Source organism: Gambusia affinis, linkage group LG14, assembly GCF_019740435.1.
Source record: "Gambusia affinis linkage group LG14, SWU_Gaff_1.0, whole genome shotgun sequence".
Taxonomy (NCBI): domain Eukaryota; kingdom Metazoa; phylum Chordata; class Actinopteri; order Cyprinodontiformes; family Poeciliidae; genus Gambusia; species Gambusia affinis.
The window spans coordinates 23,225,864-23,370,042 of record NC_057881.1 but is presented as its reverse complement, the minus strand read 5'-3'; the positions used below and the strand labels follow the sequence as shown (position 1 = coordinate 23,370,042).

Below are 144,179 nucleotides of genomic sequence, written 5' to 3'. Positions count from 1 at the left end.
AGGCCTGGTTAGCATGAAGCACCGAGAGCTTAGCTAACCCGTTTGAGTCTTCATAGAGCAGATGTGTGTCTGTGTGTGTGTCGGCGTGTGTGTGTGTGTGTGTGTGTGTGTGTGCGTGTGTATGTGTGTGTGTGTGTGTGTGTGTGTGTGTGTGTGTGTGTGTGTGTGTGTGTGTGTGTGTGTGTGTGTGTGTGTTTTATATATATGTAATTTGATTCAGTGAACCAATACACATTGCAAAAAGCACAAAATCTTACCAAGTTTTTTTGTTTTGTTCTAGTTTTAGCTGCAAAACTCTTCACACTCTTAAAATAAGAGTAAGCTAACTTACAAGTGACGTTTCAGCAAGAATTATTGTTTTAAGTCTGTAATTCTCTAATTGTGGTAATGAAAGAATTACTTTAATTCTTTCATTACCACAATCGGTGGAATAATTAGTGAATTAATTCACTGTCAGATTAATTCACTTATAAAATGTAAAATCCTTTAGTGGAACTAGCACTTTTTATCACTCTTAAGAATTACTGACTTACATCAAGCTTCTACGTCTCACTGAAAAGTTACTTGTACATTAGTTTGTCTTATTTTTGGTTTCTCAAGATATTTGTACTAAAAATTGTAAAAGAAAAATAAAGAAAGAAATTCTTGGTAAGATTTGGTGTTTTTGCTGTGCATATGCTTATTTCAGTAAATAACCATATGCGATCCGGCATGTTTGTCAGATTACAAGTACATTTTATTACTAATAAGAAAGAAATTTTCAGTAAGCCCAAAATGATACATTTCTGTACATATTTTTATTGGTCTGGTAATGTTTAAAACATGTTATTAGTTATAAGTGGAAAATGATCATAACAAACAGAAAGCCTGAAAACATTAGTCTGCGTAGATTCATGTTGAGTTACTGAAAAAATGTAACATTTTAATAAAATCCTGACATATTGAATACAACCATATATGAATAATATTATCTGGGATAGAATACATTTTCTAAATGAGATGACAACATTCTGACAATAGAAGGATGGAAATATTTGAGAAACTTTGTTCCTGTCTCTGCTTTAATCTCCACATCCGTTAAAATTTTACCTTTTTTAGGTTTTATGGTTTCATCTGCTGATATAATTACTGATGCTGACATTTTCCCCAATCCTGCTCATTGCGTTTGCGTTGACAGAAAAATTACACAAAGTGATCATGTAAATATGTTTTCATCACTGATGATCACAGCAGCCCCTGTAAGTAATATTTTAAACCAACTGTAATCTTTTAATAACATTTCCAGTCAGGTTTTATCGTAAATGTTTCTGCTTCGTTATTTATATTGTGCTAGTCGTCCGTTTATTTATTTATTTATTTGACTTCTGTTTTTTTCATGTTGCTCTGTCGTCTACATTTCGATCAAGTGAAGTTAAACTTCTCCGGTTTACTCTCCGTATTTGTAGGTTTTTTTTGGACCTGATCCCCGTTTCGCTCTAAGCTTTCTGCTTTTTGAAAACTGGACAGGAAACTAATGAAAAAATAAAAATAAAAATAAAAAAATCAAGATTTTAATATTAAAATACAAGAAGAAAGTCTAAAGGAGGGAAAAATAACCAGATGGTTTTAAACATTCTAAACTTACTTTAACTTATTTTTATAACTTTCCAAAAAAAAAATGTTCCACCCGTGTTACTGAGTTACACTTTTGATTGACTTATTTTTACTCATCTGCTGTAGCAGAATAAACCTATTCCTTATATGATAAGATTCGTCAGATCTCTTTATTTGCGGGTCAGAGGAACGTTCTCCTCCTCTGTCAGCGTCAGGTGCTTCACTCTGACTCACTCTGACAGTGAAAGATTCAGACGGTTTTATGAACCGCCTGTATGAAAAAAACCGAAACAAATCTGCTCTATTGTTTTTACTTTTTTTTTTTAGCAAACACAGGAAGCAGAATTTTTTTCCGGCCTTCTTGCGAGGTTTTCAGTTAGAAATGTATTTCTCCATGAGATTCAAAGCCATTCAGGAGTGGCCTTAAACTCCTAAAGTAATCCCCATTTCCTTCAGTGTCTTGGCCGACTTTCTTTGGAACGAGTTTGCAGTTGCAGATTTTGTGCGTGAGTGAATCTGGGACTTCTAGGATTCTGAAAAGCCGCGTCGCGCTGCCGCTCCTGACGGCCTGCAGGCTGAAAGGTGTTCGTGCAAACAAAGGAAGGGAAGGAAGAGGCCTGCGCCTTTGAACCCAGCTGTATGTTTGTAAATTGTGCTAATCTTTTGTTGCGTCAAATCCACATGAGAGGATTTGTTGTTTGCAGAGCGAGGGCCATTAGGGCGGCCCCTGTGTTCCCGTCGTGTGGAGGTGTGGAGGGCCCCGGCGGTCAGGCCCGGGTCTCCATCACGGGCCTTCAGACGGCTCAGTCAGGCTGTAAGTATTAGATGTTACAGTCACAGAAACAAAACAAAAATCACTAAAGCTGCTAGCTAGAGGGGCGATATTGGAGTCAGAGCTGAAATGATTAATCGGATTAATCGTGTTTAATCGATTATTAAAATAATCATCAACTAATTTAGGGATCATTTAATTGTTAGCCGGAATAAAAAAAAAAAACAGTCAATTGATGAAAGAATAATACATTCAGTGGCAATTAAGCCAAAACTCAGTTTAGGACTTAAGATTAAAAAAATCATAATGAAAAAAAATCTTTTTCATTTGTAAAAATGTTCTATCCAGAACTTGTAAAATGGCAATTTTAGCCTCACTGGGTTCGAATTCTGCAACAACAATACAAAAACAGAGAAAGAAATCTCCTATTAAGTACCTTTTGCTGTCCAATTATTAATTAGTTAATTCATAAAACAATCAGCAGATCGGTCCTTCAGCGTATTGATCAGTTCAGCAGAAAGAACTGAGCTGATGTTGATGTTAGAAGGATTTCTGTAGCTCCAGTTGTGTCCTTTGTCACAGATGATCAAGTGTTCACTAAAAGAGCGCTTTTCTTGCATTTTAGCCAATAAAATGTTTATTTTCTTATTTAAAAAGTAATTCAATTATTGTTTTTGATATTGCACAAAAATCTTATGTGGTCAAATGAATGTGACAATGTTTAATTAATCGTCAGAATAATCAGTAGAAAAATAGCAATCCATCCATTCATCCTGTTATGTTTATGTAAATCACTGTTTCCCATCAAATCCCTGCCTGTTATCACTGAGACGTGTTTGAATTTGTTACGTTTTTGACAGCCAGTAGCAATAAAGGAAGATGCCTTAGCCCCGCCTCTAATATAGCCCCTCCCACTTCCTCCAACAACAGCAAGTTAAAGTGCATCCAACCGTTTGGTTTTGGTGTATTTCAGCCACTTTGACATAATTAATATAAAGGAAGGAATTACACTTGGAACACAGATGAAGATATAAATAATAAGAAAAAAGTTGGCAATTTGCAAACTAATAGACTTAATATTTTTATCAATATAATACTAAATTAGTTAGGGGATTTATATATATATATATATATTTTTTTTTTTTTTTTTTTTTTTTACTTTATTATTAACATTTACCATCTGGGTTTAGTTGTATTTCCTCAAGTCTTTAGCTTTTTCTTTCTTTCTTATTTCCTCCTATTTTTTGAGCTCACTTGTGTTTAATATATTTAGAGGTCTTTTACTCTATTATTTTCTTTTATTTCCTTGTAATATGAGCGCTTCATTGTACGTAAGTTTTCATTTAGAACTTTGTACAAACTTATCTAAAATGTCTGTGTTTTTATGTATGTGTGTGTTGGCGTGTGTGTGTGTGTGGGCGTGCGTGTGTGTGTGTGTGTGTGTGTGTGTGTGTGCTTATGTGTTTTATTTACTCTCTCCAATTCTGGCCTTTTGTTTTCAAAGTTTTTTAAATATCATTGTGTTAGTGTCTGAGCAGAAACCATGGTGAGGAATTGTTACACGTGGATTATGACAATTAATAGAACGTTACATACAGTAAAAGGCTAAGATTTCTGCATGGCCATCAGTAAAACCAGCTGATGGCCACTACATCTACACACAGCCGATATGTTTCAATATCTGCTGTACTGAGTGGGATGCGTCTCAGGTCGTCAGCAGCTTTTACGGCGTTTTTTTTTCCTCTTAGGCTCCCGGGTTTCCATCACCTCCGCCTCGCCTGTCTGTGATGTACTTGGAATTGAGTGAGGGGCTCCGGAGCACGACTCCACTTTACTGCACCACTTCCTGTTCCACAGAGGCCGTAAATGTGAAGGGGTCCTCTCACACCTTGGCATCCCGTATCATTCAGCTGCCTCTTCCTTTTCATTTCCAACGAGACACAGAGAGTGTTAAAGAAGCGGCTGCATAAAGAACGTGCCCCCCACACCCCACCCCGCCAACCCACACCCCCACAGACGCTCGACAGGAAGCCGCCTCGCGTCTTCAAATTAAGATCTGCTGCTCTGCTTGGGGATGGGTTGAAGAACAAACAGTTTATATACTGGTATATAAAGTCCTTTGGCTCCAACACTGCAGACTTTGTCCAGTTACATTTACAATCAAGCAAGAGCAGTTAGTGCAGGAGGCTGTAAAATACCACTTAGAAAAAGTGATTTCATTTTCTGATCAGGCTTCAAACTCTTGGAACTATTATGACATCGCTGAACTGTTCCAGGAAATCACGACGCCTCACTCAGGCCGTTATGGCAGTACGTACCTGTCGAAAAACTGAATCTCAGAAATTATCCAGAGAAAACTCTGAAATAATTGAGTTATTTATTTATTTTTCACATTTTTCTGATTTATCTCAAAATTTCTGAGTTTTTTAATGGAAATTTATTCCTCCTCTTTTAAAAAAAAATCTACATTGACCCTAATAGGAAATCACTTAAGATTACTAGATAATCAAAATTGGACTCATGCCTTGGATAATGTAAAGTTAATGTTTTTACATATAGTTGTTGTTAAAGATGTGACTTGCGTTTGTTAGAAATGTTTTACTGTAAATTACACTACTTTTAGCTAAACATTGAAATCCATCATAAATCTCAGGTCATGTATGTGGTTTTAATGTTAAAGGCAATTTTTTTATTCCCTTCCATCGACCTGCTTGTAAACTACAGATTGAAACGAGTCTCTCTGATTAAAGCTGCTGTGTTTCTGTGACATATTCATGTTGGTTAATATGCATTGTCCCCTTTATGCCCTTTATGAAAAGTCTTGCCTCATATTTCTGTGTTGGTCACAGCGAGGAACATCAAAACGCTCAACAATACATAAAACAACAGCAAACGGAGACGGAGCTTCTTCATCTCATACGGTGAGGGAATGTCTGCTCCGAAAAATATGAAGTTTGCTTGTAAAGTCTTTGGAGCCACACACACACACACACACACACACTCACAGTGACAGACATACTACTGCCTGGTGAACTGCGGGTTAACCAGCTCAGTCCCTGCTCTGGCATTAACACACACTCACCTAGGTGAGAAATATTACAGAGGTCTGGTGCTTCACAAAGAGACAGTTATGGCGATGCATATTTTCCAGAGAAGCGTCTCTGGCCTAATCGAGTAAACACGCTGCGGAGGAAACGTCCTGGGAAGAAAAATCACGCTTCAGAGCCTGCTTTGTTTATGACAGAGGCTGCAACGCAACAACTGCAAGGCAGGAGGACGAAGTGCGCAGTTCTACTCTGAATAATTCAATATTTATAGCTGCCAAAAATTCTGTTGTTTAAATAACACCGACACAAAATCTGAGCGATTTACAAGTTTTTCCACATTCACAAATCATGGAAAACCTAAAAAAATCCTGATAGCAAGAAATGTAAATGAACCACAAAGAACTTTTCTACTGGTTTCCAAAGCAGATTAGTCATTTTAAAACTTCTCTGTCACACAACCTTTGGAGCTATAACTAATGAAAACTTTTTGAACAGAACAGGGCAACTAAAACTTTGTTTTCTTGATAAAATATCATTAATGCGAACATTTTTAATTGATCAGTGTCTGTCTATCAACAATATGAGAAATAAAGATTGTAATGAGGACTGTTGCTTTCCCCAAACATCTGCTGTACAGGAAAAGTGAGAGGAAAAGAGAGATTTGTGGAAGTAAGGAAGGCAAAGAGGCTCATTTTCTTCCTTCCTGCTCCAAGGTTATAAAACAATTAGCCTCAAAGGAAGAAACAGACAAATTCATGTCATAGCTACGACTAAAAGCTCTAGAAAAGTCAGCAGCTAGACCACTGGAGGAACTGCAGGTGTCCTTGGCCTCCATGAAATTTCTCAGGTTAACACGCTGAGAACACGTTGAACACGTTGTTCTGCAGAGGTTTTTCAATTTTTATGGATTCTCTATCAAGAAAAAGAAAATGTCTGCAAGTCATGTTAGCAAAATCTATAATACCTTCCTAAAAATGTTCCTCCCTGCAAATAATTATCTGAAGGAGAGAAAGAGAACAACTTTCTTCTTCATAAAATGTGAACCCAACATGTTGGCGTCAGATTTTAGCAGTCGTAGGATTTCTCTTTAGACTTTGGCAAAAGACAACAAGCCATTTCGCTCACTAGCGCTAAACTCCGCGTTTGTCCTGGTTATATTTACCCAGAATGCCCTGCGCTGTTGTCTGTTTCCTGCTTTCAGAGCGACCCCGGTCGCCCAAATCGAGGTTTGTAGGCAGACCAAAGTTCACTTTTTTGGGTCCATGTTAGAGTTTGGTTAGGCATTCAAACCTCCCCAAATGAACCGGACTTCCTAGCATTTTCTGCTGGTTTTTTTGTTTGTTTTTTATTTGTCTTTTAGCAGCAGTGATGCAAGCAGAAAAAAACTTTTACAGTATGCATTTGTGTATGTTACCCTACGTATTTCAATAAAAGTAAAACTATTTCTGTGTTCTCGTCTCATGTTATAACATGGACGAGTCCGTGGATGCAACTTATATAAGAATTTACAGTAGGTGTTCTTTTAATCCCACCATGTGAATATTACTCCTCCTGCTGTGATTTTTGAATTGGTTGGCTTTCCTTTGCTATCACAATTTAGCTGCTTTGTCAGCTGTTTGAGCTCACCTGCTACATCCTCAGTGTCACTGATTTGATCCTTGGCCTCTGGTACTTTTGTGATCAGATTACACAAAGTAGCTTCGGCTACAATTGGTAGAATTGGAAGAACTCCCATGGACTGAGCATCTGTCATTTCACAAGGAGTTGAAATCATGTTGAGAGCTGCCAGGTCTGTCTCACCGTGGCTAATGTTAGCTTTAGCCACAACTTCTTTGCTAGCAGACGTTTTGCCATCTTTCTTATCTTTGTTTTGGCCTCATGTTGATAAAATATAATCTTCAGTTTGTATGACCTCACCATTCTGGATTATTTGTACATGTGTATGAGTGTGAATCCTAACTCAACTAGTTTTATTTTTTATTTTTAATGTAGAACTGGAACTTGAGGTCATTCACAGATTAGTAGCCAATTAGCTTGCAGTTATTGAACCAACATTATTCAATAATGCTGAATAATGTTGGGACTCAGGCAGCCTAAGTACTCACAATATGTTGAAGGTTTTTCGGTAATGTTTGTTAGTCTTCTTTAAAACATGCTTTGTTTTGGTTATTGTATCAATGTGACAGTGTTCTACTTTTTCCATGAATCCAAAAGATAAAACATGAGAATGTTTCTTACAAGAGTATCATTTGTTTTTATTACTTACGTTTCTCTACCTACACCTGCTGATGTATAGGACCTACCCATTAATGTCCTGTTATTTTTCATTAGTAAAAGAATATTTTCTTACTGGATAGGGCACCAAAATGGCTGCAGCCTGGAGACCCAATATTCTGGTAAATCCGGCCCTGCATGCCACAGACATTTTTATGGGTTTCAGTTTGTTTTGTACATTTGATATGATATGTTAATATTAGTTGTATTAAATCCCATCAGTTTTCGAAGAATTAAAATGACATCGGCATTAAGCAGTTTACGAAAAGACTCCCGCTGAAGTGAATCTAGATAACTGTTAAATATTTGATGTTGACTTTAACTGTAGCAGAAAATGGGAAGCAATACGTGTATCTTCTAACACACACACACACACACACACACACACGCTCAGACGATCCCCCAGGATGTGGATTGAACCCTGAGCTTGGTCTGTCACGTTTGCGTTTTCACTTCATGTTCAGGAAATCTAAACTTTCCTCTTCTAATCAGCCCTCCCTTTGAAGGGGATACAAAGAATTGGTGGGGACAGTAATTACCCCCACATTACCCCCCCCCACACACACACACACACACACATACCCCGCTGGTCCCCCAGTCCCATCTGGCCTCTGCCAGCCCTCTGGGTGCCCTGCAGCAGACCTCTGGACCTTTGGCATGCTAATGATAAGACGCTCAGCTTCGACACCAGCAGCCTGATGGAGGACTGAGGAGAGGGAAAGTCACAGGGAAGATCCCGGGAAGGGAGTTCTGGTTGTCACTGAGGGGGTGTCACCCCATCAAATGAACCTTAGAAATATGGATACGCTGGTTAAAGAAAGGGGTGGAAGACACACACACACACACACACACACACACGCACACACACACAAAAAAGCAGAAATCCTTCATTTACTTTGACTTTTTTACGTACTGAAAATGTCATGGACCAACTACGTTGAAATTAATCTTAAAGCAGAAACATGCTTTTCATTAATCCCACATTTCTGTATTAAAAATGTTTTTCCTCTAAGCTGAAAATTGTCATAATTAACAGGAGACAGAGGCATGAAAACATCACTGGGTTGTATTTAGTGACTGTAATGGGATTCAGTACATTAATTTGAATTTGACTGAACTGGACAACAGCAGGAGTGAAATAGAAGATATTTATTAAACACACAGAGCTAGCAGCAGCCAAAACGTAGCATCCATCATGTCAGAAAGAATTGAAGAATTATGAAGACAAGGGCTCACCTATAGGAACATTCATAGATTTCCCAGTAAAATCTTCAAAACATAAGATTTATTTGTATCAAATACGCCTTAGAAATATGAAAAATAAAAAGCATTTGTTTCACTACTAAAATATTTCCCCATGACTGTACTTTCTACCACACATTAAGTCCCGTGTTTCCCTGCTGTTGTGTGTCTGTAAAGTTTATCTGATCATATTTGAGGGGACGTGTTATAACCTTCCTAATCAGAGCTGCTCTACGGAGTTTTCCTATTTTTCTGGCTTCTCTCCTTTTTATTTTTTTTTCCACCATCGGTCAGCGTTGTCTGTAAATATGAGCAGCTGAGGTCAGCAGACACTACTGTGTGAGAAAACACTGCTAACCCTCCTGGCTGCACACCCCCTTCCAGCTGTGTGCACGTACTCGAACACACACACACACACTCACACACATGAACACCAAGCGCTGTGTGCTGAGATCCCACTTGTGTCTATCTCCCTCTGACATAAGGTGGCCGATTGCCTTCGCCTGCACTGAGGAAGACATTAGTAAATATTGGCTGATCTGAGTGTTTCAAAGTGGATCATCAGAGCGGGGCCCCGCTGTCTGCCTGCTGGGGAGGACGGACCAGGCTGGTGGAACAAAAGGGGGGCCAGTCTCCACCGACTAACACTAAGTGTTAAAGACAGAAGGATTAATGATAGGTGGAGGCCAAGAACGTTATTTACCCAGTGGCAGGAAGTGTGACTGGAGACCTCATCACCTTCTTCCTTAGTCGGAGTTTCCTGTCTCTATAAATGCACAATTAAAATGAGATGCTCACACACCTCACTGACACACGACTGATGAACTGTCAGTATGTCACCCGGCACTAACCCACACAATCGGTAAGGAGCTGGTAGGTTTCCAGCTCCACAAGTGCGATATAAAGTGTGTGGGGTTTGTTACTCATTCAAACCGGATCCGTTTTCAACTAGCGCTGCACTACACTCTAAATGCACCATCGTCATAGTAATGGATGGCAGTGGCTGCATCATGCTGTGGGGGTGTCCCCTCTGGTCAGAACACTGAGGAGTGCTGGGAGAAAACCTGCAAAAGACTGGAGACTGTGATGAAGGTCTGCCTTCCACCCAACATTTAGTTACAACAGAATGGATTTGTTTTCATTTTCATTTGGGAAAAGCACAACTATGTGTTGTTTTCCTGAATGTGTCACGGTGAAACATAGCGGTGGCAGTACCATGCTGTAAAGATGGTTTTCTTTCACGGGAACATAAGTGGTCAGAGTTGTGGAGAAGACGTACAGAGCTGAATGCAGTGTGAAGCAAACATAAAAAAAAAACAACGTATTATCTCTATTATCGCTAACTCTCTATTATGCACTACTTTGTGTTGGTCTGTTACATAACACACAAGCAATAGACTAAACAGTGTGCTTTTAATGAGACAAAATGTGAGAACTTTAAAAGGTGTGAATTGTTTTGCATGTTGGGTCTCCTGGAAGCAAAAACAGGAGGAGGAAAGCTAAAGATCTTAGCAAAGCAGAGTTTTTTCTTTAAAATTTTTCTGTTAAGCAACTTTAGATGACTTTTCCCCCCACTATCTCTCGCTGCTTCTGCTTTCTCCTCTGTATCTCAGCAATTAGTCATGTCCCACCATGCTAACGCTGCCTCCACAGACGTTCGGCGTCCCTGGAAGTTTGGCGTTAGTTTGGGTGAGTCAGGGTTGGCATAAGCTTCCATTATTTTGGTGTTAGTCTGTGTGATGTGTTGTTAATGTTCACATTAGCTTGTGTGTGTCAGGGGAAGTCTTAGCGTTATAGCTTGTGTGGGTCAGGGTTAGCTGTTAGCGTTAGCTCATGTGTGGCTGCAGAGAACGGACGGCTCTACAGATAGAGGAAGGTGGTGGAGCTGCTTACACCTTAAACAAAGAGCGGGGGGCTTCTGGGGGTGTAGTTTTTTTACTGCCTTCCCACGCCAGTCAACACCACCAGCTGACTGGAAAGTGTTACCTGGAATATACTTAGTTGCCCCACATCCCCCACAGGCCCACTCCCCCACATCCCCTTCACCAGCAGACAGCCAATCAGGATACAGGCAGAGTGGTCCAGGTGTACAAACAGCAAACTGTGGGGCCACATCAAAGGCTCCCATTAAAAGACAATAGAAACCCCCCCACCCTCACTCCCTTCCCACACCCCCTCCTCTAGAGACCAGCCATGGCTTTAAACACAGAGCACAGCAAACCCAAGTGCAGAGATTCCCCTCTGAGGCTGGACGCTCCACCTTTCTGTTCTCCCCCTGACTGTCTGACCAGAGTCTCTTCTAGAACAGGAGATTCTTTAATGTTTAAAATCCTGGCAGGAAATTTAAAATCCTTGAACAAGTGTCAAGGTTTGAATTCCAAAAGTTTAGTTTCTGCATTTGTTTTAAGTTGCTAATATATGCTTTGTCACTCTTTGATCTATTAAGCCTTTGGTTATCCAAACCAGCAATGAAATGCACTGTAAAACACTTGAGCTGCATTTAGTTGTCTCTACTAACTTCTACTCTTCAAGTCAGTGATGTCCAAACTTTTGCACTGAAGGCCAAAATCTGGTCATTGCTTACCTATGCAATTCCGCTTGATTTTCATTTCTCCTCATTGCTCCACCTGGGATTTCTCCCATTGACTTAGATTCCTCCGGAGGAATTTCGGCCAATGATGTTGATTTTCTGCCCTGTTTTAGAATCCTAGTCCCTGTAGTTTTATCGATGGCAGCGGAGGAACAGAAGGAAGCGGTTCAGTCCATTTTGGCCACGCTTCCAAATGTTGAATTGACATTAACAGCTATTTTGTTCTGATCGGCACTTGTCTCTTTACAGTGAAGGATGGTTATTTACAGTGCTGATCATTTCCAGTTAGCCTCTTAGCTTACTGGAAAATTCAGTAAATCAGGGCCAAACATAGTGATTGGGTAAAATCCCCAAATTGGAGGAATTCAGTGGGCCAAAAATTTTCCTTTTTTGCCCCAATTACAAAAGCAAATATAATATGATTATGAATTCTTTCTCTTTCTCTTTTTACATGCATAACAAATTAAACATGTAACATTTTATATGGATTACTTTCAATTTTGTTGGCCGAGAAAATGTCTTGTAGTTGATTATCAGCAACAAAATGAGAATTTTCTTCCAAAACATTGGCTGTATTTAGCACAGTATATTAGCTGGGTTTGAACAAGTCTACTTTTTAGTAAAATGTAGTTGAAAGTTTGTGACTCGATATACTACCAAACAAAAACAAAAGCAAAATAATAAAAGAAAAATTATGTCTATTCTACATAGCATTTTAGTTTTCAGAAGATTTAAACTTGCAATGGACAATCTCATTCTAAAAAAACGGACAAAATTTGTCAGAGGGACAAATTTATACCGTTTTCTGACCTGTGGTTGGGGAGATGGTGGGAGACACACACATTTATTCAAAGGGTCACAAAAAGCTTAGGGCTATTCCTAGAACATCGGCTTTAAGTAAAAAAAAATCTTTCAAGCTTTAGATTTTGAACTTAAATGATAAGCTTACATCAGTAACTTGTGTTAACTTTTGATTCATTTTGCCACATCTACAAGAATTGCGTAAACAATTTGTTTTGTGTTTTGTTTTTGTTTTTTAAGCTAGCACTTAAAAAAAAAGTAAGAAGAAAAAGGCAATAGTGGGGATCGTTTTTGTGTCCCGTGTTGCACCGTGAGTGAAATGGAAGTGTGTTACATTGACCTGTCTCTTGTGCATTGTTACAGCAAATGTTCATTTTAATGCAGCCATCAGTTATCAGGACAAAGTCTGTTTCAAATGGATGTTTCCAAGCAGAACGTATGGAGAACTGTTGTGTGCTGAAAAATCAATCAAATCTTAGATTTTTTGTATTAATGGATGTGCATTATGACTCAAAAATACCAGATACATACATGACAGGAGCAGTGTAAGGTAAAGCTGACTTATTGTTATTTTTTTTAGCTTCATATCATGTTATAATGGTGATGATACTTGGAGTGCTGCCTTGATCATTTTATGCATGTTTGAGAAATCCTTTAATCTCCATGGCAACCATGGCAAACGTCTGGTTGGACCTAGCACCGCTTTTGAGACTTAAATGCAATGTCTTCCGAGCTTCTGCCTCACAGAGCAGCCCCTTCCTCTGGACTTCCCAGATCCTTCAGACTAGCCAACAGCAATTAGCAAACACCTGGCAGAACTGCACGTCTGCAGAGCTCATTGTAGGAGCTACTTCTCAGAGCAATGCTGGTAAAAACATTTTTAAACGGTTGATAGAGGAGCCATGTTGTGATGACTTTCTGAAAGAGCAGAAGTTTTTAAAGACACAGAGGCCCAACTTCAAGGCATTAAATTACAAAGTTACAAAGTTATATATATATATATATATATATAGACATTCACTTTTATAAAAATGAGTGCTCATAACGTGAGTACACAAAAACTAAAAAAAGGTGGGAAAGCTCCGGAGATTGTAGTGGAATCATGATTTGTTCTTTTCTTTAGAAGCTGGTAGGCAGGAAGACATGAACCGTAGAGAGAGCCCTGGTTGGACGGTTGGACGGCGGGTGGCCTGGGAACGGCCTATCTGGGCCCCGCAGACAGCAGCAGCCTCCAGCAGCCTCCAGCAGCCTGGAGCTTTGATGGGTGGCCTCTTTGTAGTTGGCCTGGAGATGGCTTGTTACTCAGTAAAAGTGAGGGCTAAATGGCTCCCTAACAGGAAGCTGTTTACACGGTGACGCTCAACCTGCCTGTGGCCCTCCATTGTCCTCGGCCCCATGTCCCACTTCATTACTATTTCCATAAGAAAGGGGCAGTAATTGCCCCTTTTCTTCTACTGCCCCTTCATCTTCAAGAGTCTTCTTTTTTACCCCTCCCCCCTCTCTTTCTTCTACCTTTCTTCTTTTAAAAAGTCTGTGACACCTGACTCTATAGCTACTTTTTTTTTTTACGTATTTAATCACCAAAAGGTCTCAGTAGTAGAGCCGTTGGGTTGGTTAAAACATTTTATTAGATTTTTTTCCTCTTATTTTTCTCTGTTTTAAAAGGTGGAACCGATTAAATTTTATTTAAAAACATATTTCAAGAACATAAAAAAGCCCAAAATGAGAGGAGCACTCACACTGGAGGTCCTGATCCTTCTCTGACCTCTGACCCCTTCTGCTTCTCCTCATGCTATGCTAACATTACCCTGCAGAGGTTTTTAGATCTAATTTGTGCCCTTTCTGTCTCATTGCAGACACAGATGTGTTTTATTGGGATAAAAGTCCAGGTGAAAATAAAAAGATACTCTTACAAACATTTAACAACATAAATACGAAACAAAAACCGGATCAGGTTTCTGCCCATTCTTCTTTGCAAAATAGCTCTCAACATCAGTCACACTGAGAACAGCAATATTCAAGTGTTGCCTCAAGTCATTTAGGTCTGGGCTTTGATTAGGCCATCACCATAAAAGATGTTGTGTGCATCCTGGTTCCAAACCACAGGTACGACATGTTCTGTCAGTTTTTTAAAGATGATGTTTTGCCTTGCAAGTTTAAATCTTCTTTAACATAATATATTATGTAGAACAGAAAAAAAAAATCTCTTCTTTTGTGTCTTATTTTCCGCATTTAAAAAGCATAATGTGTTAACTGCATCAGTCTCACTTCTGAGCCACCAAGATGAAAACGTGCGACAACACCCGTCCTTAAAACCCAGAGTTTGGTCAGAACGACTTAACCGGGATTTAGGAATAATGTTGAAAGTAACAGCATGTGGAATCAACACCTGAGAGGATCCACACACACACACACACACACGCCTTCACACTGTGACCCGCTCCAGGCCCGTCTGGCTTCACTTTGAACTTCCAAGGTGACGATCTGAATGCAGGAACAACAGAAGGAGTCTGTGCAGAGGGGACGATGGGCGGCCTATCAAGTGCAGCGTGAGCTGCTGCCGAAACATCAACACGTTCACCTGGCGAGACATCTCCATGACGATAGGGGAGCAGGGGAGGGGCTCTCATGCATGCTGCAGGTTCCACTGAAAAAAAGAAAAACAAAAGACTTACTTTGTTACTTGTAATCAAATAAGTTGATCCAAGTATCTAAGGTTGTTATGTCGGACAAATAAATTAAGTTTGACAAACTTCATTTGACTACATGTAACAAATTAACTCAAGTTTTTAAACTCGGAGATCCATTCTCTGTTTTTCAGCGTACACACCGCTTCAGCTGACGATTGAACATCAGGCAGATGTGTGTGTGTGTGTGTGTGTGTGTGTGTGTGTGTGTCTTGCTTGTGTCCTGCATGTGAATGCTGCAGGTAAAGTGTCTGCTGTGAGAGGAAGGGTTGATCTGCGCCCCCTGCCCCAGCCTCCCCTCCCCCCCCTCAACCCCCAGCTTTGAGTTGACCCATTTTAAACCGGGCCCCATGTGGACCCATACAAAAGAGCCGGGTCCCAATCACTGTCTGCTCTTTTGTTGCAGGAGGAGCCACCAAGGCTGGGAGCGGCTCCCACCTCCGCGGCGGGCTTCCGGTTTGACCCGGCGTGGAGCTGCTTTTTCCCAGGTGGCAGTAAAGGTAGCAGGTACCTGCCGGAGCGTGTTACGTGTTTAACAGCTCAGCCACAAACCGGAGGGGAACCGTCACACTGACTCTGCTGCTCTGAAAAAATAAAACAGGTGACCCAACAACAAAACAAATCTTGTTCATTTCATACAATGAAGTTTATCCAAGTAAATATATTGAGTTTATTAATTTGTCGTGTTAAACCAATATAAATAAATCAAGAATTTCAAACTTTATTTGACGACATGTAACATATTAACTCATTTTTTTGGAAGTTGGAGCTCCGTTCTCTCTTTTCACTGAGAATGCTATTTATTCATAAGTATTATAAATAAACATAGCATTTATATAGAGGCATATAGTCTGATTCAGTCGTAGTTATAATATAATACAATGGAACTGTAAAATTTTATGTTAATTGGTGACATTACAGTCCAGACAGTTCTACCAAACTATTAGTTTGCAAGAATCTCCAGTCCCAGATGCTCACTGGAGAGCCTGATGAAAACTCAACACAATACAAGACAATATTTTTTAAAGATAATTTTACTTTTTATTCACCTCTATTTGCTCCTCCAGCCTTTAAATCAGTTAAGCTTTTGATGTGATCAGATTTCCCACGGAAGGAAATACAGAAGCCACCTCAATACTGCCACCTTCTGGTGACATTAAAAATATCCATCCATCCATCCATCCATTTTCTAATCACCCTTTGTCTCTAAAGGGGTTGTGAGGGTTGCTGGTGCCAATCTCCAGCTAACTTTTTGGGCGAGAGGCGGGGTTCACCCTGGACAGGTCGCCAGTCTGTCGCAGGGCAACACAGAAAACATACAGGACACACAACCATTCACACACACACTCACACCTAGGGAGAATTTAGAGAAACCAATTAACCTGACAGTCATGTTTTTGGACTGTAGGAGGAAGCCGGAGAACCCAGAGAGAACCCACCATGCACAGGCAGAACATGCAATCTCCATGAAGAAAGACCCCGGGCCGGGACCCAGGACCTTCTTGCTGCAAGGCAGCAGTGCTACCAACTGCGCCACTGTGCAGCCACATTAAAAACATTTCCTCTCAATCAGTGGTCATCCTTTTTTCACGCCTTTTTCACGCCTACTGAATTGTAATATAATTTAGAATTTGATCATATTTACTCAACAATTAGTGCATATGGAACAAACATTATACAGACAAGTAGAAGCAGAAGTTTTGAACTAGATAAGCTAAAAGAGCAAAAAACTAAAACAACGACAAAAAATAGAACAAAGGTGTGTGAAAGAAAAGCAATACAAATTAAAATGGGTAGATTTAATTTCAAGTCAAAATAGAATATAAACAAGTGGTGTCACAACCAAAAAACTGGATTATTTAACAGTAGGATTTTTTTCTTCTTCTTAGCAGTTATTTAAAGATTGTTTTTTTCCTATTTTTTTCTTGTTTTAACCAATATAAGTCTTTCAGATTTTGCACATTAACACTCAAAACCTTTTCAAACTCTATTTATTGGTTGCTTGTCTGCTTCAACGGTTCATTCCTTTTCAGAAAGCCATGCAACTTTCAAACGTTTTTGGTGCAAAACTTGCAGTAATACTAATTATTTTTTAGTTTATCAGATGAGAGGAGAAGTGCATAACATCTTCTATTCACAGTAGTATTTTCATATTAAGTTTGTGGCCACATTGTGATAAAATGCAGGAAAACGGGGTATAAACACATTTTTGCATACCACTGTAGATTTAATTTGCATCTCTGTGTTTAAGCAGCCAAACACTGAGGTTTTGCTCTCAGTGGAGTTTAGAGCGTTTCGTTTAATCTGGAGGAAAAACGGCGAAAACCCAGATGGACGTAATGCTGCTCCAGTAAACCAAGATAACTGGTTCTGATCATCTCCAGCTCTTTGTAAAAATAAATAAAAGCCACAGCTGCTGACCGTCCTTCAAGGTTTGGTGACGTCTCCATTGATCTTCTGTGATGATGTTTGTTACATCTGCACACACGGCCTGTTTGAACTACAGAGCTCACACAGCTGCAGGAGTCTGGTGAGAGGAGCTGGTTCTGTCTGTGTGTGATGGCGTTTAAATGTCACAGAGTCTCCCTCTGGTGGCTACGGAGGGGATCCCTCTGACATGGATGGGATAAGAACTGCTGCTGGATTCTGTATTACATATTCCAGTTAAGAAGTGCTAAATTGCTGGTGCAAAAAAATAGAAAAGAAAATTCTCCAGGACTGAATGCCTAATTGTTCTGTGACAGACGGAATTAAAGGCACAGTATGATGTAAAATATACTTTTTTTGAAGTTCGCATCAAATTGTGTTATTCCCTCATCAAAAACATAGCTGGAGCGTTGCCTTGATTCTTTCATGCATGTTTGAGAAATCCTCTGATCTCCCATAGCAACCATTCAGCTGTGGAAAAACGCCCAGGTGGACTTAACCCCACCTTCGAGGCACAGCTCCTCCTCAGAGCTGCAGTTTCCGAGCTTCTACAATTTAGCTCATTCAGACTAGCCAGCAGAAATGAGCAAACCTCTGCTGGAACTGGGAATCAGTCTGCTCTGCATCCCCAGAACCACAACCAGACACGGAGAGGCAGCATTCAGCTTCTCTGCACCACAAATCTGGAACAAACTTCCAAAAAACTGCAAATCAGCCGAAATACTGACTTCCTTTAAATATAGACTAAAAACCCTCCTATTTAGAGTTGCCTTCCATTAGTATAAATGTAACATTTACCAAAGTATTTGATGTGTGTTGATGAGTTTAACGGTGCCTCATGACAAAATGTCAGTTGTTGGCGACTGTCTGATGTGTTTCTGATGATTTAAAGCGTCTTGAACTGCCTCGTTGCTGAAAAGTGTCACACAAATAAACTTGATTGGAAGCTGATTGAGGAAGACAGTCATTACACAGACATCTTTTCCCTTCACAATTTGTGGAAGACGCAGAAAATGAGAACAATCTGCGCCACTTTTTCTGGGCTAACCAGACAGGCGCTCTCCTGCAGGGCCTCCAGTTCTGCTGCCATAAAGTGGAGGTGCACTGGAATTATTAGTCCGTCCTGCGGCACAAAATTACCATTACGGATTTCTTTCCCATCAACCTGCACAGATTAATGACAAAACACAAATCCTACAGAAGACAACAGTAACACATGTCTGCGATGTTCCACTTTAGTTTTCCCTGCTTCTGTTGCCATGAGAATTACACAGAGAATCAAATTACGCATACAGCTTTGTGAACGATTGATATAAAGCAACAAACAGCAAGCAGCAAGTGAAGCTATGTTTTATTCATGAGGGGGTTAGATAAACAATACGATCTCAGCTGAGTCTGAGAACAGCAAACACACTCTAGATGGTTGGAGGACTGTACTTCCTTTGCATTATTATTTTACCATTTGTATGATTTGTTTGCAGTGACTTACAAAAGTGTTCACACCCCTTCAGCATTTCCAAATTTCATCACATTGTGGCTCTAAACATCCATTTTTGATTGCCGGTTTGATTTTGAGACACTGAGTTTTGGTTTTCTGTTAAGATCTTTGGTTGTTTTGTAGTTTGATTTGATGCTAGTTTCATTATTTTTGGGTAAGGTTATTGTTTTCAGTCTTGTTCCTGTTTTTCTTTATTTCAGTCCTCTCTTGGTAGTTGTTTATTATGTTTATTTCTTGTGTCTAGTTGTTCTTAGTTTGCTTTACTGTTAGATTCATCTCCTAATGCTCTGAGCCACTCTTGTTCTCTCTCCCTCTCCTCAGTTTGTCTTTTGTACGTAGCTCAAAATAAAACAGTCAAATCAAACCTAACGGGATAAACTTGTTTTCTCCCAGTCGCCATTCCATAATGGTCAGAGTTGTGGAGTCCAACCCTGAGCTACTGTCCCACCTGAGCTGTGGGTTGCTGCAGCTCCTCCTCAGTTGCCATGGGGATAACACTGCAGGTGGACAGCCATGTATTAATAAGTCTGCAGATGTGACATGGTCCTCAATTTGAACATTACTCTGAGAGATGTTGAAAGCTTGAAGTTTTGTTTTAAGACCTAATTAGATCTCCTTCCTATAGGGAAGTGGCTCTACTTGGATTGAATTGAAATGATTTGATTTTATTTAGTAAACATTTAAAAACAATAAAAAGAAACATGCATCAGACTTTCTCTTTACCAATATGAGAAAGGGTTGGTAGTTTGAACACTTTCGAAAGCTGTGAAGCATGTTGGCAGCAGTAGAGCAAAACTTTTCTCAGCACACGTCGTTATGCTTCATAAAGTTTTGATAAGCGAGTCTGGTTCCGTGTCGGACCTCTCTCCCCTCCTTCTCGCTCTATAAATGGGACACTTTCATCTGCGCCGACGTCTTTCTCTCCCTCCAAACCATGACAAACAGACGCATTAGCTCCCTAATTGGTGAACTTTCAAATGAGATGCCTCACGGGCAACCGGGGTTGCCTCCTAGAAGTAAAAACCTCGGCCAATTTGCATTGGAGGTAATTGAATGGCCTGCGGCGAGGGAGAAGAGCGGGCGTGCCACGCATCGGCTTCTCTCCGAGCCGAGACTGAAAAGCCATTTCCCAGCTCTGAATGTGGAAGGTTTGCTCTCTTATTCATGCAGATTCCACTTAGCGCGGCTTTTCCCATCCTCCCTGACTCTGGTTTCTCCTGGGCCGGTTGATTGCTGTTGAATGAGATTTGTGTCGAGGAGCTCCGCATTCCTGGTAAATCATGCCTTTGTGTGGGAATCCTGGAAATGGTTACTGTAGAATGGGGTCAGAGGTGGCATTGCACATTTTTCACAACCCTTTTTTGGGGGCTGAAACTTTTCAAGGACCCAAACATCATATGAAATTGTTTTAGCTCAGCTAAGAGACCTTTATCTTTATCTTGCATAATCATGTAGCTGGTAGGGTTAAAGTGACACTTTTTCCAGGCTTTCCTCTGTAACTCATAAAGATGGTTATGTATTCAAAACCTTGCTCTGATGCAAAAGATGACTTGCAGCCATCGGGAACGAGTCACTTTCTTGACCAGTTGTTCCAGACATTAGCTATTTTTTATTTGCTACCATGAAAGCTGACAAATAAAAATACATAATTAAAAAGTGCAAATGGGGAGCACAAACAAAATTTTGTTTGTCCTGGGAGAAAAATGTTCACTACAACTTTAGATGTTAGGAATTCATGCAGCATCTATGGGGTAGCAGCCAGTGTTCAGTCACCATGGTAACCGATTGTTGTATTAGCTAGTTGGTAGTGGTAGTCTAATGGTAAAAAATAAAATAAAATAAAATAAAAACAGCGGGCTCTTCCAGTTGAAACCAGATGTTTATATGCATTTTTAAAAAGACACAACAGTTTCTGTCTCTCTGTCTGAAAGTGAGTTAGACCGAAGTTACCAAAATTATTTCTATTTGTTAAATGTCAAGAATAATGAGAGAAAGAATCTTTCAGAGATTTATTAATTAATGTCTTCAACCTTTATTTTTTGAAGACAGTCCTGTGGTCTGTCACAGACTATTGTCACATTTGGAGAAAAAATTAGTAACCTGGTAAGAATAGAAGCAGAATCCTGATGTGATGGACTGGAATGTGTTCATCATTAATCGGAGGTATATTTACTATTTCTTCTCATATCTGCATATTGTACACATTGCAGACTTAAATATTAATGTTACATTTATAAAAATGTCTCCCGGCAGTTTGGGTTAAACGTAATTTTAATTTAGTAGATGTAGTAGCCAATTCGACCAGCAGGGGGAGTCTAGCGCTGCTGAAATCTATAAAGAACACAGAGCTACTTCGTCTGTATCAGAGGACAAAACGTTTCCATTTATTGCATTATTCCCATTTTTAGGTGTGAGTTTACTCATAAACTTACCCGTACTGTTGTAAGTTGTTTTACTGCCAAAAGCTTGTGAATACGTTTTGTTGCTAACTACATTTATAATTCTTGTTAGTAGATGAAGTTTACTTCCAGTAGTTCACAGCTGTGAACTTAGCATCATACTGAGAATTTTAGCTGTAGACAATCTTTGAACATATCAGAAACGTTGCATATGTTTTCTGAAATAAATTAATGCGTTGTTGAGCAAACATAGTTTGGGGCTTTGGAAAGTGTGTTATTCAGAAATATTTGTTATTACAGTAAATTAAATAATTTTGCATCTGTTATTTGTTCCTTCATGTTCGTGTTCTACGATAAAGACCTCTTATAAACAATTGCTTATAAGAAAACCATGCGTTTGTTTTAAGTTTGGAGTCATCGTTCTGTGTGTATGCATGTACGCAACAATAGCTCATTCAATACACAGCAAAGGAAAGAACATGTTTGTGGTTCATCTACTGAATTATTCCCCTTTTCAGGACTTTTACATTTGGAGGCTTTTCCAGGATTTGAATCCAGGATCTCTTGTTTACCAGAGTACGGTGGAGGAAGCATCACATTGTGGGGCTGTTTTTACTGCACATGGGTCTTTTAAGTGGACAATAACACTAACCATAGACAAAATTAAACTTAACTTATGGAAACTTTTGATTTCATTTCATTATTTGTATAAAATATGGCTGGAACTCTTAATTCATTTTCATTCTTTAAAAAAAAAATAAAATACACAAGGTGCAGAATTCCAGAACACTGTCAAAGGTCATATTTTCAAAGCAATTTTTGAGAGAAATGGAGACTCAGATGAAGAAATTCTTCGAAGAGGAGACTCAATGCCAGGAAGATGGACTGAAGAACAGTCAAAATCAGGATGCCGGTAATTCTTTTGAGGAAGAAGTTAACAGACTAAAGACTCTCTTGGATGCGGAAAGAGCCAAATTTAACGAGGAACACCAGAGAGCAAATGATTTGGAAAAGGAACTGCACAGCGTAAAACTGAAGCTGGAAAAATGCGAGTTTAATGGAAATGACGTTGACGGATGCAGTGAGGCAAACAAAGGAACGAATGAACTTCTGATGGAAAATAAAGCCCTCCAAGAAGTTCTCGCCAAGTTTCAAACGGACATGATTAATCTAGCAGAACAGGTGGAAACATTACAGGAAGAGCTGGAGATGGAGAAAACTGGAAACTCTCAGACAAAGACTAACAACAGTTTTTTTAAGATGCTGAAAGGTGAAAACCCAGCAGAGACTACAGAAATGAGGAAGGCCATGACACTGCTGAAGAAGACGGCTGCAGAGAAGGAGAAGCATCTGAACGAAGAGTTGAAAAAGATGAAAGATTCCTACCAAGGAATCATCCAACTATGATACTTCTGTTAAAGCCCTTGAACAAAATGTGGAGTCATTACAGATGAAGCTGAGTGACAATGAAGAAGCTCATGCTGAAGTTTTGAAAATGAACCAGATGCTTTATGCAGATTTGGAATCAGAAAATGAGGCTCTTCGTGGACAATTATCATCTCTACAAAACGTCACCAGAGAAAAAGAGACATGTCTCCAGAGAGAAGTGAACCAACTGAAAGAGGAAAACCTGGAAATGACCAAAAAATTCAATACCGAGGTCTTAACACTTAAAAAACGGGTATGTTCACTGGAGCGGGAGCTGAAGGACAATGAACAAGCTCATGCTGAGATGGCAAAAATTAACAAAATACTTTATGTAGAATTACAGGCAGAGAACGAAATGCTTCTTCAAAAAATGGCTTCAGTGCAAGATGCTTCCCAAGAGGCAGAGAGATGCATCCAGAAAGAGCTGGACCAAGTTAAAGATGCCACTCTAGAAATGGTCCAAAAATATGAAATTGACATTTTAGCACTTAGGGAGGAAATTGAAACAATGGAGCAGGAACATAGAGATGAGAGATATCGGCATGCGGAGGTTGAGATGCGGAACGGGAAGAGAGCAAAATTCCTCCATGCTGAAAAGAACTTGCTGCAGAAAGAACTGGATGAAGTGAAACGAAAGCTCTTCTTAAACGAGATAAAGTTTAAAGAACAACTGGATGCATCGACTGCTGAAATTGAACAACAACTTGCACAAAATCGTAAGATCTCAGAAGAGCTAAAACTGAAAGATCAGGAGATTGAAGAAGCAAAGGCTCCCCCTCCAGTGAAGAAATCATTGATGAAAAAGTTTCGCCATGCTCTGGGTTTGAGAAAACCTGAAAGATGGAAGAGACAGAAGGCTTTGGAAGAAAATGTGTAACACTCTTCACATTATGGGTCAAAACCATCAGACTTCTCAAAATAATGGATGGATGAAGATTTGGATTTCACTACAAATTACCAAGTGTGACCTACTTCTGAGGTTAGAAGTATGAGGTTAAACTTCTAACCTCATAAAGTTAGAAGTTTAAAGATTTATTGATGGAGGGATGGAGGGAGGTGAAGACTCAATGTACATCCTGGACAGGTCGCCAGTCCATCACAGAGACAAACAATCATAAACACACAGTTATGTGTGTATCATATGTGAATATGATTGGGCCAGGAGGGAATGAAGGGATGAAGGGAGGTGAAGAGGTGAAGACTGTAGGGGTTTGGTCTTTGGGAGAATCACTCCACTTTATTTTCCTGAGTCCACATAGGACCCCCAGACGAAACCTGCAGCAAAAGGAGTAAAGAGGTAGAAGGTTGACGAAACGTAACGGACTGAGAAGAAAAAGTGAGTCAAGAACTGATTGGAGAATTAGAGGTGTGGTCTGGATGTGACCCTCCTCCTGAACTTAAGTTAACATATTGACTTCATTTCAAGACAGACCACAACACGAAGATATAAGTTTAAAGATTTAGAAAAGAAGGCATGATGCACAGTGGTGCAGTTGGTAGAACTGTTGCCTTGCAGAAAGAAGGTTCTGGGGTTTTTTTCTGCATGGAGTTTGCATGTTCTCCCTGTGCAGGTGTGGGTTCTCTCCGGGTGCTCCGGCTTCCCCCCACAATCCAAAAACATGAGTGTCAGGTTAATTGGTTTCTCTAAATTCTCCTTAGGTCTCTGTGTTTGTGTGGATATGATTGTTTGTCTCTGTGATGGACTGACGACCTGTCCAGGGTGAACACAGCCTCTCGCCCGTTGACCACTGGAGATGGGCACCAGCACAGATCTCAATAGGATAAAGGTGTAAGAAAATGAATGGATGGGACAAAGAGATGAAAGGACAAAGGGATGAAATTAGATAAATCCATATAATTAGAGGTGTGGTCTGGATGTGACCCTCCTCCTGAACTTAAGTTAACATATTGATTTCAATTCACCAGCACAGACCAAAACACAAAGATATAAGTTTAAAGATTTAGAAAAGAAGGCATGATGCACAGTTGGTAGAACTGTTGCCTTGCAGAAAGAAGGTTTTGGGTTCAATTCCAGGCCTTTTTTCTGCATGGAGTTTGCATGTTCTCCCTGTGCATTGGTTTCCCTTGGGTGTGTGCGTGCTTATATATATATATATATATATATATATATATATATATATATATATATATATATATATATATATATATATATATATATATATATATATATATATATATATATATATATATATATATATATATATATATATATATATATATATATATATATATATATTTTTGTTTGTGAGAGAGTCTCCCTTTATGCTCACACCCATTATGAGGTCATTAGGTGCCAGGTGTCCTCAAATCTGGGGCAGGCTTCATCCTGATACACTTAGCCATTTCCAACATTTTTCCACAAGATCTCTGAGATTAATTTCAAAGTTTTAGCGGAAACTTACTCCCCCTCCCTTTTCTTTTATTCCTATGTACAATGACCCTAATTCACTGCTGTACTGACACAATAAAACAACTAGCTTGACTTAAAATATGAACTACTATCCTTTAATTCTGTGTACACACAAGTTTTAAATAATATTTCTCACAGAATACTATGGATTATATGGAATCTGAATGCGGTTTTCGTCTGTAGTAAAGGGGTCATACACCGGCGCCATCTTGTGACGTAAAAGGAGTTAGCCAAAATTTAAACAACTAATGCTGAGTACACAACAGCGGAGGACGTTTTGAGGGATTTATGTGCAGTTTTGGAGGAAGAAAGCAGACAGTAGTGATGAAGAAGAGTTCAAGTGAAGTAGGCAGCCATGTTTTTGGAGCCATATTGTTCAGGAAGCAAGGATGACTCCAACTGTTCTGGGGAAGACAGGACAGCGAAGGTTTGGAGCTGGAAATCTGTCGCCTCCGAATCACCGAATGGTAACAAACAGATTTATGTACATAATATTTATTCATCTTTAATTTTTGTTTATTTCAAATAATCCCGTCACTTTAATGAGTGTTCAAAGGACATAAGCCTTACAGGAATGCATGTTTGGATTGAATTCACATTCCCCGTGTCTGAAAAATGCACTGAGACAGCAGTCACATGTCGTGTTAGCTGCACGCGCAAATTGAATACGGGGAGGCGGGAAATGTGGCTCAGCCCGACGCCGCGCGTTCCTATCGCCCATCAGTGTGACTTTAATACGGCTATATCTATTCATGCTGCATGGTAATGAATTTATACTGATACACAGAAAGGATATTTCCCTTTGTTTCTGTCTGTGAAACAGCACCTTGTATTTTGCTGCCTGTTATTAGAATACCGGTAATACTTTTGACATAATGATGGACAATTTGTGCTTGTTTTCTACTGAAAAAATACAACAAACTGATGGAGGGTTGGATTTTTTTTTCTCGTTATAGTACAACAGTGAAACCCATCGACAATTCTACAAAGCAGCTTGATAACACTAGCAGCCAGTCAGAAAGATGGGCGTGGTAAATAGGATTTCAATGTTATTTGAATTCAGATTTAATAACAGTGATTAAAAACAGGTTATTGAGTGAAAAATGTACGGAATTCAATTATTTTTTATTTGTGTATTTTTTTTGTCACCTTCCCTCCAACTTTCTGAGAGGCCCCTGTAGCACCCCCAGCTGGCCCCCACTTTGAAAAACACTGCTCTAAAGCAAAGAGTAATAATTAGTGCTTTTCTTATGAGTTTTATCTTCTATCCAGTTTGAGTTTTCCTTTATTCTAAGGTTTCTCTTCCTCCACTCCGCTTCTCATCCTATTGTTTTCCATTTTGGGATAAAAAGATCTCACTGACTATAAAGCTTTCCATCAGATTCCAGAATCATTTATAAGGTCTTCCCAAAAGCATAGACACAAATTTTATTTATTTTTTATTATTTGCCAGAGTATACGTTATTTAGTTCAAGACACATTTTCGGGAAAGTGTTTCTTACCACAATACAAGTGTAAACAAAACAATGTGATATGTATTTTCTGGCTCCTGTGCCTGTTCCTGTCATAGGAAGGCCCCCACGTCAGGGTCTTTGTTCTACCTATCTGCATCTGCTTTGGCATCAAAACATAGAGATGGGAAACATACCCTACTCTTATTTATTTTTAGTCCCATTCTCAAATGGGAATGAGAGCGATTACACTTCCAAGATTGACAATTTTACGCCGGCAAATTAAAAGAACCCTCTGAATTAGGGAGATAATTGCATGCAATCTCCCTTTAATGGCCCTGTCAGTGATTACTGGCTGCCTCGGCCGGCCCTATCAGTGGCAGGGGAGGGGAGCGTGCTGAAATGAAATGTCAATCATATTAGCATTAATGAGTAAATTAGCGCGAGTGGCTCATTGTCAGAGCGAATCAGTGCTGACGTGCCGCCCTCCAAACCGCTGAGTTAAAGCGGCGCTGCGAGGATGGAAGGATGAGCGAGGAGGGCAAAAATCTGAGCGAGGGAAAAGGGAGGAGGATCGGGGACAAAGAAATTACATGTGGCCACATGAGGCTGACAGCTTATGAGATGTACAATTACCGTCTTCAACCAGGGAGGCAGATTTGTGTGGCAAAAAAGCAGGCGACAGCAATTTCTCTTCATTTTCCCTGTTTTTTTGTTTTGTTTTGTTTTTTGCCAGCCTGGGATTCACTGCAGCGTTACTGATGTTAAAGACATGGACAAGGCTTGGCATGTGCTTCCCCAATATTTAATTAGGATTAGTCTCTTTGCTTTAGTCGTTGAGTATTTTTCAAACACTCGTCTTACTTTATGATCAATGTGGAAACAATTAAGAGACTACTCCGTGGGACTGGGTCCAGTAAATCCATCATCAGTCTTTCACAAACTCTTTAAGTCAATATTCTGTTCTATCATTTCGTACTCCTGTTGGTTCAGCCTAGTCAATGCTTAAGCCAGTGTGTAGAACCTTCAACAGAATTGGCAGTACTGACATGCTGCTGCTTTGCTATGTAGGACGAGACACCTCCATAGACACAGATACCAGCAGCAAGTCTTTGAGGAACAGAGTCATACAGTCAATGTATCCCCTCCTGCTGCATTCGGCCTATGAGAATTGCGGTGCCATTGGTCTCTCATGTTTTTAGCGAGGGAATAAAAATCATAACCACCAGAGCGATACAGTCGATTGCAATGTTGCCTTGCATTAAGAAGGTCCTGCATTGGAATTCTTGCGTGGGGTCCCTGGATAGAGTCTGGATGTTCTGCCAATCCCTGCTTATGTTACACACCTAAATGTTAGGTCATTTTGTTACTTTGAGTTGCCTTTATAGTGCTCTGAGTGTTGGCATGCATGATTGATTGTCCTGTGTATCTTTTGTGTTGCCTTGTCCACATAGTCCCAATAGCCACTGGTGATAGGGACCAGCCCCCATAGAGATAAACTGGTTTAGTCCAAGTATGGACCACAATTTTCCATAAGCAGGTTCTGGGTTTAATGCCCAGCCAGGGACCTTTCTGCCTGGACTCCCCATACATGTGAATAGTTCTGTTTCTTGTCTGTCTCTGCATTACCTTGTGTAAGATTAGCGACCTGAGATGGCTGACACCCGCCTTTCATCCATTGACCGCTTATGATGGACCATAGCACGAGACCATCCCACGAGGACAGATGGATGGATGCCCACTGGAGGACCTCAGCATGACATGGACAGTTGAACATATGTCATGTTTTTTACTGGTATTGTTCATTCTAACCCTACAAGAGAAGACTCCGTCCCCAGTCCTCAACCTATCCAGCAGGTTTTAGACGCCTTCCTACTCCAACACAATGAAATGATTGAATTTCCTCTTCAGTGTGCCATCAAGTTTGGCAAAGGCCTGGTAAGTTCTCCTGGTACAGAAAAAGTTTTTATCCACCGTCATCGGTGGCCATGCTAGCAACTCAGTTGTTAGCAATAGGGAGGCTGTGAGCAGAGCATTCACAAGCAGGATTTGAAAGAACTAAGACCCACCTCCTGGCCCTGATTGATTGTTTCTGACTGGTAGCAGTGTGTTTCTGCACAGTAGTACTACAGGGAGAAGGCAATGAAGCTTTTCACACACTCTGAATCTTGTTATTCTGTTCTGACAGTTCTAAGAAATATGTAAAAACATATTATTTAGAAAAGTTGCGTACTACAGCTTTAATATAGCTTATTCAACCTTTTTTGTTAATTTTACCCACACAGGCCAGGTTTCTCAAAATGAATATGAAACCATAGTAGGGACTCATTGGCTTATTCTTATACATAAGAGGATTTAAAAATGCCTCATTTGAGCAACTCGTTGAAGCGAACCTGTTCTGAAGATCAAGGTGCCAGAGGTCCCATCACTCCCGTCCACCAGCCTCTGACTTTAGTCTGGACTAAGCTTGTTCCACTCCTCACTTTCATTTTGAAGACATTTGAGATCCTTCTTGCATCCTCAGCCTGTTTCAAGTTACTCCACAACATCTTAAGGAGCTCAGCATATGGGCTTTGAACCTAGTAGCTTTTTCCATTCTCTGTGAAGTTCTTGGTGGATTAACAGGAATGTCTGGGGTCATTATCATGTTGCAGGGTCCAGATTTCACAGATACTTTCTCATTTTCCTCAAGGAACCTCTGATCAATGGATCAGTCATCCTGAAATGAAGCACTCACAAATATTTGGTCAAACTGATGTTAAATGTATGGGGTGCCGCTTTAGACCGGGCTGTACATGTGAAACATTTTGCCTCTCATTGATTAAAATTACAATATATGCTGAAACTTTGATTTTTTTATTGGGTTTTTTTGGAACTGTTGACCTGATCTTTCCACACTTTCGTCTTATCAGTGGTTTGAAGTTTGAAACCTTCCTCATGCACATTTACACTGCTCTGCGCCCACAATTTTCCCACAGCCCCCCTGTGAACTGAGCGTAAATCAAAAAGAAATTCCTCTAGTTCAACAATTCATCTGACCACAGCCTTGTTAGCCGGGAGGACGGAGGAGAGGGAAGCGTGTGTCAATAAATCATCTGATGCCTGGCTGTATTTATGCCCACAGCAATGAGTTTAACGAGGAGAGCAGTCCTTGAAGCAATATCCTAAGTGGCACTTCATCCCTGTCTCCTTCCCCAGCACCCGCCTCCCTGCATCTCACCTCCTCATTCCTCACAAGGCTTCTGATTGTCAAGTGGCAGAGGATGCTTCAGTTTAAGCGTGCAGACTTGAGAGAGAGAGAGAGAGAGAGGACAGAAAAAAAAAAGACAGCCCCGAATCACCTGCCACCATCTGCGAGCTAAAAGTTACCCTGTGGTTTGGAGAACTTCATTTCCTTGTTCATAATTAAACTCCTCAACCTTAATCTGACCGTGCCTTTCTCCTGCTGGGGGTTTCCTGGAGCGCTTATTGAGCCCTACTTATTACGAGGATCGGAATCTATCTTCCACTTCAACTGTAGGTCACCCTATTCAATTATTTCAGCCATTCATGGCCCACTAGATGATGAAAGATCCTGGAGATTCTGGTTCGTTTTCAACGCAGACGGCTCATGGGAGGTGACTGGATTTTCTGAGAGACAGTATCTTCCGGGTCCGACATTTCTGGAGGCGTTCTGGGATGAAAAGAGTAGCCATCAAAAAGTAAGACTTTTCAAAGGAGTTCTCAACTGTCCTGCACTGTGCTCTGCACACCACTGGGTGGCAGTCCTGAGCCACTGCTCCTCTCCTCCGCTTCCTTTCCCACAGTCAGCCACCCACTGCTGCTCTGAGGGTGCTGTTTGTTCTGTTTTCTCCTCACTCAGTCCTCACACTGAGATACAGAGCTTCTTCTTGTCCTGCTGTCAAAACAGAAAAAGATCTGAGTGAAATATTTAAAGAATAAAAGAATAACTGTATCCCCTTCTTCTGACTTGTTTTTTTCTCTCTTTCTTGCCAGTTGGGTTTCCAGAGATTTATATCCCCAAACCAAACTGAATCAGCTTCTTTATTTTCATTATTTCTGTAAAGTGTGTCACATGCAACAATAATCCAATTATGGTCTTAAAACCTCCAACATTCTCAAGTTCTTTGTTTTCGCCGTGAATGTCCTGAGTTTTGCTCCCTCCATCTTCTAAGAAGAAGGGGGAATAAAAGCATCCAGCATGATGCTGCCACCACCGAGAATAGGACTGGTTTTCTGTCACACATGGCGCTTAAGTTTTATGATTGTTTGTGTTTAGAGGAGAGACCAGAAGAATTCATCAATGAATTATGTCACTTAGGTTACAAAAAGAGTTACTGTACTACTGTGAAAAAATGATCAGGGTTTCTTTTTCCTAACTTTGCTCCCTGACTAAAGCTGGGAGCATCCATGACGGTGTAGTTCTGCAGATGGCGGTAGGACAGGACAGGAGAAGCAAATCCAGCTTTCCATCAACCAAAGGAATCCATTTCAACTCAATTGAAGTGAAGGATTCCCTCTAGCAGTCAGTGTTACAGCAACTCTGAAGAAGCCTCTGACAGAAGACACTCTAACAGTCTCATAAACGGGAAGTTTAGGGTGGTCCAAAATGTTCTGACGTGTTGAAGCTTCTACTGAAAGGTAAAACCATTATCATCAACAAGCCGCAACGCCTCGTGATCTGCACTTCAGATCAGAAAAAAGAGCAAAGAGTTTATCGGCTCCTTTTGCCCCACATGTCATGAAGAGAGAGACTGCGACTGACACCGTGGCTGTATCTGTCAGGGTCAGATCCAGTACCTCAGCATCAGGTTCAGGAAAACATGAGAAGAAGCAAAAGCAACAACTAAAGGCCCCTGCAGACCTACTCTGCACTCCTTTGTCCTCTCAGACTGAGTCCATGAGCGTGCCCAGTGGTGAACGGGACGCCACACACGCAAAATAAACCCTCCATGCTCGGAGTCGCCACGGTGAACCTGACCCCCCACCCCCCACTTTCCTCTGTGGGTATTGTGTGGGCACGTGGATTATAGGGTAAAACAATCTGCACTAACAGACATGACTCAACGAGGATGAAGCTAGGAGAAGAGCTAATAAGAGGTAGGCAGGAGGTCAAGAGGAACAGGTGAAAGGTCACAGACAGGCAGGAAGAAGCCTCACCTGGATCTGTCTCTAAGTGCAGTTCCTTGCAAAGTGATTCTGATCAGACCAACACAAAGTGCCTCACAGTTATGAAACGGAAGAGAACGGATGGAGAGAAATCAGAAACTGTACTCAAATTAGACTTGAACATATTTTCACCAAAGTAAAGCAGCCATCCAAGAAATTACTCAAGTAAGAGTATAGAAGTATTTGGTAATAAGTTTACTCATTACCGAGTAACTGATCAAATTGTCAATTATTTAATAGTTTAAAATAATGTCATCAGCTATGTGTAAAAGTAACAGTAATATGCTTTTTATATCTGCTTCCCTTCTTATTAGATTGGAATCTTTGTTGTTTTTAAAAAAAAATCTCCTTCCTCTTTTTATTATCTTTATTTAAAATCCTAAAAACAGTTTTTTTTAAAAACGACAAGAAACTTGCTACTTCTAACTGAGCTTCATTTTCTGGCCTGAGAACAAAATGTCTCTTTAGGTTGTAAAGATCTAAACACACACCTGGGATCATTTAGATATGTGTGTTAGTGACTCAATTAAATACAACTGAGATACTGACCATCCAGTCTCACTGAGTTTGAGCTATTTTGCAATGAATGGCCAACGTCGTAAAAACGTTGGTAATTTTCCTTCTGTTTCACATTTATGCTCTGACCTTTCTGTTTGTAAGATGACAAAATGTGGAAAAGTTTAAAGGGGCCGTGTTATGTGTTTACCAGGCACTGAGTGCTATTTTAAAGCACAATGAAGTAGGTATGTTAACATCAGTTGCTAGAAACTTGCTATATATGTCAAACGGGACTTAAGATAAGTTTTGCTATTATTGGCTTGAAATTGGGCCTCTGTCGCTTTAAAAACTCCTGCTCGCTCTGAAACTCCGCCTTCAGGAAGTCCTCACAAAATGGCTCCTCTATCAACCTTTTAATAATATTTTGACCAGCTTTTCACTGAGACATAGCTCGTATATTAATGCTCGCAGTTCCTCCAGGTGTTTGCTAATTACTGCTGGCTAATCTGAAGGAGCTCGTCTGAGCGGAACCTCGGAAGCATGGAAACTGGGGCTGAGGAGGAGGAGCTGTATCACGAAGGCGGAGCTAGGTCCCATGGCAACAGATGAATCTAAAAGATTTCTCAAACATGCATGAATGAATCAACGCAACACTCCAGGTATAATTATGATCAGGGATTACATTATGACATGATGTAAAGCTGAAAAAGTACAAGTCTTTTTGTAACACTGCCTCTTTAAAAGGTGTAAATACTTTTGCAAGGCACTGTATGTGGTCAGAAACTATTGTGCAGCATCCCAGACAAAGGGGATTAGGATGTCATGACCTGCTTAACACTCAACACAAACAACAGTTGAGCTGTTGTCTTGTCTCTGACTGACAGGAAAGTTTTCCTGTGCTAGCTAGTCCAAGTGTAGCAATAGGAACCTCAAATCCTCTTGAAGTGTATTAGCCTTCAGTCACTCTGCTTACTTATTTGTTCTTGTGTTCATTATGATTTAAAAAAAAATAAGAATCCATCCAATTCCCAGGTTAGGCCTTGTGTCACATGAATTCAGATTTTCCGGGCTGGGGGAACAGATGGCTGGTTTCATTCAGGACTCGGTAAAGTTCTGTTGCCAGGCAATGCTCTGGCCTAACCAAATCAGCGCTCATAAAGCGTTACTTAGGGGCAGCGGAATCTGGTTTTGCGCGAATTCTGACGAGTTGCTAACACACTGGTCATTAAGTTCCAACATGTTGACGCTGGATGAGTTGTGGGGTTGATGAGATCCAACACATCCAGGAAGGAATGAGGTCTGTCACATGGAATCTTATGTGATACCCCACCAGTTAGTAGTGCATATTCATGAGAATCTGAAAAGTGTGGTGTTATGTTTGCCTAGCGGAGTGGGGCAGTAGAGGGAGGCAGAGTGTACGTCTTTATTATTTATTTTACATTATGTTTAGTATTACTAATTGCACTTTCTGAACCATTTGAAAGAAGGTTTGTTGTAGCTAATTTTAACAATAAACTAAACTTAAACTGTTTAATAAGTCGAATAATTTGGAATGTGTTCTTTGGGGGAAAGTTTTTAATTGGTTGGATTGAGAACATCTGGACAGCAGTTTTCCTGCCAGCGATTTTCAGTTGGACTTTGACTGGGCCGGTCAAACACATGTACGCATTGATACAAAGTATTTTCATTATAGACATGTACCACTGATGGTAGCAGCATGTTCAAGAAGTCATCACAACATGGCTCCTCCATTAACCCTTTAACAACATTTTTACCAGCATTACACCGAGGTGTAGCTCCTACAATGTTTGCAGTTCCACCAGGTGTTTGCTAATTGGTGCTGGCTAGTCTGAAGGAACTGAGTGGAGGAGTGCTGCTCTGTGAGGCAGAAGCTCAGAAATTGCAGCTCAGAGGAGGAGCTACGTCCTTGAAGGCGGGGCTAGGTCCAACCAGCCGTTTTGTACAGCTGATCGGTTGCTACAACAGATTACAGGATTTCTCAAACATGCGGAAAAGAATCAAGGCAACACTCCTGGTACATTAACATAATGTAAAGCTCAAAAAAGTTTATTTTTTATTATACTGCCCCTTTAACAAATCTGGACGTATCCTGAACAAAGATGCCAAAGAGTTTTCAAAGATAAGATATTAACTGCTTATAATCTTATTTTTTAAAAATGGCTGGCCAAAGAAAGAATCCCTAAAGCAAATTTAATTCAATCTTAAACTACTCCTTTCAAATGTTAAAATAACCTCATTCGTTAGCAATCTATGTGACTTATAATATACAAATAAGTATCTTGTTCAATGAGATGCGTGTGAGCGGTTATTGTCTACTAATATTGCACTCTTCTTCTTCTTCTTCTTCTTTTTCTTCCCTCTGCCAGTGTGATGCGCGCTCTATAACAGAATAATATGGGTGCTGCGGGCCTGCTTGTTTTATAGGGCTTTTCCTCTCTGTTCCCCGGCTGTGTCTGCCTCTCTCGCTCGTTGAGTCAAGGCGGGAGTTTACAGGAACAGCAGGCAGGCAGAGCCTCGTCACACCGCGGAACAACACAGGAATGTATTGTATGCGTTGCAAAGACAGGACAGCTGGGACGAAATAGTGCGTCAAGTTCCCCGAGTCTGACATGGGGCTATTTAAAATCATCCTCTTAACAGTGTCGTCAACAGAACTTAAAAAATAATTACGGTGGGGTTTTTTGACTGTTTTCGACACTGCGGTGGAAACTTCGTTGCTTCGTGCTGTAAAACAACAGTCACATACACTCGCACACAAGTGAACCGCGGAAGGATCGTGAAGGTTGCCAGTGAGTGCTGCGGAGCTGAAAGCACACAGTAAATTGAGGCTTCGGCTGCGTGGAAAATGCGGACTGGAGTGTGATTCTAATCTGAAGCAAAAGCACATTTTATAAGTAGGAAAACTAATAAATTAGATCTATAAAATAATTCTTGGTCTTTGGAATACATTTTAAAGAAACACTGGGGTAGAAAGCCTCACTTAGCTTCACAGTTTGTCATTTCTAGCTTCTGTTTTTTGTAATAAGCAGCCTGTGGATGGAAGGAATAGTTGCTGTACTATGACCTCTATGTAGACTTGACAGTCTGTGGCTCAGTAGTGAGACGCTTAGAGAGGGAAAGAAACTGGTTATACTGGTGGCTGGTAAAGTGGGGTACCTTCTTGTCAAGAACACAATTTGATTGTTATCCATGAAAATTGTCCATGAAAGGTGGAGGTGTGGTGGCTTTGAAATCTGCAGTGTTCATGTCAGACATGGTAAAACATTGTAGGAGCTAACAAAATAGCCCAAGCTTATCAATAACTTTAGTAATTGGATGGAGTGTTGCTAAATAGCGTTGTGAAAGGCCATATGTGTATTAATACGTGTTTATGTCTATGCTATCTTTGGACCCAGATACAATCGTACAAATTTAAACTTTATATGCTGTGTGCCAGCTGGTGGCAGTTACCATACAACAAAATTCAGATCAAATTCCATAGCATGGCTAAAGCAGTTCTACGCTAAGGATTATCCTCAAACAATAGTATTGTAGCTTGTGTTTACTTTGAAATGATTTACTGTTACGGCCCCTGGCCTCTTGAGGCTGTACATGCTCCTTTTTCTTTTGTTAAGCAGGATCAGCTGTGACAACACTTATTCTGATTGGTTGCCTGGAAGCTGCAGGAGACACACCCTTGGATCAGCAGATCGTGGCCAGCCAATCAGATGCTGATGAGCCTCACCTGTACCTTTAAAAGGCTCCTGGAACAGTCCTTCAGACAGCTAGTAGGAAGAGGTTCTGTAAAGCTGTTCTGTAGAGCACTTGGAACTTTGTTTGCTACTGCTAAAGCAGTTTGATTGTGTGTGCTGCTACTAGCTTGTGCTAGGGAGGTTTGGTGTTCCCTTTGTGTCTTTTGATTTGGATTGTTTGAGTTACCTTTGGACTGATTTGTTTGAACTTTTGTAATTTAATTTGCACTGCTCAGTCTTACATTTGTTAGTCATTTTCCTTTGTTTCAATTGGGTTATGTTGTACTTTGTTTTGGTTCTGTGAAACCCTTTTTTGTAATAAATCACCTCTTTTATTTAATTCTTTTTTCTCTGGACATTTTTATGTTACCGCCCCTGGACCCCTAGACCTTGGGGGCGTAACATTTACCCTTAGAATGGCTCTAGCTGTTTTGTTTTTTTCTTTGAAAACTTTTATGTCCATTCCTGACTTTTGTTTTGTTTTGTTTGGTTGTTTGTTTGTTTGTTTTTTGTGGCGAGAGTCATCTTCAGGGCTGGATATACAAGAATAAGGGCCCCAGAGCTTGAGTCAGTATGGATGCCCCCCACAAAAAAAAATTTCATGCTAATTGTAGAACATTAATAGGTAAGGTTGCACATGTGCAGGTGTGAATTAATGGAGTGTTGGTTTAAAATGTCTGGCAAATGGCTCCAAGTTGGTGTCATAAAAATGACCAACTTGAGAGCAGTTTAATTAAAGTCCAACAATATTTTTAAGCCTTTGTCTTGAATATGAAGGGCAAAGTTTGTAAAACATATATATATAGTTTTATTTTGTTTTTTACCCAAAAGCGTAGAGCCCTGGGCTACTGCCCTTGTAAGCCCTTGCTAAAGTCTGTCCTTGACCATCTGCCCTGGAACATTCTTTATGAATTATGCCTGTTTACATGAGAGAACAAGATAGAAGAATTAGTCGATTTCAGAGTTTCAATGACAGTCAAATTTCATTGACACTTAAAAGAAAAACAAAAGAAAGATTGACAAAAATAAGAATAGTTGTTTACCATGACAAAAATTTAAAAAGGAAGGGATGAACTATCAAATAGTAAAGGTAAACTGATTGAGCAACACTCTTCAGGATATTCTTTAATAGACAATTTCTCAAACAAAGCAGTCTGCTTGATTTCATTTAAAATTCTGTGCCACCTACGCTGTACCAGCAGGTGGCATGATGTCAACATTAATCATGTCAAAAAATATAAATTTTATTGTGAGTGACATCAGTTCTACTCTTTATGCAGCATAGACATCTGAGTAGTTTTGGTTGCTTTGGATGCAACATTTTTAGAAACCAAAAGGAGCCATGTGTCACAGAATGTTTTGACTAGACTAGAAGGAGACTTTTCACACCTGCTTTAACAACCAATAATAAAAACCTGAAAAAAAAATGTCATTGAAAATAAATGAATAATCTAAACAGCCTGCAAAATGTTAAAAAGTGTTTGTGTACAGGCAATGTATTAAACTGGAGAAAAAGCTAGCTAGCCCATTCCGAATAACCCATGTAAAATACTTCCACTGCTGTTTGGGTTTGAAGCACAGAAAGTCTGGGTGTTCAAACTCTGACCGTGGGCTTCATCTCCTCAGGAGGCAGAAATACAACAGAAAACCTCTGTTGGACGAACATCCATGTTAACGTGGACTAAACCCTAATATTTTACAGCCTCCCCGGAACTTTTCTGGACAGCATGGAATCAGCATGAGAAAGATGTGCAGTCATTTGTAGCATCAAAAAGATGATCTGCAGTTTAATCAAACATTCCGGTGCCTCTGTGTTCGGTGTCACTTGCCAATGGTTTCAAAGAATTGACATATTAGCAAAAACAATCAGGAGACATCACCCCTTTAAGGCTTCAAACCAGCAAATATCCATTTGTTCCCACCTTTTATCTATTTTTGTTAAAAAAAAAAAAACTTTTTTAAAACTTCGCTTGAGGTGAATTTGGTTGAAATACAACCAAGAACATTTGTGTTCAGTTGAACTTTTTCAGCATATCAGCAGAGAGAAAGATCCAGTCATTTTCCAAATCAGATGATCTGTAAAAACACAGGTTCCATTGCTGGCCAACCACTTATCAAATGACACCACGTCTTATAAGACGTTTGATGTAAAGGAAATGTTAGATGCTGCAGTTTTGATGTGAACTCCGTCACTTAGCACATGTTTTATTGCCGCTGGGTTCTCCCCCCCTCACTCCCTCGGCTGGCCTGATAATTCCCTCCCTCTACCCAGGCCCTTTTCTTGACTGTCACGTCTGGTTGACACAAAGTGCTGCCACACGGATGGGGGGTTTCACCCCTCCTTTTAAAAGGCCCAGCTGTCAGCGGTTACATAATAGCAGAGACTTGTTGGGCTCGCCGGATGGCTTTGTGCGCCTGTCACTGAATGTGATTGTGGGCAAGATTAAGCGGCGGGTGAGAAGCCGCAGTTAAGGGTTCCTACCTGGTCTCCAGCAGAGATGACAGACGAAACAGAATCAGAGGGGATCGGAGAGGGCTTTAGTGTTGCTCCGCAACAATCATATCTTCTTTACACGTTGCGCGTAGCGCCGGCAAAACGGTGCTCATACTTAAAACCCTTTATGCTTTGAAGAATGCCAAAGTAAAGACCTCCGAGGGAGACGCTGAACTGCATCCACAGCCACAATTCATCTGAACTGATTTGATAACCAACTTTGTTCCATTGTCTTGTACACTTATCCTTGCAGGATAGCGAGGGTTTCTGGTCCTAATCTCCAGCGGTCATCGGGTGACAGACAGGGTACACCCCAGGCAGGTTGCAGGTCCATCGCAGGCCTTGTTCACCATCCACCCATTTTCCATTCCTGCGTAATCTTTTCAGACAGCGTGGGATAAATTTGCACTGTTCGGCGTGCTGTGGTGGCGTTGGGGATAGCCTTGAGTCCTTGACGCAGGTTCGACTCCTGGACCCGACGATATTTGCCGCATGTCTTCCCCCCTCTCCTTCTCCTTTCCTGTCAGCCTACTTTCATATAAGGGACACTAGAGCCCACAAAAGATCCCCTGGAGGGTTAAAAAAGATGTTCACTGTTATGTTGACGAAACTCAACTATATTTATCCATAAAACCAGATGAATCCAATCAGTTAGGTAAACTACAGGCAAGACATAGAAACTTGGATGACTCCTCCAATTGTCTGTTTCTAAATTCTGACAGGACAGAAGTTGTTGTCTTTGGACAAATACCTCTCAAAAAGAAACTGCTTAGTCAGTCACTTGTTCTGGACGGGATTACGCTGGCCTACAATAAGAAAGTAAATAACCTCTGTGTTATTTTTGACTGGATTTGGACAGGATTTTGAAATATCCTGTCTATGAGTGATGCTGAAAAACCTGTCCACGCATTTGTTCCTTCAAGGTTGGACTAGTGTAAGAATTTACTATCTGGAAGTCCACAAAATGAAGTTAAAGCCTTCAGCTGATCTGACACACAAATGTTCTGATGAAAATTAATTAATATTTTAGCTTCCCTTCGTTGGCTTCCTGCTAAATTGAGAATATCAAGTATTTCATATGATGAGCTCAGCAAATCATATGACCACATGTTTGCTAATGGCTGCTGCCACTAGTCTGGAGGAGCTGGGTGGCAGAGGGTGCTGGACTGTAGACTGAAGCTCCAAGCTGGAGGTTATGGTTATGAGGAGGCTTCATGGCACCGCTGGTGGTTCCTAGAATTTGTAAAAGTAGAATAGTCAGCGGATCTTTTAGTTCCTCTCCTGTGGAGCCAGATGCTAGTTTTAGTCTTTGAGGCAGACATCGTGTCTACTTTTAAGAGTAGGCTCAAAACTTTCCTTTTTGATAGCTGGAGCACACATAGCAATTTCCCTAAAGCGGAGATTATAAATGTTTAGAATCTTTGTAGTGACAACTATGTGTGCTTCCACTGCAATTTAGCTTAAACCATTAATGTCGGACGTGGAGGGTGGCTGGGCTGTCAATTTTTACTATGTGAAGACTTGATTTCCCAAGGGCCTTTTATGTTGATTCAACGGACTATAGCATTGTTTACTCTTAAAGGCACATCTACTCACACGGCGCATACATAAATGAGAAACTGGTTCATCAGAGACAAATATGGGCTTTTTGTTCAATGGAAGGACTCGTGAGGAGAAACAGAATCGCTAAAATCACAGCGCCACATAGTGCACTGGTATAACAACTACAGCAGATTCAAAGTGTCTTGGCGGTTTCCTCTAAATGTGAGACTTTTCCCCAATCGGCATCTGAAAATCCCGGCAGTTTCCAGACAGCGGTCTCTCGTAGACGCAGCCCAGTCGTCTTTGGATGAAAATCTGCTTCCACCTCCATCCCGTGTATTTCCCTACAAAGTCCAGACCAGCTTTTTCTTCTCTCCCCCTGCTTATAACCAGAGAGCCAAGCCTTACATTAAATCTGTGTTTCTGCATAACCGGCCTTACGTGTGTGTGCGTGTGTGTTTTCTCCCCCCCTCTCCGTCTACTAGGCGCTCTTTCTATCTTGCCTTTTTTTTTTTCTTCTGTTATTTCTTTCATTCTCAGTGGAAGCAGCACCAGATAGCGACAGCTATCTACATAACGTGAACCCCCCCCAACAGCAAATAAACAGAAATGCTTAACAAAAAAAAAAGTGTCGTCTTCTCCTTGTCTCTTTCTCACACACACACACACACGCACACACACACACACACACACACACATAGGAAGGGGAAGGTTTTGTGTTCAGCGCCACAGTGCCATTTAAAACTGTGGCTATGGAAACCCCACTGCCCATAGTATGTGTTTACGTTGCTAGCTCTGAGTGACAGATAAAGGCTCGCTGGGGGAGAGCTGCCTTTAAATGCATTGCTTTCTCCACCTCCTCCTTCTTTTTTAGTTCCTCTTAAAGTAGGCCTTTCTGCCGGGTTAAAATGGGGCACAGTCAGTAACTTAAGCGTTTTGCCCTTGCATTTCAGCCATCCTGAACCAACCTCTGCTGACGAAAATTAAACATTTCTGATGTCCCTGATCGTGTTGCTGGAGCTCTTATGGTCTCGTTTGGAACTGTATATGTGGCGCCGGCTTTTATCAAATTAAGCATTTCTCACAATCTCTTGAAAAGGCAGACAGACATGTTTATTTTTTTATTTTTCTAAGGTAAAAAGTTTCCTGAAAAATACGCTATAATACCTGTTTATCAGCTACACTTTTTGAATATTTTCACATTTTCTCACGTCACGACCATAAATGGTGATGTATTCGGTTGTGATTGTATATGATTTACTAATGCAAAAGCAGCGCATACCTGTGAGGTGGAAAAAGTTTTTACAATTGCTACAACTGCCACAGATTCTCAGTCAGATTTGGGTCGAGACTTTGGACTAACATAAATCCTTTGATCTAAACCATTATAGAGGAGAATCAATGTATTATGTTAACATGAGTTGTTATAAAAATGCTACATATATCACATATGACTTAAACAAAATTTTATTTTGTGATTTAGCACCTTGAAATTGCGCCTCTATCTCTTTAAAAGCTCCTGTTCTTTCTGAAACTCCGCCTTCAGGAAGTCATCACAACATGGCTCCTCTAAAAACCCTCTGTCAACATTTTAACAACAGAGAAGTAGCTCCTATAATGAGCTCAGCAGTTCTATCAAGTGTTTGCTAATTGTTGTTGGCTAGTCTGAAGGAGCTGAGTGGTGGAATCAGAATGGGTTCTTTTCCACAATGGACCAGTCAGTCAATCATATGAAATACCAAACAATCATGTGTTTTGTGGTCGCAAAAGCTGGATAAACAATAAATCGCTTAGCACTTACCTCAGCTTTTTAGTATCCGTGCACATTAAAAGATGTTTTATTTATTTATTTTTTGTTCTTATCTCAAATAATTCTGCACAGCCAGAACCCTCAACCCTGCCGAGGTTAAACAGGCACCTACCCTGTTTTTTATTGATTCTAATTCTTGTGCCTTGACTCAAACAGAAGCTGAGAGCTTTTTAATTAATCACTTTCAGTTTTGCAATGCTTCAGCAACCCAATGCTAGAGCTGTGTTTGGGCCAGTTTTTTTTTTTTTCTGAAGAAGACAAGCCATTCTACAGAGACACATGCCAAACAAAACCCCTTGGTTGGCACCAGGATGCAGACGTCATGCCTTTGCCAGCCTTCGCTCCAAAGAGCCTGTGCCAACCTTTTATAAATGCCCTATTTGGCATAAGATGAGCCTAGCAGTGTCTCTTAAGGTTCTAGTTCAAACACCCTCTTCAAATGTGAGCCCGTTCCAAGTCCTAAACGATCCAAATGATGCGTTCCAAATTGTAAGCTCTCGTATCACATTCGGAGGAAACGGCGGATTATGTTTTATCAACTCCACTGGCAACAGATGGAGAAAAAAAACAACAAAACTGGAAAGTCATATGCATGGCCTTATTTTACTTTATTGTCACACATTACAGAGCGTTTTCTTGTCTCCTAATCCCGGAGTCGTCCTCTCCTGCCAGCAAAATAAGGAGGTAGCAGCTGCAGCACATCAGCCCCGGCGGTTTGTTTTTCCAGTCTTTCAAGCACCAAGGTGTTTCGCCTGGGATAATGGCAAAAAGAGCAAATAAATCTGAATGTCCTCCCTTTTCATCAGCATTACAAGGGAAAGATTTGAGATCTGACCCCCCACCCAGTGCCACCCTGATCTTCAGCCTTCCCCTGGAGGACGACACGAAGCAACAAGGAATAATGTCAGCCCTCCAAGGCCTTGTCGCCTGGTATCTCGCCGTCTCCCTCACGGCATTGAGATAAAGTTCTGTTTTCACTCTTGACCGGCTGGTCCCCACAGCCCCAGTCACAACCAGGTGCCTGTCCCGCCATGGATAGATTCAAAAGTTGATTCCATCCACAAAGTTCTACAATGCCAGAACATGCTGAGACAATGGTAAACAGTAATAAAGTCTCTTTACGCTGCAAAAACCCAACTCTGATGCCTCGGTTTAGGTTGGCTCTGGCTGACCCGATGTCTCCTCTGATTGGCCGATAGATCATGATTTACAAATATATCTCTTGTAACTGTTCACATCCGTCGCTGCCATGAAAAGTAAAAAGTTCACGGCAATAGTAGCTCTTTTTACTGGCTTCATGGAGAAACACACCTGAACAGATCAACGGTGAGGCAGTTTTGGAGTTAGCGCATACAGTTAGCTAAATAGAACGCCAGACCAGAGGTAGTTTCTATAGTTTCTATGAGGAGAAAAAGCAGAGAGAGAGAGAGAGAGAGAGAGACCGTACAGTTAAAAGCAAAATAATGCAAAATTGGAGAGTAGTAGGAAAATGTAGAGTCATTATGTCCTCCAGCAGCCTTAACCTATAGCAGCGTAAATATAAATATAGTTCTTTATAATGTAATGTTGATCAAACGGGAAGGTTTCTGAAGAGTAGAGCAGCTTTCTTCCTCTCTGACTAAATCTGTGTGGGAGCTTCGAAACCTTAATATTTACCAAAGTCTTGCGTTTTTTCTTTTCTTTTTTTTTTTTGATAACCATCACTTTGTGTTATTTTAAATAAAACACTAGAAAACCTCAACATGTTCTAACCTATTTCTTTTTTTCCCCTATTTGTGTGTTGGGTTATAATTTACCCATAATCACTTGAGAAAACATCCACAGAGGCAGGCAGAGCTGAATTCCAAGCATTGAGTTTTCTACTGAGTTTTTAGGAAAAAAGAAAAGAGCCTGGATCACGGTGAGGCCTGGTAAGGTTAAGAGCACAACAAATTACAGCGTCTCACCCTGCAAGGACAGCGAAGTGATTGCTTTCATTTCGGTGAGGGTGACAAGAAACCACGTGGGGGGTCTCTTGGTGAGGAGAGGCAGCTCTGAGAACGTACTGGGAAACATTTATTGCTGGTCGTACAACACAGGAAGCCCACCTGGGTTGAAGAGCAGCCCATTCCTACAAATGGCACGTTGCCTTTTCTGTGCTGTAGCCATTAGGTTGACCAGAGCAGAGGGCAAAAAGTCCATAATGTGTCTCATATTCATGTTCATATCCTAGTGCTGAGATGCTTTATGTTGTGTGTCTCAATGCCTAAAAAGAAGATTTACTGAGAGACAAAATGTCAGAAGGACATGTACACAGTTTATTTTTGCAGTATTCACAAAGTTTCATAAGGCATGAAAATCATACTGGACTTTAAGGTTGAAGTTGGCAAAGGGGGAAAAAAAACATCTGACATTCCAAGAGGCACCGCAGGGACTTTTACTGATTATTTTTCTGACTTTGAACTCAGGTTCTGATTTCTAAATGGCACACAATAAGGACAAAATTCTGCCGAAAAATTCCTAAAAGTTGCAGTATTCACAACCGACCTTAAAGTAACCAAAACAGGAAACAAACAAAAGAAAAACATTCTGAACAAATTTAAATCTTTAAATCCAAGAAGTCCAAACTCCTTGTCAAGTGGGTCAAAACGAGGCGTGAACTATTTTATTTAAACACACATAATAATCAGATTTTTATGCAAGAATGAGGTCATTGATCCAAAACTTGAACCAGTTGTTGTCCTTGTTAAATGAAAGGCAAGCAGTTGGCTTTTTATTTTGGTTGAAGAAAACAGAAGAAAATATTTTGTCTCTTCACAGCAGTAAAACTGAATCTAAGTCACTCTTCAGTCAAAAACACTTGTTGTATTTAGTCGTTTTAATGCAGCAATTACCAAGGTTACTTTACAGTACAAATCGATGAGTAGATGTGGTTCTAGTTCTCATGAAAATATGAGGAAACCAGAAAGATTGGAAAAGATGATGATTTTGTAACATTTTCTGAAGGAGATTGTAATTTCAAATTTCAAATTTTGTCCTAATTTATTGAATACACTCTTGAATTGTGGCCACTCAAAATCAGTCCGGGGCCACAAATGACATGTTATTAAATTATACCTTGTTGAATTCATATTTTACAAACTCTAAAAAAAAGATAGATTTTTTTAGAGTTTCTAAACTTCTTTATTTTATGAATTTCTACAAATACTTTGGTCAATGTCCAGTTTAGAGGTAGTATTTCTAGAACTACTCAACGTATCACACAATGTATCAGACATAAAACCAGGAAAAAAAGATGAGTTTTCAAACGACATTTTACGGATTCTTTATACTCCTCTGGTGCAGACATGTAGAAGTAATAAAACATTCTACAACTTAAAATACATTTTAAAATGTCACCATTTTTTTTAAAGACATTTGTGGTGTGAGTATTCAGAACTTTAATTGACCCAAAAACACACATTTCACTTAAGAAACCAAACATTGTGTGTGTGTGTGTGGGCGTGGGCGTGTGTGTGCGTGTGCGTGTGTGTGTGTGTGTGTGTGTGTGCGTGTGTGTGCGTGTGTGTGTGGGCGTGTGTGTGTGTGTGTGTGTGTGTGTGTGCTGCATTCATTTTGAGGGAAAGTAGTAGAACTCATTCTAAACTGTACAATGCCACGTTGCTGAAGACGGAGACTGAAGATTTTACATGTTATCGTTCACACGAGCATAAATCAGTGCAAACCGTGTCAGGCCACAAAGTGACGAATTCAACAGCTCAGAGTAGGGAAACGTAGCATTGCATCAGAATTGCAGGTAGCTGTTTCTTCCGCAACAATTTTTAAAACAAATCTGTAGCAACCGTAGCTGCGGTTCCCTTAAAAATATTCCAAAGTGTAAATTCGATGTGTTAATACGCTGGAACTGTGATGAAAAGTGACTCATGTGAGTCACGTTCAGGGCCTCTGAGACGCCCAGGAGACCGATCTTTTCACACAACAAGATGGGATGCATTTCAGCCTACCTGGATCATTTTCGTGTCCCACTTTTTCCAGCCTATTGTTTACTGATGCGCGATTTGTTATGCCTTTCCTCTCCCCTCTTATGGGGGCTAATGTGTACGCTGTTTCAAGCATGACTGCTCCGGCTCATAACCGGCGAAGGGGACGTAAAACGGAAAGAAGAAGAAGCTAAAGAAGAAAGATGAGATGGCGTTAGCACGGCGGTCTGATGTACGATGGATGCTGGAGTCTATGATGGAACAGCAAGAGGGAAATGGGAAACAAACAGTATTTGTGCCACATAACCAAACTGTTTGCTAGGTGACAAAAACTGTCAGGGTTGGAAAGAAGTAAACCTTGTAACTGCTTTTATTGTTTTCTACATTTGAACGTAATAATAATAATTAAAAAAAAAACTCCTCTGATGTTTTCCAAGTAAATACCTCTCATCTAACTGACCGTGTAATTTTCTCGCACAGTTGAGGAGAAATTATGACCAACTTGTTTATTAAAATGTTGCTGCGTGACTTTAAAAAGGAGGTAGAGAGAGAAAAGGGTCCAGTGAGAGGAGCAACGTGTTTAAATACATGCTCACTGGAAACTGGCAATGTCAGTCAGGTTTAGCGTAAACACGCATTTCCTTCATTTGTTTATGCAGCAGCTCTCAAAAGTCTCCGCATCCCTGCAAAAGGAACAAGTTTATGAGACAAACAAAACAAGAGCTAATTTTAAGTTCCATCCAGTCGGGCGTGCTGTGGTGGCGTAGGGGATAGCGCGACCCACATTTGAAGGCCTTGAGTCCTCGTCGCGGGTTCGATTCCCGGACCCGACCGACATTTGCCGCATGTCTTCCCCTCTCTCCTTCCCCCTTCTCCTGTCAGCCTACAGTCATATAAGGGACACTAGAGCCCACAAAAGACCCCCTGGAGGGGGGAGAAAAAAAAAAGTTCCATCCAGTCACATGCTGACATAATAACGTTGTACATCCATGATGTATGTTTATCATTTCATGACATCCCTAAGTTTCTCTACTAAGCAAAAATCTGATAAATGTTTCTCTTCTGGAAGCAGCCATGAGGAGATGGGAACCGCCTGGGTGTCGGCCATCTTTTGCCAAAGATGGCTGATGAAGGAATTATGGGAAAACCTGTCAGGAGGTTGAATTGGTCGCCTTTTGTCATTCAGATGCACGGACCCACATTTCCATTCTTCACCGACTAAGGGCAATCCATGACGAGAAGGCCTGATGGTTGTCCTCTTTGTCCCAACAGTGAGTGCTTCAGCTCTCTCCTCTTTCTATCTTTCCCATCTCTGACTTGTCAGCATCTAACAATAACGGCGTGTGCTCTTGAACTGATATTTTAGTGGAATCTGACCGGGCTGATGTTGATGTTGCACAGAGTGAAATGCTCAAGTCTAAAGTTATTTCAGAAATCTCACATTGTGTGCGTCTTACAAGGGTTGCAGCGCCTGCAGCAGCCTGACGTGGATAGAGCCCTACTTTCATATTGCTGCACATATCATGTGAATGATGCAGCTGACATTGAGAGACATTGGTCCAAGCAACATTGTTTCAATCTGCTATTGTATGTGCAGACTGTGCCTCAGTTCTGCTCTCAGGAGGAGCTCCTGGTGTAATCTTCTGTTTCTGTGTTCTGCTCATCTTGGTAGTAACAAGGGCTTTGAGTTTCTGCTGCATTTTCTATCAACATGACGTGTTTTTCTCCACAAAGCTGACACTCGGAAAGTATTTTCTGTTTTTTTTTCCATTCTCTGGAGATGGTCTCACATGAAACCCCGTATGGTTTAGCGGCTTCTCAAACAGTTGGCACCAACTACCATGATACTTTCAGTCACTGAGAGTTGAGGTCAGAATCATCAGACTCCCTGATGACGTCACACAAAATTCTTAATATTTCCATAGAAGTGACCACGACAAAAACTGGTGATATTGCATTACTTCCAAAAGAACAGAAGATAGTTCAATGTGCTATAAAAATATCATAAATACATCATATAGTTGTGAAAACCAGCAGCTGATATTACATTCTGTCAAGTAACATCTATAAAATCATCAATACGCATCAAATATGTTGGTCAGTGCTCCAGTTATTACAGGTCAAAAGCAACAGGTGACTTTTTAGTCTTGCTTTAAAGGAATTTGGTGATTCGGCTGTTTTGCAGTTTTCTGGAAATTTCTGCAGGGTTCTAGATGCCCACAAGCGTTGACTCACTTCTACGTGATTGACTGATTTACTACGGTCACTACAAGCAATCAGAGATTTGTGCTTAAATACGTGGCCGATGATCCGTAATCGATTGTCTCCACGACGTTCCATTTATTCTTCCTCTGTGCGGTTGGAAGGTGAACACACAACGTGTCTGGGAACTAGCAGGATGCCCACTGCACTTCGTAAAGTGGCACTTCCTTCCTCAACACACTCCAGACTATGCGTTGAACTGCTGCCTGGCAACCATCTGGACGGGACCCAACAGCTTTGTGTGTGTGTGTGTGTGTGTGTGTGCATGTGTGTGTGTTAGCGGGACAGCTTCAGTGTGGGACTGACACTCACGTTTGGCTCTAGCTTGCGCTAACGACAGACTCTTGAAGGCCATAAATTCTCGCTGTGTACATTATTGTCAGGTACGGCTTGTGTTTGGCTATTGTGCACGTGGGTGTGCGCCATGCTGGTGTGTCTGAATTCAACAGCGCTCTTGTTAGGAAATTCCACGCCACATTATTGGGTAGTCTTGGTGACGGCGTGGCTTCATTCCCAGACTGGATCCCGAGGGATTAAAATAAAAGACAGCCCCCCCCCCCCAAAAAAAAAAAACAGTCACCTGTTCGCTAACGAGAGTGACGTTTTTAACTATCTGGAGCTGAGAAATCAGGACTATCCCCAGGCTAACAATTTGCTTTTGATAATTCCTGGGGCCTTTTCACTGTCTTGGCTGGGACAAACGTATTCATCTAGATCCAAATTCAAAATTCCTTTCCCCTTCTTTTAATCAAATCCTTCCAATTTAGAAAGGATTCCAGAGCAAAGGGGGTGGAGGGCGGGGCAGTGGGGGGGAGGGATGGGTGGATGAAGTTCCAGCAGATGCATTAGTGATGGCAAAGGAAGCTGCAGCACTGAAGCAGAGGGTGATACATCACAGCCATCCTCGCAGGGAGGCGGTGGTGAGGCACAAGTAAACGCTCCTAAATCATCATCCTGGGACAGATGGGGGCAGGGGGGAGGGGCCTGTCACATGACTCCCCCATGCCCTCCTCCTCCTCTCCTCCATCAAAACAAACTAACAACGGTCAGGGCAAAGGGACAAATGTGACAGCAGATCGACAACTTGTAAAGGAGCTGTTGTCTCCGTTGCAATGATTGCAAAAACTCAGACATAAGGTGGACTATTAGGAGATTGGTGACATTTTTTCATCCGGCCATTTTGTATTTACTTTTTAATCAATTGGTAACAAACACTTCCAACATCAAGTATTCATCCTCTTTTCAGGTGTGTTTTATCACTCTACAAGCCCCAAAAGTGGTGATTTATGACAGACCAACACAAAGTGAAGTGGGGTATAACTTTGAATTGGAAGCAAAGTTATTATTCCTTGTAAATAATAATCCGAAAAGTCTGCCATGCTTTACTTCCCCAAAGCAGTTCCTGTTACGAACTGATTTTGCATTAATTAAAATTTCTGTTTTATTTTGGGGTTCATTTCCGCAAGCTTTATGGGACTTCTTCTAGCATTATTTGACGTTAAAGTTCATCAAACTGAGTCAGATTAGATGGAGAGTATCTTATTTTAGAGTCTTGCCACAGGTTCTCAATTGCTTTAGGTCTGGACTTTGACTAGGCCATCTGACATTAAGCTAAGCCCCTCCACTGTAGTTCTGCCTGTGTGTTTAGAATCAGGTGAACGGCTGAGAAGAAATTCAACCGCGTAGCATGCTACTGCCACCACTGTGTTTGACAGTGGGGATTGTGTTGGGTTAGTCTTGCTGTTGCACAAACCATTTTGCATGATGGCCCAAAACAAAAGAAAAAAAAAAGTTGTGCCATACTCTTTTTATTTGGGTTTATCACAGTAAAGTAAAGCAGAAAGCAAATACATGCCATATGACTTTTCTGTCACATCTCAGTTGTGCACTACTTTGTGTTGGTCTGTCACAAAAAAAAACAAAAGGACAAATCCAAATAAAATACTATGACAACCAGTTTGTTGTCAGAATATGAAAAATTGTGAAAAGTGAGTACTTTTGCAACTCCCAACGCGAGGTTTTGGTTTCCAGCTCTGGGCTTCTGGAGTGATGTTATTTCGGGCTGCATGGCTGCTGACGAACCGTTAGCAGGAACTAGAATCGCATAAATAAATGCATGGCGCTCCTTGCTGCATGGGAGGTCTTTAGCATCGTGTTCTTGCACTCCCACAGATATTTAACATATGTACTTTACACTTTTAAATCACTCTGCAGCAGGAAGCCACGCAGGCATCTGGAAGAAAAAACAAAAAAAAGCAACAATAAAAACCTCTTCTTCAAGGTGAGCTCTGAAAATAAAAGCACATTTTGAAGCCTCCTCCAAAATAAGCCAGAGAACAGAGAACAGAAAGAAGATTTTTGCTGCTCTTTTTAAATGCATGAAAGGGAGAGGAAAACAGACTGCACCCCTTGATAATAAAGAGCAAGTTTATGCTAAAATGAAAAAAGAAGCTCCCTACCCCCCTCCTCTCTTACGACCTTCTATCTGCTAACACACACACACACACACACACACACACACACACTCTCCTCCCTTAGCCTATATAAGCAGACAGCAGCTGAGCTGGCCCCCTCCGCCCTGCATTCTCTTCCTTCACTAAACATACAAACGCTACGTGTGCAGCTTTTAAACACGCCAGAACATTTCTACTGGTTTCTTGGTGCAACTTTTGGGCAAAACGAAAAGATGAGCCGTTTTGCTACTGACAGAGTGAGCGGTGCACGCAGCAAAGCTCTGCAATGTGGAGAGAAAAGGCTGAGCTGAGCAGAGAGCTGCTGCCTCCCATCCCCCACATTCACATAGCAAAGTTCTGCTGCTTTTGCAAGCGGCGGTGCTGCCTTCACGTGCTCCACCGGAGGCTCGGTTTTTGCAGCATGTAGGTGCTCCTGGAGATGAAACGGGCAGCAGCGCGGCAGTAGTTTTCAGTGTTCAAAAGTAATACAATAATAATTAAAAAGAAAAATTTAAAACGTGCTTGAAGCGATGTGAAATAAGTCACTGAAATCTAAAATAAAACTTGCATCATAGGCATTTTGGTTTTGTTTCTGTTCAAGTCACACCTTCAAACACTCATGATGCTTTTGCTGACATATGCAAACTAAACATCCCATTTATGAATGCTTATTTGAAATGATCAGAAATTGTAGTTCCCTAAATGGTGAAAAAAAGTTGTGAACATGATATTTCCCAAAAAGATCTCTGCCTGACGTGCTTTTTAAAGCTTTACTGTCTCCATTTTAAGCCAATAAAGCTGCAGTACGGGACTTTAATTTAAAAAATGTGTTTTTATGTATTTGTTAAAACTGTCACCATGTCCTGACAGTACTATATGAGACAGACAATCTGTGAAAAGACCGATCTTCTCCACCTCCGCCCAGCGCTGCTATTGCCGTCTGAAGAAATGCATCGCTCCTGGTCAAAAACAACCAATCAGAGCCGGGAGGAAAGGCTTAGTGCTGTCAGCCATCCCTGTGAACGTGCTGCTAAATGTGCTGATGGCAGAAAAACAACTCAGGCAAACTGTTTATTCAGATAATCTTATTGGTTGTTTCTAGTTAGCACTGAAAGCACCGGGAGAAGGCGGAGGATACCAAAGGTATGAGTCACCAAATATGTGAAAAAGTATTTTTTTACACATTTGCGGTTTCAACATTAATACCTCAAAATCTTTTCACTTAGAATAACTTTTCTGATTGGGTCTTTTGTGCTTTTTTGACAGCAAATCGAATCAAGGCTTCAAAGCTATGACAGATGACAAATGAAGCAAAGTGACACTGCAGGCTTGCTACAGCTCAGCAGTCTTCTGTGAAGATCTATCCAGGCATTCCCAGTTTACATGGGAATGCTTCATTGTCTAAAATGGGTCAATAGTTTCAAAAACACCTGCGTCCACACAGGACCGTTTCTAGAAATATTTTCACCCACACAAGGAATCACCAGGAGCGGAGAACGAACCAAGAAGTGCTACTGTTACTCCTCCAGACCTGTAAGCGGCGCCAAACAAGGTGTTTGACATTGTAGCTACAAGGTTAGCAGTAACAGGAAAACAAGCATGGTGAACAGCAAAGCGTGAGTGGAGTCTTTTTGTGTAGAGTGACAACGAAGACCAGCCTCTTTTCTTCTCGTGTCGTCATTGACCTTGCTTTGTACGATGCGCTTGAGTTCATAGGTCAGGCTAGACATCAAGCTAACACGTAAGGACTTTCACAAAAGATGTGTTTTCATGTGGCACAAACAGCTAGACCTCTACTGTTTTAGAAAAAACATTCCCATTGAACGGGAAATTTATAGCATTTAAAAGCTACTCATTTCAGCAAGTTTTGTCTTCCTTCTTTTCATACATATTCCACAAGAACCAAGAAATTTGTTAACTTGCTTGACATGGTGAGAACTAGAACGGAGGTCAGTTTTGGCCAGAAACGTTCCTGAGAAATCCAAATGCAGACCTCCAAAGAAATCCATGCCACCGGGATGCTGAGGATGACAACATTACAGCTTTTCCCCAAAACCCACAATCAATTAACAAGCAAAAACTCAATAATTGTGATACTACACATCAGAGAAGAGTAATGCAATTCTTTTTTCCCAGCCCAAGAGAGGACAATCACATGCATAGACCATAAGAAGAAAGAAAGAAATCATCTTAATGCTAACTAGCCGCTAGCATACCAGACTCTCCCCTCGTATATTTACACCATTTTGCGATATCTCTAGATTCCAAACAGCTCACAGAAATGTAATCTAATAAATCTTTAAACCACCATACTGGTTGTTTAAATATAAATTTGTGGCTATTTACCATGAAAATCATGTATGTAAAAGACAATAATTTGCAAATGTGACAGTTTAACTTTAAGGCACGTCTATAAAATAAGTTGTCTAAGCTGTGAGTTTTGCTTTGATTTTGACGCATTTCAAATTACCTGCTAGGTTACCAGGTGAGCTTTCAACTTCCTGCCCAGGAATTGTTTTGACTGGTGTGTGGGAATTCATAGAGACATCTAGGTATAACATCACCTAGCCCTGAATTTAACCAATCTGTTTTTCTTTTTAACTTGTATTATTTTTTTAAATTGTGGTCACAATCATCCTTCACTGGATGTTTAGCGTAAGAATTAGCTTGACTTCCTCATGAGAATTTTCTGGGTTTCAAAACTGGTTCACATGTGCTGGGTGAGATTTTGTCACGTCATTTGACCTCTTGTGTATTCTTTGACTAACTTTTCAAATGATTAGTCTATTTTTCTATTTGTGTTGCATATTTCTTGTTGTCCATTGTTTCTTTAAAATGGGTAAGACCTCTGTTTACCATTTGGGAAATCTCATTCTATGCCCCATTTATCTTAGAGGTCAGAGTCTTCTAATGTAATTCTTGGAGAACCAGTGGGGCTTGCTTACAGGCCAGGCCAACTATTGTTGACAGGTGTTTATTCTTTATATATTTCAGACACCAAATAATCACACGTCCTACTAGGACATGCACACCTTTAAATGGGGTTTAACTAGCATGTCTTTTTTCTTTCTCAGCCTAAGATAAATTGTATTTTATGTCGCAGAGCAAGCGATTTAGAAAATACCGACAACACATGAAGTACGCATGAGGGCTGCTGCTAGGAGAGCGCGAGGCAGGCAGGCAGGCAGAGAACATGAAGAAAAGGGGGTGGGGAGGGAGAGACTGCTGAAGAGCTTTAGAATCCTTTTCTGTATCAACCATACAGAGTGAATTTATGCTTCCTCCAAATCTCCTCTCACTCTCATGCGTGCTGGGGGGAGATTTGCGTCTCAGCAAACATTGTGTTGCGCGTTATATTTTGGTGACCCATACACTGTCACTTTTCCACCAGAGCTGTTTCTCTTTTTCTGTCTTCACTTCCTGCTCTATTACTGGCTCGGTACATCCCCCATCCTTCTTTCTGCTCTCTCTTTTTCTCTCTCTGTCACTCTCTCTCTCTCTCACTCACACACACACACACATTTCGCAGGCACACACAGGTTGTAATTTCATGCTTTCCTCCACTTTCCTGCGCTGTGCTCACTCCTCTCATTTGCAGCTGCAGACACATGGAGGCAGTCATTTCCACCCATTAGCCCACTCTCATAGAAGATGACACTCTAACCTATTTTGTTTCACTCTTTTCACCACCTAATAAGATAAGATAGTAAGAAACCTGGATGCGCAGTGATTAGATGAATGTAGGCCAGAACACAATCAGCTTTTCTTTTTTTTTTTTTTATTTGCTCAAAAGGAGCACACATGGTTAACTTTAAGGCAGGATAGTGGAGAAAAAGACATTTAAATTTGTGATTAGCATAAAACTAAGATCTTTTTTTTTTTTTAAAAAAAGCCTTGCTGTATATAAAACCATTACAGTCAGTTTTATACACCAACCATGTTGTGTGTCATGTTTATTTTTGATACATTTGAATTTTAATTTTTTTTCCCAGGGTTGATAAAGATTGGTTGCACAACATTCCACTTAGATGAGTTTTTAAAAAGTACAATTTGGATATTTGACCACTATTCTTAGCAGAACTAGCAGAATTCATTTAAATCAAGCAGTTCCTGGTGAAGAGCGTCCTTTTACATCAGGATTTAGTCGGTCCATTCTGAACACAAATCTAGAAGTTTAATTTTAGCCTGCTTTATCTGTCCCAAAACAAGATCCGGTGTGACTCAACGTGACTCTTGTCCAGTAGGAATCATACTGAAATGAATGGTTCAGTTACACATTTCAACCATCTAGATGTTTATTTCAGACCAAGTTGAGGAATTATGGAGTAATCTTCCTCTCTTTAGTGAACCCCCTTTGTGTAGTTAAGCCCCACAGCATGAAACCACCACTACTGTGCTTGACAGTTTCTGCTGTCTCAGTTGCTGAATTTTGATGACAAATTTGAAGATTAGGACTCCTCCTTTTTACGATGGATACGATACTACCACCAGCATGTTTGACACTTGGTACCCCGATCCCAGGTTTGACCCATGCAAAGCCTCGCCTTGACTCCTCAAAGCATTCTTCTCGCCATTGTACTGCAAGTTACTGAACTTATCTTAGAAGGTTTTCAGAGGGCCACGAGATTTCCCCATAGTATGCATCTCTATTTTTCTTTCTCAGATCATCTCTGCGTTCTTTGGAATTTGCCATCATTCCGAATTGTCTTCAGTCTAAGTAGTGCTTTCAAAGTAATTACTTTTGTGAAGAGAACCTGCCAGCTGCAGTAAATCATCAACACTAACAAAATGATGATATGCCTACAAGTTGCCAAGTTAAAAGAAAATCTGGAAGTATTAGTTCAAGTCCAATCAGAAAGCATTCACAGCGCTTTGCCCTTTTCTATGTCTCTACGTTGCAGCCTTATTACAAATTGTATTAAATTAATCTCTTTCTTCAAATTTCTACACACAACTTTATGACAATGTGGGAACTTTCTTTGGGTGCTTTGCAAATTTAACCACCCCCCCAAAAAAACAAAAAAACAAAACAAGAAATCACATTTACATGAGTATTCATAGCTGTTGCTTCAAACTTTGTTGATCCACTTTTGTTGAATTGTTCAGAACATGCTAATTAGAATACATACTACATTTACAAATCCAGCTTCAGATTAACTGGCATTCTATTAACTTTGGTTTTTTTATATCTAATATTTTAAGTCATTTTTTAATAAAAACTACTCAATGTTGATAAACTTTTTCACGAAGGCAACATGGTCCCGCACCGTTTCAGTGAGCCTTCTCCCTCCTGTTTGCTCTACACAACAGTGTAAACACGGAAGCTAAGCTCGGTCCAGATCCAGATTTCGCTCTGTGCTCCACTCCGGGTTTTACTTTTCTCGCGACAGGTCAGTAAGATGGCTGTGTCTCGCGGAGCCTCGTGCTGGTCTGGTTGATTTCTAGCTCGCGCTCTCGTTCTGTAACAGACCCCCCACACCCCCTCCAACACACACACACACACGCACACACACACACACACGCACGCACAGAAAGGCACAGTGACTGGTGTCGGTGAAATTCATTTCTCTGGCTCTGTATTTATACATTCTTTCTTTCACAAACTTTACCCTCTGTGTTTGAAGTTCAAACGCGGTCGCTGTGGATTACCGGACACCGGTGCGACCGGAGGAACAAGGGGGGAATGAACCGGGACGACGGGTATGTTGTTACAAATGTAATTTTATTATTATCCAATGCTTCTTCGGAGTTTTACTGCGAGCGAGTCGCCGTGCTGAAAGAGAGGTAAAGAAAGAGTGGAGGCGAGAGAGAGGGGGATATCATGGCCGCTCAGGTCGCCAGCGTCGCTGCTCTCAACACTAGCCCGCCATCCGAACTCAAAAAGCCGGACCGGGACCCACAGGACGAGTCGGTACCGGGCGAGAAGCAGCATGAAAACAGGGACACGGGACCCGACGCGGGATCTCCGGTTCAGAAGGAGCTGCAGGACGGGAGCGATGATGGGAACACTGGGGGAGGAGGGGATCCTGATATGAAGAACGGCAACGGGAATCTACCCAGGGTAAATAATAACAGCGGCAATCAGAATGATACAGGCGGGCCCGAAGGAAATAATCTGCCCGGGATGGGCCACCACCACCCCGGACCCTTTCCTCCACCTCCCTACGGCTACAACCAGCCCTACAGCCGGGGCCCTTTTCCTCAACATGGCGGACAACAAAGCCCTGGCATGGCAGCTGCATCGGGGCCGGGCATGATGGACCCTTACCCCGCTAACTCACACGAACACGGCTACCACAACAACTACAACAGCTACACCCCGTTCCAAAACAGGACTTCCTACCAGGGCCAGGGATACGGGCCCATGAGCTCCCCGCGGAACAACCAGCCTCCGGCAGCTGGGGGGCAGCCAGGCAAGCAGCAGCAGCAGCAGCAGCAGCAGCCAGCAGGAGGAACCACCGCTATGGCTGCCTCCTACAGCAACCAGAGGTACAACATGGGGAACCAGCAGCCTACATCCACGCCAACTTTGAACCAGCTCCTGACATCCCCCAGCTCCGCTAGGAGCTACTCCAGCTACCCCCAAGGAGACTACAACAATCAAGAAGGGGCCAACAAGGGAGTAGGAGATATGAGCAGCACTCAGTTTGGTGGGGTCCATCCGGGTTGGCAACAAAGGACCCACCACCCCTCTCCCATGAGCCCGGGAAACACTGGACAACCAGGCAGCAGGAACCAGGTAAACCCCACCTGCCGCTCTCGCCTCACTTTGACAGGGCAAGTGGTTGAGAAGAGGCAACGTTGAGCTGCATTTTGCATTGGATCAGCCATTGTCTGTAAAGCAAGAGCTCTATAAAATGGCTGCCTCTCTGTTGCTCTCTACACTAGCCCTGCAATGGTTGTTTAAAGGGAGAATCGTGGTGCATATTCCGCGAAAGTCAACGCGGGATTGTGTGCTCGGTGCGGGGCAGGAGTTTGACTAAGTAGATCAAGAGTTAGCGAGGAAAACTTGTGTGTATTACTGTGTGTGTGTGTGAATAGAGGAAGGGATGAGGTGATCTTCCCTCTCAAATCTCCTCTAGCTTTCTGTGTTGACATCAGTGCAGCTCCTGCTGTTTTTTCTTTTTGTTGTTTTTTTTACTGTGAGGATCTGCGGTCAAACCGCTTGTCTGTGATCCTGAGCTCCCCTCTGGAGGGTATGGAGGGGGGCAAGGGGGTAGATAAAGTTGTCTCCGCGGCTGTCAGGGCTGCAAACAGGATGCAAATGACAGCGATGACCGTTAAAAAAAGCATTTGCATAATTACACAGAGGGGGAGAAAAAAAAAGATCTAAAGAAAAAAGGAAACCGTTTCTTTTCCGACTAAATCCGTGCGCACTCGGATCAAAATTGCTATCGGTGACCCGCTAATGACTCATCTCGACCGGGAACGCGGCTCGGTCGGACTCGGTTCGGCTTCTCCCCGCCGCCTTTCACGTGGCCCCGCTCGCTTTCGAGTTGGCAAAGTGCAGATTGCCTTTGCTTTGGGATTTGAATTATGGAGGTAAAAATCCTGCTGTCAGAGCCAGGAGACAGTTGGTCTTGAGTTGACATGCGAGCTGAGATCTGATTGGCTCTCTGTTCCTCCGCTCTTGGCCATTTATAATTGCCTGTAATGGAAGGGCTGCAGGAAAACAGCAACCCCCTCCAATCCTCCTCTCTGCCCTGGTAATGTGTTCCTCCACATTCGTTGGGTCTCATTTGGCGTCTTTTTAGTATAATTTAAACAATATTAATCCCCCCCCCCCCCCTTTTTTTTTTTTTTTTTCATTAATTGCATATCATATTTATTTAGAAATCTGTGGTTGCTAATAGTACCTGCTGTATAAACACCAGAAACGGTACAAATCGATTTGGTTCTATTTATTTTCTATCACAATTTTGCCCACTTCCTCCCACTGCAGTAATTTGCATGCTGCCTGTAGTGTTGTGAGTCTTATATTATTTTTGTTTATATTCATGTGTTTAGCTGAACACTCCCTCTCTCCACTCCTAAGTCATTTCTATCATTTTCAGTGCACAAGGAGTTTTCTTGTTTGGTCTGTTTTCTGTTTTGTTTTGGGGTTTTTTCCCCCCTCTAAGTCCACCGACTCCAGCTCAGCAGATCGGGTAGGTGTGGTCACGTAGTCACCGTTTGCAGCGTTGCTCTCCGCTGTTTCCAGATCAGGTGTGCAGAAGGAGGCCCACCAGCTCGGATGTCTTCTCCTCCGCCATGTGACACTCGGACTGGCAGCGGTTCTGTTTACAAGCAAACCCTGAGGTGTCAGCCAAGTGTCACAGCTTTCTTTTTTCTTTCTTTCTCTTTTTTGTAACTAGGTTTTTCAATTCCCTAATTTACTGCCACTGGCAGAGTTTCCATGTCCCCCAGTGGTTACCTGCACCTCGGCGCACGTGTAGTGTTTTTACTCCAGCTCATGTGTCATGGGGCAGATCACAGCGCTCTGTATGATGTTTAGTTTTTATGTTAGAATATCTGTGGACTAAAATTGATTAATGGGGGGATTCTGTTCTATTAAGTTGTTCTTATATTTAGGTCAGAGGCCCTTCTACTCCTTATCCTATTCCACGTTTTGTCATGTCACAACTAGAAACATTAATATATGTTTTGTAATAGAACAAAGTGGTGCATACTTTCAAGATCTTTTACAAAAACTAAAAAATCTGAACAGTGTGGCGTGCTTTTGAATTCAAAGCTGAGTAGAATTACCCTTCATTTGAAGCAAGTCAGTTGGGTTGCGTCTCCTTTACACATCTAGAAGCTGACGTTTTTCCTCCTTCTTTGTAACATGACTTGATCTGATTTATTTTGTACTTTATTTAGTCAATATTTTAGCATGCTGATTTTACGATTGTTTTCTAGTTGGAAGGCGAACCTCCAGTCTAGTTCCCAGCTCAGCAGATCGGGTAGGTGTTTAATCAGTTTTACTCAAACTTCAGTTTGTCTGCCATGAAAGTGCAGTTCGTTCGGGGAGGTGTGAACGCACAATCCAAAAAAGTGAACTCTGGTCCACCTAAAAATCCAGGTGTCAGTTTGGTTAAAGTGAACTCTGGTGGAGGTCTATTGCATATGTGGATACCAAACCCACCGAAGCAGGAAACTGGCGAGAGCGCGGGGCATTCTGGGTAAATTAATCCAAAACAAACATTCAGATTTAGTGCTAGTGAGAGAAATGGGCTTTTACAAATAATAGAGAAATCATAGTACTGCTATAATTTGATGCCACTTCATTTAGTTTTTACATTTAGTTTAGTTTATTAGTTTATTTATAACAGGGATAATGTGTGAAACACATCAATTAAAGACGCCTTGCACCTGATTTAGTTTCAGATAGTTTCTGTCTGTTGATCCATGGCGGATGAGTTAATAAAACCGTCTATCATAAAACATACATTGTATAATCCCATATATACTATTATACAATCACTGTACAAAGTCATAAAATTAGAACATATATAGTAATAAATACCAAACATCTGCTCTGTAATCATTAGTGCCAAAATTAGTTGTTATTTTTCTGTTGATTTTCTAACAACTCTTTCCTGGCATTAGGAGAGAATTCCTTAAGATGAGTATAAAGTTTCAGACTTTCATGGAAAAGGAAGTTGCTCTCAGAGGTTTTTGTGTTGTCTCTTTCAGTGGTTCTTGGTGCAGCGCCTCCACAGGCGAGGAGGAAAACTGTTTTTTCAAAGGATTTGGTTAGTTGGACACAGTGCTGCATGAAAGAGAACCACAGCAACTAAAAATGGAAAAAGTGTTTCAATTTTGGTCTCCAAGTGTACAAGGTGTGAAAACACCCTGACAGATCTCCTTCCTGGTGTTTCTCTTCCCATTAAGCCAGCGTCTCTGTTGTCTTGTGCCCACGACATGATGCTTCCACCACCGTATTTCACAGTTGGAGTCATTTCTCTAAAGTGTCCGTTGTCTTCTAAGCCCAGTGTGTTGCATCACAAACAGGAAGATTTGGTCTCAAATGACCAGAACATCTTCCTCCACGTACATTTGTGTTAGGTGCACAGCCATGTCTTGGTACGTTAGCAACTCTGCCAGACTCATCCTGTCTCCAGGTGATTAATTGAACAGAGTTCTAAGGGATGTTCAAAGTGTGGGCCAGCCCAACATTCCAGAACTTTCTCCGGGGTAAAACCAACAAGACTAGTCCAATACAAAAACCTAGACGTCTACTTTGTTGTACTTAATTTCTAACAATGTAGATGAGGGATTTTTACTGCTTTCCTGAATCACAACAGGGTAAATAGCCTCCACTTACAGTACTGTGCTGCCCTTTTGCATTGCCACTTAAATGGCTGTAAAGTCATTCAGCTCACAATATTTTAAACCAAATAGGCAAATACTTGGGCTGTGTTCTTGCCAGAAGCGATAAGAAACGCCACACTGCGTAATGATTTATCAATTTCCTGGATTGATGAATCACAAAACTTTTAAGCATTTTAAATTATGTCTTTTGTTCATCATTAAAATCAGTTTGTAAAGTATCAGTTAAAATGTTTTCCAGATCACTGTTTGATGCAGACAAAGCAGTGGGTATTTCCCCAAAAATCATCTGTGTAGTTTACAATTACGTATTTGCATTTATAACTTTAACTTTGGGACATGGATTCAGTTTGGAATTATAGACAAATCTAATTTCTTATGTTTCCAGTTTCTTTTGCAACTTTATGTTGACAAAAATGCATCAGAGGTCAAGTTTCTTTTTGTTTTCACCGACGGTCGTGTCATTATGTTCGTACCGAGAGCAATCGATTCAGCTACACTTAGTTTTCTCCGGTTTTACCAGGCTGGAGTCCTCCTCTAATGATTGTGTGGCAGCTGAACTTGTGCTAATTGACAAACAAGGTTGCAAAACGGAAAGAGCCGAAACATAAATAAGCATATTTCATTAAGACGTATTGTAGTGGCTTCAGATTTTTGCCATTTTGATAACAGTACTAAGGCTGTTCATAGTTTAATTTAAGGGCAGTTTTCCAAAATCCTAGTGGCCACTTCCAGTTAAGTCAGGAAAAACAAAATTGCATGTAGACAAGCTAATGAAAACGCAGTTGACATTGGAAGGATGTGTGCATGCCAGACCTGTGGAAGGCAGCGAAACGTTGGGAACTTTCTGATTCAGACGGTGTTTTCATAAGCCTTCACTTGTACGTACGTGGAAATATGATCTGGCGCGTGTAAGCTATGCACCATCGCTGATGGCGTGAATGTTCAAAGCAGATTTAGCATCGTCATGCCAGACAACCCTAAGAGGAAGAGGTGTAGCAGCACAGACAGAAGGTGGAGGTCCTCCATTGTTCGTGATGTGACTGGGAATATAGTTTCCAACTGTTTTGGGTTTGCCATTACATGGACATGATTCACATTGTTTGTAACAAGTTTTGCTCTGGACCTCTTTGTCAGACATTTGCATTTTTGTCTACCCGAAACGCTGTTGCCGTGTAGATGAGCGACCAAAGCATCGTATCAGTGTAAACGAGCGGCCACAATGCTGTTCTCGTGTAATCAAGATGCCAAAACACCATCGTGCGCAAAGTGAGAGGCCGAAACATTATTACGGTGTAAACGAGATGCTAAAACGTTATCATGTAAACCGGATGTAAACGGGGGATCAAAACGGCATTACCAAAATAGGAGACCAAAAGTCAACCAAATTTTTGCATTTGACCATCCTCCAAAAGGTGGCGTTGTGGAAACAGAAACCTTGATACATCCCTGCTCCAACACTGATGGTGGTTCTCAACAACTGGAATTAAAGACTTTTCCTTTATGGTGTTGAAACGTTATTGAAGGGGAGGAAAAGAGAGCATCAACTAAGTGTGTGTATTGTTGTTTCATCCTGTGTGTGTGTAAGATAGACTGGTGACGTATGCAGGGTGTGTACACTGCCTCTCGCCCAGTGACTGCTAGAGTTGGGGACCAGCCCCCAACGTTGGAAGAATAAATGATTATAGATAATGAATGTCATGAATAAAAACTGGAAATCATTTTTTAATTTCACAAATTTGAAGGATTCCCATCCAGTAATCTGCATGAATAAAGCTTAGTTTGTAACCAGTGGGGCCATTACTATTGTGGTTCTGATATCTAAAGACCAAATGAAAAACTCATTGCTGCCTCTAACTTCTCTGGAGAAATTGTTTTGGCCCAGAAAGTCAGCTGAAAGAAGACCAATACACTTTTGTATTGCTTTCAAGAACCTCAAATTTGATTGTTTTGAAGTTCTTCTGGTTGCGAATGACAGGCACTTATAGTGATCTAGAATTTATTTTGTTATATCATAATATTATTGTATTTATTTTTACCAGAGGTTAGCATTAGCACTATTACCATAACAACAAATTTTCCTGTACAATAAATTGCCCCAGAAGTTATTGTGATAACCGATAATATTGTTGTTTTGAGACCATTTTCAAGTACGGTAATGTATTGGCAATGGCTTCATAATGCAAAAGCACATTCTCATAGATCAATAAACTATAAATTCTAATAATTCTAAATTTAACACTGGAACTGGAAGAAATTCAAAATATCCAAAATAAATAAACAAAACAACAGAAACAACAAATCAAATGAATGACGAAGTCTGTAAACAAAATTATCCTGAAATAGAAAAAAGGCTATTTGAGACCAAAACATCACAGTGACGACTTGGTCAAACAACAGAGCAAAAAGAGAAATGATTGAGATTGTTTTAAATGATCATGCAATTAATTGATTTATTGCTTATTGCAACACGCCTAGCTTGCATAACGTGAGAACCTCGTAGCGGTCAATGCCTACTCTGTTAACTCTATAATGTCAAGCAATAAAATCCAATGCGAGACTCTGGAGTTGCCCGCTGAGTTTTTCACATGCGCTAACTACCTTTCAAACACTTCCTGCTTAAATAATCTAAGACACTCTCATATTGTATGGGTGACAGAAGCGTAGGATGGTAATTTCACTATTTGAGCCTGTTAAGCTTACTAAAAGGTGGCCGAGGCTGAAATTTAGACGAGGGTGAAAAGGCAGTGTCAATCTGTGTAGTTTCCCACGGTGACTGTCGATTCGAGTGTTTTCCTATACATCTGAACTGCAGGTGGGGAGGACGCATTATCTCCACAGCTATAATATTAAACAGTGTTTAAAAACAACAACAAAAAAAGCTAGTAGAGATGCTGCACAAAACTACATCTGGATGTGGGCAATGCTTCACACCATCCTTTTGTTTGACGAAGTGGTTTCAGTTTAAGTGGCGGCTTTTTTTTTAAAATTTCGACTACAAGTAAGTGCTCCTGGTTGCATTGTGCACTTTATTAAATGCTTTAGCTTCTCATTCATCAGCATGATTGGCCTTTTAATTGCTGCAGATATATCTCCTGTAATAATCCCACAGAGGATGTTTTTATTGTGCCTCTCACCTGCCTTGGGCCATGCGATCGATGGATTAATGTGTTAATTGAGTGGCTGCGGAGGGGCTAATATTGTGGGTTTTCATCATGACGGCCACATAAACGGGTTCCTGACAGACGGCGGTTGTGAGGGTTGTTTTGGATGGCGGGGCGCCAAGTGGTTCCCCCGGCCCGGCACACGGCGGGAAGTGAGCCGTCAGGGATGCCTCCGTCCCACACCGAGCATGAACTGAAGCAACAGTGTACCTGTCAAAGAAATCCCTGCGGTTGAAGATATGAAGGGAAACGGTGAACTCCCTTGCAACAAACAGAGGAGTTCTACCACAAAGTGGTTGATTAAGCTTGCAGAAAAACACGTTATGGAAGCTTTATGTGGTTAAATTTGGTTCGCCTGATTACAGGCCAGGCTCTGGTTTGTCTTTTTTTTTTAGGGTGCATCCACACCAGACATGTTTAGTCAACTTTAATTGAACTCTGATTAGTTTGTCTAGAAAGTCCAGTTTGTTTGGGAAGACGTGAATGAACTCTGGTCCGCCTGAAAACCTTCGTTTGGGTTCGGGTGAAGTGAACTCTGGTGTGGTTCAAATGTACGTGTGAACGCCAAGCGGACCGGCTACCGCTCCAAAAGCAGGAAACGGGCGATAGTGCAGGGCACTCTGAGTAAATCCAACCAAAAAACCCCCAACATGTTAGTTTAGAACTAGCACTATTAACACAGTGCTATTTCAGGCTTGAGAAATGGCTTGTGGTCTTTTGTCAAAGAGAAAAGAGAAATCGTACAACCACTAAAATCTGTTTTTGTTTCCATTTTATGAAGAAGGAAGTTGCTCTCAAGTCTTCTACAGAGGTTTTTGTGCCGTTTTCTTCTGTGGTTCTTGGAGCAGCACCACCGCAGGCGAGGGAGGGGAACAGGTTTTTCCAAAGAGTTTGATTCATATGACACAGTGCAGTGAGAAAGAAAAACACAGCAGCTGAAAATGGAACAAAAAAAAGTTTTCACAACTATCAGTTGTGGAAATGGCCTTAAAATACTAACAATTCATTAATTGCTAAGTAAATTAATTTATAGAAACAATAACTTTTCTGTGCATGTATAATATATGATCAGTATTTGTAGATCTTTCTGTGGAACGTAATTGCTAAATATTCTCTGTAAATCTGCAGATTCACAGTTTTATTTTGTATAAAGAATGAAATATTTTAAAGAAAATTCATCTTGGGAAGCTGAAATACCCTGTATGGTGGAAAGCAGATGCTCTGATGACAGAACTACTGGACACAATTTTGGCTGACGTTTCCAAAGCAGCCAGTCCAGGCGCAGTTGTTTTCCTTGGCGCTGATTGGCTGTATTCCTCAGAAAATGTATTGTTAGCTTCTGTGCTACTGCTAAGCTGTTTTCTACTGTCTGTATTAATGTATATTTAATTAGCGTCTGAACTTTTAAAATACGCAGATCTGCATGTTATAGTGGAATCTGTGAAGATATGATCAGGGATCGCTTACTATGGAACTTCACTTCTTGAACCTGAAGAGAAGATTTTGGATTCAGCTAATTATTGCTCTATCCCTTTTCTTAGGAAATCTATTGATTGATAAATTAGCCAAAGAAATAATTTGAAAAGCTCCACGGAAAACTTTACTATTCATTTTTTCTTAATTCTCTTGGCTTAAAAACCAGTTTAGGAGATGAGTTTGTATCCAAGGACATTGTTTTCCATGAACTGATTCTGACTTTTGATTGAAACTGAAGTTAAAGTGACACAGATCAGATGATGGTGGTGATTTATTTATTTATTTTTGTTCTCCGATTCTGTCGAGCTTTGATCAGCAAATGCATAATCCTGGGGCTACTTTAAGAATAATTAACTGTTCTGAATATTGAGTAGTTACTAATTAGTCAGATTTCAAGGTGAAGTCAAAGTATTATGGAGAAAAGGTAGTTCATAGAAGGACGTTTTGATCAGTTTTGGAGAAGTTATTGAAATTGTAAACTGACTTTTATCATTTTATGTTGGTTGTTTGCGTTAACAGGATTAGTGATGTGAGCATTAGAAGAACAGCAAAGTTCCCCCCATAAAACCTGCTAAGGTTAAGGGTGCTGGTGCATTTTGTGTTAAAAATGTTAAAAGTTTACAGGAAATGTAATAACATGACAGGTTATTGCAAGACATTGTTGAGAATACTTGATAGTATCTCAAATTAAAATTGAAAATTGCCCATGTCTGGGAAAAAGCTGTAAACACACCAGCAACCTCTGACGCATTTTGGTTCAGTTTTAGTAAACATGACATAAAGTTTCAGCTACATATTTCTACATCTTCTGCAGCACATTTTTGGTATGCGTTTTGTTCCCAGGCTTGGAAATACGGTGAAAACTCAGAAGCCAGGTGAGATGTCAGAGAACTGAAACCAGGCTTTGGCTAGGACCTGCCTGATTGGTGGATTCCTGGAAGACTTTGAGCTTGACTTTCTAGGATATACATGCAGCAGGTGATTGTATGCAATAGACCTTCTCCAGGAAAACCACACACCTTGTGCTCGATGAAAAATGTCAATTTCATGTTTTGTTGTTTTTATGGTGACAGAGCAGCCTTTCAGTCAACAATTTCACCCCAGTTTGATTTAAGACTTATTTGCTTAGATAGTTGGAATAGCTGTCAAATAAATGAATTAGATCATGTTATAGATTTTTTTTTCTTTAAATTTCTGTATTTTCAGAAGCATGAATCTCCTTTTCATGCTTCCATCTATTTATTTTAGTAATCGACAAATATTTTCTACAGTTCCATCTCTTTAATGTGCAAAACGATATACGGGCTCAGTAGGAAAACCTAAATAATCTAATCTGCTGCTGCCGGTTCAGTTGTCCTGACAACCAGAACGGCATTTTTCCCAAATAATTTGTGTTCAGCGAACGCACCGCGAAGTTCCAGCCAAACACAAAGAGGAGTTCAGACGTGAAAGAGTTAAAAAGGGGGAAGGTTACTTTCGACTTTTAAGTCTTCACTGCTGAGTAATGATTCTCCACAGGCCACATGGACAGCACGCTGCCTCCTGGCAACTGTGTATGCGTGTGTGTGTGTGTGTGTGTGTGTGTGTGTGTGTGTGTGAGAGAGAGATACTGTGGTAGTGTTTGCGGAAGAGGGAGAAACGGTGTCAGTGATACCCAGGGGAGGGTGGGAGGGGTGGGGGGTGTTTTGTGAATGATCTTCGTCTGCCCCTGACAGCTGTGTGTATTTGTGTATAAAGTACGGCAGTTACTTTGTGGTTTGTGTAGGTGTGTGTGTGTGTGTGTGTGTGTGTGTGCGCCGCCTCAGGAGCCTCTCCTCTCTGACCTGCTCTTACTCCACGTGTCACCAGCCATCCGTCTTTGTGTACTAACATCAGCCTTTTTCACGCCGCTGACAACCACAAGGCACAGTCACGCTTTCAGAGCCCCCCCCTCCCCCGTTGTTGTTGTTGTTGTTTTCAGGAACAGTCCACTGGGGAAATGTTTTTATTTCAAATATTAAAACTCAGAGGAGTGAGGAGGAGCACCTCCACGTTGGCTGGGTTTTCAGAACGGTTGAAAACTTCCAGAAATTTGCAACGTTTTCACACCTGATCCAGGGCGCTGTTGGTTTGCGTCAGAGTTTGATTATTCATCCTCACCTCCACAAACCAACCAGACGTTTTGAGAAAACCAACTAGAGTTGGGTTAGAGCGAACTAAGCAGGGCTGATGTGAACACACTGTGAGGAGTTAATAAACACATCCAGATAGTGAAAAGGCCGTGATCTGAATAATTGTACGCTCTGCGTTGCGTCTGACTGTACAGTGGCAGAACCAAGCACCTCATGGACAAATGTCAGACTCGGGCTATTGCACCAGGGCACGCTGGAATGTAAAAGTAATTTATTTCTTTTGACATTTACCTTCGAAAATGCTCCAGATTAGCATAGTAATATCCTCCTCGGAGCCTGTGCGGGACGACTGGCTCATTTACATGACGTATGAGGGTTCTGGGGGGGGTTTATGGAATAAAGTGGTTAACCTTTAAATAGGTGCAGTTGTTGATACTCCAAAGGTAGAGACTGATGCTCCTTTCCTCCTCTTATACACATTTCACCTTTGATCTGCGCAGGAAAAGGCTAATGGCTTAAATATCGAGCAGAAAGACAGCAACACGACCAATGCAGGAGCTGCTTCAGGTTTTTCACTCGTATAGGTTAGATTATAACATTTCCTTAAGTCATACAGTGCCAGTTTTAGGGGCCTTCTGATTTCTGCAAAGTGGAAAACACAGACAGAATTGCAAAATGTAATCAAAAGGGATCCACAACAAAGCGATGGTTTCTGAGGGAGTTTTGACCGCTCCGTCCTCCTGAACCTGCCGTTACCTGGTTAGGTAGCGGTTAGCCTGCTTCTTGCAACACCAGAACTTTCCTTCAGTGGAGATGTGTGTGACTGATGGAAGAAATAAAAACAAAGGTTCTGTTCATTAGAGTGATCAATGTTTTACTTTGTAATTTTCCTTTTCTTTGAGACTTATTCTGCTGAGTTCAACTCTCAAGCATTTCACACCAATGTCCATCTTCTCCACATCAGTAGGCCCTATAAATTTGTTTTATTTTTTTGTATTTAATTTTTTCCCCTCCCAGAATCCCACTTTTTTCCATTTTTATTTTTTTGAATTCCTCCTTTTTTCCACTCAGGGTGACCGGAAACAATTCAACAAGTAAACAGCCATATAGATGCGTATTTGCTGCTGTTCAAGTTGTTTCAGCAGAACATTGAGTTCTTTCACAGGATGTTTTTGAAGTATTTCACCATCATTAAAACTAAACATCTCATAAAAAAAAATAAAAAAAATTCACATTTAAAAGACAAATCTACCTTTTAAAAATGTTTGATTTGAACTTAACAGAAATGGTTGTCTCATAAAGAAATTGCAGACATATTCCCCCTTTCTGTGTTGCTCAACCAAAGTCCAAAGTTTTTATAGATTTTCTTCCCTTCTTGAATATTGAAGTAGTTCAACGAAATGTCCACTAAACTCTCAGCTCTATTTTAATGATTTTAGTTAAACATTTAAGTGTTAGCATGTGTTAGCGGCTCGCGTTAGCTCGCTTCTTCTCCGAGTTTTTGATGCGACTCTAATCTATAAATTGTCGTCTCGCGTATTCTTGCTCCTCCCGTCAATCGAATCCTGAGAAAATACGGCGAAAGGTTTTTCCCTAATTCATAAACATGAACATTGAGCTAAGCTTTGAGTTTTTGTCGTTTTTTTGTTGGTTTTTGGTGATTCTGGACTTAGGTTAGCTTTTTGGGACTTTGGTTGCTTTAATTTTAAAACATTTTCCACTCACTTTTTATTGGGTGTCGTTCACCCCAATACATTCCTTCGAAACATTGACAGTTTTAGGACGTTCTTAAAGACTGGCTTCATTTGTTTCCTGGATGCTAAAGCAAGCTAAGACAGCTAACTGTAAATCAGAGCTTTTTCCTCGAATGCTGTTTGGTGGTTGTTCAAGTTATTTGAAATGGATTTTGTAGAAACAAGTGAACAATTCTCTGACAGGGTGCATTTTTATTTTTTCCAGTTGTGCAAAACCAGTTGATTGATTGAGCTGTAATAAGTTTTCAGCTGTTTGTTTGTTTGTTTCATGCTAACACTTTAGTCAAATCTGGAGGATATTTGGCAGGTTTCTGATCATTCTGAGGGAACAAACTTTGGAACCTAAAGTTAATTAATTTCCATTTCAATGGTGGTTTGTTTTTCTTGTGTCTCCATTAAAGTGTGGATGAAAATAGTCCTCAGACTGGTGCTTTGGTCTCAACTAGTCCTGTTTTGGTCTCAACTAGTCCTGCTTTGGTCTCAACTAGTCCTGTTTTGTTTAGAGACTTCCATTTTATTAGTTGTTTCTGTTGTTTATTTCTATTGAATATTTAAAATGTCTTGGCAGTTCCTGTGTTAAATGTTCATCAGAATTTAAAGTTTTGACTTTGAGACAGTGTGCTTGCATTATTATGCCCGTTGCCATTATGAAAATGGTCTTAACACATTATTTTAAAACAATATTAAGTGTGTCCTGATGCAACTTTCTTCAACCACAATGCGAAATCATCACAAATCATGCATAATTTAACTTATTTTGTAGAGTGGGATGTTGGAAATGGCTTCATCAGGCGATGTTGCTCAGAGAACAACAGAGACATTTCTTACTAACCAATGGGTCTCCCAGAAGGATGTAAGCGTAGCTGGATAAAAATTGTGGGGTGGACTAGATGACGGAGCGGAGTGCTGCTGCTGTTGTTGTGCTTAGAGTTCAGATGCAGATTTTAAAAATCCGCTTCTTGTTTTTTTAGCTGATATCAGACTAGGATTGAGCGTTTATCGTTTATCATTTATTGTGATAATTCCGTGTCATGGCAAAAAATAATTTATTTGTTTTTTTCACAATAAATTTCAGTAATGATGCTTAAAGTCCCTCAAAACTGTCTGGATTATTTTGTACTATTTTCTCCACTGTTTGCTCAATGAAAGTATTAATATAAGTGAATTTGAAAGTACAATCACTGGATGCAGTTTAGTGATAACAATCACACTTTCTTTAAGTGACTGGTGTCTTAAAGCAGCATATTATAAGTAGGAGTGTTTGTGGAGTGCCATGTGAAAGCAGCCATAGAGTTATTACAGTTCTTATCACCACTTTTATCGTCATCACAACACCACCACAAAATATCATGATAAATCTGTAAGGGGAGAGTTTGTATGGGAAGCGTGCTGGTATGTCTCCTCTCTTCTGATTTGCAGATTTGCCTCAGAATGAGCAGGTGTTCTGCAGTATGCAAATAACCAACCTCACTGGTTCTAACGGTCCTGCTCCGTTCATCCGTCACACGGCCGCTAATGTTGATTCTACCGACGTTAACCGTATTACTCCAATTTTTCCAGGATGACGGAAATCAAATTGCTGGTGTGTGTGAGATAAATAAATTACATATCAGTTTGAAAGACTTAAAAAAAAAAAGCCAAACTGAAGAAAATAGCTTCTATATTTTGTTAGTTATAGCTATGTAAAGTAACTTTGTGTTTTAGTACTTATTTATTAAGGATATACTCTACATGCTGGTCTTACTCAGAGCCCTTCTGGTAACTCCAAATAAAACAGCAGCCACCTCCACTCACTCCTTGGAATCAGCCGCTGTCACCTGGAAATAGAAGTTTAGGCTGACGGCTTGACAGCTGGCAGTCTGGGTGGATGTTCACTCTTTGGCGTGTGCAGCTGTAATATTGAACTGACAGGCCTGGCAGCAGGGAACCTGCTTTTATTTTTATTGGATGGCCTCGGTGAGCTGTTTTGATCCACCTGATAGGACTGTTTTTTCTGCCTTATTTCCCACTCAGTACAACATTTTTCAGCTGGTCCTGATATGTTTATTATTATCCACCAGGCAGTGTTGTGCGCCAGCCTGTGCTGTTAAATTGAAAGTCAGATGAGTTCCTTTTAATGGAAGGATGTGTGAATTGATTTTTTTTTTTTTTATCCTTTACATGAGGATGGAGTTTTGAAGTTCTTGTGTGGCTTCCTGACCCATCAGAATGCCTGTCTGGTTTGGATTTCTGCCTCCTGTTGTTAAATTTCTCTATAAAATGGAAGCTTTAGAATAAAACTTGTGGGATTTTTTTTTACACATGTTTTGCTGTCAGTCTAAAATTGAACAAATCTGATGGTGTTTTTGCCTTTACGCCCCCCACACACGATTCTTTTGCTCACAAATGTAAATGCGCTCACATCAGTCTCACTGCACGCTCTGGTTTTTGGCACAAATATAAAGTCATATACAGAAGGTTGCCCTAAAAGGCTGAGAGATCAAGCAGCGTGGCTTTTACTTGATGCATAACATTGATGCATTATTCTCTGAAGATGAGCCCTTCTAGATGGATTTGATGAAAGCTGACACAGGTGAACTTGGTTTTAAGAGCACCTTCCCAATCGTCTGTTTGGAGTGATAGGTGGGGTTTTCAATCTGCGCCGAGGGACACGACGAGATGCCGCAATAGCGGGGACGGCACGATTGTTTTTATAAATGCCATCTTGGTGTGAACTTGCTGTGATAGTCACCTTGCTGCTTTTGTGCCTTGAATTTTGTCAAATTTTAGGGCCATTTGAAACTCGCTTCATCTTCCAAATTCCATATTTTCCATTTTGATGTTTTTAAATTCCATCTTTTTTCTATTTTAACCATATTTATTAGCCCATATTTATTAACCCCAAAAGTATGTAATTGTGGCGAGAATTTAAAAAGTAACAGGGTATTAGTGTGTTTCTGCTCCGCTTTACCAAAAATGAGCAGTTTGTTAAACTATTTTCCTATCAGAATATCTGATTCTAGACACGATAAGCACCTTCAACTCTTCTCTCTCTTCTACTGATTCATTTTCAAGTCCAAGAGTTAGCAGACGTGACTAGCTGCAGCTAGCTAGCTTCTTCTCTCTGTCTGAGTTGTTGTATCTTTGTACCTCCAGTCAGTGGACAGAAAGTGTTCTTCTGACCCTGAACCTTGTGCCAAGGTTTGAGTTATTTGTTTTGTTTTTCTTTGTAAAGGAAGAAATTGTTGTTTCAGAGCCTTTTTTTTTGCACCATGGCTAAGATGTTAGCAGAGCAGATACTGAGCCCTGCGTAACCAGGTAACCACAGGAGTTTCTACCCTTCAGCCTTTCCTTACCTATCAGATGTCATCTAATTTTGCAAAATTCCACATTTTAGCGTAGATTTCACTTTTTTAATTAAATTTCACGAGTCCATTTGTGTTTTCCGTATAGTGGAAATCATAGTGCCCTAGATGTGGATAATGAAGAAATGTGTATATATATAATATATGCTTGAACCTCCTCTCGCCAGGTTCAATGTGTTAACTATCTCTGTTATCTCTGTTATCTCTGTTATTGTTACTGGTGTATAAAAAAAAAATCCTATTTAAAACTAAGAAACAAATTAAACTTAACCTGGTGGGAGGGCAACTCGAGCTGCCAGGCTCATAGCACACTCAGGGAAACCCTGACTTCCAGTTGTTTGTGTTTTTAGTTTTTGGTGTTCTCACCATAGTGTGTCAGATCCCATCCGTCTCTCTCCACTGAGCGTCTCCAGAAGTTGTTGTGAACAGCTGGGTGAACATCTGGGTGAGTGAGGTGCCTCTGCTCTGCGTGGATGACGTCGGCGGCGCCACCTCCTGTACGCTGTACCGCCGTAATCTTCACTTTTACTCCGAGTCATGGAGCGGTCAAAAGGGAGGTGGAGTTTGTTTTTTGTTTGTTTGTTTGTTTGTTTTAATCGGTTCAGCTTAATCTCTTAATTAAGAACACAACCTTTTATTTGTCTTGCTTATTGCAGACAATCCGTTTCAGGCTCACAGTTTGGACATAACAGTAAGATAAATGTAATTTCTTTTTCTCGTGATGTTGTTGCCTTTAGACCTTAAACATACACATCCACCGCAGCTTTTCTTCCTTTTAAAGCTTATTGAACAGTCGCCGCGGCGAGAGTTTGGAGTGCATTTCTGTGAAAGTACAACTGATTGTATCAGCTGAACAAAGTCTTGATTCATATCAGCCTTCCAACCGCACCGCACTGCAGCGCGGTGAGCTGAGCCATGATGAATGGAACGGATGAAGCTGCTGCTGCTGCTGCTGCTAACCCGTCTCCGCTCCACAGCCAGCAAACTCCATTTGGACTCGGTTCTTTTAGTTGATTTTCTTTAAAAGACATGAATACGTTCAGAAACAGAAATGTTTTTTCACATCGTCAGTCGTCCATGTTGCTAATTAGCCATATGCTGCAATCAGGCGCTTCTGTTTATCAGATAGGACAGCGGCCGCCAACTGGTGGACCTCCAGATTACAATCAAACTGGAACTTGGCCAACTGCTACAAGTTAATGTAGAGATTTTGATTCCATCCTTTTTTTATGCAGAAAGTCTAAAAACAGTTAACCTGTTCCCACCTTTTAGGCAGTTTTTGTTTGACAGAAGGGCAAACTCCAGTCTGACTAAATGAGACCACGTTACTTCAGCTTTATAACAGCACTTACATGTTTCAACCTTCATACTCTGAATTGAGCACAAGTGTTACTGTTCTACTGGTTAATTTTCAGGTATTTTACTGCTCCAAAATGTCAGTGTATACACTGTTAAAGTAATGTAAGGCTGTTCAAAATGGCATTTTAGGAGTCATTTCATTGCAATCATACACACATCCTAAGTAGAAACTGGTTAGAAGGTTTTCTATCTATGATTGCATTGAGTCATTGACTTGCAGCATTCACTCTTCCTGGATGAGCAAGTAGAACAGCAGACGGTCGCTAGCATTGTGCCGTAGACTTTACAGCGATCTCTGAGACAAAGTGTGCATGTAGCGACAGTAGAGAGAGAAAAAACTCCCCTTTTACAAGACAAAACCTCCAGCAGAACCAGAACCTGGCTCGGTGTTCTGCTGGGAGAAAACCGACGGAACACAGGAGAGTGGAAGTGAAAAGATTCAAGGAGATGGTTTAGCTTAAACTCACCTGAGTTGTAGGTTAGAAGCTCTGTAGCACATTAAAATAATAAAAACATGCAGGTCAAAGTAGCTTTTAACCGAACATGAATTCTTTTTTCCTTGATTTTCAGCAATGACCTCTGTATTTAGCCTAGTTAAATGAACGTTTATGCCAAGTTGGAGCTACAAGTATTATTTTGGTGTTATAAAAATTTTTTAAAAGCTAGACTATTAGTTCTGCACATAATGTTTGAGTTCTTTAAAAAATGAGGGGGAAGCATTTTTAACACCTTAAACCACAGCAATCTGCTTCACTTGTGACGCAGAGCAACAGGAAATGTGGACCTCCAGCTATTGATTTGTAAAATAAAAAATTCAGTCACCCTATAATTGCATACGTCTTGGATTAATAAAAGATGTTAAAATGGAATTCGGAAAAATTGAAACAATTTGAAAAGGTGGAATTTGGGGAAAAGCAAAACAAAATTTAGGGAACTAATAAACCGCAGTTCAGATGCTGCTGAGTGTTGAAGTGGAGTCAGTAGCTGAAGGGGGGATACAGACAGCGGGATATCCCATGTCACAGTGACGTGGTGCGTGTGACTCCACCGGCGGTCTTAGATGCCTCGCGTTGTAGCCGGTGTGTCGTGTTGCGTGTTTGTGGGGCTCCCAGGCAGAACAATGGCGTGTGCGCGCGCGCGCGCGCTTCAAGCCGAGGCCATGTGGCGGATTAAATTGGCAGCAGTTGTTTATCGTCTCTCCCCTCGTGGTCCATCTGCTGCACTCGGCCCGGCCGACTCGAGCTTTTCTGTCAGGCGCCGCCTTCCCGCTCCACCCTCCTCACCCTCACCTTCCGTTGCCGTGTGCGTCTGACGCTCGCACACGCGCGCGCGGTTCTGAATCGTTGCGATATCTACCGTTGGCCCGGGCCATGACACAATATTCTCAGTTCAGCATCCTCTGCCAGCGGGCTTCCCTTTATGCAGATTAGCCATGTGCTAATTTTGGTAATTTATTTATTGTTTAACTAGGAGGAGGAGGAAAAAAGAGAGGAGAGATTTCTCTTGAAGTGACTGATGACTGGGCAGAAACACTGTTTGGTGCACTGAAAGACTCAGCATTAGATGTTGAATACTTAACTTTTTTATTTTCATTTTAAAACAGAAGAGTCATATCAACTACAATCCAAACAATTTTCATGTCAAACATTTTTAATGTTTTGCCAGAATCACCAACAGTATTCTTTTTATTTGGATTTATCTGATAAATCAAGATGGAGTGATGCATAATTGTCATTGTAAAAGTTGAAAGGATTATTTTAGTTGAGCTTTATGTATACGTTTGCAGTTCACCTTTTACTGGACTTGAAGCAGCAAGTTTCTGACCAAATTTACATCTTAAATGCAAGATGTATCTATTTTTCTACAGTTTTGGCTTAGTTACAGGAGATAACGTCTCTCCTTCTGCCTTGTTGTTTCAGAAAATAGCATGTTTTCATTTAGAGTTTGTATTCTCCATTTAATGATTGTTTGGTTACCGATGGTGTCAGTAACCATCAGTAACTGACAGCATCCAGGAAGTTGTGATCACTTTATTAAGCTCCAGACATGAACAACCATGTTACAAATATAAATATGGTATTTCAACACAGATCAACATTTTCTGATTAACAATTAAATTAGTCTTGGGACGATGGTGGTGATAGTGGTAGGAGTACGTCCCTTACCAATTTTATTTTTAAGTATATTTAAATTGATAACCACCTCTGAACAAGATTGTCTTTCATCAGTCTCAACTGTGCAGTTAGATCTTCCATAATGTAATCCAATTATTAGTGCAAATTCAAAAAAGATTTTGCACAGTTTTAAAATGGCAACTTTTCCACACATTTGACCAATCATCTTCATGTTTTCTGTTTCTCCTCCTTGTTCTGACCAATCGCTGCATTGTGGCTGAATTTTGACCGATCCCATCAGCCTCCCTCTACTTTAACTTCCTGTTTCACAGCGTCTCTCGAAAGCTGAACCTTCATTGAGAGGAATTAATGTGTGACTCTAATCGGAAACATTTAACCTTTCTGTAGGATTTGCTCCTCCAGTGTAAACACTTCGTGTCAACTAGAGCAACCAACACGGAGGACTTTTTTTGCGTTTTGACCTCTCCTCAGGACATGATTTTACTTGCATTAAGGGTCATACTTCAAGAACTTGAAAATGTTGTTTACACATCAAATATTAACCATGTTGAAATCCTGACTCTTTCTTGGGGGGAGGGAGGGAGTTATGTGTAGCAAATTAGACTCCCTTTGGTAAGATCATCATATGGCAAAAATAAAGCTGAAAAAGGATTTGTCAAAATGTGGTCAGTAATATTAGTCCACAATAATAATCACAATAATCACAAAAACAAACAAAACAAAAAAAAACCACACACAGAAAACAAAACATGTCAACATCCTGACTTAACAGCGAAGCTTCAGTTCTTGTTTCTCTTCTGCTAATTCAGTGACCCAACCAAAGAGGAGCAGAGCCTTGGAAAGCAGCCAATCACCTCCATTCAAGATGTGATGGGATTCAACCACCTTTAATGCAATTCTCTGGGAATCTGAAGAATTTCTACTAGTGGGTTAGATAAAAAAAAAAAAAAAAAAACTGAAGAAGAAAAAAAATCAAAAGAAATGCCAGGAAAATGCAGCTCTGGCAACAGGTGGGACCTGACAGGCGTGGGGGAATAAACGCCCCCAGGAAGAAAAGATGGAAACACAGTGACTGACATCGTTGATGAGAAGGAGCAGAACATTTTGACCGTTTGGCTATTTAAGGTTGGACCAAAAAACAAAGTGGTGTGTGCTTCAAAAACGCAACGCTTCACTATCCCAGACCAGTCCTGTGCAGCAGGACTGACTCGGTGCTCATATAATTGGGCATTTTTTTCTTTCTTGAGTGAAGACAATTTCTATTTTATTTTTTTCATTAATGTCTTTGAAAGATAATGTTTGATGTTTGCAGAGAGAATATAAAGAACTGAAATTTATTTTCTTTCTTAGGACAGACGTCTTTTATTGGGGGGTTTTTTCCTCCTTAAATTTTCACTGAGCAATATTGTTTTCTGTCTCTTTATGCTTCTTTTTCCTCTGTTTATACCTTAAAAAAAGGCAATATTTAAAATGAGTTAGACAATGGAGAGATTTTGAGAATTTATATTTCAATTCCAATTTTTTTTCATATCAACAAAAGTTTGTTTGTTTCTGTTTTGTTCTCTGTAATGCTTGACGATTTGAGCAGAAAATATACCTTCTATTTATCAAAAGCAGATGAATAGTGTTTGTCATGTTTGACTTTTAAAAATAAAACTTTTAAAATCAAAACATCTTACAATAAGAAATTTTACTTGATGTTAAGTTGTCCCAGAAATTATCATAATAAACGATAAAATTGTTGACTTGGAGACCATTTTTACCTCCTACAGTGATAGTAGCATAAAATTGCAGAAACACATGTTTCACAAGCTTTAAATTCTAACAAACATTTCATATCGGAACATTTACATATATAAATGTATATTTGCATAAACAAGTATGTAAATGCTCAGGTATGCAGCATTAGCTCTTGGGTATGCATTGTGTTCAGCAGAGAGGACCAGAGACAGAAACTCTTAATGTCAGCTAGTTTTATCATTAGCCCTCTGAAGCGCCACCCTCAGGCTAAAAGTCTTGGTGTGATTTCTCACCTGATAGTCCAGTAGACTCGGTTTGATTGGAGACCAAAGTTGCGACATTTGTTACATTTTCAAAAATGGGAGCGGCGTCAGATTGTAGCGGTTGTATTTCCCGTTTTGTCTTTGATGAAACACGGCGAGCGCTCTATCTCTCCTGTTTGTTTTGGTTGCGTTTAGCCAGAATTCCCTGTGCTATAGTCATCTTCTTATTTTTAGAGTAGCGTCCGTTTCACACGTGCATTCAAATGACAAACTTCACTTCACCATATTCTGATTCATTTTTATAAAAAATGGAAAACGGTGTCTCTGTTTCGAGGCTGCACAGTATATGTGGTTGCCTTGCAGAAAGTAGGTCGTTGGTTCAAATCTCAGTGTTGGGTTTTTCCGTGTGGCGTTTGCAGGTGCACGCACGCCATAGATTCTCCCCAGGTACTCTGGCTTCCTTCTGCAGCTCAGAAACCTGACTGTTTGATTTAGGGATTAGATTTTTGGTCAATATCCGATATGCCAATATACTAAAACTCATTTGGTCAATAACCTATACCGATACCAATACCGATATTTATTTTCTACACCTACTTACTGAAACTATATGACTTTCTCTACTGTGGAATCAAAATACTGCAGTGTCTTTGTCAATTTAGCCTGCTACCAAATGCAAATGCTAAAAAGGAGGCTGAAGATGATGGAACCCTTTCAACTTGTATTATGTTTAACATCAAATTTATTCATGACATCTGCTCTGTCTAATGATGACAACACTCAAACAGTGCACGTTTGATGTCGATCTGTGCTGCAGGCATCTTTGTCACTGGTTTGTCATATAAAAAAGCTTTTATATCGGTGAATTATTTTTGATGAATTGGCGATGTCCGATATACTTTACAGCTACCTTGTGTTTGCGTCACGTGTTTATGTCACGGTTTGTAGTTTTTATAGATGGCAAATTGTGTTGCAGTTATGAATGTTTCCCGCTGTCACACCATAGAAGTTTCCACTAAACTCATATTTTGTGTTTGGGAATAACATTTGCGATTTGGAAGGTTGTTTAAATGCAAACTTCCAAACCTGACCATAGATGTGTGTCGGACTCTTTCCCTGCTACGCCTCAACACTGCGACAGGTACATAAAGCTGCTGTAAAAATATTCTCACTGCCAGAAGAATATCGACCCAAGTTGTGTTTAGGGAGGGGGTTTGGAAATTATACGGCCGTTGTGATCTCCAGGAGGTTTTGTCTGAATGAGAAATGGATTTCTTTTCTTTTTCCTCTCCCCAATTTTCTTTTTTTTTTTTCATTGTCTGTGCTTTATAAGTAATTTGCGTACTGCCTGTTTTTTTCACATGGCATTAGAGGATTACACAGCTGATCTGTGCCTCTGTGCCACATTTTACCAATGACACTGGAGGCTCTGCCCAAGCAGCTCATTACGTATGACTGATTGTGCGTTTCTGTTCAGTTAAGAAGAGAAAAAAAAGTTGCTTTAGAGTGTGAGGCGATCGTTGCCTCAGTTGGACACGTGCACCTGTCTGAAATACACTCTGCTCTTCAACGCTCAGCTGAGCTGCTGTATTGTTTGGCATGGTGTCAGATGGGGTGTGTGTGTGTGTGGTGGGGGGTTATGGTGTCCTTCCTTCCAGACTGGGGTTAAAAGTGCAACAGAGGTCACAGGAGATTTCCTAGCAGGGCCTGCTACTTCCCCCCCCCCGCCCCCCCTTTCACTCCCCACAGAGTGGTCCGTAATGACCCCAGGGACCATAGTAACACATATGCACACACCCCAAGCCTTCTCTTTCCTGGTCACACGCACACACACAAACACACACATTCTCCTGAACCTGGAGGAGCTCAGGAGAGTGTGGCCTGGGGCAGGCTAGAGGGAAAATGTGGAGTGGAATACGTTATCTTGGATAATGTTGGTTGACCGCACTTACAGCTTGTTGATTTATGCCAACACCTAGAGTGTTTCCCAACACACGGTTCTCCTGCTGCGATCCCCTCCACCCCTCCCATCCAACTCCACTCCCCCCTCTCGTCGCTGCTCTGTCATTCATAAGATGCCAAGGCCTGCTGCTTTCTGAAAGCCCAGGAAGAGCAGGGCCTGGCCCGGGTTCAAACAGCAGCGCAGCTGGGACCTGTTACATTTTCGGCAGGCTGCCCTCTCTTCTCCCACCCCCATCCCCACACACCCCCCAGCTATAAATAGCAACGGCGGTTGTCTCCCTCAACCGAGGCAAAGAGGGTTTTTTGGGGGGGAAAGAGGAGAAGGACGAAAAAACACTCAGATTAATAACCGTGGGAAGCAATGAAAGCTTTGTGTCTGCTACCCGAGGTCAGCGGGCCGGGAGGTGTCGCTACTTCAAAGCCTCTCTTTGTGGCTCGTAGCTTCAGATGGTTCTGCGGTGGGTTTGATGGGAACATGTCGGGGCTGCCAGGGATGTGAAGAGCTGACATTAGATTTCAGATTCCTGGTTCATTTTCACGAGAACTTCAAGGGTCTTTAGTACTTTTGCGTCTATTGGAGGAGGGGGGTGCTGTCTTTTTATTTTTTTTTGTTGTTTTTGTTTTTTTTAGGTATTTCTTTAAAGTCCCTCAAACATACACACACACCCACACACACACTTTATGGTCCTTTGCTCCAGCTGTTTACAGATGAGAGGTTGCATCATCCAGCTCAGTCACGCTGGCTCTGGAAACTTCACAGCGCTCCAACCCGACCCGGGTCCAGCTGAGAGTCGGCGGGCCCGACTCCAGACGCCGCAGACAACTTCCACTTCCCTAACAATATTTTCACAGAAACTCTCCCCAACGTGTCTGCTGTAACAGTATCCACCCACTGGCACAATGATCTCCTGGGCAGGAAAAATGCTCCTGGCGGATGTAGTGGGCTCGTTCATTCATTCTTAGCCAGTTTTTTTCCCCCCTTTTTTCTGGGAAAGTAAATCCACTTGTGTTTTGTTTTTCTTTTTTTTTTTTCTTTTTTCTTCCCCTTCGGCATTTTGTTCTATTTTTGTTTGATTATACTGTGACGGGTTTATGAGATGATCCTCACAAGACACTTGGTTGTCATGCCATTGCCTGTATTTGTCAATGAGCAGTTTAAGAATGCGAAATGGAAATGGTTCCAGAAGTAGGCTTTAAAACCTTGTCTTCAGGGTCTGTTGTATCAATGCTTGTTGATGTGATTGTAAAGTCTTATGGTGATTGTCCAATAGTGACAGTAAATGCTATAAAATCCGATAGTGACATGAAACACTGTAAATTCTGACGCTTATGGTAGATTCTGTAAAGTCTGATACTGACTTTACAGTGTACTTTACAGAGTCTTTACAGAGTGTACTCTTGAGATTAAAAGTGTTGGTAGATACCGCAGAGTCTGATAGTGAAAGTAGACACAGTAAAATATGAAATACAGTAGATGCTGTAAAGACTGACGGCGGCGGTAGACGCTGTAAAGACCGACGGCGACGGTAGACGCTGTAAAGACCGATAGTGACAGTAGACACTGTAAAGACCGATAGCGACGGTAGACGCTGTAAAGACAGATAGTGACAGTAGACGCTGTAAAGACCGACGGCGACGGTAGATGCTGTAAAGACCGATAGTGACGGTAGATGCTGTAAAGACCGATAGTGACGGTAGATGCTGTAAAGACCGATAGTGACGGTAGACGCTGTAAAGACTGACGGCGACGGTAGATGCTGTAAAGACCGATAGTGACAGTAGACGCTGTAAAGACCGACGGCGACGGTAGATGCTGTAAAGACCGATAGTGACGGTAGACGCTGTAAAGACAGATAGTGACAGTAGACGCTGTAAAGACCGACGGCGACGGTAGATGCTGTAAAGACCGATAGTGACGGTAGACGCTGTAAAGACAGATAGTGACAGTAGACGCTGTAAAGACCGACGGCGACGGTAGATGCTGTAAAGACCGATAGCGATGATAGATGCTGTAAAGACCGATAGTGACGGTAGACGCTGTAAAGACCGACGGCGACGGTAGACGCTGTAAAGACCGACGGCGACGGTAGACGCTGTAAAGACTGACGGCGACGGTAGACGCTGTAAAGACCGATGGCGACGGTAGACACTGTAAAGACCGATAGTGACAGTAGACGCTGTAAAGACAGATAGTGACAGTAGACGCTGTAAAGACCGACGGCGACGGTAGATGCTGTAAAGACCGATAGTGACGGTAGACGCTGTAAAGACCGATGGCGACGGTAGACGCTGTAAAGACTGACGGCGATGGTAGACGCTGTAAAGACCGATGGCGACGGTAGACGCTGTAAAGACTGACGGCGATGGTAGACGCTGTAAAGACCGATGGCGACAGACGCTGTAATGTCTCATGGTGACTGTAAACACCATCTACCCCAACAAGTTTTTTCTTTACACTCTAATGCCATAGTAACATGTTTTCTTCATGTGTCCTCCAGCCTCCCAGCCCGATGGACCAGGTAGGGAAGATGCGAGGCCAGCCGTACGGAGGGCCTAACCCCTACACCCAGCATCAGCAGGGCCCTTCCTCTGGTGCGGGACCCCAACAGGGAGGCTCCTACCCAGCCCAGAGCTACGGACCTCCGGGTCCCCAGAGGTACCCAATGGGGATGCAGAGCCGCACACCGGGCACCATGGGTGGTATGCAGTATGGGCAGCAGGTCAGTATTGTTATATTTCTATGTACGATACAGGCACATTTTAAACTCAACAAATGTCATCTCAAAGCATTTTACGAGGCAAACTGCTCCAAATATATATCCAATTAAATAGAACCCAATTTGGTCTAAATTCAATATAAATTAATTTAATTTGTTCCGGTGTAATGGTTGGGTTTGTAGCAAGAATTCCTACGAAATGTGTGGGTTGTTTGTTTGGCGCTTAATGAGGAAGATTAAATGATGCCCATAATGTGGCCAGACTGCTTTTGGAACCAGTGATTAGGCAAGGTGGTGTTAAAAAAGTCGTTGTAAACTTTTATCTCCAAAAAAAGAAAGTATCAGAGCTCAGAGGTCATTTAATGGACATAGTTTGCAGAATTTGAGGTTAGATTCTCAGAATCCTGTTTGAGAGTTTAATCCTGTCCTGCTGACAGTGTTTGCTATTTTATGAAAACCACTTGCATAAAAATTGATTTGTGAATTTGCACATTTTTTTGTGGAAGATAACTCCAGATCACCAGTAGAAAGTTGGAGGATTCATGGATAATTTCACAGAGTATATCTAATAAATTCAAAAGAAAATTCAGCTCAGAAAGCTGGAATACTTACGAGCAATGCTACTTGAGAACGTTTTTTTAAAGCAGCTGAAGCCCCAAAAGTGGAGATAAGAAAAACTGTAGATTTTAGCTTATGTGTTGCTAGCTAATGCAGTCTCCACTGTGAACATTAACGCATATTAAAGTATATTTGGTGTTTGAACTACTAAAATAAGTAGCTACAAATGTTTTTAAGAGTGACCCCATCTTTTCGTGGGGGACTCTGGTCCATAAGCCCCATGAATCCTGGGAGTCAACTCTGCACACAAATGTTTGGGGGAATACCAAATATAAAATTAGAACTTGTAATATACTAAAGTCAATGCAAACATACACAACATGTTGTCCATCTTCTAAAACATTTTTATGCCGCAATAAACAACAAACCTCACCAAAGATATTACCAGCATAACGTCTGGATTGTCAATAACTACACACTGTTTATTGCAATGCCTGCAAATTTATTTTTTTCCTTTTTTCCAATATTGATATTGGGATGATAATAAATTTGAGATATATTTTACCGCTCTAACATTTTTTTTTAGAACCAATATACAGTGTGTGTAAAGACACCCTGAAAGTGACCAGAAAACCAGAAAACAGCTGAAAATTCAGGATGCATTTTTTTTTTACAGTCAACTCTATTTTCACACATGAAACCAAAAAAAACAAAAACCAACAAACAAAAAAAACTGGAGAACATTCCCGCTGTGCTGCAGCACCTTCATCCAATTGAACACTGTAAACATCCAGTTTGCACTTGCTACTTCCACATAGCCAGGAAACAGACCCTTGTTGAACTCTTCCCAGCCAGACAGCCGTCTCAACAGAGAAACGCATGCAGGGAATCCCGCCGAGCGAAGGCTTTTCTTCTACGTCCGCCGCCGGTGGTCTCGTGCCCATTGTGCGGCGTGATTATCTCATACTGGCCTGACTGGTGTCTGACCATGAACTCGATAAGTGCCCTGCAGAGAAGAAAACAGCCTCCCTGCCTCTGTCGGTGTGATACAATACAGCCACTTGATGTTGTTTTAACGCGCCGCAAATTCTTTATTACCATCTTCTATTTTCTTTGAATCCTTGAGTAGTTTAGTTCCACCATCCCTCATCCGTCTCACAAAGCAGACAAGCCTCTTTTTCTCTCTCTCTCCCTTTTTTTTTTGTATGCAAGTGTTTCCTCACAAGGTCAGAGTTTTCTCCTTGCCTGCTTTTTGAGCGTAATGAAATGAAAATGCAGAATATAAAAAGGTTCATTTTATAGAGATGAAGTCCACATGCGGTTTTTATTTTCCTGGCACTAATTTAAAACACCACACTTGAAATATTTCGACAATTCTCACCTCTGTGAGTTGCTTACTCCACACTCTGCCATATAAACAGCTTCTGACTATCAAAGTCTCAAGAAGCATTGTTATAATGATATAATGCTATAATGTGGAGCACCTTACTCTGTACAACTAGATTGCTTTGCTGCAACTTGTCATCTCATGCTTTTCATGTACGGTGGTCCAGAAGGGTAAATAAAATGCCACAACAATGGGAAAAAAGTCACAATGTAAATTAAATCAGCCAAAACAAAACTTCTGCTAAGATTAATGTTAAGCTAAAACACACATTTTTTATAAATCAGAATTTATGCTAAAACAGAAGTTGTGCTAAAACCAAAGGTATGCTAAAACAATGTTTGCTAACAAAGAAATTTATGCTGAATCTGGGGTTATGCTAAAACAGAATTTCATGTGTCTTTTTCCCCACATTGGAAGTGATGCTAAAGCTGAAGTTATGCTAGCAAGTTTATCATAACTGTTCTTGTAGTATAAATTCCTCTGTATGAGAAAACTTTGGTTTAGCACCAATGTTGGTTTAGAATAACTTCTGTTCCATTACTAGTCCCATTTTAGCAGAAATTCCTTTTTAGGAAAAATTCTGTTTTAATATAACTTCGGTTTTATCGCACATCTGGATATAGTATAAAACAGCCTTCAAAATCTCCCAAGTTTGAACATTTAGAGATGCACTGATTAAAAACGCTTTGACCTCCTGAAATGAATTTTAGCCACTTAACTACAAGATACATGAAATATAACCTTAAAAATGAGAATTATATTGCAAAAACACAAAATTTTGGTCTAGTTTGTAGGGCAAATATCTTATTACACTTGAAAAAATGCACAATTACTTTAAAGTTACTTTCAAAACATGGTAACTTGTTTTAAGTCAATAATTCCTTAATATTAATGTAAAGTTTCTAGTTCCACTGGCACATTATTTCACTTATAATATTTTGTTACAGGCGAAATAATCTGCCTACGTAATTTAAAATGAGCTTGATAATTGCCATTGTGATGATTAATATTTTTTGAAGGTCAATTTTGTTTTCAGAAATGTCATAGCCCACTTCAGTTCTGGTTTTGGTTGTAAGGGGAGCTTTTTTTAAATTATTTTTTATTTTTATTTATTTATTTATTTTTGTTGTGTTTAATTATGGATATTATTAAAACATCTTCCCGTTTCAGTGTTGTGTTATTACAAAATTAAAATTCATTGGTCTAAGGGAGAGCGAACTATTTTGCCAATATTGGTGTATTAGTTTAAAATGGTCTCTAAACAACAATATTAACATTTACCCAATAGTTATTGGGACAATTTATAGTCATAAAACATTTGTCACTGCGACCGGCCTAACAACGATGAATCTGAATTCTTATCACACTGAGAAATCGTGATAAATGCTATCTGATACGATAAATGACTACACTGCTTAAACGCTTTATTTTAAATCTTGTGTTGAAACGGTGTTGAATAGTTAGAGGTTACTAAGCCTAACCGGACCTGAACTGTTTCCTGTCTAGATGTCTGCGTATGGACAGCAGGGTCCAGGAGGCTACGGCCAGCAGAACCAGGGCTACTACAGCCAGCATGGCCCACCGCCCCACACCGGCCAGCAGCAGCCTCCATACTCTGGCCAGACCCAGGGCAGCTCTGCTGCTCCCTACTCTCAGCAGGGTCACCCTTCGCAACCACCGGGCCAACACGCCCAGTCTGGGCCCCCATACCAACAATCGCAAGGGCCCCATGGACCTGCTGCAGGACAGCCTTCCTACAGCCAGCCCCCACAGCCCCATTCAGGACAGCCGCCGTACGTCTCTCCTCAGCAGCAGCAGCAGACTCAACAGCAGCAGCAACAGGGTCCCGGCCCCCAGAGTCAGCAGGGGCCTCAGGGCCAACCCGGTTACCAACAAGCCACCGGACCAGGGCAGACACCCCAGCAGCAGACCCCGCCACAGCAGCAAGGACCACCGCAGCAACCAGGAGGTCCTGCCCCCCAAGCCCAGCAGCCCCCAGGTCACGGCCAGCAGAGCCAACAGTCACCTTACTCCCAGACACCCCCGCTGCAGCAACCACCGCAGCAACAGCAGCAACAGCAGCAACAACCACAGCAACAACAGCAACAGTCTCCATATCAGAGGTTCCCGCCTCCTCCACAGGTATGACCTTCACCTTGAGGACATGAGAGTATAGCTTTGCTCTTTTGAATGTTTAAAGGGGCAGAATTATGTAAAGTCAACTTTTTTGTGTTTTACATCTTATGATGTTATTCCCTCATCAAATACAAACCTGGAGTGTTGCTTTGATTCTTTTATGTATGTTTGAGAAATCTTTTAATCTCCTATAGAGGTTAAAAGTAGGGCTGTATAATTATACCGATTTTACAATATTTATCGATTTTTTTCCACCCTCAGATGATATCGGTTTTTCACCCTCGAGTATTGGTACGTTAAACCATAGGGGTTCATAAGCTTATACTGTCTTTTTAACAAGACTCCGCCTCTCCTAGTCTCACTGTCAGCCTGTGCTTAAAGTGCAAATTATAAACTGCACACCAGTTTTTAAATTGTGTTAATAGGCCAAGTAAAACCGGAGTTATGCTAAAATAAGTAATCCATAATTTTTCGAATGTCAGAAAATGTCAAAAACCGGCCTTTCCTGTTGCATGAAAGGGAATGAGCTTCCAAAAGTAAAAAATGAAATGGAAAATTAGATCCCTTTGTTTTTGGAAATCTCAAATCGGAGTAGCGGCGCAAATGGAGCAGCTGTAAAAGCAGTGAGATTGCGAAATTAATTCAAAGTTTGGATATCAGAGACTAAGAGAACAATGAGATCCTGGCAGTCTGAGAGGCAGATACTCAGAGATCCAAGCAGGGGAATGGCGGCGATCACTACGGGGTGAGGCGGAGCCACTCCCCCAGCAGCTAGTAGTAAACAACTTATAGCCACGGCTAACTCTGGGAGCCAAGGTAGAAAAGCCTTTTCCCTATAGTCCAAAAGACTTTTTTTACTCTAAAATGCAGCCACAGTATGTCCAAAAGAAAAGCATAAGTGCAATCATTGGCATATTGAGAGTCTACAGAGTCTGATAATACCGTGATACATATTGAATTGTGATCAGAATATTGCATTATGAGATTATTGTATTGCTACACCCCTAGTTAAAAGCGGCCAGTTGGACCTAGCCCCGCCTTCAAGAACCAAACCTCTTCTCTGAGCTGCAGTTTCCAAGCTTCCACCTCACAGAGCAGTTCTCCCCCACTCAGCTCCTTAAGACTAGCGGCAGCAATTAGCAAACACCTGGTACAACTGCACATCTGCTGAGCTCATTATAGGAGCTACATCTCAGTGCAATGCTGGTAAAAAATATTAAGTGTAAAGAGCAGGAGTTTCTTAAAGTGACAGAGACCCAATTTCAAGGTGTTAAATGATAAATATATTTTATATGGATAGATTCCTGTGTAAAGTTAACACAGTAATCTCATTGTTCTATAAGGTGGCACTATCTGCTTGGAAAACACACAATATTGCCCCTTTAAAATCTACTAGTTCTCACTAACAGCTCATCTGTATCCTGTTTCTCTAACCAGGAGCTTTCCCAGGATTCCTTCAGCTCCCAGTCCAGTGCTCCTCCTTCTAACCAGCCCACCAAGAGCGGTCAGGAAGACAGCATGCAGGGCCGGCCGTCCAGTCTGCCGGTGAGCCCCTCCTCTCTTTAGCTTTAATGGCTTTTGAAGCGCTGGACCAGCACTAGCATATTCTTTGATTGTTTGACTTGTTAATTGTGTGCAAACTACATTTACTGGAATAAGGTTGCTTATTTACTCTTTGCTTTGAACAATGTGTTTCAGCTGCTTTCTGCACCTTTACCAAAACCCAAATCTGTTTGTGCGATAAAATGCGCTCTACCTAGAACTGTTTTGCAAGCTGTGATTTTTAGGCATTTAGTTGCAAATTGCTGCTTCACATCTCGCTTGGGGTCCTAGCTGACACAACCACAGATAGTAGACGAACAGCGGTTTGAGTTTAGTCAAGGTTTAGGTATGGCAGTGATTTAAAAATGCCTGGATTGGCATAATGACCCGAAATAAGCTGTGACCTGAGCCCTGTGGGTGAATCTGGATGTGTTTACCCAATGGGTTTGTTTTTTTCCATTGTTTACCCACCTAGACGTTGCCTTGAGCAGCACACGGCTTTAGTTGATGATGGGTTGCTTATTTTGTTGAAAGTTTAGTTGCCTCTGTGTCTCAGATATCTGCAGTCTCTCTGACAGCAGATATCAGTCATCCTAGGATGTCATAATATATTTTTATGATTGTAAAATGGCTGATGTTGTGGCACCTTTTCTAAAAAAAAACTGGCACTATTATTCTTGCCACGAGAGGGAAACGTTGAAATTGCTCCACATAACTCTCTTTAAAAAAAGTATTTTAACATGGTGAATATTTTCAAGTACCTTCATGAAACAGCAACCTTTGGTACGAGCAAAATCCTGTTCCAGAAATCTGATGAAAATTGCAAGTTGGTGCAAAATTAGCAAATTATGAGTGAATTTACATTAATAGTTGGAATTGCTATATCTCAACTTCCTGAAGGAACAGAGATACGTAGACAACACTGTTGCCTTTTTAGATTCAACCGTTTCCCTGTTGCATTTCTAGTAGTTAATCTGTCTTCAATATACATCCGTAAACCATGTTTGTTGACGTTATGGACTGGGAAAGGACAATGTTCCCAGCCCTTGAGGGCAGATCTATTTAGTCTAATTCTACACTTTGTGCTGTGATCGACGTCATTCTTTACTTTACATTACATTTAGAATTCCTAATTCCACTTTCTGAACCATTTGAAAGAAGGTTTGTGGTGGTTTACTTTTGTATATTTGACCAAGGTAGTCAACCCTTTTATGTTGGTCCGTTTCGGTTTCTTTATTATTTGTTTTTATTGGCTGTTATACTGAACAAGTTAAAGTTGTTGATTTTACATGTTCGCATGTGAAATAAGTGGATCAATGCCTCCCTAGTTGACATGCTTGCTAATTTCCAGCCAGGAGTGAGGTGGTTTTAAAATCAAACATTTGAATGCTTGCTTTGACACACTTTGATTTGAACAACACTATTCCTCTCATCCAAAGTTGCTTCCTCCAAGTCTGTCTTCGGACCAGCAGTCCCGGCTCGAGTCACTACTCAGACGTTTTTGTGTCAAAATGTCAGGGAAACGGCGCGATGCGTACCAATCCCCACAGTGCTGTCTGAGCAGACATCTCTGGAGGTGGCAGCGGAGCCGGCGGATCTTTCTAGAATTAACTCTGCAGCACCAGATCTGGTTCGGATCAAAACAGAGAGAATAGAGAGCGCGTCTCGCCGAGAGGTGATTGACGTGAAGACGAGCTCGCAGGCTTTCGCTCGACTTCCAGGGACAAAATACTCGGAGCGCGAACCCAAAGTAAAGAGAAAGCGTTTAGCGACGGCCCTCTGGCTGAGATAAAGGTGAGAGAAGCCCCTAGCCCTCCCTCTCTCCCTCCCTCGCTGGAACACGCTGCAGTTTCCATGGCAGTGTTTATAGGTCAGACTGTGGCGCTAACCTCATTCTGGGCCTCGGGGAAGGAGAGTGAGAAATGAGATCATTAATGCGAGAGAATGAAAGTGAGCGAGGAGGAAAGAGGGGGTTGTAGGGGGGTTGAGGGACTGCAGGCAAATAACTTTAAATAGTGTGAATGATTGGTCGGAGTCGGAGATGTTGGAGACGGAGGGAGGGAGGCAGAGCTGTCTACGCCATTAGGGGATGCCCTCAGGATGTGTTTCCCTTCTCTTTTATTTATTTCTCTTATTTATTTATACATCTCTGTGGGCCAAGCTCATTGGACTAGTGCTATTTTTATTTAGCTTTTCTCTGTTCCCCCCCACCACCACCACCCACCCTTCTGACTTCTCAGGGATTCCCTATTAGTGCCGTGTGATTGGCTGAGAGAGGCATTAATCTTCCTAAGGAAGACGTACACCAATCCTTTTTCCTCTCCTCCTCCCATCCATCCCTGCGGAGCTCACACATTTGGGTGTAGATTAGAGCATAGTGCCTGGGAACAGACCCCCCGACATCCTTGGTTTAAAAAAAACAACAACAAAAAAACAGCTGGGGTGATTCCTACAGGTGTTTTCACTTCATGTTCACCTGGGATATCTGCTGCACCTGGCATTCAACTGATTCAGGAACGCTGTCAAGAATGTGAAATCGGCAAATATTTCTGAAGGACAGATGCAAGGTTCATTGAACTGAAACATATATTTGAAAATAGCAAAGAAACTGTTTATCTAAACAAACAAAACAGTTTCTTAAAGATTATTCATTAGCAACCATTGAGTCGCACACAATAACAACTCAATGTCATTGTGTCGCTCGGTGTGTAGCGTAGCCAATGCCGAGAGAGAAAGAAGACTAATATGAGTGATTTTTAGATTGTTTTGGGGTTTTTTTCCACTTTTTATTTTGCGTTATTTTCCATTTGCTGTGGCGCACTTCTCTGGATAGCACCTACATCTCCAAGTTTCACTTTAACGGGATTGTTCTACGGCAGCAGCGCGGCTACGGCATCTACAAGAATCGTCTTTTTGCCCTCCTGCGTTGTGCGACTGCACGAAATTTCCGGATGTAAATGATAACATGCAGCCTGTCTTCAGCGCTGGAAGAAGTGAAGAGACCACTTAAAATAATTAGTTTCTCTGATTTTACTTTTTATAGGTTTATGTTTGAGTAAAATGAACATTGTGCTTTTACTCTACGAACTCTGAAATTCCAAGCAAACATTTCGTACTTGTTTGCAGAACATGAGAAATGGTCAAAATAACAAAAAGGATGCAGTGTTTTCAGACCTCAAATAATGCAAAGAAAACATGTTCATGTTCATTTACAAACAGCAACACTAATGTTTGAACTCAGTTCAGAAATCAATGTTTGGTGGAATAACCAGCAGGTTTCTGATGGGGTGCAGTTCAGCGGAGCTTCATATGGTCCTAACCTTTAAAATCTTTCAGGTTCCTGTCATTGTCTTGTGGGACCAGTATCTGTCTTTGGTGTACTCTGCCTTTTACAATGAATCCCTTGAGATGGTAACCATAAACCAGAGTAAACCACTTCTTAAAAAAATGTCTAAAATTATAGCTTTATAGGAAGTATGCTACTTTGTTTCTAAGGAGATGTTTTATCTAGTTGAATCAATAAAATACTCCTAAGATTCCACTGTTTGAATGAGAAGCTGCTACTTTAGGTGTTTATTGCTGAAACGTTACTTGGAATATAGTTGGTGATCGACAGCATTTTGTCTCAGATCCTATTTCACATCTTTGCTTTATTCTTTATTACCTGACTTCTACGTTCATTAGCAGCTTCCACTGAGACAGTTAAAGAAATGGAAACTTTGACCTTCAGGAAGCCTGGTGATCTATAGATTACAACCACGTAAAAATATTAAGTCAAAATGTTTTTTTTTTTTCATATTTATGGTCATAATATTGAAGGACAAATATCCACCAAGGCATGGTCACTTTTTCAGATTTTTACTTAAAGCAGCTAAATGGGTTAAATAGCATTTAGCTTCTCCATAGCCTCGTCCAGGCTGGTTGGCTAGCAGAGAAAAACTAGCTGAGCAGGCTGAACTGGTTCCTGGTTTTTTTTGCATCTTTGTACTGGGATACATGTACAGTGCAACTGTTCGCTGTTTCCCACACAGAGCTGCTGTTGTGTGAACTAAAATCTTTTTACGTTTTTTTTTCCACTACAATGCATTAAGCTAACATAGCACGACACGTAACGTAGCCGGGATCCAAAGCATGTGGCTAGATGGTAGAAGTCCTCGTGGTTTTCAGATCTTCTTGTGACCTACAAACGTTTATGCTGTTTCTAGGAAAGAAAGTGAATACAGTGGTGTGAGGAGGGGGAAAAAAAGACATTTTTGTCCTCTTGAATGAGTCACATTATTGACTTAGTCTGTAATGAATAACCCTAGTTGCTGATTAAAAGGGCTCTCCACCAGTTTCACTCATGAAGGGTTTTGCTCTTCACAAGGAGTGCTGCACAGCTTGTGAAAACAGTTGGTTAATGTCTCCTGCAGGTCCGGCGGGAGCTTTCAGCGCAATCAGCCGTGTTTTCAACAAATATTCTCTGGAAGCTTTTGTCATGAACGTAGAAATGGCTCTTCTTTCTTTTCCAAAACAATATTTTGTAACTTTGCAGAAACTGATAATGAAAACCTTGAATTTTTTCCTCACTTTTTGTAACGTCACAACCAAAAACCTTACAGTGTAATCTGTTTGGAGTCCATGTGATGGACCAACACAATGTAGCACAACATCGTGAGGTGGCAAAAAAAAAAAAAAAAGAACTACATACACACAATTTACAAATAAAAATCTGAAATAGATTGCTTATGTCTTTGTCCGGTCCCCTTAACTCAGACACTTCTAAATAAAACTCAGTACAGCCTGTTGTCAATAGAAGAGTGGAAGCAGGTGAATCGGGGGTTAAATGAAATCATGAGCCAAAGAAGAAAAACAACATTGATGTTTTTTTTTTTTTGAGAAATACAGTGAGGAGGGATCTGCTGTTTTGTCAGTGTGAATCATTTAGCTGTCAGGAATAACAAGCCTTCTAAAGCTGAACTCTGTATTCAGGTGAGATATCACTTCTTGGTTTTTTTTTTTTATTCTCCTCTAAACAGGACTGACTCGATTAGTCAGATTAATCACGATGAATCAATTATTGGAATAATCGTCAGCTAATTTGATTAATTCTTAACTAGGGTATACAGTCTTTAAAAAAAAAGGCCAACTGCTGAAAGGACAACACCACCAGACCAGTAAATATGCCAAATATATATATATATATATACTGTATATCCAAATTAATTTGTTAATCCAACATATAATCAACAGATCACTCCTACACTGAAGTCAAGTCAAGCAGAAAGAGGTGAGCTATTCACATGTTGATGTTAGTATTAATCAGAGGTATCCTTTGCACAAATGACATGAACACTGTTGCATTTTAGGCTTTCTAATTTGGAAAGGAATAGACGTATTTGCTTATTTGCACATTTTATTTTATTTGTAGTGAAATAAATGAATTTTTTACCTGATTAATTGCCAGAACAATCGATTAATCATCAGAAGAATTGATTAATCGTCAGAACAATCTATTAATTGTTAGAATAATTGACATTAATTGATTAATTATTTTAATTAATCAATAATTAAAATAATTTGCAGTCTTACCTCACAGAAATCTTTTAAAAGGTAGCGAAATGGCAGCGTTATAGCACAGCTGTAAGCATGAAAAGGTAAAGGAAAACTTTACCTATGCCCCCAGATCCCTGAGCAGCTGAAAAGGAGGCTTCATGGATGAAGGAAAGGACCAAAGAGCAGAGAGAGAGAGGGAAGAAGTTTAAACCATCTGTCATAACAGGCAATGCTGCCCTATTTTCTGCCCAAACGACCAGACAGAGGTTTTAAGAGGAGTGGTAAAAGCAGATGAGGTAGATTAGCAGTGCTGACCAAAAACCTTTTGTATCGTCCTGGACGTGTTACTGTGGAATATTGTTTCTACTGCCCAAAAACTGAGCTGTCAGCATGCTGCAGGTCTTCAGTCAGAGGCTTCTTCTGAGCCGTTGCAAGACTTACTGCTACCAGAGACAGCATCACCATCCACAATGATTTTTAAACACATTTGGATGAAAATTTAAAAAATTTTTTATTTATTTATTTATTTTTATATATATATATATATATATATATATGTATTTTTGAATTTGACTTGAATTTTGAGTAATTGTCGCTCAACTCAAACTCCAGAGCAGCTGCTGCTTTGATATTATTTCAGATGAGTTTCTTTAAGATCCATTGAAGTCCGTGTCTGGAGCAAACAGTGTAAATGTTTAAGGGTTGCGAGTTGTTTTGGAGGGCTCAGAGGCAGACCAGGAGCAGATGGAAAGCAGAGCAGCCTTTTGTCGTCACAGTCAGGCTTTTCAACTCTCTGGATGTGACACTTCCGCTTGTTGTCAGCCTATAGGAAGGGAACTAACTACCAGACCACCATTAACTTCTTTTCTCTCCTTCCCTCTCTGCTCCACCACTCACCCCCCCTACAAAATTTCCTTCTTGTCGTCTCTCTGGTCTTTTGTGCGCCCTGAGGGGCTAATCCCAGGCAGCACCGCCCTCCTGTTGTAGCGCTCCGCTCTTCTGACATGCCTGAAAGTGCTTCAGATTTGAGAGGAAGGTCACATGTTGGTCACACTCTCAGGCCAAAGTTGGTTTTTTGGTCTTCCCATGTCCTGCTATTCGTTTCTTGGGATTACTCTGACCTTAACAACTAAGACATGAGCTTCATCATGACAAGTTTTTAACTTTTTTTAAGTCTAGTGTTTTAGTGTAGATTTTACACTTCTGTCTGACTAATGGTGGACAAACACCTCATTTAGCTGAGGTATCGCCAGTTGACTTCCTACATTTGTGCTGCAGCTGTCATTCATCCAGTTTTCTCCCTTTGCCAACTCTGAAGCGGACATTTTTACATGATTTCATCAGAATCGAACACAGTTACAGTAGTAAGGCCGTCTAATAATGCCTGTGAGTGTAGTTAGAGCTTTGACTCTCAACTTTCTCACAAAGAACCCTGTTTTCATTTTAGTCATTTTAGCAGTTAGCTGTTTGGAGAACATGCGATCACCAAACAATCAGCAGTGAAGACGCAGCAGTTAGATTTCAGTGCGTTTGATCTCTGGTCTCTGTTAGGGACGCAACAATCCACTTTGTTCACTTTCGATACCAATACAGATATGAGTCTTAGTATCAGCTGGTCTGAGTTCACTTAAAACATTTCCTTTCTGTTTTTAAAACACAGACATAAATTACTGAATTACAAATTTATTTGCTATCTCTGCACCAGTACAGCACACTTAAATCCACCAATAGCTTCTAAAGCTTGGTCAAATATGTGAAAACAACACAACTTTAATTTGTTCAGTCAGTGCAATTAGGGATAGTCGTTGTAAAATAAATAATAATAATAAAAGATTTAATGGAAACACCACAATTTTGAAATTGTGTTTTTTTTGGGGGGTTTTCCGGCATTAGTAGAATAATGCTGAACCCTTACAAATGAGTGCAAAGTGAGATTTGCATTCATTTGTAATGGAAACCCAGCTACTGTCTCCCTCTACTCTTTAGAGTCCAGCCAATCAGCACCAGGGAAAATAAGTGCTATTCCTGGTTTGGTGGCTTTACAAAGGCTAACCAATATTATGTCAAGTAGCGTTGCACTACTTGACATAGTTCAAAACTAAAAACCAGCTGCGTTGACAAACAGCGAGTCCTACAAACCATTTATCAGCGTTTTCAGTTTCTGAATGGATGAAACGTCAAACTGCCTCCCAAGCTGATTTTTTTTTTTCTCCACGTATTTTAGACGCTTCACAAAAAAGTTACATAAATAAGTGAATTTTCTGCAAATACAAGCCTGAGTTAAAAGCCAACATTCTTTAGTAGAAAATATAGTTTCCTTTAAAAAGCTTCTTGAGGCTTTCCTCTTGAACAACTTCCACACCAAAGAGTGTTGTGATCAACTCGAACTGTTTAGATTTAGCAATGAAGAAATTGGGATTATCGAGTTTGATAATTTGATAAAGTTGAGCTCAGACTAATTAAGGTTAAAAGGTTCCACGATGCCAAGTGTTTTTCTCCAGGTACATTTGCATCTCAAACATTTTTAAAGTTATTGTGAGCACTGTGCACCAAGGCATGGTGCATTCACTTTCCAAAAAAAAGAAGAAGAAATATACAAAAGATTATTGGATTTCCTAACCAAACGATTTGTTGTTGCATCTCAAATTTTCATTACATATTGAGTTTGTCCTTTTCATTTTCAAACTTCTAGAGGCTAATAATAGTTTCCATCCAGCCTGGTCTTGTTGTAAGCGGCTGCTTAACGGTGCATTCAAGAGCATAGGAAATAAGACTTTGATTGTGGATCTGAATAAAGACTCTAATTCAGTTGCTGGACTAGAAAGCAAAAGTGTTTGATGCCTGCTGGCGGTTAATAACTTGTATACATCTGCTGTAAGCATAAATATGATCCAAACCTTCCTACAGTATTTGTATAACTGAGTTTCTTGTGAACATTAGGGGGACAAAAAGCAGGTTCAGCCTTTGCTTCATTTTTATTTTGATATGTTAAAGACCAAACACGTGTTGGGTTAATGCAGATTGTTCCCTTTAATTTTCTGACTGGATCATTTACCATTTGCCCCCCCAGAGAAACGCTGTCATTCTGTGCAGTTGCAATAGACCACCTACTTCCCAGCAGCAGCTCCCCCTGCCTTAATGACCTTTAATTTTATGTACCAAGCCTCCTGATGTGAAACTAAATGGTCTTCTATTTTTCCTGTTACACTTTTAAACCCCCACCTCCAACCCCCTTCTCCATCCTGCGCTCCCCGCTCAGCCCAGCCCAGTTCGGCTCTCCTGCGGCAGCTAAGCTTGTTTTTGCGACATAGCTCTGGAGCAATCAGCCCGATAAGGCCCGGCCCACTTTGATTTTTTTTTTTCTTTTCTTTTTTTTTCTTCCTCCTCGTGTCCCTTTTCCTTCCAGCCCCTGCGCCCTCTGTAGCTTTCCCTACATTACCATCATCTTATTTTTCTTGCGTTTTTCTTTCTCTCCATGTTTAACACACCTATATCCCTTCTCTCCCTCATTCCTCTTTCAGTCTAAATTCTCATTTTCTCTTTTCCTCGCCCATGCCCTCTGCCGACCGCCTCCTCCCCTCCCTCCTCTCTCTCTTTCCCTCTCCGCTCTCAGTAAATCAGCTTTCATAACGCCGTGCAGCACAGCCCTGCTTTGCGAAGCCTCTGACGCTGACAGAATTCAGAGTCCGGGGCCAGCTTCCTGTTGCTATTCTGGGGCCCTGGTTTCCTGTGTGGACGTGTCTCATTCAGGTTCCAGGGCGCCTCTTGCTCCCTCCCCTTCTCTCTCTTTCTGTTTCTCCCCCCTCCACCCCCTTGCCCTCTCTCTTCTTTCCTCTGTATGATTTTTAATTAATGTGCTTGAGGAAATTCAATCTGCTGACGGGAGTGCGGCGTTTCGGACTGTTTCTCGGCTGCAGAACACCGCGCTTCGTTCTCTGCAAGATACTCCACACACCCAGAACACACTCTTTTCGTTTAGCTCTCTCCGTTCACTCTCTCGTTTGCTCACTCTCTCTCTCTCTCTCTCTCTCTCACACACACACACACACTCACATGCCCCTCCCCTCTGCCTCCATTTCTGCTGGGCTGAGCTAGTTTTGCAGCACAAAGACTGTGGCTGACTGCAGCACTGTCTGTCCTCTGCTTTCTCCTGTGTGAGCTGGAAAAAAAAGCTGCTGAGGCTGGATGGATGAAAGCAGCTTCATGATGAAGTCAACTCCTGCTACCCCTAACCCTAATATCGTAATCATAATTTGTAACCCTACTCTAAACTCTACTCCTAATATCTTAACCCTAATATCTTACCCATTCCTATCCCTAATATCCTACGTCTAGTATCTTAACCCTAATCTCCTAACCCTACTTGCTCATGTTGTATACATAGAAAAATCTTCCCCTTCCTAGTTAGTCCACCAACAGTCATGTGCTTCGGTATAGCTCCCACTTTCACATCGGGTTATTTGTGTTAGAGTAAGAGGGGAGGGGCCCTGTCGGTCCAGGAGAGCAGTCAGTCTGGAGCCTCCCCACAGACCATCTTCCTCCTCCACCTCTGCTTGGTCCTCCGTATCCCAGCAGCCTTCACCTCGGGCTGGGCAGCTGCCTGCTTCACTCGGGGCATCTGCGCGCTGCCCTGGGACTCCTTGCTACTATTGTCATCTCCACAAAAGGCCCCCACCACAACACACACACATGCACCATCTCCTCATTATTCACAGCCATCACCCCCTCCACCCTCCTCTTCTTCAGCATCTCTGCTGAAGTGTTTCCCCACATTTTTTCTCCCCCACACAGAGAAGCTCAATTAAGCAAATGAGAAGCCTTTAAAAAAACCCTCCCTCCTCATTGATTAAGAGTCATACTTCATATCCTTCAGTTTTTCTCTCCCTGGTAGGAATCTTAGCACTGCACTACATGCACTACATTTCTGGTTTCTGGTGGGTGTCGTCCTCCTCCTAAGCACTAACCCACCGGTCATCATGTTTGACATCATTTCAGTCGTGGTTGGAGACCCCTGATGGGCCCAGGAGTCCCTCTACATCCTGTGTGAACGCCTGTAATGGCTGCTGCTGCTGTTCCAGGCAGGGGGACTGTCTTGCCTCAGCTCCTTCCTCAGTTTCTTTCCCTCATAGTAGGGGTGGGAGTGCCCCCTTATGGTTGTGCTCAATCCTGCAAATCTTGAGCCATGGTGTTGATGGTGGGGGTGGGGGGTGTGTTGGGTTGGGTTAGAACTGCCTCCCTCCTCCACCAATCCATCGGTGGACTTGCAAGGCCTCTGTGCGTCAGCAGGTCAGCTGGCCGAGGCGTACACAGGTCCACTTTTCCCCTCCAGACTCTGGAATTTGTCCCTACTGACTTGACACCAGAGTCACAGAGTTGCTTCAGGACCAAGCGGGCTCCACTCCGATCACGCTCTGATGATAATGTGTCACATCAGCACTTTCCCCTGCTGGAGCGCGGAGTCTCATTTGACGTTGTGCTTACCAGAGAAGAAGAGGCGACTCTTCCAGTGACCCGTCTCTGATTTCAAAAGCTGACCCTGAGCAGGAAAGGCCTGTCAGGAATTAAACAGAAACGTGAGGGATGCTGGATGTTTTGGTGTCCCATGTTTGTCCACTGATTGTCTCAGGCCTCCTGAGCATAAGAGGACCAGCGGCTGTGTGTGTAATTAAAGTGCAGGCAGTGACTATGATGACGGTGGAGGAGGAGGAGCGCCGCTTTGGTGCTTCTGCGCTTCCTGTAACAATGACAGGCTTCTTCTTTTGTAGTCGCTGACTGCACCGTGACCCTGCCAGGCACGCAGGGAGGCCTCACAGAGACAGACAGACAGGGGGGCCAGGGGGGGCTCTAATGTGTCAACCACATGGATCACAGTAACCATGGTAGCACTTGAGATGCAGCCAGGTTTTTTCCCCCTCCCCTAATAAGGCATGTGTCTACAATGAAGGGAGTGAGCTCATGTTTTAATGTACACAGGGCCTCACTGAAGGATTCCCGTCTACAACTTTTTCTTTTTTTTCATTTTTTTTTCAACAACCACAAACCTTAACCTTAATGTGTTTGTTGTTGAGATTTTATTAGATTTTTATTTTTTTTTTTTTTGCACAATTTGAAAGTGGGGTATTGTATTAATACCCCTGCATTTGTTCTTAGTAGAAATCTTCAGTGTGTCTCCAACACACAGGTATCAAACTCCAGTCCTCAAGGGCCGGTGTACTACAGTTTCTAGATGTGCCACAGGTACAAAACATTGGAATGAAATGGCTTAATGACCTCCTCCTTGTATAGATCAGTTCTCCAGAGCCTTGCTAATGACCTAATTATTCCATTTAGGTGGTGCAGCAGAGGCACCTATAAAAGTTGCAGGACAGCGGCCCTTGGGAGCTGGACTTTGACACCACTGCTCCAACAGCTTTTTCAAAATGGCTGGAGCTGCATCAGATTGGATCCATCGTCTTCTGTGTCCCTGACAGAGAAAGTATCTCCAAGCCATGATTCTGTAACATGCTGGACTCTGAAGGCAGTTGTTTCTTCTACATTTTATTTGGTGGTATCAGAGTAAAGGGGTTGTATGTAATGTTGTTTTCACAGCTTATGATCCAGTAGGCTCAGTTTGATTGGGGACCAAAATGGCATCATTTGTTCCATTTCCAGCTGCTGCTGTTCACTTTCACACTGCAATGTGCCGGCCAAAGAAACCCTTTGAGCAGCCTGTTCCCCTCCTTGCCTGTGGGGGCGCTGCAACAAGAACCACTAAAGAAAACAACGCAAACAGCTTTGACAAAGACTCTGAGTCCAACTTTGTTCTTCATAAAATGTAGGCGAAAATGGAGTGGCATTAGATTTTAGCTGTTGGTAAAAGACCCCGAGCCATTTCTTCTGGACTCTCATGTTTGTTTCGGTTGTGTCTACCCAGAATGCCTTGCGCTGTAGTCCTCTTCCTGCTTTTGGAGTGCTTTCTGGTGCATGTGCATTCGAACCACACCAGAGTTCATTTCAGCAGCAGTCAGGCCAGAGTTTGCTGAAGCATTCACACCTCACCAAACAAAACTCAAGTTCAGTTAAACGGAGCTGGTGTGAAGGAACCCTAAAAGTTACAGAATTACATAATAACAAATGCTAAAACTGTGTGTACACTTTCTTTCTTTTTCGTTACTATAACTTGACCTGTGAAGCGCAAAATCCGAATAAAACGTTCTTGCAGTTTGCGGTTGCAACACGACAAATGTGAAAATGTCGAAGTTGACGAGGTTTAGCTTTTTGTCGAGCTTCGGTTGAAACCCTGACGTCGGAACCCGAACGCCACCAGCAGCACCCGCTCTGTCCACGGTCACATGTTGAAGATACGTTCCATTACTGCCTATTTGCTCCCACTTTCTGATTCTCACACTTTGGAATGGAGAAAAAAGGGTGGGGGTGGAGTGGAGGGTAGGCAGAGCAGACTAATGGCTCTGTTCAGGCTTGATTGATTCAGTGAAGTAATCTGCAAATGGAATATATTAGGACGGCGGAGAGCTGAGGAGATGACTCAGAGACGGCACAGGCTCGCTGAGAAGGAGCAGCGGAGAACGTCGGAATAGTGGGAAACACTAAACACCATCTGCTGTTCTCCAAAATCTCACCAACAAACCTCCTTCCCAGGACGTTTCACCGACACCTTTTAGTTTGTATTACGTCTCTTCAGCACGCAGGCATCGTCTTTTGGAGCCGGGTTTGTGTTCTCAGATGTTAAGAGATGATGGATCTTGTTTAGCAGTTCTCAGCCCTGTAGTTCCATGTTAGGCAGTGCTGGGAAAGGCACAAAATGGCTGCCATAGAGTGAGCCTCCTGCAGAATAGACTTGCAGCTCTCTCCTTCTCTCCACAACTCAGCTTCCACATTTTCCCTCAATATATATATATATATATATAAACATTTTTTTTTTAAATCCACATTTTCAGACTAAACTCCCATCATCAGTTGCTGTAATAACCATAGATGATGCTGCTGTGACCGTCCTCAGAGCTCATTATTAACACACACACACACATATGTATATGTATCAGCCCTCAGCTCATGCCTGCTCCACGTTTTTCTCATCATTTGCCTTTTAATAATGACTGTTGAATAGCAGAGCCTCAGCAACAGCATCAACTGCCAGCCCCCCACCTCCACCACCTCTCCACCTCCCTCTCTTTCTCTCTCTCTCCCGTCGCTCGCTCGCTGTCCGGCTTGTGCAGTCAGCAGAACAGGCTGGTGCTGTGCAGTATTGAGTTAGGAAAAATCAATGACTGCAGAGTGGGAGTAGGTAGGAACTTGTGTGTGTGTGTATGCGTGTGTGCGCGTGTGTGTAGTATACAATGCTTCTGCCAAGCCAGGCTGAGGAATCAGAGCTGTCAGATATTTACAGAATGTCAAGAGAGCTCACTTTGTAAGCCATGCATACGATCTGTGCTGCTGTGGGCTCTTAGATAGGTTTGTTGGTAGTTGTTGTTTTCACATTGAAGAAAGAAACCTCCACCCTTTTTTTTTTTTTTTTTTGGATTAGATTTAGTTGTGTCGCCGTTGAATTATGTATTATTATTCCTATAAAACCTTAATGTTTGCATTAAACAGGAGAGGCCAGGCTTCTCAGACTGTGTCCCTGATCTGATTCTGGTCCCTCATGAAAAGTTCTCCTCAGCTGCTGCTTCTTCTGAGTCAAATCTAAAAGGTGAAGTGAAAACCTTTGGATAGAAAGTCTGCTTCTTGACTCTCGCCTTTTTAAATCCTTTATGAAGTTCTCCATATGTTGCTTTAGGCTGTGTTCACACAGCAGGTGGCTGTGATCCATATCCGACTTTTTCATGACAGTCTGAACGGACCAATTGCAATCTTTTCATGAACCAAAAAAAATCACATCCATATGTGCTCATGTAATTGTTTACATCTGGAAATTTCATTCATGCACACAACGCCGGAGGGCAACAAGACGATTCTTTTGCGTACCACCCCCTACGCGCCCCGCCGCGGTAGAACGGTTCCGTTAACTGAATGAAATTTGGAGATGTAGGTATTATTCATTTATTGATATGGACAACAGCAACGAGAAAATTAACGCAGGAAAACCGTTGAGGAATAACTCAAAAGCACCATTTTCTTTTTTAGCAGCTGACAACAACACCGTTTTGTTTCAGGATTCAGCATCTAAACACTCAGACATTTCCCACACAGGACATTCAGTCCGTTCCAGTTTTATGTTTTTAGGTTTGACGTTCATTTTGCGATTATTAATAAGTCATCGCTGTAGATTAGCTGCCGCTGCTATTAGCTACTCTAACACTGTGGTGGTAGGTTAGCTAATTTCAACACCAGCTCTACTGACCATCTGTCAGAGTTGGTGTGTGGGTCGCCTTTTTAAAAAATATTGTAACTGAACCGAAACACCGAACTCCGCATCACATCTGCATGTTAAGCTTGTCAAAGTCAAGCTAGCATAAATAAACTACTTCCCTCTCCCTCACAATTTTTTTTTTTCTTAATTAAAACTTTTTTCTGGTCGTCGTAGTGATGACAAGTATGTGGCGTCTAAAGCTGTTCTGTCTTTTCTTATAACAACAGCTAAAGCTATTGTGAACAGATTTCCTGGATAACAGCCGTTAGCCCGGCTAGTTAAGAGCACAGAACGACCTGCTAATCTGGCTCTGGCTCAGTTCCTACCTTCCTACTTGAGGCTCTTTTTAAGGTTTGTTTATGCCTGCAAGTTTGTCACGTTTGTCTGCACTATATGGATTTGTGGCACATCTCTGAGCTGAACTCAGAATCTGTTCTTTAACGTCGCCACAAAACTCAGCAGCACATTGTTTTGGGAGATTTCCAACAACACAAACAAACAAGCAACCGGGACAATAAAACGAAGCTAAAGAGAAAAAAAAAAAAAAAAGCCTTTTATTACCCAACTGCATGATTTTCTCCATATGATTCAAAGTCTGATTGAAAACTTTAGATTTGTCTGAAATTCACCAACATTTTCAATGTCTTAATTTTATTCCTCCTCATTTATGTTTGTGTTGTAGGGCAGATGATTATATAACTGATGGTGGATGATGAGCAGATTTTTTTTCTTTTTTTTTCTCAGACTTTCATACTCTCTTCCTGATTTCTCAGTGGATTTGTTTCCCGTCCAAACGGCCAACTTACCATCATTTTATATTGAGAGCCTGCCCGGTTCTGACTTGAGTAAAAGCAGCTCTGAATACTGAGCTATGGAGTGCTCACTATTTGATGTAAGTTAGTCCTCATCCTTACCGCCAAACAACGCAGTACATCTAGAACAACGTTTGGATGAACTGTGGAAACGCCATTCGGAAGAAGTGAATAGTATTCGTTCAGTCACTGTCAAAACACGAGAGAAACAAAAGTTATGTTGGTGTAGGCGGTTACGTTGACCAGAACCGAAACTGACAACTGAGAAATTCCCTGAAAAGCAATTTTACAGACATGTGAACGTGTTCGCTCTTCACCCCGAATGCCAACGTTTCACTTTCTAAGGCTTTTGTTATTTTTTGTTGAAAAACAAAAGATTCTTGCATAAAATCTCAAAAATGTTTTCGAGTTTTTAAAAGTGTTGTGCTGGTCTTTTGAGCTCCTGGCCTCTTTGGTCCAGGTCCGGTTCTGAATCCGGACCGGGTGTCACGGTTTTGTCCGATATTTGAACTTCTCATTTTTGGATAATCTTTTTTATTTATTTATCTTTTAACTCATTCACCTATATTCTCCTTGGCTTTTCATATTCAGTGATGTCAGAACGCCCACAGCCTCCGTCTCGTTTGTTTCTTTAGACTTCACATTCAGGTCCGCTCTACGACGGCGTATCAGAGCAAATCCAGTTTTTAAGTTAGGAAAATAAAATCACTATAGTAGAATAATAAAGTTGTAGCAGTAGGAAAATAAAGTTGTAATTTTACAAGAACTTCAACACGAAAAACGAAACTTTAACATGAGGAATGTCGAGCATCTCTTGAAGTTATTCTCCACTATAAGTTTTATAGAAATGCTTACTATAATTTACGTCAACTCTATGATGGAATGTCAGGGCCAGGCTAAGAATTATTTTTGTTAATAATAATATTTTTGAGAATGAAGTTGTAATATTAGAAGAATAATGTAGTAATTTTATAAAAAACTCCCAATTACAAAAGGTAAAAAGAGGAATGTTGTGAAGTTATGCTGTGGTGGAAGTTTTGCAGATCTGGAAATAATTAATCTTTTAACACATCAAATTATCATCAGTAGCTGGACTTTAATACAATAGAGCGAAACAAGTGAGTCCATTTTGAGGAAAAAAAACAAACAAACCATGCTGCTTACAACAGATCCTGATAACTACCTTTTTTCTCCTAATTTTAAGAAATGTTTTTCTGGTAAAATTGTGTCTTTTTTTTTTATTTTCTGCTAATACTCTGAATATATTCTCATAATTGAACCAAAGCGTCTCGTAACCTGGCCTTTATTACTCCGTCAAACAGCTCGTTGAAATAAAACCTGCCTTTTGAACATATACTCTGTCGTTTCTTTCTTAGAAAAGAAAGCGAGCCAGGAAAAAAAAAAAAAAAGAGCAGTTAAAATCAGATCCGGTATGAATTTATTTATTTATTATTTTAGATTATTTCTAAGCCATGTCGCCCAAGCTGTGGACGTCTTATAGTCTCAGTTTATAAGAAAGTGAGCTTTGCAGCTGAAGAGGTGGCGGGCCCACACCGAGGAGGTGGAGGCCTCCGTCAGATGACCAGTCTTGTGATGTCTCCTTAGAGGTGGGTGGGTGCTGGATGGAAACAAACTGAGGGGTGGGTGGGAGTCAGCTGACCAGGCTGCTGCTGCTGCTGCTGCTGCTGCAAAGTGGGCTCAGATCTCCTGCTACACAGAAAACTCTTGTTTTTCTTTTCTTTTTATCCCCTCATGAAGATTTGTTGGAACCCCCTTGGAGTGCGACTGTTCCTTTAATCGCCCCACTGCGTTATTCTCCTGGGTTTTACAGGAGCCACATTCCCGGCTCAGACCAGGAAACCATGAGCTTGTGCTTTCTTAGAAGGGAGGGAGGGCAGAGGCAACGGGGTGGTGGCGGTGGGGAGGAGGAGGAGGAGGAGGAGGAGGAGGAGGGTGTATTCTGAATCAGCGTTCTCCTCCTGTCACTCCCTCTGGGGTTCCTCCATCAGGTCACATCCCAAAAATAGCAACGGGCGCCGTTTCAAGTGCAAAACCGCCGGCTTCAGGGCTGCAGCCAGCATGCGAGTGTGAGATTTCTATGGGAATACTTGGCCACTTTCCAAAGCATGCTTCTTTTTTTTTTTTTTTTCCTCCTTTCCTTCCGCCGTCGGATCCCCCCCCCCCCCCACACACACACACACACACACCTCCCTCCTCTCCCCTCCTCTGGTGTGACTGGCAGATGAGCTTGCATTTCAGAGCGAGCACATGTTCTCCACGTGACGGGCCGATGTGTAAACACTCACCTTCCCGCTAACACAATCACCGCCGGCTGCCTTCCCTCCTTCCCCGCCTCCCTCCCTGTTTCTGCGTCCCAGCCAGCGAGGCTCAATAACAACACCACATGGCAGCAGAGTCTGTGGCCAGCACCACTTATTTCTGCTGCCTCCTGAGATGACTTGCTTCAAAAAGCCCCCCACTTCCCCTCAAACCCCCTTGTTTTGTACAGACGCAGTTCTCTTTGCCAACATGGATCATTATCAGACATCCAGGAGGAATGTGGAGCTTTTTTTTTTTTATGGAAACTAGAGATGCTGCTATTTTAGCACATCAAAACTCAGTTGTCTGTGCTTTTTATTTTGATCCACTGGGTTTGCCTAAGTTTCTCTCCAGTAAATGTAGATGTAATGTGTGTGTTGCTCCAGGTTTGAGCAAACCTGAAATGTCGGGTCAGGTGATCTGGGCTTCCCCCAGAAAAGCTGCTGGGCCCGGTGTTAGGGATGTTCGAGTTGTCGTCCAGCGACCCGTTGGGTTTTTGACTTAAAAAATGTTTACGTTTGACAGGAAATTAGAAAATATTTCTGGTTAATTATGTTACTGGAAGATCCCTAAACACCAGCTATAGTCTTAACATTAAAAACAATTCATTCAAAATGCAAAACAAATTTTTTTGCACTTTAGTTGTTTCATCCTAATTAAAATGTTCACATTTCTTGATCCTTGTCACTTCATTAGACTGTAGAGCAGAAAAGACAGGAAGTGGTTATGGAGTTCTGATGAATAAAAGAAGCACTTGACCTCAGGTCAGATCATAATCAATGAAACATTGATTATGATCTGTTGATAATGTTTCAATTATTGACTGTGTGTCTTATGACTGTATATTTGTGTTGATGAAAAGTCTTGTTAAAATATAATATGTATATATATCTATCTATCTATATATAGATATAGATATATATACTCTGCTACCATTGTGCTTCCACTCGTATGAAAAAGGAACAAAACCAAGCAAACCGTTTTTAGCCTGTCGGGGGCGCAAGTAAATATAATACACTGGGGGGAAACCCTGGATCATTAAATTAAACATCCTCTGCTTTATGAACCTTAAGTGTCTGAGTCACTGTTACACTGTACTCTGAGTGTAGTTCTTGCTTTTATTTTCTTCATAATATGCCTGATTCTGTGAACTGTTACCCAGAGCAACTTCTATGTTTTTCCTCTTTGTGACAGATGTTTTTGAATTGATGCCTTAAATTAAAGGATTAAACATTACCGTCTGCATGCACAAATATAGCTAATTAAAAGCAGGAAACTGAACACACAAAAAGTTTTATGACGATTTTAACCTATTTAATATTTAAAGTGCAAATGACAAATTTGAAGTACCTTCTTGAAATCGTACCCTTAATACAGATAAAGTCACGTCCTGAGCAGGGGTCAAAGTGCAAAGGATCAATTCCAAGTTAAAAGTTATGTGTGACATTTAGCGTCACACATACTTTCATATTTCATATTCAACTTCCGGGAGATGAATTGAAACAGGAAGTTAAATTTAAGGGGGCTATGGGGACTGGACAAGATTCAGTGGCTGTGATTGGTCAGAAAAGAAGGAATCCCAGAAAACGTAAAGGTGATCGGTCAGATTTATGGAAAACTTACAAGAACTGGTGAGAATCTAGGCAAGATTTGTGAATGAGTGAACTTATGTTAATATTGAGCTCTTTGAGTCCCATTTTTTGGCTTCTTATCCATAAAGCCTTGTGTTTAAAAGCAGAACTCGGTGGTAGAAGTGATTTGCCTCTGCCCACCCTCCTGAACCGCAGCGCTCTCTCGTCCTCCCAGGATCTGTCCGGCTCCATCGATGACCTGCCCACCGGCACCGAGGCCGTCCTGAGTCCGGGCGTCAGCACCTCCGGTGTGTCCAGCAGTCAGGGAGAGCAGAGCAACCCGGCCCAGTCGCCCTTTTCCCCGCACACCCCGCCCCACCTGCCAGGCATCCGCGGACCCTCGCCATCCCCCGTGGGCTCCCCGGCCAGCGTGACCCCGTCCCGCAGTGGCCCTCTGTCCCCTGCAGCTGTGCCAGGTAGACGCTGCAGCCGCCTTGGGGGCAAGAAGCTTTGCAGACTGAAATTTTGTTTTGTTTTGTTTGTCTTGAGCCGGTGTGTGTCTGCTGTTGCCCAGGTAACCAGATGCCGCCGCGGCCGCCCAGCGTCCAGTCGGACAGCATGATGCATTCTTCCATGAACCAGTCACCGATGGGCCCGGACAGAGGTGAGCGCCTCTGGAAGGACAAACCGTTAATTGTTCAGCATCAGTGTGTGATTGTAAACACACTGTAAACAAAAGTCCTTTAGCACTTTTACATTATATAAGCAATGAGGGAGAATTTATTTATTGATGAATTATGACATTCCACTAGAAATAGGTAACAGTGTGTTGACCTTTAACCTCAGACTGCAAGGTTTCTACACAGTTATAAACAAAAGTCTTGGAAAAAATCCCGATGTTTTTCAACTCTTCAGTTTTCTAGAATCTAAAAATGTGTCTAAAATAAGTTGGTCGAAATCCTGAAGAATTTTCAGGCTGAGAAAATCCGAGAAAAGCTGCAACATCAACTTACTGAACATATTTTTCTAAGATAATTATTTTGTGGCTAGGGCTGAAACGATTAATCATGATTAATCGATTATTAAAATAATGGTCAACTGTGGTAGTAATTGATGAATCAAAAACTGGAGCAGAGGCTCTCTGAAACGGGCCATTTGCTGGAAGAACGACACATCCAGACAGGAAATGAAGCAAGAATTGGACCAAACATATAGACAGTTTGCATTTAAGATAAGAAAAAGTACTTTTGTATATAAATGTTTTATCTATAACTCAAGTAGCAGTTTTAGCTTCATCTAATTCAAATTCTGTAAAATAAAAATGTCTTAAGCTTCTTTTGTAATCCAATGGCAAATAATCGATTACTAAAATAATCAATAGTTTCAGCTCTATTTGTGATACACTTCATTACTGCTATTTCATAACAGTAATGGATTTATCTGTGATAATATGTGAGTAAACAAGCTGCGAGCATCACTGTCCACATTTCTTGATTAAATTCATTGTATTTACACCAAATCCCAGGAATTTCAGCTTCGATAACTAAAATAGTCGAGATATTGCCGTGATATAATTACACGGTGAAACTTATGTCAAAATGGGATGAAAACATTTTAAGTTGACAAGATAAGAAAATGTTCTCAAAACAAAAATAAGCTGTATTACATTCCATCCACAAATCAAGACAAAAAAATGCTTTTCTAGAGAATAAACTTATATTATCTGAATGTGAATAAATTCTGAGAAGGTCCCGTTTGACGTCCAGTCATCTCCACGTGGTTTTGTGTAATTGTTGTTGCATCATAAACATCTGGTTATTTCAAGATGAGATGACGTAAAAATCAAAACACGCCTGAACTCTCGCAGCACATTGAAAACTCCAGCTTGTTTTGCTCTGACATCTACCCATAATGCAGCTGGCTGTGGCTCAGGTGTTAAAATGGGTTTTCGGCTCGTTTTTGGTGCTTTTAAAGCCTAACCCCAAAATCCCTACACAAAAATAATTCATAAGAAATAAACTGAAAGAGGTTACACATCCAAAATGAACAGAGAATATGTCAGTCGGTCAAAAGGGAAAACGTGCGGTAGCTTTCAGACCGAGACAATTGAGGAGTCATTCCACAGAAGCCATCATGTCCAGCTGTAAATGGGAGCGCTTTGTAGTGTTATTTATTAAAAACACTGAAGGCGTTTGGATCTGTGTTGCTCTGGAGGAATATCTTGTTACTGAGCGTTAGATACCGCCTTCATGATTTACCTCAGAGTCGGAGCCCACAGTGACGGTCTGTGGGCGAAGCACAGAGAGCAGAGGCTGGTTTGAGTCTAATCTGTTGGATCTATACAGACTTTGATCTAAATTAGCTGGATTTAATGATCCGACTTTGAACAGCTTGCCTTGCAGTTTCAGTCCAGCTAAACCTCTTTTTACATGAACAAAATAATTGTGGACTGTTCCTTTAAATGGGACTGTTTGTTGTCCCTTGCCAGGTTAAATGAGGGTAGCAGACACATTATTAGTTTGTGTTTAGTCTGAGGGAAGAGATTCTCTAAGCCACACTGACCTCCCTGCACTACTGTGCAAAAGTCTTGAACCATGCTTCTTTTCCTTATGCTTTCAATTAATTGGACTGTTAGATGGTCTTAATTAGTGCTTGTCATATTTGTAATATCTTACTTTGTACACTGGATGCATTTGCACCAGGGCTGAAATGATTAATCGTGATGAATCGATTATTGGAATAATCGTCATTTAATTTAGTAATCAGTTAATTATTAACTAGAGTGTACAGACTCAAAGAAAGACCAACACAGTCAGAGCAGTAATTAAGCCAAAACTATACAAAAATATATGAACAAAAACCTTCTTTTTCTGTAGATATGTTCTGTCCAGATCTTCTCACGCTTTGTTTGACGTTAGCTTTGATGTTAGCAGTATTTATGTAGCTGCAGATGCATCTTTAGCTACCGGCGTTATGTTGTTACTTTTTAGGCAAAGACATGTTGATTTTCTTATTTAAAGAAAGAATTATTTGTTTACTTGCATTTTCTTTCTCATTTCTATTTCTAATGTTGCATAAATGATTTGGTCAACTGAAACGTCAACAGAATGTACCTACTTTCTTTATTGGATTAATCGCCAGGATAATCGATTAACAGCTGAGATGATCGATTAATTGTCGTAATAATCAATTGACAGTCAGAATGTCTGATTGAATTATTGCTTACTAAAATAATTATTAGCTGCAATCCTAATTTGCACTCATTCTTGGCTTAAATAAACTGCTTCTGTCCCTCCCTGTTCCTGTGGAGGATTTGATGCAGACTGGCGTTTTTGATGCTGCTTGAAGTTGTTTTCATGGACTCTATCCTTTCATGGGCTCCATTCAGAGAGTGATCCCTCTGAATCTCTTCCAGTGTACATGCGAAACCCTCAGATGCCTCCTTATGGGTCCCCTGGACAGCCTGGCTCTGCCTTATCCCCACGCCAGTCTACAGGAGGCCAGATACATAGTGGAATGGGACCATATCCCCAGAACAATACTATGGGAAACTATGGGCCTCAGGGGGCCCAGTACGGCCCACAAGGTGAGGCTTGATTTCTTTGCAGGATTTTTTTTGTGTGTCTTCATAAAAATGATTTGTAGTCATCATAGAGCAGCCGCTGTGTTTTTCTGCGGTTGACAACATCCAAAACAAAACAAAAATACACTTTGAAATTCCTTCCTACTTGATGTAAATTTTGAGATATCGCTTCACTTTGAAGTCTGAAGACGTTCTGCCATGAGTCACGGCAGCAGGCAGAGGAGGCCAGATAGAGGCCGCCACAGTCAGACGGCCTGTCGGAACAGGCAGCACAGATTTCAGCTCAGCCGAGTCGGAGACACATTCCCATCACCCAAAATATTTTTGTAGAAGATAACCTTGTTTTACAAAAAATACTGACTACTTAATGAGATCTCTGATCCTTCCAGGCTATCCCAGGCAACCGGGCTACACAGGGATGCCCAACACTAACTACCCCAGTGGGCCCGGAATGGGCGGCTCCATGAACCCCATGCCGGCTCAGGGCAGCGGGAGTCCGTATGGAAGCATGCCACCCGGCAGGATAGGCCCGGGGCAGATGGGTACTCGGCCCTACGGTCCTGGCATGGGCCCCAACATGGGAAGCATGCCTCCTCAGGTGGGGTCCGGCATGTGCCCGCCTCCAGGGATGAACAGGAAGGATGGGGGGCCCACCATGCACCATGGCCCTGCAAACTCCATACACAACAGGTACATGCTTTTTGACTTCCCTTTTATTTATTTGATATATCTTTGCAGTCATAGTTTCACGCTTGGAAAATTAACTCCATTTTTTTGTTTGTTGTTTAATTGTAATGCGCCATAATTCCCCATCCATTCCCTTTACTTTTATAGAAATATCAATTAATTAAAAAGTCTTAAGACTATGAAAGCCTGATGGGGTAAACTGTCCTTTCCAGGAAAATAAGCTCTAAACTCTGTGAAAGTAACAAGGAAGAAGGGATCTGGTGATAATGCCAGTCTGAAGTAGTAGTTTTACTTCTTGTAGTTTTACTAATGAGCAAACTGGTCCTTTCTAAAGAAAAAATACTTTTTTCTTCCTCCAGGCCACCAGGTTATCCTAACATGAACCAAGGTATGATGGGATCAGCGCCTCCCTATGGCCCCGGCATGAACAGCATGCACAGTGTGATGAACCAGGGAGCACCGGGACCTTACCCAGTGGGTGGAAACATGGCCAACAACACCCCCGGTGAGTCCAACGTGCTCTGATGATACCACCTGTAACACTGTAACACTTCCTCTTATACGGCTGGGGTTTTTCTCTCCCTGACACTAAGGGATGGCACCTGGTTCTGAGTTTGGCATGGACAAAATTAACCCTGCCCAAAAGATCAACAACAAAGTTGATGGGACTCCAAAACCTGAATCCAAAAAGGTAAAAGTCATCATCTGAAAAGTTTTTTGTTTTTCATTCCTGTTTTTATTTTATCTTCCGTCTCACTGGTTATCTGCGTCTCCCTTCAGAAGTCGAACTCTTCCACCATCACCAACGAGAAGATCACCCGGCTGTATGAGCTAGGCCCGGAGCCAGAGAGGAAGATGTGGGTGGACCGGTACCTGGCCTTTGCCGAGGAGAAGGCCATGGGGATGAGCAACCTGCCCGCCGTGGGCCGCAAGCCTCTCGACCTCTTCCGCCTCTACGTGTCCGTCAAAGAGATCGGCGGCCTCACCCAGGTCAGCCAGCAGTTTTGCACGAGCGTATCGGTTTGGTCAAACCACCTCTGTGAATCTAACTTGGTGGGTTTTTTTTTTTTTTCTTCTTCCCTTCGTTCTTTCTCTCACTCCAGGTAAACAAGAACAAGAAGTGGAGGGAGCTGGCCACCAGTCTGAACGTGGGCACGTCCAGCAGTGCGGCCAGCTCGCTCAAGAAGCAGTACATTCAGTGTCTGTACGCCTTTGAGTGTAAGATCGAGCGTGGCGAGGACCCGCCCCCGGACTTCTTCAACACGGACACAAAGAAGAACCAACCCAAGATCCAGCCTCCAAGCCCAGGTGAGACCTGCTGTCAGGCTATTCCACATAGGATGAAACTTCTCACATTTTTCATGTGACATTGACAAACTTTCATTTGTGGAAACCACTGCACACTTTTCAGATATTAATGAAAAAAAAATCACAAATTAATAATTCAATAATCACATGGTACGCAACAAACAATCAAGTCATTAAAAAAAGAAAAAAAACCTACATTCAATACTCTTGTTAGTGTAAAGCTAAAATAGCCCCAGGCATCACTAACAACTCTACAAGAATTAACATTTCAAAAGATTTCAGAAACACCATAAAAATAATTAAGAGGGTCAATGGTAGTTTAGCCTAAGAAACCTTAGGACATTAACAAAGAACCAACAGTAGTTATTTGGTTATTGTTTGGATACTTATCACAAATTACCAAGCTCCACTGTGGTGTTCCACTCTACCAACGGAGAAATGATAAAATAGAGTAAACAGGACCCTAGCAAAAAATGAACAACCTTAAACAAAAGAACAAACCATCTGAATGTTGAGCTCCTCACCGCTGAATTAGGTAACTCCATATCAAGTTTTCATTGAGTTTTGGGATGTAAAAGAAGGATGGGTTCACTCCAGCACTACACCTCTGAACTGTGGCTGCTACAGTGAACAGGTTACAGGCTTGGTGAAGTTGGCTAAATGTCCACGGTTGTGTTCTCTAGTTTTCTGTATCTTGTCCCCCACACTTTGAAGATCCTTGCTCTAGCACAGAGGATGCATGTGGTTCATATGTGACAACCGGTAGCTTCTTTTGTAGCGCTTTTTCTCCTTCGTCTGGACCGACTATTGGAGGTCTTCTGCGTTATCTGACTGTAAATGTCTCCATACTGTGTCTGGGTTGGGTAGAAGTCGGGTCAGAAAGGGCAGCGCTCTGCTCCGGGGCGTGCCGTGTTGCCCCGGAGCAGTTTGTTTTGGATGGATACGCGTCGTAACTGCCAGGAGCAACACCACCAGGAGTGACCGTGTGCTGCAGTTGCCTCCGTTTGGCCGGAACCCAGGCCCGTCAGACGCTGGGCTCCGAATCGGCACAAAAGGCAACAGAGGGGGGAGGCGGAAGGAGGCACGATCAGCTGGCACCGTGAGGGAGATGTGGGCACAGACGTTGGGTTGCAGGGGGACCACGTGGGGGCTGTTAGGTGATCTGGTGATAGCCTGTGATAGCTCTGTGATTGGCCCAGAGCCACCGCAGCAGAGCAACACTCCCTGGAGATCAGGACGGTGATGAATGAGGTCTCAGCGCTTTGTGTGTTTTGTGTGCGTGTGTTTATATGTGGAAAAGTCACACAATTCAGCGTCTTTCTTTCTGTTTCTGCCATGCTACATTTTTTATATCCTTACGAGATTCCCCCCACTCCCCCTCATCTTTAGTGGAGGGAAATCCCTGCCCAGAGGGAGGGGGGAGGGGTGGAGAGGCAGTGTGAGAACTGAAGAGGCTGATGTGAGAAAATGTGAATAAATGTGACCTGCCAGTGACCCCAGCTGTGTGTGTGTGTGTGTGTGTGTGTGTTTCTGTGTGTGTGTGTGCGCCAGCCAATTTAATGAATGGGAACCTGTGACTCATCAGACTGCCGTGTTAATAGTGAGAAGTCCTGGGCTCAAGTTAAGGATGAGCGATGCTATGTCACACACACACTCACAACACAAACAAACCATCACTCACTCTTTCACACACGCACGCATGCACACACACACTATGTGTCAGATGGCAGACTGCCGTCTTCCACACTCAGGATCAGTAACGGGTCAGAGTCAGGAGGTAGAACAGTGAATTGCAGCGTCTTTAATTAATTAATCACATTTTAATCGAAAACTATACATGGACACAATAAGCAACATTTTTAATTCTAAAACTCTTTTTTTGCTGCCAAATTATGGATTATAGACATATAAGCTCAGCATCAAATACATTGTTTTCAATCTGTTATTGAGTTTCTTCAACCATCAGATTGGAACAAAGTGTTATTTATTCTATCATTCAGCTTTCCAGTGTTCCAGGAACTCCTGATCGTTCATGGAACTTCTTTAGGAGTGTGGACTGTGGACGCTGACATTAGGGTTGGGGACGTCTGTGCTGCTGCTGCGCTACATGTTTAGCGTTGAGATGCTATTTTGCTGTAGGCTTGAATAACTTCACTCGTAGGCTAACTCGCGTTTGCACAACTTGAACACAAAAAGTCTTTTCCAGCTTCTCAACAGATTGTTTTTTGGAGCAAAAATGAAATCTCAGTGTGCAGTCTGCATTGCTGTCGATCGCTGTTAGAGAATGTTGTTTGTGCGTCCGATTTACAGGCGTACCAGACACGTGTCAGTGTTGTAGTACTCGAGACCGGTCTTGGTCTCGAGACCAGTTGTTGATGGTCTCGTTCTCGTGTCGGACTCGACCGCATTTGGTCTCGGTCTTGTCTCGGTCTCGGGCGCAGAGGACTCAGGATTTTATTTCAAGACTAGTCAAGATCGCAACTGTGGAAATATCACTAAACGTGCAGCATATTGTCCAGTTTGTTTGTCAACATGTTTGTTTTCACTGGATGCAAACCATACCGATTAAAATCCAAACAATAACGTGACTTACCAATTACGTGTTTCTGTTACTCCCCACCTTTCACTCGCGCGCGGCGCTCCTCGGCCTGCGCAGTGGTTTTCTTTGAGCGGCAGAAGACGTCTGTCTAATCGCCAGTAATAGAATTGCGCTGCATAAATCATAAGAAATCCGATGGCGACAGCTAATTCAGCAGCGCTTCGCTTTCACAGACGGTGGGGACTACGTATAACTTTTTTCGTCACTTACAAAAGAAGCTTAAAGAAAGGTAAGCTGCTCCGTTGACGTGATGTTTGCAAAGCTAGCTGTACAGAGACATAAGCATTATGTGATGCTATGATGGCAGACATTACAGCATTGTGCAGCCTGGCTTCACAGTGAGAGAGAGGGTGAGAACAGTCATGGTGAGCGCCTTGTGCTTGGTTACTTCTTGCTTGTTGCTCTTTGGTCCTTGTTCATAGTTGAGCTTGTTTACCGTCAGGGCATTGTCTCAATTGATATGTTTAATGGTGCAGAAAGTGGTGATTTCTGACATGAATGATATTGCTAATACCCAGGGCTTTATCTTTTTAGATAAGTAGAACAAAGAGTTAGTTCTGCTTTTAATACTGGTTCAATTTATTTCAGCTCTAAGTATTTAATATCTAGGTGTTTTTATGGGAATGTGAATCGTTCAGATCAATTTGATTAGCAATTTTGATCATATTTCACATTTTATTGTGTCATGTAGTGCAGGGCGCTGGTCTTTGTCTTGTCTTGGTCTCAGGTTAGGTGGTCTTGACTACAACACTGACACACGTAGCAAAGGTTCTGGGGCTGGATTTTTTTTATGCATTAGAATCTATGCAGTTGATTCCCACTGCTGCAAAGAGACTAGAAATAAAATTCCAAAATTTATCCAGATAGTCTTTACTGCTGCCAAAGTGCTGATTGTTGTTGTATCGTTGTTCTTTCAGCTGGTTCAGGGTCCCTTCAAGGGCCGCAAACTCCCCAATCTACCACCAGTTCAATGGCAGAAGGAGGAGACCTGAAGCCTCCCACCCCAGCCTCCACCCCGCACTCACAGATGCCTCCGATGCCTGGTGTCAGGTATGATGTCAAAGATATCATGTTTCGGAAACATGATATCTTTGGGAAAGCTAATTTTGTCTGGAAGCCACCATAACATTACACCTACCCCCTTGTGGTGAAACTGCAGCATTACATCAACAACTAGAATAAAATATATCTAAAATACGCAATGCTACTTGACCCACTACTGGCTGGCACTTAGAAAGCAACCAGTTCAGGAGTGTTTTCATTTTCCTTGCCACTGATTGGCTGTGGCAATAAGATTTTGCAATTTTAATGAACATTTTGACAACTCTTGTGTCATTTTGCAGGAGCAATGTGAATCTGCAGGATCCATTTGCTGATGGTGGAGACCCAGCGTTTTCCAGAAGGAACACCATGACTCCCAACTCTCAGGGCTACCAGCCAGGCATGGGCGGTCCAGAGATGATGAGTCGCATGGCTCCCTACGAGTCGAACAAAGACCCATTCGGGGGCATGAGGAAAGGTAGGAGCAATAATAACTAGGGATGATCCAATCCACTTTTTCTCACCTCCAATACAAATTTGGATATCTGGGGTTTAGTACCAACTGATACCACTCCAATACAGAAAAACATTTAAACAGACATAATTGTACTAAACTACCCTTTTATTTGCGAATTCTTCACCAGTGCAGCACACTTAAATTCACCAATAATCTTTGTCAAACATGTAAAAATAAACTCCAACAAATCTCCAAGTGGGCGAACTGACAGGCACCCATTCCCAGACTGCAGGTGTTGGAGCTGAAAACTAACAAAATGGTCATTTTCCTTGTGTTTCTAAGCTGGAGAACAGTTCATGCCCCCTAACCCTAACAGCGGAATGGGCGAACAGTACAACAGAGGACCACCAGGTCCCATGGGTAACATGCCAATGGGTCAAAGGCAGCAGTATCCTTATGGATATGACCGAAGGTAAGAACACTAGAAGCTGTTTATCTTCAGTCATTTTCTGTATTTTTATGAAAGCTGATGACGGCTGCTACTTCGTTTTTACAGGCAGGAACCAGGCATGGGCCCTGAAGGCAACATGGGGCCCGCAGCGCCTCAGCCCAGTATGATGCCTTCTGGTTCTGATGCAGGGATGTACTCACCCAGCCGTCCCCCACCTCAGCAACGGTCAGTACTGTTGAGCACAAATTGGCCTGTCTTACAGCCAATAGAAAACATCAATTTTTCCTTTAAGGCATTTGTGATCATGACTGCAATATCAATCTCTCTAACATGGATTTACTGTGGACATGAAACACAATTTTCTAAAATTTTATTCTTGTTTTCAGGCATGATTCCTACACAAATCAATACCCTGGCCAAGGGGCTCCCCCTGGTGGCCCTTACCCAAATCAACAGCCAGGAATGTATCCACAGCAGCAACCTGTAAGGACATGTTGTTGAGCAATTCCAGCTTTTTTACTGTTTTGTTAAACCAATAGTCAATCATGTATTACTACTGGATGTTCCTTTTATATCTGTGTTGTTTAAATAGAACACTGTGGTATATACAGTTGTGAGAGCAGAAATAATGGTCCTCATTGTTTTCTGCTGACAGAACTACAAGCGGCCTGTAGATGCAGGGTACGGCCCTCCAGCCAAGCGCCATGAGGGGGAAATGTACAACGTTCCCTACAGTGGTCAGCAGCAGCCTGGACCCCAGTCCTCTGGGCATCAGGGCCAGCAAGACATGTATAACCAGTACAACACATATCCAGGAGGAGAGCGCAGACCACCAGGCCCACAGGGCCAGTTCCCCTTCCCTTTTGGGAGAGATAGAGGACCTTCATCTGCAGGGCCAAACTCCCAGTCTCACATGCCTCCTCAGATGATGACAAGCTCGATGCCTACTGGTCCTGACGGCCCCCAGGGCCCGGTATGGCAAGGCCGCAACGAGATGGGCTATCCCAATTATCCCAACCGACAGGGACCTCCTGTACCAGGCCAGGGCCCCGGGTACCATGGTATGAACCGTTCAGGAGAGGAGATGATGCCATCAGACCAACGCATTAACCATGAGGGGCAGTGGCCCGGCCACGTAAACCAGAGGCAGCCTCCATTTGGACCTGCTAGTTCTGGGCCACCTATGACCAGACCTTTACCTTCGACTTACCAGACTTCTCAGAACCACATTCCTCAGGTGTCAAGCCCAGCTCCCATGCCCCGATCCATGGAAACCAGGACATCCCCCAGCAAGTCTCCCTACATGCACCCTGGCATTAAGGTGCAGAAAGCCGGCCCTCCAGTTCCCGCATCGCATATCGGCCAGGCCCCTGTGCAGCAACCCATGATTCGACGAGATGTGGCCTTCCCTCCCGGCTCTGTGGAAGCTACCCAGCCCCACCTTAAACCCAGAAGGCGGCTCACCATGAAAGACATTGGTAAATAACTTCTTATGTCTTAGGCTCAATAAGTTAAAATCACAAATAGGCATGTAGGGTTTAGGTCATTTTGACTCATGGGTGATTTGTTTTTTCTTTTTAAAGGCACTCCTGAGGCTTGGAGAGTTATGATGTCCCTAAAGTCAGGGTTATTGGCTGAAAGCACCTGGGCCTTGGACACCATTAACATTTTACTGTATGATGATGGCAGCATTACTACTTTTAATCTTTGCCAGGTAAATAAAATATCTCTCCTCTGGCAGGAGCCTTACATTAGCTACATACCTCAACTCAGTGGTCTTGTCTCTTGGAGCTGTCATATTTATTTAAGTTTTTTGTTTGGTTTTGCAGCTGCCTGGCTTCCTGGAGCTGATAGTGGAGTACTTCAGACGCTGCCTCATTGAGATCTTTGGCATCCTAAAGGAGTACGAAGTGGGAGAACCTGGTCAGCGCACCCTGATAGATCCCAACGCAGCTGAGGACTCTGACGATGAAATTCCCATACCTGAGTGTGAAGACATGGACACCGACGAGGAAGAGGATGAAGATGAGGAGAACGAAGAGAAAAAGACCAATCATGATTCCTCCTCACAGGTGAAGGTTAAAGAAGAGGAAGAAGAAAGCTCAATGAAAGACAAGTCCTCAGAAGAAGATGATGAGGAAGAGAAAAAGGAGTCCTCTACCAAGGAAGCTAGTAGCTCTACCTCAGGGTCTTCTCAGGACCCCAACGTCCACTTGGAAAAGCCAAAGCAGGCTAGCAAGTTTGATAAACTCCCTATCAAGGTAGTGCGTAAGAAGAACCCCTTCCGCTTAAACCACTTATCCAAGCTTGGGCAGCGACAGAGTTTTGACAGTGGCCTGATACACTGGAGTATTGGCGGTGGCGACACTACTGAACACATCCAAACCCACTTCGAAAGTCAGATGGATCTCCTTAAGCAGCGGAAACGCATGCTACCCGCCACTGAAGGCCGGAAGAAGGTCAAGCTGCTTGGGACGACGGAAAACCCAGAGAAATCTAAGTTCTGTTTGGAAGAGAAGGTTCAGCAGCAGCAGGCCCAGTGTTCTGATCCCAACAAGGCCTCAACAGAGAAGAGTCCTTCTTCTCTTCCCCTCTGTGCACCAGTCACTGCCACCATTGATGACGTACTGTCAGCCCGACCGGGGTCGGTGACAATGGAAGTGGTCCGTGGAGGTGCAGAGGAGCAGAAAGAGAATGGCAAGTATCTATTTAGCATCAACCCTGATCCTCAGAGTCGACGCAACGTCAAAATCCTGGAAGATGAGCCCCACAGCAAGGACGAAACTCCTCTCAGCACTCTGTCGGACTGGCAGGACTCATTGGCCCGCCGCTGCATCTGTGTTTCCAACATCATCAGGAGCCTATCCTTTGTCCCCGGCAACGACCTGGAAATGTCTAAACACCCGGGCCTCCTCCTGCTTTTGGGCCGTCTGGTACTGCTCCACCACAGACACCCTGAGCGCAAACAGGCACCAGTCACCTATGAGAAGGAGGAAGAAGAAGACGAGGGAGTGAGCTGTGACCGAGACGAGTGGTGGTGGGACTGCCTCGAGGTGTTGAGGGAGAACTGCTTGGTCACTCTGGCCAACATCTCAGGCCAGTTGGACCTTTCTATCTACCCAGAGAGTATATGCTTACCACTGCTGGATGGCCTACTTCATTGGGCGGTGTGCCCCTCGGCAGAGGCTTTGGATCCCTTCCCCACACTCGGCCCACACAGCTCACTTTCACCCCAGAGACTGGTCCTAGAGACCCTCAGCAAGCTCAGCATCCAGGACAACAACGTCGACCTCATTTTGGCCACGCCACCGTTCAGCCGCTTGGAGAAGCTCTATGGCTCGCTCGTACGCCTTGTCGGTGAACGCAAGGTGGCCGTCTGCCGGGAAATGGCGGTCGTTTTGCTAGCTAATTTAGCTCAGGGCGACAGCTTAGCAGCGCGGGCCATTGCTGTCCAGAAAGGCAGCGTGGGCAACCTGCTGGGTTTCCTGGAGGACAGTCTAGCCGCCACACAATACCAACAGAGCCAAAGCTCCTTGCTTCAAATGCAGGGCGGTCCCCATTTCGAGCCTACAAGTGTGGACATGATGCGGCGAGCAGCCCGGGCGCTGCACGCCTTGGCCAAAGTGGAGGAGAACCACTCAGAGTTCACTTTGTACGAGTCGCGCCTACTAGACATCTCCGTGTCTCCACTTATGAACCCTCTGGTGTCCCAAGTCATCTGTGACGTACTCTTTCTGATTGGCCAGTCATGACAGCCGCCAGGGGCTTTCAGCTCTGCCTCTTTCTGTCCCCCGCCCCTCCACCCCCAGACCTCCTTTTTTTGTGTGTGCGTATGTATGTGTCGTATGCGCGAGTGAAATGAGTACAAACTGACTGTCCTTTGTTTTTAATTTATGCAAGAATCACCTCGGACTCTGCTGTCTTTTTACCCCTGCTTCTCACTAAAAGGAAGGAATATCATGAAGTAGTTGTGGATTTTAACCGTCTCACATGGAACGATACCGGCAGGAAAGAGCAGATCGGGACCCAGGCATAGGACAGAGTGCACTGCCCTGCGGACTGGACTTGTTTTTTAATGAAAAAAAAAAAAAAAACTCCATTCAAAAAAAAAAAAAAAAAAACAGAAGAAAAAAACTGTAACCAAAGTTGCTGTCTCGTTTACAGTGAGTTTGGGGGATACTTGTGCTTGCGTTCTCCCTCAGAGGGGTCTGCAGGGTGCAAAGGAAACAATATTATGGTTCATGTTTGGAGGCTACGTAGACTCATGGACTGTGGTGTGGTATAATTGCTGTAATTTTGGATGCTATATACTCAGCCTCACAGGAACCACATTATTGGATGTGAACAGACGTCTGTCATGGGAGGCCTGTGCAGTAGATTGTAGGACTTTTTTCTGTACTGTACACCTTAAAAACTGTAAACATACTGTAATAATACTGTTTCACACTGAGATATGCTGGCTTGGCAGCAAACTGTAGTTTTTAAAAACAGTTTTAGTTCATGTCGAGAGAAAACGGCTTTCCCCCCAAAGTATGGTGAACCTACAACACCCCGACCTCTTCTCTTTGTCCCTTGATTGTATGACCTGACCCTCTTATATTAAAAAGTCACCTATAGGACTGGTCCTCAACGCTAGACGCAGTCCAGGCTGCATTGTAAATATCACGTTGTACATTACACTTCTCTCTTTCTCAGCTTCTGTTGCTCTTCATCGTTTTTAATCCTTTATCGAGTCCCCCCCCACCCCCCTGCATCCCCCCACCCCTCTTCTCTCATCAAGTATGCCATGTGATTTACTTGATGGCCTGCCCCCCGCTCCGTTATTTCGGCGCCCCAATCCCTGCTCCATTCAGCGCTCTGGGGAGGGTGTTCAGCTGCTGTCCGATGCCACATCTAAACAAACGTCAAGTTTCAGTTTGTCTCCGGGGCGAGTGTAGAGCTTATTAACAAGAAATGTCTGCAGTGTCATTAGAGCTCGCTCCTAAAGACAAGCTAAACCTTGATGAAGAAACCAGTTTTCTTTTCGTTTATTTTTATTTTTATTTTCCAGTGATGCGAATTCTGCATATTTGTATCTCAGATGATGTAGCTAAAGACTTGATGTAAATTCCTTTTTTCCCCTTTTTTGGCTTAATGAATATCATTTATTCAGTATGAAATCTTTATACTATATGTTCCACGTGTTAAGAATAAATGTACATTAAATCTTCATAAGATGTTTGCTGTGCTTTTATTTCTGATTTACTCTAAAAAAGTACTAACAGACTTTAATTGGGTTTATTGTAGCCTGGTAAAAACCAGCATCTTGTTCTGTACTTCACTTCGTCCAGCGGGTTTGGACCCGCAGATGTTCAATTTCTTCCTGTAGATGTGGACTGTGTTGAGGTTTTAAATGTTACCCAATCGTTAACGTTTGTCCCTGACGTATGAAATGCGCCCGTTAGAGGCTATTGAAGCTAACCGGAATCTGCCTGCTAAACAACCATCCTTCACTGCCAACAGAGAAATGACGAGCCAAATGGTTGAACATTTTCCTTGCCATTGTTAAAACTACAGGCAGAATCCAAATCTAAAATAGCGCAGAACATGACGTAATCGTTCACGACGTCTCCTTCTGTTCGCTGATTGGCCCATTACAAATTCTACCGGAGGAAATTACGCGAAGTGGAGAAAGTCCAGACTGTGCTAGCGGGTACTCAACACAAAGTTGCGTACCTGAAGTCTGAAGGAAAATATTTCAGGGTAGCCATGTTTGTTAAGCAGCAATCAGAGAAGGTGGACCTGTAGAGAGCCACAGCTACATTGAAGCAGTATGTAACTTTTATAAACCATGTTTTTTTTTAATGTCCATATTTGTTTAAACTCGCCATGTTGTCTGTCGTGGCCCTCTGGTCATACAGCCTTTTGCACCACTCTGGTCAGACAATGACCAATGAGAGATAGGTGGAGGGTCTTAACACTTTGAGTCAGGCTTCTTCACTGGTGGCCACACAAAGGAAAGGTGTGACCAGCGTGAGGATGATTGACAGCCCAAAGACCCTCCTCCTAGATTTGTTTGGTTATTTCTGACGAACTTTATATTTCTAAGTTGAAAGTAAGACCTCAGAGAGGCAGGATAAATTGCATCTCATCATTTGGAAAAAGTTTTCTGAGTCTTATTTTTGTTGTTGTGGGGATACCTTAAGAAGAAAATTAATGGAGAGAATATAGGGTTTTTGTTAGTTTATTTTTTTTCCCCCCATTATCTTTTTCGTTTATTTTACAAATTTGTTTACATTTGGCATCAAATTCCAGCAGGTGGCGATAATGCGCCAAAACATAGCCTGCCATCTGCAATTAAAAAGACGGAGACTACAGACAGGTAGGATGCAGAACTCAAGTTTTTCACAGATTATCTGTCTCATATTACACATGACTTCTGAAATAGTGACAATTTTAAATGATATATTTAAAATGAAAAAATATTTGTAAAAGTTACATAAGCAGTTGTAAACCACTTTCACCCACTTCGCTGTGTTTCTGAAAGACCTTTGTGGTGAAGCAGATTGAAGTCAACCCACCGTTAATGTCCACGACTCACCAGAGGAGGCAGGCCCGTTTTGTGTTGAGGTAAACTACGCTGCAATGAATACAGACGGCCTTTACAAGGAATTTAGAGTAACAACACACAGCGTCCTCCTGTGTGTGTTTGATGCACGTCAATGCCACTAGATGACTCTTACTGGGCTTCTGCCCAGAGTAGTTACTTTAGCATCAGTTACGCTTGAAATACAACAAAAATGAAAGGTTTTACATCACATGTCTGTTAAACCTTTCAAGAGTTTTCTGACATTTTATGACCCTACATATGTTGATGTCCATGCTTCCTTCGGCTCTCTGATTCTGATTTGATTTTTGAAAACTTCTTTGTAGTCTGTGAACGACCAGTGGCAATTCACCCAAAAGCCCCATGATAACTCTTGAGGAGCTGCAGATATTGACTACTCAGGTGGGGGAAATCTACAGGACACATACTAGTTGTGAATTTGGTCTTTATTCAGTTGAATTAAAAAAAAAAAAATCTTTATCCAAAAGGGAAATTAAATGTTGCCATAACTTGTATCATTCAAATCTTTTCCCAGTTGTTGTGTTAGGTGATGCTGTGGGTCAGAAGGATAGCAGTCAGTCTTGAAACAAGTCAGAAGAGGCCTCTGATCAAAGACCATTGCTGTATGACGGATTGATGACATGCTAGCAGCTCAAATTACTTTAAAAAATGTTGGAAACTCATTCATGAACCATGAAGCATTTTCTAAAAATACACCAGAATCTTTGGTTGTAGAAGCTGAACAAGCGCTACATTTTTCATGTACATCTCAGGCACTGAAGCAGTTTTTCTTTTGCTGACATTTCTGAAATCAAATCACTCTGCAGGCACACCACTCAGCAAAGTTTGCTGCGCATGACATGATTGACATGCCAACACGACGATGCACCGCTGTCTTTGTACCTGGATCAAAAACTGCTGATCCTGTCAGACATATTTACGTGGGCGGTTTAGAAAGCTTCCCCTCCCCTCACCCCACTGATAAGACAGCTGTGGAAAAATTGTTCCTACTTGAAGTCTTGACTGATGACTGCTGTAAAATAACCCATGCACTGTTAAGAGGAAACGACACACCAACAGATGGCGTTAAAAAATTTGCAAATATTTATTTTCATTGTGGTCCTCAAGGAAAGGAAAGGAACAAAATAGCATCTATTAGAGCAAAAACAGTCAGCATGAGCTAAATGTAGCACCGGCTGGGTGTTCAAAGGCACCTGTGTCTTCTTCATGTGGCTCTACTGAAGTTCTGTTCATTTAGGAAGTCTCACTGAGATCAATATGCCCTCAGAAAAAAAAATCACTAAGTGAAGTCCTTGTTTTAGTTGCCAGGATTTTGTCTGAAAGAGCTGGACTCTGTGAAGTGTGTCAGTGAGACGGAAATAACTGGACACCAGAAACGTCAGTAAATTCTGTTGGGTGTTTATGTGAGAGAAAAACACAAAATAGCACATAACTGGGAACTGGACCGACTATAATATATGGTTTTAAATATTTTTAGAGTTAAAAGCTGCACAAAGTCTTACCTAGTGTTTTTGGTTTAGTTTCTAGTGCAAATATCCTCGTAAACTTGAAATAAGATAAAACTAAGTTACAAGTGCTTTAGTCAATTTATATAGATGTTTTTTGGACAGCCGTCCTGTCAACAGATCCACCCACCTGAGCTGGAGACCCCTGCAGCTTCTCCAGAGTTCCCTTGAGCCTCTTGGGTACTTTACATTTTGATCAGTCTCATGAAACCCCAGGAAAATACAATAACATTGTGTAGCTGTAGCAAGGTTCAAGACGCTTGAAGAGCTACCGTAGTTTGCGATTCATCTTATTGGCCCTTTGCACATGACGTCACACTCTTTGACACTCGGCCCGCTCCTCCAGGGCGGACGTCAAATCAACCTGTAAAGCCTGTCAAAAAACGCACATTTGGTAACCTAATTTCGCTTTCATTTAGCATAAAAAATGGTCATAGAATGCTGCGCGGTCGGCGGCACAAACGGACAAGGATACAAACCAAACTTTTCATTTTATTGTATAACTTTTAATGAGGGAGGATACGGCAGCGTTGGATAGCAGCCGTACATTGTAATGACTGGCAGCCGCGGATTTGCACTTTTTACAAGGTAAGAAGATTAACGTTCAAATACTTTATAAGCAAGTAGGATTTGAAATATATCAAATATTGCTTTATGGCAAAGGTACGAGTCTAACCACCAGTAACCATGGAAATAGTGCCCTAGCATGTACTGAAAAAACTTGTTGGCGTCTTATAGCTATTTCTAATGCTGTTGCTGTTTAAGGAGAACCGCTGTTTATGACATAATGATGTTAATCTTGTGGTGAGAATTCAGGCAAAGTTGGTAATTTGATGAACACGTCAGGAGGGAGGAGGTCTGGGTCGGTTTCTAAGCTAGCCTTTTCAAGCTTCTGTAAATCCAGCCGTCTATGAGCCCCAACCAGGTGTGTTACGTTCACAGATAAATTAGCTCGACAAGTAGGAGCCACGAAGAAACTGGCAAAAACAACTTAAGTCGCTCTGTTCAATACTCCCGTCCCTCACTTCCAACGTCCATCATGGCGCTTCGAATGATTAAGGGACGTAGTTGCAAAGGGTCAGTGGTGACCACTGAAAGGACTTTTTCTGTCCAGAGCTCCAGACCACAACTGAAACAACCCGATGCCATGGAAACGGCTGCCAACCCATCCATACTTTAAAACTTCCTTCAAACCTGTCACTTGAAGAATAGAGAGCGCTAAGGACATCTGTCATGGATTCTTTATAGAGCCATGACAAACAATCGTGGCAGTGAGCGGTAAACACGCGCTGCCAGAGCTTTCCTCGGCTCTGTAAAGAGATTGTCAAGCTGTTCTAATCCCATCAAGAGAGTACTGAACAAATCCCTCACAGCTCAGTCCCACTCATCCGCACACGCTTCCAACAGGCTGATTATATATGCGCAAAAAAAAAAAACTTGCAGAATTTCTGAGGAACTTCCAGACGTCACCTTTCTTATCAGCTGGCTCCTCTTGTGTCTCTGACGCTGTGGCGCCCTCGTGTGGTTAGAACACGAAACGCAGCAGTTCTCAGAGAACGACTGGAAATGAGATGAGTTCTGTTGGAAAATGAATGGTTAAGATAGTTTTCAGTCAGAACCGCTGCGTCATGTCTGCTTTAGCGATGCATCGATGTTTTTATGGTTTTCTCGTGTAGATGGAAGTATTTTTGGTCATCAGGTCATATTTTAGTCTGCTTCATTTACATCAAACCAGTTACACTTAGCAGTCAACTTCAGGCTAAGTCACACTGGGAGGAAGCAAATTAAAATCTTACAATATAAATGTTGACTGTAACACAAAGTTATAGTAATAGATGTATGATATCTCTCTGACTTTGATTCATCCAGATCTGCTGTTAATGAATTTCTTAAATTTTGTTTTTATTGCTCAGAATCAACAAAATATACACATTTTAAAGTCAACACCTTTTAAAAAAATCACAACACAAACCTCTTCCTTTAATGAGGCAAACCTGTAAAATCCTTTTAGTGTTCTGGGTCTGATATGATATACACATTCCTTTCCAAAACAAACAAACCAAAAAATATTATAAAATTTTTACAATGCAGTTTATTGTTGAGAAGATTTTTTTTAAATCAATATTTTAAAAAAATCTATATTTTATGTCTTCATCTGTTTTTTGTCCTTTTTAAATGCAGGATCATTAAAAAAAAAGATGATCTTTTATTATTACTTTTAACTTGCTGAACCGAACAAACACTTTGTGTTCATGTCCTTGACTGGATAATTTTAGAGTTTGCTTTGAAATTCTGTCCCTCTGAAGCTGAAACAATGAGATTTGAAAGAATACGAGATGCCTTTTGGCCATGATAATGAGACTGTCCCCTAAATACACCCTGCTGTGTTGATGTCATGGTGGTGTCTTGTTTGCGATCACTGAGCTGAAAAGACAACCCTGATTCAGCCAACAGTTATACCTGCTTGAAACTACATATTTACATGTAGCGAAAAAGACAAAAATATGTTTCCCTCCACTTCTGCGGCTAACTCAAACGAAACTTTTCTTGTTTTAGGTCGGTTAGAATCACCAAAATTATTTCTATTTCCGAAATTCTGGAAAATTTAGCATGATTTTTTCTTTCTAGCTTTCAAATTTTTAGGGATGGTGTGATTTGGGTCAAACCTTTTGAGAAGTTTGGTCTGATTTAACTTCAGACGGTGAAAGAAAAAAAAGAGTGTATACTTTTATTCTGTGTATAAATCAGAAGTAAAATCAGGTGGAAAACAGAGAATTGTGTCCCCAGCTTAAGAACAAACAAACATCCATACTTTAATCTTCTCAGATCAAAAGTACAGGCATTCTCTCCTCTAAAATTGAGCTCTTATAACAGGACCTCATCCTTGTAGCCCAACAAAAAAACGCACACACTTTGTAATTACAGGTTTTGTTCATAAAAAGATAATAGTTTATCTATACTAGAAAAATACAAGAGCTACATTGCCACCCCTACAGCTCATGTTGGGTAAAGTTCATTTACCAACATGTCAACTGAGCATATTAATGACTTGTTAGCTGGTCAAGGTTAAGATCTGTCTTCTTTAAACCTAAGTTCATTTTCTTGGAAAGTTGCTTTTTTGCCTGGAGCAAGTTTCAAGCTTATGTTGTTATACTGCAAGTGAATGGTATACAGTTGTATACAATATACAATGCATGAACAGACTATCAACACTTAAAGCAAAATCTAAGTGTTGGGTTAAGATACTGTATGTCCCAGGCCACTTGGGTATCCGATTCAAATATGACCTAACGTCCAGGTAAAATTCATCTGACCTGAACGTCACTGATACTCAACAAATGTCCCTATTCCTGATACACGCAAGTAGGAAGAAAAACAACCACCATGATGGACTATAATATGGATTGTTAATGTCCTGGCTCTGGTCAGACAACAACTTCAGATATGTTCCACCGTTAGCATCCATGTTTACTTCCGCAAACTCTGAGCTCTTCTTTTTATGGTAGTTGGCAAAACACTGACATTATTGCATCTGATGGCCGAGCCACCGAAGGGTTCTTGAAGGTCATAGACCATTACTGGAGCAAACCCCAGAGTGGACTCTCCCTCTCTGCCGCTTCTGGGACCAGACAGGCCAGTGAGCCGACTCCTTGGCCTGTAGTCTCCGGTTTTTAGAGCGAATTGTGGGCTGGAATAAAACCTCCCAGCTCCAGTGTGAGGCGAGAAACCCCTGACCTTGGCACCCTGAGATGCACGGCCTGATGGGACTTTTCTTGCTGGTGCTTGAATGTACGTCTGCATCAGGACAGAACTCCATGGACCCAGAGCATTTGGACCATACAAGAAGACTGGTGAGGCAGTCCTCTGGCTCTTGGGTTTTTATTCAATTTTGTTTTTCACTAATTTCCCTGAGTGTTGGACTGGGTGAGACAGAGCTTGTCTGAAGCCATTTGAGGAAAACCTCAGTCCAGAGCCGCTCTTCACTGCAGGGTTAGTTTTGAAGCTGCTGGGCTGGACTGGACGTGAAGAGGAGAAGCCTTGTCTGAGTTGGTTCTGGAAATTGTTGCTGAATTTTCTTAGTCTACCATCTGGTAGAGAGAAGCCAGCATGTGTGTTGCTGTTCTGGGGTCTCAGGGCTACAAGACAAAGTTGCACCAAATGGATTTGTAAGTTAAGTGACTATACCATTCCCACTTAAAAGATAAAAAGCAAACAACAAAAAATAAAACAAAACAATCCTTACCTTCTTTAACCCAGAAGCCACCACCATGCTCTGCTTGAACTAAGCAAATCAGCAAGATTCTGTTCAAGAAAAAATACATTAAATATCAGGGACATTGAACACTTTAATAAATGCAGCTGCAGAAACTCACCCCAATCTAGTGATGGGCTCTCTGAAGTCAGGCTTCGATGCTTGTACCGAGTAAGAAGGGGGCGTGTCAGATGAAGCCCCGCTTCGATACTTGTGTCGTCTTGCTGAAAACCACGTGACTTGCAACAAACGACACCTCACATTGCATGGATCACTGACTGCTTCATTTTGCGTGTCGGTTTTCGAAATAAAAGCGTGACGAGCCGTCCTGCTTCATGGCATGGGTTATCGGATTTGATCGTGCACCAGTGGAGTATTTGTCTTCAGCAGTCGCCAAAATAAAAGGAACCTTTTATAGTTCATGTGTATTAGCGATTTTGATGATGGCACTCATCAAAATGTAATGTTTGTTATGGGTTTTCTCAATTGTTGATTATGGCATATTTTGTGACTTCATCTTTGTGTGTTTTTATTATGTAAAGCACTTTGAAACGGCGTTGTTGCTGAAATGTGCTACACAAATAAACTTGATTGAAAAGGAGCCAACAAGAAGAAAAAAATTTTACATCTGGGAAGACTTGGAGATGATGGCTCACAAGATTCTTAAATAAAAATAATTAACCCTTTCACCTCCAAAATGATCACCTTCTTAAAATTTCCACTATTTCTTTGTTCTGCAAAGATATATCAGTCTTGGACAGCAGAAACAGAGTTAAAGCTGTTGGAAGAGTAAAATTCTGGCTTATGAGTAAAAATATAGGGGATCAGGGAGCAACTAGGAATCCAACAAAAAGTTAATTTTTGAAGAATTTTATTTTTTCAGGAGGCAAATCAAATCTCAAGCAATACTGTGTGCCCCAACAAGCACTGCACTCTGAATACACTAAAACAAATGTCTATTGTCAAATCAGTCAATGACAAAAGAAAACAGCCGCTGACAGTCAACATATACCAGGATTGGCTACAAATAATTTTAATAACAAAAAAAAAATTCAATAGCATTTAATTGACTCTCCTGTTACTAAACATGTGTTTGACAAAAACTTTGTGACAATGTTGCATTTACAATTTTTTTTTTTTTCAAATATGTCTATCTGAGTGACGAGGCTGCCACAGTTTGAACAGCAGATGTCACCAATGAGAAATGAATGAAGCATCGTGATGGCCATCACTACCCCAAACCAAGTCCACAAGTCATTTCTATGCCTTTTCAGTCTGGTCAAAGCAAAAGCAACCCAACTCCCCAGAAGCTGCTTGTTCTGCATGTGAAGCAGTGAGTTGGTGTTTATTGCTGCTTTCAGCCAGTCACTGCTTGATGAACTGATTGTCTCCAGGTGTTGGAGTCACACAGCTCATCTCATGTTATTCTCACCACAACATGGTGACAGTTTGAACAAATATGTAAAAATAAAAATGTATTGTTTTTAAAAGTTGCATGCTGCAGCTTTAACTTTAATTTCCACATGTCCAAACGGAGTCCTAAGCATTTAGGTAAAAGTTGTACTTTTCTCAAGGTGATTCAGTCAATTCTTGGAGTTACTTAAAAAAAGAGCTTACTTCATAGCGTCATAGAATGAATTTTTGACCAAAGCTAATCAATGTCAGTCAATGTTGCAAAAACAGACGAAAATGTTCATGTTTTCAGAACAACATCCATCGTTGGCCGTCTGTTTGGGATGATGACTAAACCCAAGTTTTGAATCAAAAAATAAAGGCTGTAAAACTACCTTAGATATCTTTGATTTCATCTGCGGAGGATTTCTGGGATGTTTTCGACAGTAGAAACTCATGCAGCAACTCTTTAATGAACCCTTCTATATTATCTATTGAATTTATTTTAAGAATTCCTTCCTGCTTCTTAAATGTAATATTAACTTTATTTCCTATGTTGAGAGTGAATCAACAAACTTCATAAGAGTTTTTTTTAGCTTGTGCCCTGAGGCCGGTTTTTCTTTTTTGAATCCAGTTCAAGTAAACATTACTTGTAAGAAATCCACTGTGCTAAAATAAGAGTTTCTCTGGTTATTGTAAATTACTATCCACAAGGTTGCACAACACACTTTTCCAGTGTCACACTGCACTGCAGGAAGTAGTCTTCGCCTTTATCACAATGGCCTATTTTCTGTCAACACAAGTCTAGTAGAAAATATAAAAAACATTTGCTTGCATGTTTGAGCACAAAAATGCTTTGTCAGTTCATTTTTTTTAGCGTCTTATTTACATGTTAATAATGTAAGTTTAAACCTAAGAGATTGTTCCTGTGTAAATAAAGAATTATATACAACAAAAATTAAGGGATTTTTATAAGTTTCTACATACTTGAAGCAAGCTACATTTGAATCCTTGTATTTCCTGTCTGAGAAAATAAAACCTTTTTAGTGGCTCCCTAAAAATAGTGTTATTGGTTTAAAGACTGACTTCCCTCTTGCTACTATTATCTGTTAAACATCTCAAAATACAAACTGGCCCACTGAGTTCTGCTAGTTTCCCAAGTTTTTGATATGTTTGAGCAAATGGAATAAGATACTTGTGGTACATTTGATGCATACAGACTACTGTATGAGAAGCACCTGGAATACTGTCCTGTAAAGTTTTTTTTGCTCCTAAAGTTGTTTGACCTTAAACTTTAACTGGAATTAAAAAAAAAACACACACAAGAGCTTTAAAAAAACATTTGTTTTATTTCAGTACACTATTTTTAAAATTGAAGACACTACGTTTAGTGTCTATAGGGCAGCTTGAACTTAGACCATTTGGAGGCTGGATGAACACTGGGGAGGTCAGGATTGGACGCCACTGCCCTCTGAGGTCATGGTGTGGCAATCCAATATGGCTTCTGGACTGGCCCTTGGTTCTGCTTCATCCTGCTCCAGTCATATCCCAAATGGCTGCTTGTTTGTTCAGGTTTGTAAAGCGGTACCCTCTGTGGAGGTGTCTCCTGCTCAATAGGTCTCTTCAGCCGTCTGATGGGGAATGGTTGTGATTCACCATCAGACGATGGTGATGGTGTGGCAATCCAATATGGCTTCTGGACTGGCCCTAGGTTCTGCATCGTCCTGCTCCAGTCATATCCCGAATCGCTGCTTGTTCGTTCAGGTTTGTAAAGCGGTACCCTCTGTGGAGGTGTCTCCTGCTCAATAGGTCTCTTCAGCCGTCTGATGGGGAATGGTTGTGATTCACCATCAGACGATGGTGATGGTGTGGCAATCCAATATGGCTTCTGGACTGGCCCTAGGTTCTGCATCGTCCTGCTCCAGTCATATCCCGAATCGCTGCTTGTTCGTTCAGGTTTGTAAAGCGGTACCCTCTGTGGAGGTGTCTCCTGCTCAATAGGTCTCTTCAGCCGTCTGATGGGGAATGGTTGTGATTCACCATTAGACGATGGTGATGGTGTGGCAATCCAATATGGCTTCTGGACTGGCCCTAGGTTCTGCATCGTCCTGCTCCAGTCATATCCCAAATCGCTGCTTGTTCGTTCAGGTTTGTAAAGCGGTACCCTCTGTGGAGGTGTCTCCTGCTCAATAGGTCTCTTCAGCCGTCTGATGGGGAATGGTTGTGATTCACCATCAGACGATGGTGATGGTGTGGCAATCCAATATGGCTTCTGGATTGGCCCTAGGTTCTGCATTATCCTGCTCCAGTCATATCCCGAATCGCTGCTTGTTCGTTCAGGTTTGTAAAGCGGTACCCTCTGTGGAGGTGTCTCCTGCTTAATAGGTCTCTTCAGCCGTTTGATGGCCGAGCCGCCGAAGGGTTCTGGAAGGTCATAGACCATTGCTGGAGCAAACCCCAGAGCAGACTCTCCCTCTCTGCCGCTTCTGGGACCAGCCAGGTCAGTGAGCCGACTCCTTGGCCTGTAGTCTCCGGTTTTTAGAGCGAACTGTGGGCTGGAATAAAATCTCCCAGCTGCAGCGTGAGGCGAGAAACTCCTGACCTTGGCACCCTGAGATGCACGGCCTGATGGAACTTTTCTTGCACGACCCTTAGCAAACGTCTGCATCCGAATAGAACTACGTGGACCAGGACCAACCGAACTGAACAAGGTGGCTGATGAGCCCTTTTGCCAATAAGAGGAAGCGTCCATGTAGGAAGCTGGCCTGAAGGAGTAGCCTTCCCTTTGGCTTACCCTTGGACTCTGCTGAGCAGGCAAAGTGCTCTGGCTCTTTGGTTTTGACCTAACGGTGGTTTTCACCAACCTCCCAGAGCTTTGAACCGGTTGAGAGGGGGGTTGTGTTAGGCTGCTGGTGGAGGGCTTCCTATCGTAACCACTTCTCGCTGCAGGCTTAGTGTTGAAACTACTGGTCTGGACCTGGACTGAGGGAGGAGAGAAGAAGTCTTGTTTGAGTTGGCTTTGGAAATTGCTGCTGAATTTTCTCAGTTTGCCATCTGGTGGAGGGAAGCCAGAGTTTGTGTTGCTGTCCTGGGGTCTATGTGCTGCAGGACAGAGAGACAAATTTCATTTAGAAAGATGGAGAGAGTTAGGGCTAAGTGTGACTGATTTGCAATTCTTACCATCCTTAGCCCAAGAACAACCAGCAAGTTCTGCTTGAACTAAGCAAATCAGCAAGATCCTGTTAAGGGAAAAAACATTGAAGAAATTAATACCGGTACCCAAAAGAAAACTTTCATCTGTAAACTTTGATTAAAAGAAAAAAAAATAGTTCACTCACCCAAAACCAAGTCCACAAGTCATTTCCATGCCTCTTCAGTCTGGTCAAAGCAAAAGCAGCCCAACTCCCCACAAGCTGCTTGTTCTGCATGTATGCAGTGGTGAGTGGGTATTTATCGCAGCCTTCAGCCAATCACAGCGTGATGAACTGATTATCTATAGTTGCTGCGGTGGCGGAGTCACACAGCTATTCTCCTCTGATTTATGCTTTCTTGTCTTCCTCTGCACTGATGATTAAATATGTCTAAAAAATAATACATGAATAATAAAAATTGTGGCATTTTGTACAATTATTTTAGAGTATAAAGAAGCAGAGAAGAGAAATGTTTAACTGCTACATCATGTTTGCCACCTAGATGCACTGTTTGTGTTGGTTTGAGCAGTAGTTAGCTTAGCTACAGACTGTTTGCCTCCATTTCACTAGAATTTAATGAATTAAGGAAAAGAATTACCAACATATTCATATATTGAACTTGTCCATTTTACCACTTCACAACAGATGAGTCAGTCAGCAGCAGCTCTAACCCACATCCCTCCTGACACGTCCTCTCCTAAGTGAAATTAAAGCTGCACTATGTAACTTTTATAAAAAAAAAATTTTTTTTTATTTATTTGTTCAAACTGTCATTATATTGTGACAGTATAGCATGAGAGATAATCTTAAGAAATCTATTTCCTCTGCCTTCTTCCAGTACTGTCTAGAAACAACCAGTCAGTGACAGGACAGTTTTACTGCTGTCAGTCACAATCCCCTTGTTCTCTGCTATACTGTAGCTAGCATAGCCTGTTGTATTATAAACCTACTAATACATGTATAATCCATTTCCTAACATTCTTGTATATTCTGTATAATCTGTATAATCTGTGCATATGGCTCCCATATTTATATTTATATTTAGTCTTGTACACCTGTAAATAAATATTTATATCCTGTATAACACTTCTGGATAGATGCAAACTACATTTCGTTGCTTGTACTTGTGACAGTGCAATGACAATAAAGTTGAATTCTATTCTATTCTATTTTAAATGCTCAGTATGGTCAGCAAAGTTACCAATGATGTCAGATAAACGGTTTTCTTGTAATGATAAATTGTTTCTCCTCCATTAGCATATTTAGCAGTGAGTGAATGAGGCTGATTGACAGCACAAAGATCCTCCTCCTGGTTCTGATTGGTTGTTTTGGTCAGAACGTTGCATTACTTTGACTAGCAACCGTAATTCAGGAAGGAGGTGGAGGAGATTGATTGTTTTCACAGATTATCTGTCTCATAACAGACTGACACGACATGGTGCCAGCTTTAACAAATATGGAGAAAACTTTTTTTTTTTAAATTAAAGTTATTACTGCAGCTTGAAGAAAATGCAACATGTTGCATGTGACTGTTGCTTGTGGGAGAGACATTTCAGTAATCTAAAACGAATAGAAAAAATGTAAGCAATCTACTTGCAAACTGAATGCAGACTGTTGGATGTAAAATTCATGAGCAGAAAATATTGTCCTAGTATCAGTATTGGACCAAAGAAAGCAAGTCAGTAGGAAGCTTTTAAAATTGTGATGCTTTTTCAGATTCCACAGTGATGATGCAGAGTAAGAGGAGGCTGCTGTCCCTAAATCTGTAACTGAATGACGACATCCTGGGTTCGGGTGACACATAGGAAGAGAAATATGAGGGCAGCAAGCCAAGAATGGATTTAGAAATAAAAATGTACCACTGAGAAACTGTATGTGGAACGAGATGGCCATTTAACTACAGCTGCTTATATCCGGTGATAAACCCTAGTGCCTTTAGTGAGTCTAATAAGCAGAGGAAATATTTCATAGCATCATGTCCTGGGTGACAGCATCAGTTTTTGGCAAGCACTGCTGATCCATCTCTTTTGCTTTTGCCGCTCCTCTTTAGATCTCTGCCTGGCTGAACGGTTAAAATCCTGAGAAGAGAAATACATTAGTGTGAAAAATGTTTCTCACACTTCAGTGTTTCAGAACATCGAACCATTTTAAGAGACAACGCAAGTAAACACAAAATGCAGTTTTTCCATGGAGGTGTTGCCCTATTTCAGAGAGGAAAAAACAAAACTCACATGGGTATGTGTGGAAAAGTGATTGACCCCTGAACCTAACATCTACAGTCAGGTGTTTGTGATAACTTGTAGTGAAGTTTTTCCAGCTGTGGAGGAATTTGTCTTGCTGTAGAATTGCTGTAATTCAGCCACATTGGAGGGTTTTCCAGCATGAATGACTTTTATAAGGTCACAGCATCTTAGTAGGATTTAGGTCTGGACTTTATCTAGGCCACTCCAACGTCTGTATATTGTGGTACTTAAGCCATTCAGAGGTAGACTTGCTGGAGTGTTTGGGATCATTGCCCTGCTGCAGGACCCAAGTTGGTTTCATCTGTAGGTCACCAGAAGATGGCCAGATGTTCTCCTTCAGGATGTTTTGATCAATACCAGCATTCATGGTTCCATTTATCACAACAAGTCTTCCTTAAGCTGTAAAATGGGCTCAGAGCATCACACTACCAACAGGAAGGGAACATATACTTTTTCACACCACTGTATGATTCTTGCCCTTTATAGCTGCATTTCCATTAACCATAAAGTTGCATAAATTGAAATTACGAAAACAATTTTGCTTAATGGAATCTCCAGATTTTGACTAAAAAAACATTTTTTCTCTGGAATGAGGTTGTATTGAAATAGATGTTACTACTGGTGGAAAAAATTAAGAAGACGACAGGAAGTGGTAGGAGGACGATGGTTTGTTTTTATTTTATTTTTTTCAGACAATGCACAGCTGGGTCCACCAGAGCTCTCACAGCATCACAGTTCATAAAGGGTTGTGTGTCATTCTTAAGTTCTGACATCAAAGCTCTTTTGTAAAATCATTAACTACAATTTCCCGGAAACGCCGCATACGTCGCCTCTCCAAACGCCTGAATGAGACACCGATGTTTCCTGTGATAGATGATGAGCTCTTGCTCATCTAAATCTCATGCATATGTTTACATCCGTTGCTGTCATGATCTTTAATGACTTACCGTGTGAGCAAATTTATTCACGTGGGATTTTGATTTAATTCCTTAAACATCCCAATTGTAAAATGTTATTTTTTCGACAAACAGCTACTGCCCTGACCTGGGCCTTTCACCGCCAGCAGGCAGGGCGGGTGTAGCCTCCTGTCCAAGGACGCAACAGCTGAGACGGACGGAGCGTGGGTTTGAATTGGCAACCCACCAGTTGCCGGGTGAACTTCTACCTCCTGAGTTGTTGTAGTTGTAACCGGATGTGGTCTGATGACCACTACTGATACTCAAAAGACTGTGTTCTTCGTCATGAACTGACCTGGCCCAGGTTTTCTCAATATCCAGAACCACTCATGAATACTTCAAGTAAAGTAATATCCTGGAAATTATTACCTCAGATGAACTTGCATCCTAACTTCTCTGTCACATTCTCATTGGGGTTTGTAGTTAACAGAAGGGTTCACTCAAGCTTAAATGTCCACCATCTAAATCCAGACACATATTGTACCTATTATTTAAATATTGATACAGTATTTGAAGATGCGTGAACGTGACAGGGAAGTAACTTGTCACTACGAAATGGGAGAAGCCACATTGCACAACTTGAAGCAGCAGAACAAGTCGCAGGTCATCTTTTGGTTTGCGTGAGAATCATTCAGAAATCAGAGATTTGGCAAACGTATCGCTCTCCGATCAGGACTTGTGCAAAAGGCCTTCAACTTGACATGAGATTAAGATAAAGTAATCTTTTACTTCACAGAAATATGCCGATGCCGACCACTAGATTATTAAACCATAAAATTTGTCATAAAATGTATTTACAAAGAACTGTTTATTTAGACACGTTGATACATTTGATAAATGCTCTGTGAGGTGATCTTCTTCTGCTAGTGTGAAAGCCATAAAAACACCAAGATCAGCTAACTTTTACTCTGTTAAACCGAACGAACACACTCTCTGGGTGCCAGTAACCTTCAGCTGGAAAAATACGTTTTGTCTTTGTTATGGAATTCTGTCTCCTCTCAAATGGAAACTAAAACAGTTTACAAGAAAAATAGATTGTTTTTCGGCCTTGCTCCGATAACGGGCCTTGAACACGTGTTCTAATCACCTCCACTAATCAGCGCCTGAAAAACATGCAGCATTTCTGTTTGCTCTAATGCTGACCTAAAAGTGTTGGGAGAACAAGCAACACACTTTTTTCAATTATTTTATTATGCTACCCTTTAGCTCTTCAGGAAACTGCCTGGCTGTTGTTAAAATGATTCACAGCTTGGTTCAGAAACAAAAATGTCACCATCTTCTTAAAATAAATAATGGCCCAGGTCATGTTTTGTGCCTTTTTTTGTCGCCTGAATCCTATTTTGGTCAAAAAAAAAAAAAGGGGGGAAAATCCCTGTTTACAAAATCACTGTTGGCAAAAAATGGTTTAGGCCATTATTTTAGGAAGGTGACAATGTAGAAAAAGAGGAAAAGTAGTTATAAAGTGAAGACGCTTGTTTAGCTTCACCAGGGCATGTCATTCAAATATTTTATTAAAACATCTTTTTAGAATTTCCTTCTTTAACCTCAGCATTATCACTGAAGAAATACTGCTTAGAAATATTCTCTCCCTGTCTCAAAGTGATCCTGAAAAACTAGTCTATGATTTTTTGACACCAAGACTGGATTCTTTATTAATACTGTCAGGAAGTAAAAAAAAAAAAAAGTATAAAAAGTCTGCAGCTTCAGCAGGAATCCTGATGAGAATTAAAAGAATAGATTGTACTGTTGATCGTTTAGCTTCCCTTCATTGATTTCCAGTTAAATTTAATGTGGAATTCAAAATTTTCCTTATATTTAAAGCCATCAGAGAGCTGATTGTTCCAGATGTACCTAACAGAGCACTTTGCCTTCAGCCTGCAGGTTCACGGCTGGTTCCTAGATGTTCTAAAGATAGAATGGGAGGCAGATCCTTTAGTCATCAGGCTAAAGGATGGTTCCTCTAGAACCAGTTCCCAGTTTGAGTCCTTGAGGCAGACAGACACCCTGTCTACCTTTAAGACTGGAATTAAAACGTTGCTTTTTAATGAAGTTTACAGTGAGAGTGTCTTAGGGTATACTAATACGTCTCCGTTGTTGTGTTACTGGATGTTCACTGCTACAGGCTGCTGTTGTTCCTTGTCACACTTAATCATCGCTGTACAAACTGCAATATTAACAATCAATGCAAAGAGGTATTTTAATTTTTCTCTCATATTCTGATCTTTGCCCCTTTTTTGTTTTATATATATTATTTTATTTTCTGCACCACAGTGGGGCCTGATATTTTACGTTCTAGCAATTACATGTCTTATGTCTTTGTCTTCAATCGGTGATTGGTACATCAGTCACATTTACAAACAGATCTGTGATTCAAGAAGGACATAATGTGGTTAATGTGGTCTCCAAGTTACTTTTTTAATTCCTCCCTGTGGGAGCGTGGCAAGGTTTGTCATTTAATTTCTTGGACTGGCCACACGGTGGCAGCAGACTTGTGACGTTCACAATGTCACTTGAGGCCGTGTCTGGCTGCTTGTAATCACAAACGGCGTATTAGGGTAATTGTAGATAGAAATAAAGGAGTAAATTTCAGAAAAACTTTTTTTTTTAAAGATTAATCTCAGAAATCTTCTAGGAAAAAAAAGACTTGGAAATTTCTAATGTAATCTCTGAGATTGTGATGACAATTGCAATTTTATGTCATTCCGCCGTATTTTAATGTATACAAGACTAATGGCGTGCTACATTCCACATGGGATTTTTTTCTACTAAGGAAATGTTGCAAATAGTGTTGGAAATCACAATAGATAGAGCACTGCTTCTATGTAATGACCCCCAGAAATTAGATCAGATCAACCACAAGGGGGCACAACACACTTTCCAATTACCTTCTTTCCATTCAGTCCTGTAATAACAGAAAACCATCTGTTAAAAAAAATACTCTTTACTGTCTCTTACGGTGTCTAGCTTTTTAGCAAATCTAGATACTTTTTTTTCCTACTATTTTTCCTGTTACTCTTTGCAAAGTTTCATCAGTTTCTTTTTAAGTCTTACCAAAGATTCTCAATTGGATTTATTTTCATAAACTTTTGCTCTGTTCTAAGACTTGCATTCGCTTTCACTCTAATGGTACTGGCATCTTTATCAGGGTTGGTCTCACCCAAATGATCGCCGGTGAAAGGCACCAACCACAAAGTTCCTGCAAGAACCGGTGAGAACAGACCTGGGTTTCTCAGTTCTGGTCCTCAGGGACCCCTACCCTGTAAGTTTTAGATGGGTCTGTTCAAGAACATCTGACCTCCTCTGTAGCCATCAAGTGCTACAGAAGTGTGTGAAGGGAAACACCTAAAACATTTACCAATGGTGCCTGAGGACCACAATTGGTCTAAAGTGTGTAGAACTGTGAAATCACTGGCCAAGGCCAATTGAGCCCAAGCTAGCATTAATGGCTACATTTAGGTTCTTAACACTTATGTCAGCACAAGGTCTATGAAAGTTGGATGTTTAGTCGTGCCTACTGGACTCTTTGTGGCTTTTTCTTTTTCTGTGACTAATAGATCTCGTTGTGGATCTCTAAAGTTCCTACAGAGTTAGCATGCACCTCTTGTCTGCTTCTAAATCCTTTTTGCGGCTAACGTGTCACAATTTTTGTAGGCCCTAATGCAGGTTTGCTCAAGTCCAGTCCTCGAGAGCTACCGTCCTACAACATTTAGATGCGTTCTTACTCCAACAGACCAGGATCAAATGGCTGAATTCCCTCACCAGCAGTCACTCAGCTCTAAACAAGACATTTATTTGCTTAAGGTGTGTTGGAGCAGGGATGGTAGCTCTCGAGAACTGGACTAGAGCTCCCCTGCTTTAAGGGGACTAAAAAGTCCCAGCTCAGTCACAATGATACTGCTGTCACCACAGCAGCATGGACGTTGCCCAGAAGACAAAGCAGCAACAACGGTCTCTTGTGAAACTGTAGATATTTTAATAGTGAAAATCATGTAAACGTAACTCACCTTCTTCTACCTCTTCAAGTATTTTTCCTCTAATTCTTAAAACAGACTACTCAAATTTGTATTTTATAGTCAACAAAATCTTCCTGGCTGTTTCTTTTTTTCCCAAATGTCTTTACCGTCTCACTCCCAGATATACGTCCTTTCAGGTTTTTTCATCGTTTTTGGTGTAAAAAACCATAAATATGTTCATATTTACAGTACATATTTCCTCATAGTGGAATAGTTGTTTCACCCATTAATTTTGGTAGAATTTCTGTTTCCTTTTCCTTTGTGGGAGCTCAACAGAAAAAAATGAGCTTGCCGTTGAATACTTTACTGCCCTTTTCTGCTGCTTTCTGTCATTGCAAGTCCAAACAAAATCAGTCAAGTGGAACCAAAAATGCACAAAAAGTAGAATATATCCTGAGCACAAACAGATGTCATGTTTAATGTTCCGTAAATCGCTTTACTGACAGCCATGGAAAAACACATAATACATCTAAAATGTACAACATAATGTTCTCAAATTTCGGAAGGGTGACAGAGGTTGTGTGTATGTGGAAGCAGAGAGTCTCTGATCATAACCGCTGTTCACTGCAGGGTCAGCGTTGAATGTGGAGAAACAAGTGCCGGACATAGAGATCGCTGCTGAACTTGCTTCGTCTGCTGCCGGGTGGCCAGCGTGTGTGTGTGTGTGTGTTGCTGTTCTTGGATTTCAGTCTCAAACATTTACCCCAAAAACCAATCCACAACTAATTTTTCAATTTCTTCATCGTGGTTGAAGCGAAAAGCAGCCTATCTTCCCTGTAGCTGCTTGTTTTGCATGTATGCTGCAGCAGTGGGCTGGTGTTTATTACAGCCTGTAATCAATCACTGCTTGATGAACCGATTGTCTGCAGGTGCTGCTATAGTAAAGTAAAAATCTGAGAAAGCAAATGAAACGAGGATTTGCTCGCGCAGCTAAGACGTTACTCTGGCTCATATTAGTCGCGATTCTCTGGCAAACATCGGCGATGATGTAATATTTGAACCTGATCAGACCCAGCTGCCGTCGACAGGAGTCAGAGACGTGACTTTATGTCAGCTTGTGAGCGTGGCGTCAACTTCCTGTGCTGGCCTGACCCATCTGTGGCCATGTGGGACTCTCCACAGGCAGATGAACTTTTCCACCTCTTGTGTAAGTAACACATACACACTAAGAGAACACACTCCCCGGTTTTCTGACAGGTGTGAGGTTTTGTCCCTGACTGTGCCTGGTCAGTCGTGTTCTATCAAGAAAGTTCCCCTGCAGAGGAGGCAAGACGCACAACATGACGTCCGGATAACCGTGTCACTTGGTCCAGAAACTATTTCCTTTCATCGTGCGTCTCTTAAACCCGGGTTTATTCAGATTTGCCATTGTATTACTTCCCGTTCTTCAGAAGAGGCTACTCTGTGAGTGGTAACAGAAGATATTCTCTCTGTTGGAGGAAGGAGTGGCAGCTCTCCCACAATAACCATGTCAGTGCCGTGGTTTAGATCAAAGACACAATTTTCCGTGAAAAGGGATCCTAAATAGGTCTTTAAGAAACATAAATAAAATCTCCTCTAAGAGCATTTATCCGCCTTTCTGAATTATTTTCATCTCTGCCAATCGACCTTTACGTCAGCCTCCTCTGGAATCTCCACAGGACACTGGCATTGTGTGAGGCAGGAGAGTGCTAAATTAAACCCATCACAGAGGGTGGAACGTTTCCTTTTTGGAGGGGAAAAAAACCCTCATCTATATTCAAATTATACCTGCATCATGTTTCTTTCTTT

At 41.5% G+C, this 144,179-nt stretch overlaps 2 protein-coding genes across 3 annotated transcripts; one reads left to right on the top strand and one right to left on the bottom strand.

Annotated features, from left to right (window-relative positions):
* Positions 1-55,972: 55,972 nt before the first annotated feature.
* arid1ab (AT rich interactive domain 1Ab (SWI-like)) lies at positions 55,973-122,595 on the top strand. 2 transcript variants are annotated; one of them, XM_044138242.1, is made up of 20 exons: positions 55,973-57,318; positions 82,697-82,918; positions 86,367-87,002; positions 88,434-88,541; positions 108,360-108,600; positions 108,699-108,788; positions 111,540-111,710; positions 112,097-112,397; positions 112,754-112,899; positions 112,988-113,085; positions 113,175-113,384; positions 113,498-113,702; positions 117,219-117,351; positions 117,645-117,820; positions 118,142-118,271; positions 118,356-118,475; positions 118,637-118,733; positions 118,906-119,728; positions 119,834-119,964; positions 120,080-122,595. In XM_044138242.1, the coding sequence occupies exons 1-20, from the start codon at positions 56,401-56,403 to the stop codon at positions 122,000-122,002; spliced, it is 6,879 nt and encodes a 2,292-aa protein (XP_043994177.1). In that variant the 5' UTR covers positions 55,973-56,400; the 3' UTR covers positions 122,003-122,595. The 2 variants fall into 2 exon arrangements, with proteins under 2 accessions (XP_043994177.1, XP_043994178.1); XM_044138243.1 differs by having other exon boundaries at positions 55,977-56,279.
* A 10,740-nt stretch (positions 122,596-133,335) lies between these two features.
* LOC122843467 lies at positions 133,336-135,450 on the bottom strand. Its single transcript, XM_044138235.1, has 3 exons — positions 135,345-135,450; positions 135,187-135,245; positions 133,336-135,108 (listed from the first exon to the last, which is right to left on the bottom strand). Exons 1-3 carry the CDS (start codon positions 135,371-135,373, stop codon positions 133,484-133,486), a joined length of 1,713 nt encoding a protein of 570 aa, XP_043994170.1. The 5' UTR covers positions 135,374-135,450; the 3' UTR covers positions 133,336-133,483.
* Between the last annotated feature and the right edge of the window lie 8,729 nt (positions 135,451-144,179).

Coding starts and splice junctions, on each gene's coding strand:
- arid1ab (XM_044138242.1), top strand. CDS start 56,401: ATGGCCGCTCAGGTCGCCAGCGTCGCTGCTCTCAACACTAGCCCGCCA. Junction 112,900..112,987: donor CATGGCCAACAACACCCCCG/GTGAGTCCAACG, acceptor CCTGACACTAAG/GGATGGCACCTGGTTCTGAG. Junction 119,965..120,079: donor CTACTTTTAATCTTTGCCAG/GTAAATAAAATA, acceptor TTGGTTTTGCAG/CTGCCTGGCTTCCTGGAGCT.
- LOC122843467 (XM_044138235.1), bottom strand. CDS start 135,373: ATGGAAATGACTTGTGGACTTGGTTTTGG. Junction 135,246..135,344: donor ACTTGTGGACTTGGTTTTGG/GTGAGTGAACTA, acceptor TTCCCTTAACAG/GATCTTGCTGATTTGCTTAG. Junction 135,109..135,186: donor TTGTTCTTGGGCTAAGGATG/GTAAGAATTGCA, acceptor TCTGTCCTGCAG/CACATAGACCCCAGGACAGC.